Below are 144,179 nucleotides of genomic sequence, written 5' to 3' on the forward strand. Positions count from 1 at the left end.
ACATCTTAAATTAAGTAGTATAGAAAAACTCCCTTATTAGAACTCCTTCATTTTTCTTGTTTACTTTTAATATTTTATGTTTTTTACTTAGCAAATAAATGCAGGCTAAATTTTTAATGAATCAAATAACATACATGACAATATAAAAAAGGATGTAAGTCTCCCCTCAGCCACTTTCCTTGTTCCCACGAGAATCCTACTTCCTGGGGTAATCACTATTTACAAACTATATTCTGTGGTTCTATATACCATGTGTACAAACTATTCTGCTATTGAACGATAGATTTCCTAAGAACTCTTACAGTTACTTTTATTCTTCAATTTTTAACTTTCTAAATTTTTAATTTCAAATTTATATGACAATGTTCCCTCAGATATTTAATAAGAGAAGTTTTAAAATATATTGTTATTGCAAGCAAACATTAATAAATTAATTGATCAATTGATCAAATTAATTAATATGTTTTAACCTTGTTGGGTACTTGAGATTATATTGTACAATTCTCTCTACTTTTAAATAGGTTTGAAATTTCCCATAATATTTTTATATGAGCTCAGGTATACTAGGGAAAATTCACAGAATATTTTATATCTGATAGGATATGTTTCCTATCTTCTCTCATTTTGCTTTTATAAAACTCATTTAATGCCTTACTATTGCTCATCAAGATAAAATTTAGAATAAATTGTGAAATTCCATATAAGAATCCACTATGGTTGGAAAACACTGAGTCTACAGATTCATTCAGGCAAAATTACCGTCTTTCCAAGACTAAGTTGTCTTATTCATAAAATTAGTTTGTCCATTTATTCAGACATTATGTTTCATAGAGTCCTTCAAATAGGTCTTCAGTGTTTCATCAGTGTATACCTCATTAGGTGTAGCCACATTTCCTTTTGTCAAGGAAGTTTTATTAAACCTTCTATTCATTTTTCTTTGGTGTATAATAACACGAACATATTCAATTACTCATCTTGTATCAGACCATATTCCTTACCAGTTATTATAGGCTAGAATTGACTCTTCTGTTTTTTTAAATATGCAGTGAATTTATCTGCAAATAGTTTATCACATTTCTCTATATTTATTGCTTTAATTCTTTCTATTTTCCTTTGGGAAGGACCACAAAAAAATGCTGAAAAATAACTGTTAAAATATGACTTTCTCTTATTTTTGTGTCTATTTATAAAACTGTCAGAGTGGATTAGTACAAAGACACCTAAAATAGATAAGTCCTCTGGGCTTGTATATAAGGAATGGATTTGAGGGACAGGCGGAGAGAAATGGGTGAAAGTTTAACCCTATCTGCAACCTTTTTTGTAAGAAATGAGGAAAAGAATTCCATGATACAGATAGAATAAGAAGGGTTTGGAGGAACAAGTTGACAAGATCTCTGAGCCTTTGTTTCATCATCTGAATAATGAGGATATTAGTAGCTACTGCATATGGACTTGAGGATTTAAGATAAAACAATAAATGTGAAAACACTATCAATAACGATTGGTATCAAGAGTACCCAATATATGTGATAAATAGTGTTATTATTAATATAATTATTGCCAAAGAACTCTGTATGTATACACACACACACACACACACACACTTACACTCACAGTGAGAGATAAAGTGTGTTTAGAGACTGGGAGATATTGAAAGATGCTGCAGAGCACACCCACCAGGGAGGCAACTATTTTCACTGACACTGCTCTGCACACTCTTCACGTTCAAATAAAAGAGACAAGAATTGGGGCCAGGGCTAGGATCATGCACTCTGACATCTTTCTTTGTCCTTATTTCCCATATTCTCCTTAGAGTGCTTATTTAGGATTAATTTGTAAATGTAATGAAAAATATCACCCTGCATAGACATAAGACTATGTGCAGAACAAAAATCTAGTTTCATACAACATCAAACCCACATAGTAGGAGGACATATTGTAAATAGCACTGTAACCTTCTCAGGACTATAACTCTAATGACCTCCCAGTACAGTGGAGGCATATTCAGAATGATTTCTCCTAGCTGGTGCTAACAAAATATTCAAGAACTGGGTAAATAAGAAATGGATTTTAATTGCATTTGAGCGAAAAGAAAACTCCATATTTTGAACTAGGGAAGCTCTTAACAGATGGAAATCAACTGTCAATTTTGAATACTGGTTGATAAAATACCTAAGTTGTTCCAAATTTTTATAACAAACCAATATGTGCTTCTTTCCTTGGTGCTCACCTATACACAGGAGTAGACATTCATGGGAGAAGAAAACCACACCTATGTGACTGAGTTTGTCTTCCTGGGCCTTGCACAGGATCCACAGACACAGGAGCTGCTCTTTGTCCTCTTTCTGATCATCTACCTGCTCACCGTGCTGGGAAACCTGCTCATCATTGTGCTTGTTCACATCGACTCCAGGCTACACACACCCATGTACTTTTTCCTAAGAAACTTGTCCTTTGCTGATCTCTGTTTTTCTACAACCACAGTGCCCCAGGTGCTAGTCCACTTCCTAGTAAAGAAGAAAACCATTTCCTTTGCTGGATGCTCAATGCAGATGGTAGTTTTACTTCTGGTTGGGTGTACAGAGTGTGTACTGCTGGCAGTGATGTCCTATGACCGGTACGTGGCTGTGTGCAAGCCCCTGCACTACTCCACCATCATGACACGTTGGGTGTGTGTCCAGTTGGCCCTAGGGTCCTGGGGCACTGGGGTAGTTGCGTCACTAGTAAACAGCACATTCACACTCTGTCTTCCCTATCAAGGAAGTAATATAATTAACCATTATTTTTGTGAGCCTCCTGCCCTCCTGAAGCTGGCTTCAGCAGACACCTACAATGCTGAGATGGCTATCATTGTGATGGGTGTGGTTATCAACCTGACACCTTTTTCCCTCATCCTGGTCTCCTACTGGAACATTATCTCCACTGTGATCCAAATGCAGGCAGGGGAGGGGAGGCTCAAGGTTTTCTCTACCTGTGGCTCCCACTTCACTGTGGTTGTTCTTTTCTATGGCTCAGCAATATTTGCTTGCATGAGGCCGAACTCCAAGACCATGAATGAAAGAGATAAGATGATCTCCGTGTTCTACTCAGCAGTGACACCCATGCTGAACCCCATCATTTATAGTCTGAGGAACAAGGATGTCATGGGGGCTCTCAGGAGAATAACTGCAAAATAATCTGGTTGGTGGTGGTGTCTTTCAGTATGATGAAAATTTAGGACTGTGGATGGAAGTGATTTTCTAGGAAACTTTTCCTATTCTCATCCCTTCCCTACATTTTTTGTCCTCATTCTCCGGTCTTCCCATGTCTCTTCTCTGAGCAGTTCAACAAACCGTCTGTTCCAATCAAGGAAACATGACTAACTGAAAAAGTTGGGTAGGATAGGAAGCAAAGAAGGAAGAAAGAAAGGAAGGTGAGCAAAATGCAGGTCCTACTCTGTGAACCCATGCAAGCTAATAAGCAAATTAAAACAAATAGACATACAACTACATTTCAAAACTCAAACAAACAAACAAAATTATTATATATACAAGAAGATGTTGCTGGCAAATGGACTCATTTCCTTCATTCTTTGTTTTTTAATCAGTTTTATTGAGATATATTCACATACCATAAAATCATCCATGGTGTAGAATCAACTGTTCACAGTACCATCCCATAGTTGTGCATTCATCACCACAATCAATTTTTGAACATTTTCATTACTTCTAAAAGAATGAAAATAAGAATAAAAAATAAAATTAAAAAAGAATACCCAAATCATTCAGTCTGCCCCATCCCACCCTATTTTTCATTTAGTTTTGTCCCATACCCTGTATAAAGGGAGTATGAGCCACAATCACACCATCACATCATGTAAGCTACATAGTTATACAATCATCTTCAAGATGAAGGCTACTGGGTTGCAGTTCAACAGTTTCAGGTATTTCCTTCTAGCTATTCCAATACACTAAAAACTAAGAAGGGATATCTATATAGCGCATAAGAATGCCCTCCAGAGTGACCTCTCAACTCCATTTGAGATCTCTCAGCCACTGAAACTTTATTTTGTTTCATTTCACTTCTGCCTTTTGGTCAAGAATATTTTCTCAATCCTATGATGCTGGGTCCAGGCTCATCTCCTGGAGTCATGTCCTGTGTTGCTTGGGAGATTTACACACCTGGGAGTCATGACGCACTTAGCGGGAAGGCCAGTGAGTTCACCTACCAAGTGGGCTTAGAGAGAGACAGGCCACATATGAGCAACAAAGAGATTCTCTGGGGGAGACTCTTAGGCACAATTATATGTAGGCTTAGCCTCTCCTTTGCAGTAACAAGCTTCATATGGGCAAGCCCCAAGATCGAGGGCTCAGCCCACTAAATTGTTAGTCCTCAATATCTGTGAGAACATCAGTAATAACCCAGGTGGGGACATTCAACATTTCTGCATTTTTTCCCAGTTCCTTAGGAGGTCCCTGCAAATATATTTTTGTTCTCTGCCCAAATTTCTTTGGGATGTATTGGAATTTCACACTAACCTGTACAAACCTACCAGATCTCACTTCCTACCCAAAGTTCCATGCAATTATGGTGTTTGAATAAACTGACTGTTCAAGTTAAATTATTTAGTGTGCTGCAGAAAATATATATCCTGCACCAAATAAACATCTCTTCCCTTGGTCTCACACAGAAGTTGAAGTTTTAAAACATGGTCAATATCGTCCTTTACCCTTTGGCCTGATTTGCCTTAATCCTAACCAGATATCCTTCATTCATATCTCTAATTGAAGTCTCAACTCTTTTGCACCTTTTTTAACAGTTGCTCTATGTGGTAATACTGATATTCATATCTGCCAAGCTCTAGCTCTGAGTTTGTGGTGTCACACAGATACCCAAAGTCCCAGAGACCGACCAGATTATATGCAAACAGCTTAGCATCTCGTAATTTGGAGACAGCCATTACAACTCAGGAATAGATGTGACTGCTGTAAGAGCTTACAGTCTAGGGACCATTACAGTAAGCGTTGCCCTGATAAGCTGATTCAATTCTCAGAGTTTATACATTGCAGTTAGCCCATATTGGTGAGGCATTATAATGTTTGTCTTTTCGTTTCTGGCATATTTCACTCAAAATACTGCCCACAAGATCCATTCACCTTGTTGGGTGCCTCACAGCTTCATCCTTCTTGCAGTTGCTCAGTATTCCATTGTATGCATACACCACAGTTCACCATTCTGTTCTCTAGTCAATGTACCCTTAGGCCACCTCCATCCATTGCAAATCATGAATACTGCCTCCATAAACACCAGTGTGCAAATGTCCATTCTTGTCCCTGCTCTCAGATCTTCCAAGTTTATACCCCATAAGGAGGTTGCAGAACTTTATGGCACCCACATACTAAGCTTCTTGTGGAAACACCACACTGTCCTCCAGATAGGCTACACCATTCTACTTCCCCAAAATCAGTAAATAGTTACATCCCTCTCTGCATGTTTCCTCCAGTACTTGGATACCTATTTATATTTTTCCCTACAATTTTATAGAGATATATTCACATACCATGCAATCATCCAAAGTGTACAATCATTTGTTCACAGAATCATCACATAGTTGTACATTCAGCACCACAATCAGCATTTGGACATATTCATTACTACAAAAAAATTGTTAAGAATAATTAAAAAGATAATAAAAAATAACATACAATAGAATATAATAAGGTCAAAAAACAACACCACTACTTAGAATCCCATACTCCTCCCTTATATCTCCCTGTCATACATATTGAGCTTTGGTATAATTGCCTTTGTTACATTTAATGGAAGCATATTACAATGTTACTGTTAACCATAGACTCAAGTTTGCTTTGATTATATTTTTTCCCCAATAGCATCCCTTTTTCAACACTTTGTAAGGTTGACATTCTCCCAGTTGTAAAAACATTTTTATATTTGTACATTTAGTCACAATCATTGACCACTCTAGGTTTCACTAAGTTATACAGTCCCAGTCTTTATTGTCTATCTTTCCTTGGTGTTGTATATGCCCCTAGCCCTCCTCTTTCAGCTTTATTCAAAGACATCCTTGTTCAGTGCACTTACAAAATTGTGCTACCATCACACAGTATTGTGCCATCCATTTCTGAAACTATACAATCCATCTTGTTGACCATTCTTTACTTCTTCAGCATCAAATGCCCAATCTCTACCCTCTATCTCCTGATAACCTGTATTCTCTGCTTTTAACTGTCAAAGTTCAGTCATTAATGTTAGTTCATATTAGTGAAAACATACAGTATTTGTCCTTTTGTTTCTGGATAACTTCACTCAACATAATGTCCTCAAGGTTCATCCATGTTATTATATGTTCCGTGACTTGTTATGTCTTACAGCTGCATAATATTCCATCGTGTGTATATACCACAGTTTGTTCATCCACTCATCCATTGATGGATATTTGGGCTGCTTCCATCTCTTGGCAATCGTGATAATGCCATTATGAACATCAGTTTACAAATGTCCATTCCTGTCTTAGCTTTCAGCTCCTCTGAGTATATACCTAGTAATGGAATTGCTGGATCATATGGCAATTCTACACTTAGCTTCCTGAGGAACTGCCACAATGCCTTCCAGAGTGGCTGCACCATTCTGCATTCCCACCAACAGTGAATAAGTGTGCCTCTTTCTCCACATCCTCTCCAACACTTGTAATTTTGTTTTTTGGATAATGGTCATTCTGGTAGGTGTGAGATGATATCTCATTGTGGTTTTGATTTGCACTTTCCTAATAGCCTGTGAAATTGAGCATCTTTTCATATGTTTTTGAGCCATTCATATTTCCTCTTCAAAAAAATTTCTGTCCATGTCTTTTGCCCATTTTTAAATTGGGCTGTTTGTCTTTCTGTTGTTGAGTTGTAGGATCCCTTTATATATTCTGGATATTAAACCCTTATCTGACATGTGGTTTCCAAATATTGTCTCCCATAGTGTAGTTTGCCTTTTTACTTTCTGAAAAAGTCCTTTAATGTACAAAAGCATTTAATTTTGAGGAGATCCTATTTATCTGTTTTTTCTTTCATTGCTCACACTTTTGATGTAAGGTCTAGGAAACCACCTCCATCACAAGATCCTTAAGATATTTCCCTACATTGTCTTCTAAAATTTTTATGGCCTAAGCATTAATGGTTAGGTCTTTGATCCATTTGAAGTTAATTTTTGTATAAGGTGTGAGATATGAGTCCTTTTTCATTCTTTTGGATATGGATAGCCAGTTCTCCAAACACCATTTATTGAAAAGGCTGCTCTGTCCAGTTGCTTTGGCTTGACTTATCAAAGATCAATTGTCCGTAGATGCAAGGGTCTATTTCCAAATACTCAATTCAATTCCATTTGTCGGTATATCTATCCCTATGCCAGTACCATGCTGTTTTACCACTGTAGCTTTGTAGTATGCTTCAGAGTCAGGTATTGTGAGACCTCCCACTTTGTTCTTCTTTCTCAAGATAATTTTGGCTATTTGGGGCAACTTTCTCTTTCAAATAAATTTGGTTATTGGTTTTTCTACTTTTGCAAAGTAAGTTGTTGGAATTTTAATTGGCATTGCATGTAATCTATTAATCAGTTTAGGTAGAATTGACATCTTAACTGTATTTATGCTTCTAAACCATGAACATGGTATGTTCTTCCATTTTTTTAGGTCCTGTTTGATTTCTTTTAGAAGATTCTTGTAGTTTTCTCTGCATAGGCCTTTTGTGACCTTGGTTAAGTTTATTCCTAAATATGTGATTCTTTTGGCTGCTTTTGTATTAGTTAGGGTTCTCTAGGGAAACAGAACCAACAAGAGGTATCTGTCAATATAAGAATTTCTAAAAGTGTCTCACACAACTGTGGGGATGCACAAGTCCACATTCCATAGGGCAGGGTGATAGAGTCCAAATTCTGTAGGGCAGGCAGCAAACTAGCAACGATGATGAAGGTGCTCAATGAACTCCTCAGAAAACATTTTGCTGGCAGCTGAAGAAGAAGTGAAGGTTCTCTTACTTTCTCCCTTAAAAGTTTTCAACTGATTGGATTACATCTAGCTGATTGAATTCTGTCATTGAGGAAGACATGCCCTTCCTTGATGTAATCAGTCACAGCTGCAGTCAATTGACGATGATTTAATAAACCAGCCTTCTGGTTTATTAACCAGCCACAAATGTCCTTGCAGTAACGGTTAGGCCAGTGCTTGCTTGACCAGACACCTGGAAACCATCACCTGGCCAGGTTGACACATGAACCTAACCATCACAGTCCACCCCTTGTCAACTTGGCAATTATCACATCACCTTTAACCATACTTAATCTCTTAATAGGGCACAAACACAGACATATATTTCACCTAACAATGCTCAGCTGTCCTGCGTACAGGAAAAACACTAAATCTCTCCAGAATAGAGTGCAGGTGCTTGGGTAACATTAATTCTTTAACTTGATTTCCTGTAACTTAAATACTGTGAAATGAACAATACAGTTTATGTCATATGAAAAGAAGATAAGACAGAGAAGGAAACAAAGATATTTGGATTTCTTTGTATTTACAAAGATACTCATTAAAAAACAAAAACAAGGAAGAAATTCTCATGCCATCATGGTTCTTGTTTCTGTAACTGGCCACATGGTCAAAGTTCATATTTCTCACTACCTTCTTCCACTACCCATTCCATGTTCCCTTTACCCTCAGCAAGCATTTCAGCTGACCATGGTTCTTTGCCTGGTTGACTAAAATGTTCATTCCTGAAGTTTCTGGGTAATTGGTAGTCCTGCCTAGATTGGGTTGTTACAGTTTTCCATTGACTTTAATCACAGGGCATGGTAGTACTAAGAGACACCCTAGGGGATCTCCTGTATTCCAGGAAAACTTTTCTTTACCTCCATTATGTAGTTGCAGTGGTATTTCCCCTTGACAGTCAGTATCAATCACCCCAGCCAATACAGTAATCCCCTTCCTTGCCTGTTGATTCAGAGGCATGAGAAACCCAAAGTGGCCAGGCAGACTTAACATCTAGTTCAATGGAATTATTGTGTCTCCTGGTGGAAGCACTCCTCCTTTTGGAACTAAAACTTGTTGGCTAGCAGAACTTAAGGTTGCAGGGACAGGAAGCAAAAATTTTCCCAGTGTATCACTAGGAGTGATAGTAAGTAGTGCCACTCCTGTTTCCACCCCTTGATTCCCAGACCCATGAATCCTGGCTATGGGAGAAACAGCCCCATAGAGTGGATGCTGATTCAGAGCACACACAGCCTTCTGGAGAACACTTCCCCAGCCCTGTGAGGTATTGCCACCTAGTTGGTACTGTAATTGAGTCTTCAAAAGGCAATTATATCAACACAGCTGCCTCTGTGTGATGGGGAACATGGTAAGACCAGAGAATTCCATGAGCATGTGCCCATTGCCTCACTTCATTTGCTGTGAAGTGGGTTCCTTGATCAGAAGCAATGCTGTGTGGAATACCATGATGTGGATAAGGCATTCCATAACTCCAGGATGGTAGTTTTAGCAGAAGTATTGCATGCAGGGAAGGCAAACCCATATCCAGGGTTTGTGTCTGTATGAGTGAGAACAAATCACTTCCCCTTCCATTATGGAAATTGTCGAATGTAATCAACCTGCCAGCAGGTAGCAGGTTGATCTCGGGTAATTGTGCCATATCAGGGACTGAGTATGGGTCTCTGCTGCTGGCAGATTGGGCACTCAGCAGTGGATGTGGCTAGTCAGCCTTGGTGAGTGGAAGTCCATGTTGCTGAGCCCATGCAAAATCTCCATCCCTAGCACCATGATCACTGTGCTCATGAGCCCATTGGGCAATGACAGGAATGGCTGGGGAAAGAGGCTGACTGGTATCCACTGACTAGGTCATCTTATCCTGTTGATTACTAAAATCTTCCTCTGCTGGAGTCACCCTCTGGTAAGCATTCACATGAGATACAAATGTCTTTATGCTTTTTGCCCGCTCAGAAAGGTCTATCCATGTATCTCTTCCCCAGAATTCTTTGTCACCAATTTTCCAATCAGGTTCCTTCCAAGTCTCTGACCTTCTGGCCAAACCATTAGCAACAGCCCATTAATCAGTATATAACATGTACCTCTGGCCAGTTCTCCTTCCAAGCAAAATGAACAACCAGGTACACTGCTCAAAGTTCTGCCCACTCAAAGGATTTTCCCTCATCACATCCTTCAGGGACATCCCAGAAAGGAGCTACAATGCTGTAGCTTTCCACTTTCAGGTGGTATTTGCATATAGTGTGGAACCATCTATAAACCAGGCCTGAGTTTTCTCTTCCTCTGTCACTGATTTAAGGAACTCCCCAAGATGCCATAACTGTGGGCTGGGAAAGAGAAGGTAATGTAGCAGGAATGGGGGCCATGGGCATTTGGGCCACTTCCTCATGTAGCTTACTTGCGCTTTCAGAACACACTTAAGCCCTATCTCATATATACCATTTTCATTTTATGATGGAGTGCTGCTGTGCATGCCCAACTTTATGGCTTAGTAGGTCAAACAACACCCAGCTCATGATGGGTAGCTCAGGTCTCATGGTAACTGGTGGCCCATGGTTAAGTGTTTTGTCTCTACTAAGGCCCAGTGGCAGGCCAGAAGCTGTTTCTCAAATGGAGAGTAGTTATCTGTAGAGAATGGTAAAGCTTTACTCCAAAATCCTAAGGGCCTGCATTGTGATTCTCCTATAGGAGCCTGCCATAGGCTCTAAACAGCATCTCTGTTTGCCACAGACACTTCAAGCAGCATTGGGTCAGCTGGATCATATGGTCCAAGTGGCAGAGCAGCTTGCACAGCAGCCTGGACCTGTCACAAACCCTCATCTTGTTCTGGTCCCCACTCAAAACTAGATTTTCTGGTCACTCAGTAAATGGGCCTGAGTAGCACACCCAGATGAGGAATATGTTGTCTCCAAAATCCAAAGAGGACAACTAGGCATTGTGCCTCTTTTTTGGTCATAGGAGGAGCCAGATGCAACAGCTTATCCTTCACCTTAGAAGGGATATCTCGACATGCCGCCACACCACTGGACTCAGAAATGTTACTGAGGTGGAAGGCCCCTGTATTTTTGTTGGATTTATCTCCCATCCTTTGACATGCAAATGCCTTGCCAACAAATACAGAGTAGTTGCTATTTCTTGCTCACTAGGTCAAATCAACATGTTATCAATCTAATTGACAAGTGTGATGTCTTGTGGGAGGGAGAAATGATCAAGATTCCTGTGGACAATATTATGACATAGGGCTAGAGAGTTGATATACCCCTGAGGTAGGACAGTGAAAGTATACTGCTGGCTTTGCCAGCTAAAAGCAAATTTTCTATGGTGGTCCTTACTAAAAGCTATTGAGAAAAAAACATTTCCCAGAGCAATAGCTGTATACCAGGTACCAGGGGATGTGTTGATTTGCTTAAGCAATGATACCATATCTGAAACAGCAGCTGCAATTGGAGTCACCACCTGGTTAAGCTTACAATAATCCACTGTCATCCTCCAAGACCCATCTGTTTTCTGTGCAGACAAAATAGGAGAGTTGAATGGGGATATGATGGGAATCACCACCCCTGTGTCCTTAAGAGTGGCATTAACCTCTGCAAACCTTCTAGGAATCCTATGCAGCTTCTAGTTTAATATTTTATTAGACAGGGGCAGTTTTAGTGGCTTACACTTGGCCTTTCCTACCATAATAGCCCTCATTCCATGAGTCAAGGAACCAATGTAGGGATTCTGCCACATTCTCGGTATGTCTGTTTCAATTATGTGTTCTTGAACTGGGAAAATAACCAAGAGTAGGCCCATAGAACAACAGGACCCACTGTGAGATGTACCTGAGCTAAAACTCCAGTGATCACCTGAACTTCATAAGCCCCTACTCTGACTGGTGGACCAGAGTGACATTTTGGATCTCCTGGAATTAATGTCACTTCTGGACCTATGTCTAATAATCCCCCAAATATCTGATCATTTCCTTTTCCCCAATGCACAGTTACCCTGGTAAAAAGCCATAGGTCCCCTTGGGGAAGGCTGAGAGGAAGACTAACAGTATAAATTTTGGGCAGTGTAACAGGATCCTTCCCCAAGGGTACCCAGCCTTCCCCTCATTCAAGGGGCTCTGGGTCTGTAAATGGTCTCAAGTCTGGGAATTGATTAAGGGGAATTGAGTCTCTGTTTTTGTATGTCAAATTAGACTTTTGTTCACTTGTCCTAGAATTCTTCTGCTTTTACAGATCAAACAAGAATTTAGTAGACTGCCCATCTATTTTACTTCTAGGTACTCCATGATTTACTAGCCAATGCCATAAGTCTCTGCAAATCAGATTATTTTGACCACTTCTTTGAGCTGTTTTCCATTATGGTAGCCATGCCCACCTTGTCTTTGGTGATTAACTGCTGCCACATGGCTTCTGCCAACTCAGGATCCAATTATCCCCATTGTGATTAAGGATCAGCTCAGTGACAGCAGTTCCCATAGTAATATCTGAGAAAGGTGACAACAGGGATGACAGAGCTAGTCTTGCAAATTTATTCCTTACAGTCCTGGTAAAAGGTGTGTCCTCTGGACATTCCAGGAGTATGTGAGCAGGTCTTCCATGATAAATCTACTCTAACCTTCCAATCTCTCTAAGCCTTTGAGTCCTCTCCTCTACATTATACCGGGGCAGTTCTGGCATTTTGACCTCAGGTAATGTCAGCCACCTTTTGATCCATGTTTCAGCCAACTGCCCAAACTGTTAATGCCCTTTCTAACCCCTTGATCTACAACACTGAATGAAGAATCTCTGCATGGTGGGCCCATATCAATAAATTCAGACTGATCCAACTTTATATGCCTTCCACAATTATCCCACACCTTAATATCCATTCCCAAAATATTCCCCTGATTTCTGTCTACATAAATTGGAAAACACATGGGTCACACTTTGTTACTCACCCTTCAGGACCAGTTGGGACTTTAGTCTAGTTATAGGTCTTGAATAAAAGAGTAGTGACATGGATGAGTTATGAAAAGTATTAGGAGTATTCCTCAAGCCAATTACCTCAGGACATTCCATTACAGTTGCATCTGGTGAAACAGAATTAATCTCTCCAGACAGAGGAATGAGGGCTCTTTCCTCAGGTGAGGTGATTACAGGTTTAGCAGGCACTGAAGGGTAAATCTCTTTAGGTAAAGGTTGGGTAGCTGTCTCCTCAGGGCAGACTGGAGGTGGGGAGTGCTGTTTCCTCAGGGCAGACCACTACAGGTATGTCAAGCAAAGATTCAGCAGAATCCAAGGTTCCAGTGTCCTCACTGCCATTATGATCAATCCACATGTCCCCATCCCAAGTTTCAGGATCCCATTCTTTTCCAATCAATGCCTTTACTTTAACAGCAGACACCCTATGAGGTTGAGACTTTAGTTTATGTTGTAAATATGCCATTCACACAATGAAACTCTGGGTCTGGCTTTCAGAAATCTCAAGTGTGTGGTCACAGGAAATAAGATTTTCTTTCAGAGTACACATAGAAACCTTTATATCTGTCATACAGCATTTAAGTTTCAAATTTGAATCCTTTAGCTTTTCCCTGTCTCTTAAAACTTTATCTAGCATATCTAAGAGCAACTAGCCAACATCATTATACCTCTTAATTCCACAAAACTCTGTTAAGGTGTCAAAAACACTGTCATCCAGAGCTTTGCTTTGTACAAGACTATGATTAGGATAATCAAATGGTGGTATTTTGCCTATTTCCATTGCCAACTATGTGATGGACTGTCAGTGCCATCTTGATCATTGGAAATGGAGTCATTAGTGCCTTTGAATCTAATTAAAGTAGAAACCAATTGCAAAAGATTCTGTTTCTCAAGAACTACTCCCAGTACCAAGCTGTATTAGTTAGGGTTCTCTAGGGAAGCAGAACCAAAAAGAGATATCTGTAAATATAAGCCTTTATAAAAGTGTCTAATGCAATTGTGGGGGTGCATGAGTCCAAATTCCATAGGGCATGATGCGCAAGTCCAAATTCCATAAGGCAGGATGCACAAGTCCAAATTCCATATGACAGACAGCAAACTGGCAACTCTGGTGAAGGTGTTCAAGGAACTCCTCAGGAAAAGCTTCACTGGCTAGCCAAAGAAGAAGTGAAGGTTCTCTCTCTTTCTCCTTTAAAAGTCTTCAACTGATTGGATTAAATCCAGCTGATTGAATTCTCTCATTGAAGAAAACATGCCCTTCCTTGATGTAATCAGTCACAGGTGCAGTCAATTGACGATGATTTAATAAACCAGCCTTCTGTTTAATTGACCAGACACAAGTGTCCTTACACTAACTGTTAGGCCAGTGCTTGCTTGACCAGACACCTGGATACCATCATCTGGGAAAGCTGACACATGAACCTAACCATAACACTTTTGAAAATGGAATATTTTTCTTGATTTCCTCCTCCTGTTGCTCATTATTTGTGTGTAGGAACACTACCGATTTTTGCATATTGGTCTTGTATCCTGCCATTTTGCTGTATTCATTGATTAGCTCTAAGAGCTTTCCTGTAGATTTTTCTGGATTTTCTACACATAGGATCATGACATCTGCAAACAGTGAGTTTTACTTCTTCCTCTCCAATTTGGGTGCTTTTTATTTCTTTTTCTTGTCTATTTGCTCTAGCTAGAACTTCTAGTACAATGTTGAATAACAGTGGTGACAGTGGGCATCCTGTCTTGTTTCTGATCTTAGAGGGAAAGTTTTCAGTCTCTCCCCATTGAGTATGATGTTAGCTGTGGGTTTTTTCATATATTGTCTTAATTATACTAAAAAAGTTCCCTCTATTCCTATCCTTTGAAATGTTTTCATTAAGAAAGGATGTTGAATTTTGTCAAATGCCTTTCCTGCTTCAATTGAGATGATCATGTGTTTCTTCCACTTTGATTTATTGATGTGGTGTATTATATTAATTGATTTTCTTGTGTTGACCCAGCCTTGCATACCTGGAATAAATCCCACCTGGTCATGATGTATAACTTTCTTAATGTGCTGCTGGTTTAGATTTGTGACTATTTCATTGAGGATTTTTGCATCTATATTCATTAAAGAGATTGGTCACTAATTTTCTTTTTGTAGTATCTTTGTGTGACTTTGGTATTAGGGTGATGTTGGCTTCATACACTGAGTTAGGTAGCTTTCCCTCCTCTTCAATTTTTTTGAAGAGTTTGAGCAGGATTGTTACTAATTCTTTCTTAAATGCTTGGTAGAATTCATATGTGAAGCCATATGATCCTGGACTTTTCTTTCTGGGGAGCTTTCTTCTGACTGACTCAATCTCTTTACTTGTGATTGGTTTGTTGAGGTCATCTATTTCTTCTTGAGTCAATGTTTGTTGTTCATGCTTTTCTAGGAAGTTGTCCACTTTGTCTAAGTTGTATAGTTTATTAGCATACAGTTGCTCATAGTATCTTCTCTTTATCTACTTTATTTCTGCAGCATCAGCAATTATGTCCCATTTCCCATTTTTGATTGTACTTACTTGCATCCAACCTGTTTTTGTTGTTGTTGTTGTTGTTGTTGTTGTTAACATAGCTAAAGTTCATCAATTTATTGATTTTCTCAACCAACTTCTGCTTTTGTTGATTCTCTCTATTATTTTCCTGCTCTCAATTTCATTTATTTCTGCTCTAATCTTTGTTATTTTTTCCTTCTGTTTGCTTTGGGGTTAGTTTGCTATTTGTTCTCTAGGTCCTCCATTGAAAAGTTAATTCCTCAATTTTTTTCTCTTTCTTCTCTTTCAATATAGGGATATAGGGCACTAAATTTCTCTCTCAGCACCACCTTTGCTGCATCCCATAAGTTTTGATATGTTGTGTTTTCATTGTCATAAGCCTTGAGGTATTTATTAATTTCTCTTGTAATTTCTTCCTTTACCAACTGATTGTCTAAGAGTGTGTTGTTTAGCCTCAATATATGTGTGAATTTTACAACCTTCTGCCTATTATTGATTTCCAACTTCATTACAATATGATCCAAGAAGGTGTTTTGTATATCAATATTTTTTTTTAATTTGTTGAGACTTGCTTTATGACCCAACATGTGGTCTATCCTAGAGAATGTTCCATGAGAACTTGAGAAAAATGTGTATCCTGCTATTCTGTGGTGTAGTGTTCTTAAATGTTTGTTAAGTCTAGTTCATTTATTGCACAATCCAACATCTCTGTTTCTTTGTTGGTCCTCTGTCTTGATGTTCTATCCATTGATGAGAGCAGTGTATTAAAGTCTCCAATTATTATGTAGGGGTATCTACTTCTCCCTTCAGTGTTTGCAGTTTGCCTCATGTATTTTAAGGCACTCTGGCTCAGTGCATAAATATTTATGAATGTTATGTTTTCTTGATGAATTGACCCTTTTATTAATATATAGTGTCTTTGTCTTTTTTAATTGTTTAACTTTTGATGTCTAATTTGTCTGATATTAGTCTAGCTACTCCTGCTTTTTTCTGGTTGTTGTTTGAGTGAAATATCTTTTTCCCACCTTTCACTTTCAGCCTATTTTTGTCCTTCTGTCTAAAGTAAGTTTCTTGTAGACAGCATATAGATGGGTCTTGTTTTTTAAGCCATTTTGCTAGTCTATGTCTTTTTATTGGGGAGTTTAATCCATTAACATTTCATGTTATTACTGTAATGGCAGTACTTTCTTCTACCATTCTGTCTTTTGGATGTTATATGTCAGATCTTATTTGTGTTCTCTGTCTCCTTTTACCCTTCCTGATGGTCTTCATTTCTATACTCTTCTCCAAACCTCTCTCTTCTGTCTTTTCCTAAGCCTGTAGCACTGTCTTTAGTATTTCTTGTAGCACCAGTCTCTTATTCACAAACTCTCTTAGTGTTTGTTTATCTGAAAATATTTTAATCTCTCCCTCATTTTTGAAAAACAGTTTCACCAGATATAGAATTCTTGATTGGCAGTTTTTCTCTTTCAGTATCTTAAATATATCATACCACTGCCTTCTTACCACCATGGTTTCTGCAGAGAAATTTGTACATGGTCTTATCAAGCTTTCCTTGTATGTGATTGTGCCGGTTTGTATTTATTATGTCCCCCAGAAAAAGCCACGTTCTTTGATGCAGTCCTGTAAGGGCACATGTATTAATGTTTATTAAGTTGGAAACTTTGGATCAAGTTGTTTCCATGGAGATGTGACCCACTCAATTGTAGGTGATAACTTTGATTAATTTCCATGGAGGCATGGCCCCACCCATTCATTGTTGGGCCTTGATTAGTTCAATGGAGCTCTATAAAAGCTCAGTCAGAAGGAGCTCACTGCTAGCTGCAGCTGAGAGATGCATTTTGAAGACAGCCATTGGAAGCTGACACTGACATTTTGGAGAACACCATTTTGAAACACAACTTGGGAGCAAGCACATGCCAGCCACATGACTTCTGAGCTAACAGGTTTTCCAGATGCCAATAGCCTTTCTCCAGTGAAAGTACCCAATTGTTGATGTCTTACCTTATGGCCTTAAGACTGTAACTATATAACCAAATAAACCCCCTTAATAAAAGCCAATCCATTTCTGGTATTTTCCATAATGGCAGCATTGGTGAGCCAGAACACTGGCCCTACTGCACACCATAATATTGGAGAAGAAGGAGGTGTACCAGCAAAACTAAATTATTTGTGGTGCCTGGGTTAGTCATAAGTTCTTTGAACAGACACCTCATTTAGCCCTTCCTTAGGTTTAACTCCAATTAAACAAGACCTGTATCTCCATATGGTTTGCCTAATAACCATGCAAACCTGCTGCTTCTGCCCTTTGCACCACATAATTAACTAGTAAGGCAGTATCTCCACATTGCTTGCATAACAAGAACAGCCCTCAGCTTCTCCAAATGGCCCTAGCTGTTTCTGCTTTTTTGCTTTTGTTCTGTATAGTTTACAACTTGCCAATTCCCAAGGTCCACAAGAAAATCCTCCTCGTCCCCTCTGGGTCACAATAAAGGCAAAAGCCTGGACTCATGCTCTCTCTTTCTCCTACCTCCACAGACCCTTGTGGGAGTCTAGGATAGGTAAGCCCTGGGCTGCTCTGCCCTCTCATTCTCCCCTCTCCTCCTCCAGGCCCTTTGATCTAATAAGGCTGTATTCCTGTATTACCAGCTGGCTGGCTAAGCCTCTCTGCATGCCTTCACCCAGACAACTTCCACATAACATTCAAAACAGGAGGCAGCTATATGTTTTGTTAAAAGATCTCTGGGTCATTCTGAAATGCAATGCTGGATGAGACAGGATCTTGCAGAAAGAGAGTGGGAAAAGATGCATGTCAGAGCCTTAGAATTACCAACATTTCAAGGTGTGTGAAGAACAGCGAGACAAGACTGAAGCAGCAAGAATCAATGACACCAAAGAACTTGAATAAAGGTGTGTCAGAAGTGGCAAGAGAAGAGATTTTTCAGAAGTAACTTTTAGATGTCTCAGAGTGTTATGTTTTGATAAACAGTTATTAAGTTTGTCAGTTAAGTTATTATTGACCTTGACAAAAACTGTGGCAGCAAAATCATGGAATCAGATGATTATATACTTTCAGAAAGGTTACAGAATGCCTTCCTCCTGAGGAGGTGAGTTTTAAATGAGAACTGAAGGATGGAAGAATGAATAAGGTAAAGACAGGGTGGGAGGGGTCAGTCAGGGAGGTAGGGAATAAGGAGGAGTATATAGATTTTCCTTTTTTTGTTGTTGTTGAGCTTTCCTCACACTTAATGTAGAAAAAAAAAAACACCTCCTGTCATCTTATCTTTTAGTTTTAGTTCTAGTTCTCTTTTCCTGCAGGTAACAATAATTTCTCTAACATACGGATGGGCAAACTTCTTCTATAAAGGGCCAAATAGAAGGTATTTTGGACTTTGTGGACCATATTGTCTCTGTCACAGCAACTCAACTCTGCCATTATAGTGGTAAAGCTGTCATAGACAAAACAAAAATGAATATTTTCCAATAAAAGTTTATTTCCAAAAATAAGCTGATAAGATCTGGTCCCAGGGCCATGGGTAAATTCTCAAACTCTGAGACTTGAAAGACTGGAGTTTATTTTTTACTTACACAAACTATAGTTGAGGGATGGGATAGAAGGCATGTGGACCCATGCTAACAGAAGTTATCAGTGCTATTTGGAGCTTTCAGGATCATCTTGCTTGTCAATATTCAGAAAGATGAAGATAAAATGGTAGGGGGGGGGCATGATGGTGGATTGGTGAGGTGTATGTTTTAGTTACTCCTCCAGGGAAGTAGATAGAAAGTCAGGAACTGCGTGGACTGGACACCGCAGAGCAATCTGACTTTGGGCATACTTCATACAACACTCATGAAAACGTGCAACTGCTGAGATCAGCAAAATCTGTAAGTTTTTGTGGCTAGGGGACCCACGCCCCTCCCTGCCAGGCTCAGTCCCATGGGAGGAGAGGCCATCAGCACTGGGAAGGAGAAGGGAGAACCACAGTGGCAGCTCTTATCTGAAACTCATTCTACTGATCCAAACTCCAACCATAGATAGACTGAGACCAGACACCAGAGAATCTGAGAGCAGCCAGCCCAGCAGAGAGGATATATGGATAGCAAAAAATAGCAAGAAAAACTCAAAAATAAAAGTGGAGGCTTTTTGGAGTTCTGGTGAACATAGAAAGGGGAAGGGCAGAGCTCAAGCCCTGAGGCTCATTTGCAAATCCCAAAGAAAAACTGATCTCTCTGCCCCCTGGATCTTTCCTTAATAGCCCTAATTGCTTTCTCTCTTAGCATTTCAATAACCCATTAGATCTGCCAGGAGGCCCTTTTTTTTTTTAATCTTATTTTTCTTTTTCTAAAACAACTACTTTAAGAAGCCCAATATAGAAAGCCTCAAAGACTTGCAATTTGGGCAGGTCAAGACAAGAGCAGAACTAAGAGAGCTCTGAGACAAAAGGCAATAATCCAGTGGCTGAGAAAATTCACTGAACACCACAACTTCCCAAGAAAAGGGGGGCACCCACTCACAGCCATCATACTGGTGGACAGGAAACACTCCTGCCCGTCACCGGCCCCATAGCCCAGAGCTGCCCCAGGCAACACAGTGTGACGGAAGTGCTTCAAATAACACACATACACCACAAAATTGGGCATGGACATTAGCCTTCCCTGTACCCTCAGCTGGTTGTCCCAGACTTGGGAAGGTGGAGCAGTGGGAATTAACAAGCCCCATTCAGACATCATTTCCGCAGACTGGGAGCCTCCCTACACAGACCGGCAGCTCAGAACCACCCTGGGGGGACAGTACTCACCTGTGACATAGCACAGTCATCCCTCAACAGAGGACCAGGGGGTGCAAGGCCTGGAATAGGGACCCACACGCAAGTCTCAGGGGCCACATGCCAATACCAAGGACTTGTGGGTCAGTGGCAGAGACAAACTGTGGCAGGACTGAACTGAAGGATTAGACTATTGCAACAGCTTTAAAACTCCGGGAACACCAGGGAGATTTGATTGTTAGAGCTGTCCCTCTCCCTGAACGCCCAGACACATTCCCCTTATACAGGGTGGGCAACACCAACTACACATGCAAGCTTGGTACAACAATTGGACCCCACAAGACTTACTCCCCCACTCACCACAGAGGCAAAGCAGGGGAGAACTGGCTTGAGGGAAACAGGTGGCTCGTGGACGCCACCTGCTGGTTAGTCAGAGAAAGTGTACTCCACGAAGCTGTAGACCTGACAAATTAGAGATAAGGATTTCAATTGGTCTACAAATCCTAAAAGAACCCTATCAAGTTAAGCAAATGCCAAGAGGCCAAAAACAACAGAAAATTTTAAAGTACATGGAAAAAAAAAGATGATATGGATAACCCAAGCCCAAGCACCCAAATCAAAAGACAAGAGATACAGTACCTAGAGCAACTAATAAAAGAACTAAAGATGAACAATGAGACCATGGCATGGGATATAAAGGACATCAATAAGAGCACAGAACAGGATATAAAGGACATCAAGAAGACCCAAGAAGAGCATAAAGAAGACATTGTAAGACTAAATAAAAAAATAGATGATCTTATGGAAATTAAAGAAACTGTTGACCAAATTAAAAAGATTCTGGACACTCATAGTACAAGACTAGAGGAAGTTGAACAACGAATCAGTGACCTGGAAGAAGACAGAATGGAAAATGAAAGCACAAAAGAAAGAATGGAGAAAAAAATTGAAAAAATCAAAATGGACCCCAGGGATATGATAGATAATATGAAACGTCCAAATATAAGACTCATTGGTGTCCCAGAAGGGGAAGAAAAGGGTAAAGGTCTAGGAAGAGTATTCAAAGAAATTGTTGGGGAAAACTTCCCAAATCTTCTAAACAACATAAATACACAAAGCATAAATGCTCAGCGAACTCCAAATAGAATAAATCCAGATAAACCCACTCCAAGACATATTCTGATCACACTGTCAAACACAGAAGAGAAGGAGCAAGTTCTGAAAGCAGCAAGAGAAAAGCAATTCACCACATACAAAGGAAACAGCATAAGACTAAGTAGTGACTACTCAGCAGCCACCATGGAGGCGAGAAGGCAGTGGCACGATATATTTAAAATTCTGAGTGAGAAAAATTTCCAGCCAAGAATACTTTATCCAGCAAAGCTCTCCTTCAAGTTTGAGGGAGAGCTTAAATTTTTCACAGACAAACAAATGCTGAGAGAATTTGCTAACAAGAGACCTGCCCTACTGGAGATACTAAAGGGAGCCCTACAGACAGAGAAACAAAGAAAGGACAGAGAGACTTGGAGAAAGGTTCAGTACTAAAGAGATTCGGTATGGGTACAATAAAGGATATTAATAGACAGAGGGGAAAAATATGACAAACATAAACCAAAGGATAAGATGGCTGATTCAAGAAATGCCTTCATGGTTATAACGTTGAATGTAAATGGATTAAACTCTCCAATTAAAAGATATAGATTCGCAGAATGGATCAAAAAAAATGAACCATCAATATGTTGCATACAAGAGACTCATCTTAGACACAGGGACACAAAGAAACTGAAAGTGAAAGGATGGAAAAAAATATTTCATGCAAGTTACAGCCAAAGAAAGCAGGTGTAGCAATATTAATCTCAGATAAAATAGACTTCAAATGCAGGGATGTTTTGAGAGACAAAGAAGGCCACTACATACTAATAAAAGGGGCAATTCAGCAAGAAGAAATAACAATCGTAAATGTCTATGCACCCAATCAAGGTTCCACAAAATACATGAGAGAAACACTGGCAAAACTAAAGGAAGCAATGGATGTTTCCACAGTAATTGTGGGAGACTTCAACACATCACTCTCTCCTATAAATAGATCAGACAGAAGACCAATAAGGAAATTGAAAACCTAAACAGTCTGATAAATGAATTGGATTTAACAGAGACATATAGAACATTACATCCCAAATCACCAGGATACACAAACTTCTCTAGTGCTCACGGAACTTTCTCCAGAATAGATCATATGCTGGGACATAAAACAAGGCTTAATAAATTTAAAAAGATTGAAATTATTCAAAGCATGTTCTCTGACCACAATGGAATACAATTAGAAGTCAATAACCATCAGAGACTTAGAAAATTCACAAATACCTGGAAGTTAAACAATCAGTGGGTTAAAGAAGAAATAGCAAGAGAAATTGCTAAATATATAGAGACGAATGAAAATGAGAACACAACATACCAAAACCTATGGTGTGCAGCAAAAGCAGTACTGAGGGGGAAATTTATAGCACTAAACACATATATTAAAAAGGAATAAAGAGCCAAAATCAAAGAACTAATGGATCAACTGAAGAAGCTAGAAAATGAACAGCAAACCAATCCTAAACCAAGTACAAGAAAAGAAATAACAAGGATTAAAGCAGAAATAAATGACATAGAGAACAAAAAAACAATAGAGAGGATAAATAACACCAAAAGTTGGTTCTTTGAGAAGATCACCAAGATTGACAAGCCCCTAGCTAGACTGACAAAATCAAAAAGAGACAAGACCCATATAAACAAAATAATGAATGAGAAAGGTGACATTACTGCAGATCCTGAAGAAATTAAAAAAATTATAAGAGGATACTATGAACAACTGTATGGCAACAAACTGGATAATGTAGAGGAAATGGACAATTTCCTGGAAACATATGAACAACCTAGACTGACCAGAGAAGAAACAGAAGACTTCAACCAACCAATCACAAGCAAAGAGATCTAATCTGTCATCAAAAATCTTCCCACAAATAAATGCCCAGGGCCAGATGGCTTCACAGGGGAATTCTACCAAACTTTCCAAAAAGAATTGACACCAATCTTACTTAAACTCTTTCAAAACATTGAAGAAAATGGAACACTACCTAACTCATTTTATGAAGCTAACATCAATCTGATAACAAAACCAGGCAAAGATGCTACAAAAAAGGAAAACTACCGGCCAATCTCCATAATGAATATAGATGCAACAATTCTCAACAAAATACTTGCAAATAGAATCCAAAGACACATTAAAAAAATCATACACCATGACCAAATGCAGTTCATTCCAGGCATGCAAGGATGGTTCAACATAAGAAAATCAATCAAAGTATTACAACACATTAACAAATCAAAAGGGAAAAATCAAATGATCATCTCAATAGATGCTGAAAAAGCATTCCACAAAATCCAACATCCCTTTTTGATGAAAACACTTCAAAAGGTAGGAATTGAAGGAAACTCCCTCAATATTATAAAGAGCATGTAAGAAAAACCCACAGCCAGCATAGTACTCAATGGTGAGAGACTGAAAGCCTTCCTTCTTAGATCAGGAACAAGACAAAGATGCCCACTATCACCACTGTTATTCAACATTGTGCTAGAAGTGCTAGCCAGGGCAATCTGGCAAGACAAAGAAATAAAAGGCATCCAAATTGGAAAGGAAGGAGTAAAACTGTCATTGTTTGCTGAAGATATGATCTTATATCTGGAAAACCCCAAGAAATCAACGATATAGCTACTAGAGCTAATAAACAAATTTAGCAAAGTAGCGGGATACAAGATTAATGCACACAAGTCAGTAATGTTTCTATATGCTAGAAATGAACAAACTGAAGAGACACTCAAGAAAAAGATACCATTTTCAATAGCAACTAAAAAAATCAAGTACCTAGGAATAAACTTAACCAAAGACGTAAAAGACATATACAAAGAAAACTACATAACTCTACTAAAAGAAATAGAAGGGGACCTTAAAAGATGGAAAAATATTCCATGTTCATGGATAGGAAGGCTAAATGTCATTAAGATGTCAATTCTACCCAAACTCATCTACAGATTCAATGCAATCCCAATCAAAATTCCAACAACCTACTTTGCAGACTTGGAAAAGCTAGTTATCAAATTTATTTGGAAAGGGAAGATGCCTCGAATTGCTAAAGACACTCTGAAAAAGAAAAACGAAGTGGGAGAACTTACACTCCCTGACTTTGAAGCTTATTATAAAGCCACCATTGTCAAAACAGCATGGTACTGGCACAAAGATAGACATATAGATCAATGGAATCAAATTGAGAATTTGGAGATAAACTCCCAGATCTATGGCTGAGTGATCTTTGATAAGGCCCCCAAAGTCACTGAACTGGATCATAATGGTCTTTTCAACAAATGGGGCTGGGAGAGTTGGATATCCATATCCAAAAGAATGAAAGAGGACCCGTACCTCACCCCCTACACAAAAATTAACTCAAAATGGACCAAAGATCTCAATATAAAAGAAAGTACCATAAAACTCCTAGAAGATAATGTAGGAAAACATCTTCAAGACCTTGTATTAGGCGGCCACTTCCTAGACTTTACACCCAAAACACAAGCAACAAAAGAAAAAACAGATAAATGGGATCTCTTCAAGCTTAGAAGTTTCTGTGCCTCAAAGGAATTTTTCAAAAAGGTAAAGAGGCAGCCAACTCAATGGGAAAAAATTTTTGGAAAACATGCCTCTGACAAAAGACTGATATCTTGCCTATATAAAGAAATCCTACAACTCAATGACAATAGTACAGACAGCCCAATTATAAAATGGGCAAAAGAAATGAAAAGACAGTTCTCTGAAGAGGAAATACAGATGGCCAAGAAACACATGAAAGAATGTTCAGCTTCACTAGCTATTAGAGAGATGCAAATTAAGACCACAACGAGATACCATCTAATACCTATTAGAGTGGCTGCCATTAAACAAACAGGAAACTACAAATGCTGGAGGGGATGTGGAGAAATTGGAACTCGTATTCATTGTTGGTGGGACTGTATAATGGTTCAGCCACTCTGGAAGTCAGTCTGGCAGTTCCTTAGAAAACTAGAAATAGAGTTATCATTCGATCCAGCGATTGCACTTCTCGGTATACACCCGGAAGATCGGAAAGCAGTGACATGAACAGATATCTGCACTCCAATGTTCACAGCAGCATTATTCACAATTGCCAAGAGATGGAAACAACCCAAATGTCCTCCAACAGATGAGCAGATAAAGAAAATGTGGTATATACACACGATGGAATACTACGCGGCAGTAAGAAGGAACGATGTCGTGAAACATACGACAACATGGATGAACCTTAAAGACATAATGCTAAGTGAAATAAGCCAGGCACAAAAAGCGAAATATTATATGCTACCACTAATGTGAACTTTGAAAAATGTAAAACAAATGGTTTATAATGTAGAATGTAGGGGAACTAGTGATAGAGAGCAATTAAGGAAGGGGGAACAGTAATCCAAGAAGAACAGATTAGCTATCATGGGTAAATTTAACATTCTGGGAATGCCCAGGAATGACTATGGTCTGTTAATTTCTGATGGGTATAGTAGGAACAAGTTCACAGAAATGTTGCTATATTAGGTTACTTTCTTGGGGTAGAGTAGGAACATGTTGGAAGTAAAGTAGTTATCTTAGGTTAGTTGTCTTTTTCTTACTCCCTTGTTATGGTCTCTTTGAAATGTTCTTTTATTGCATGTTTTTTTAAATTTAGTTTTTAATTTTTTATTTTTCATACAGTTGATTTAGGAAAAAAAATTAAAAAAAAAAAAAAAAAAAAAAAACAAGGAAAAAATATGCAGAGCCCCCTTGAGGAGCTGGTGGAGAATGCAGGGGTATTGGCCTACCCACCTCCATGGTTGCTAACATGCCCACAGACATAGGGGACTGGTGGTTTGATGGGTTGAGCCCTCTACCACGGGATTTGCCCTTGGGAAGACTGTTGCTGCAAAGGAGAGGCTAGGCCTCCCTCTAATTGTGCCTGAGAGCCTCCTCCCGAATGCCTCTTTGTTGCTCAGATGTGGCCCTCTCTCTCTGTAGCTAAGCCAACTTAAAAGGTGAAATCACTGCCCTCCCTGCTACGGGGGATCAGACACCCAGGGTAGTGAATCTCCCTGGCAATGTGGAATATGACTCCTGGGGAGGAATGTAGACCCAGCATCTTCTTGACCAAAACATCTTCTTGACCAAAAGGGGGGATATGAAAGGAAATGAAATAAGCTTCAGTGGCAGAGAGATTCCAAAAGGAGCAGAGAGGTCACTCTGGTGGGCACTCTTATGCACAAAATAGACAACCCTTTTTATGTTCTAATGAATTGGGGTAGCTGGTGGTGGATACCTGAAACTATCAAGCTGCAACCCAGAATCCATGAATCTTGAAGACAATTATATAAAAATGTGGCTTATGAGGGGGGGACAGTGGGATTGGGGGGGAGGCACGAGGATCACACTCCCCTTTGTCTAGTTTGTGGATGGATGAGTGGAAAGGTGGGGGAAGGAAACAAACAAACAAACAGACAAGGGCACCCAGTGTTCTTTTTTACTTTAGTTGCTCTTTTTCACTTTAATTATTATTCTGGTTATTTTTGTGTGTGTGGTAATGAGGGTGTCAGAGATTGATTTTGGTAATGAATGTACAACTATGTAATGGTACTGTGAACAATCAAATGTACGATTTGTTTTGTATGACTGCGTGGTATGTGAATATATCTCAATAAAATGAAGATTAAAAAAAAGATATCAGGTAAAAAAAAAAAGATAAAATGGTTGCTTACTCATGGGGTTTTATACTTAGATATCACATATGTTTACATTCCATTTATTGAAACTCAATCATAGGCCCCCACTTAAATGCAGACAGAAGCCAGAAAATAAGAGGAACATGAATCTGGGATGGGCAGCCTGACATGGGACTTTTTCTTAACCATTAGATCTGTAAGTATGCTACTTATTTTTCCTAAATATTTAGTCATTCATTCTAATACTATGGTTAGTCATTCATTCCCCATTAATTTCAAATGCAGTCTTAATATATACTAAATTTAAATATACACATTAGTATATTTGTCAATTGCTGCCCTTGTTTTGCTGTGTGTGTGTCTATGTGTATATATATATAATATATATATATACATATTTTATTGAGATTGTTCACATACCATACAACTATCCAAAGATCCAAACTGTACAATCAATTGCCCATGATACCATCATGCATCTGGGCATCCATCAACACAATTAATTTTTTTCAATATTTAGAGCATTTTCATTACTCCTGAAAATAAATAAAGACAAAAAAGGGAAACTCAGATCCTCCCATACCCCTAACCATGATCCCTCCATTATTGATTCATAGTTTTGGTATAGTACATTAGTCACTGTTGATGAAAGAATGTTAAAATACTAACTGTAGTATATAGTTTGCAATAGGTATAGATTTTTCCCTACATGCCTCTCTATTATTAAGTTCTAGTTATAGTGTCATACATTTGTTCTAGTTCATGAGAGATTTCTAATATTTGTATAGTTAATCACAGACATTGTCCAGCACAAGATTCACTGTTTTATACATTCCCATCTTTTAACCTCCAACTTTCCTTCTGGTGACATACATGATTGAGCTTACCCTTTCCACCACCTTCACACACCTTTCAGCACTGTTAGTTAATTCCCACAAAAAGCTACCATCACCCCTGTCCATTTCCAAACCTTTAAGTTCACCCTAGTTGAACATTCTGCTCACAGTAAGCAACTGCTCCCCATTCTTTAGCTTCATTCTATATCGTGGTAACTTATATTTCATGTCTATGAGTTTACATATTATAATTTTTTCATGTCAGTGAGACACTGCAATATTTGCCTTTATGTGTCTGTATTATTTCACTCAATATAGTGCCCTCAAGATTTCTTCATCAACCCATTTCTTTTAAGATGGTTTCGTTTTCACACCATACATTCCATCCTAAGTAAACAATCATTGGTTCCCTGTATAGTAACGTATTTATGTACTTAGCACCATCGCCACTATCTATATAAGGACATCTCCATTTCTTCCACAAAGACAGAGGAAGAGTCAAAGAAGGCAGAGAGGCAAAAGAAAAAGAAAAGATAAAGAGAGAAAAAACAAACAAAAAAAAAAACACACAAAACTTGATAGCTAGAAAGTCACAAAAGGAAAAGTAGCACTAACCTAAAGTAGAATAAAGAGTCAGACAACATCACCAATGCCAGGAGTCCCGTACCTTCCCCTTTTCCCCACACCCCCATATGCATTTAGCTTTGGTATATTGCCTTTTTTATACTAAAGGAAGCATAATACAATGTTTCTGTTAATTATAGTCTCTGGTTTGCACTCATTGTATTTTCCCTCATCCCACCCTATTTTTAACACCTTGCAATGTTGACATTCATTTGTTCTACCTCATGTAAAAACATATTTGTACCTTGTATTACAATTGTTGAGCACCCTAGGTTTCCCTGAGTTACACAGTCCCAGTCTTTATCATTCATCTTCTGTTCTGGTGTCCCACAAGGTCCCAACCTTCCTCTTTCAACCATATTCACAGTCATCTTTGTTTAATGTACTTACATTGCTGTGCTACTATCTCCCAGAATTGTTTTCCAAACCTCTCACTCCTGTCTTTTCCTTTCTGTCTGCAGTGCTTCCCTTAGTGTTTCCTGTAGAGCAGGTATCTTGTTCACAAACTCTGTCATTGTCCATTTGTCAGAGAATATTTTAAACTCTCCCTCTTATTTGAAGGATAGTTTTGCCAGCTATAGGATTCTTGGTTGGTAGTTTTTCTCTTTCAGCATCTTAAATACATCACCCCATTTCCTTCTTGCCTCCATGGTTTCTATTGAGAAATCCTCACATAGTCTTATCAAGCATCCTTTTTATGTGATGGATCACTTTTTTCTTGCTGCTTTCAGGATTGTCTCTTTATCTTTGATGTTTGATAATCTGAATATTAAGTGTCCTGGCATAGGCCTATTCAGATCTATTCTGTTTGGGGTAGTCTGTGCTTCTTGGATCTGTAATTTTATGTCTTTCATAAGAGATGGGAAACTTTCATTGATTATTTCCTCTATTATTGCTTCTGCCCCTTTTCTCTTCTCTTCTCCTTCTGGGACACCAATGACACATACATTCTTGCTTTTTGTTTTGTCCTTAAGTTCTCTGAGACGTTGCTCATATTTTTCCATTCTTTTCTCTATCTGTTCTTTTGTGTGTAGACTTTCAGGTGCCTTGTTCTCTAGTTACTGAGTGTTTTCTTCTGCCTCTTGAGATCTGCTATTGTATGTTTCCATTGCATCTTTCATCTCTTGTGTTGTGCCTTTCATTTCCATAGATTCTGCCAGTTGGTTTTTTGAACTTTCAATTTCTACCTTATGTACGCCCAGCGCTTTCATGATACATTTCAGATCTTTCACCATCTGTCCCTTAAACTTTTTGAATTGACTTATTATTAGTTGTTTCAATTCCTGTATCTCAGTTGAAGTGTACATTTGTTCCTTTGACTGGGCCATAACTTCATTTTTCTTAGTATAGGTTGTGGTTTTCTGTTGTCTAGGCATGTTTTTCTTGGTCATCCCAATCAGGTTTTCCCAGACCAGAATGGGCTCAGGTCCCAGAAGGAAGAAATACTCAGTATTTCCCTGAGGGTGTGTCTTAGAAAATTAATACACCCTGTGATGCCTCAGGTCACTGTGCTTTTCTGCCCAGCAGGTGGCACCTGTCAGCCTGTAATTCCATACTGGTGTAAGGAGGTGTGGCTGTTTTCCCCCAGGCTCTGGGGTCTGGTTCTGAATGGAAGGCAGTTAGTAGAGCTGGGCCACACCCCTTTTCTCTTAGAGAAGATAACCACCCTAGGGAGAGGTCATTAGCAATTCAATGGTCTCTCTCTGCCTGTGCTATCTCCACTCTTGTCTGGGTCAGAGTGTTGGGGACTGAAAATGGCTGAGGCTTTCTTCACTGAGCCAAAACAGGGACAGAAAGTTCCCTTCAGGGCTAGTCCTCAGCAATTCTCTGGCTCTCCAAGGTCAGTCATCACCCAAAGCCTCTGTCTGCTTGTCGGGAATTCACAGCTCATAGTGAGCAGTTCACACTCACTAATTAAAACCCCAGTTGGAGCTCAATTGAGCTATATTTGCTTGCTGGGAGAGCATCTCTCTAGCACCATGAGGTTTTGTAGCTCAGGCTGTGGGGGAGGGGTGTCCTGGCTTGCATCTGCAGTTTTTACTTACAGATTTTATGCTGCAATCTCCAGCATTCCTCCCAATTCAGGTTAGTTTATGATGAGTGGACAGTCACGTTTGTCCCCCTCAGTTATTCCAGATTGTTTACTAGTTGTTCCTATTTTTTTGTTAGTTGTTTCAGGGGTACTAACTAGCTTCCACTCCTCTCTATGTCACCATCTTAGCTCCTCCTCGTTTTGCTGTATTTTAATTATTGTAGCTTTAGCTGGTAAAACATATGCTCTTTCATTTTTCTTCTAGTCATGATTTTGATGATTATTTATATCCATTCTACTCCTGAGCTTGTCAAAATCCATTTTTTAAAACTCCATTGAAATTTTGATGGTGATTACATTGAATTTATAGATGATTATAAAATTAATTAACATCTTTAAAATAAAATACTAAATCTGCCCTTCTAGTAATAAGGCATATCCTCTCTTTCTTCATGAATAGATGCATGACTGTTGGGAAGCAGAATGCGAGGTGGAACCCGGTCAGGCAAGATGGCACTGTCTGTGTTGCTGCTTCCCTTTTCCAAGCTGCTTGTCCTGGCCCGGTATCCTAGCGGTCCTTCTGCACAGTCAAAGTTCTACATTCGGGAGCCTCTGCATAACAATCCTGACTGGTTGAAATTTGGACTGACCTTAGGCACCACCATCTTTTTGTGGGGCTACCTCATCAACCTACATAACGAAGATGTTTTAGAGTATAAAAGAAGAAATGGGTTGAAATAAACTTTTGAAATACTAATATAGTATACTTCATGTAGTGATAACAGCAGTTCCTCTGAGTTCAACAATCTTTTGACTTGTACATGTGAAAGAAAAAGTTATATGTAAAGTCATATATGTAAATATATAAAGTCAATATTTGCAAGTTGTATCATTAAATGAAAAATGAAAACTATTTCTATTCTTGAGATAATGCATTTTGTGACAACTTAATGAAAATATCAATTCTAAGGTACATGATTAGAAGTATTTTAATACAGAAAATACATTGGGTTAGACACACAAGTTGAAATATGTAATCAGTAAACAGAAAGTTCAATGTTATTTCAACCTGCTACATAATGTTGAAAACTTGGGGTGATTTTCTTAGGACATTGATTATTTTTACCACCTGATGAAAAGGTCAGTGGCGATTGAGGACATGGTATGAAAACTTATGAAAATATATCAACTTTTAATTTCCAATCAAAACACTTATTCTTTAGTTTCTTCTGACTCCATTGCATTGAAGTTGGATGATTTACACTTGGGATACTGTTTTTATTCGACATCTATGGCAGTGCCAAGTCTGTTATTCTTTTTTTTGCTAATATAACTTTTCTCTAATGGTTTAGCAAACTCTTGATTGTTTAAAAAAGGGAGGGAGTAAAAATAGACACTTAAAAAATTAAAATAATCTTCATTTGTCCCTCAAAAAAAAAAAAGTTTTGCATGACTGCACTCACACTGCCATTCACATACTTTTTCACATTGTTTTTGTAGAGATTGCACTATATGTATTCCTCGGTTTTCCTTTTACATCTTTTTCTATTTTAAATTTGGTCTTTTTTTAAGTCAAAAGTATTACATTCTTAAAATGCATCATTGCTAGTCAATAGGCAAACCATCTTTTTTTCATTTATTAATTTGTGCATTCTAAATATTTATTGAATTTTGTATTATGTGACAGATACTGTACCAGGGCTAGATACAACAATAGAGAAACATTTGTAACCCCCAGGAAGATCAACATCTAGTACATGTATCTCATATGCATCCATTTTACTGAACTCCCCTACTGAGTGATTGATGCTAGTGATTTTCGGGCAACTATATTGGATTTTCTAGCTAAATAATTGTATTCCTTTAAAAAACGGGACTTCTTTTCAAATGGTTATGCCCACAAAATGTATTTCTTGATTTTATCTTTGAAATTGCCTTAGACCCCTAGGGTAATATTGAATAATAGTACTGATAACAGGCATTCTTCTCTTTTCTATTTTGATGAAAAAGGTCTTTAGTGTTTCCCTATTTAATACAATGTTTGCTTTGGCTTGTGATATACAAGTTAAGCATATTTTTCCTTATTCCTAACATTAATTGTGTTTCATTTTTCTCTTTTAAGAAAGGCTGATGTGCTAATCAAAACATTTTCCACATTTGTGTCCTTTAATCTCTTAACTTGGAAGTGATTTTTTCTGTCAATATTATTGGGTTTTGTCCTTAATCAGGTTGCAGCTACTTTATATCCTCCAAAGGCCCTTAAAATTGAAATACATAAGTTGGCACCATTTTTATTCTCTACCTCTACCATGGATTTATATTGGCACTTCATGCTTCGCTTACACAATCTGGATCTGGGGAGTGAGGGTATGTAAATGTACATACTTAGTCATCTTGAACAGGCAATGGCCACTACGTAAGTAGTGAGGAAAACAAAAGTCAGTATAGTTTAATTCCCATGAAAAGACTATTTTGCTGCTTCATTTCTACTCCCAGCATCATTGAAAGTCAGCACACTAAAAGCAAATTATCAGACTTATTTCAGACACTACAAAAGAAAAGAGCCCACATATTTTTATACCTAAGTAATCATTCATGTGTGAAAGCAGTAGTAAGAAATCCATAGAAAATCCATGTCCAAAAAAAATATCGTTATATAATCATCTTTTAAGAAACTATGTCTGGAAATATTCTAATCTATAAAATAGTTCAAATAAAAATTTCAACATTGGGTAATTTATAATTGAAAGGGCTTCTGGTTTAAAACAGGGCAATTAACACATATATTCCTTTCCTAGCTCTTCTGACACACACTACAATTTGGAATTCTCAGAGGAGTAGCCTTTTGGGAGAAAATAAACCTACTTACACAATGGCAAAAAAAAATTCATACCATCTGTTCCATACTTTTATAAAACTTGTAGCAACTCCCCCACATCATCAGGCATATGAGGAAAGCAGTAGCAGAAATGATAAAAGCCAAAATAAGTCAAGAAAAAAACCTGACAATGGAGTGTTTATGGTTTATTTTATGTATGTGTATACATGTATAAAGTACTATGGCATGTGTGTACAGTATACGTGTGCCGTAGCTCCTTCTTCTATAATTTACAGCATTGGAAGATAGTGATATCTATATTCCCCACAACCTTTTCTTCGTTCTGAAATCCATTCTTCATAAAAAGAATCTTAAGTAAATTTCATATGTGTGGCTATTTAAATTAATAAAATAAACTTTTCAGCTCCCCAGTTTTACTAGGCATGTTTTAAGTGCTCAATAGCCACATTTCCATCTTCACAGAAAATTCTATTGGACAGCCTAGATCTTTATGAATCAAACTATTAAACTTCATGTAGGAATATAAAGTTGAGACATACTGTTCATTCATTAATTTATTAATCAAAATATATCAAATGCCTACTGTATGCCAAGCATCATTCCAGCTGCTGGAGGAAACAGCAATAAACAAGTTAGACATAGTCTATGCTCTCATCGAGCTTTCATTCTGGAGGGTAGAAGCAGAGAATAAGCAAGTAAACTAAGGTATAAATAAGCAAGTTCCACATAATGAAAAGCACAACGAAGATAATAAAGCAAGGTTGTCATAATGCCTTTTGACTTGGGTGTATGTTACTTAGAATGGTAACTTCTTTAAGTTAACATTTAAGGTGACACCTAAATGATGAAAATTAGCAAGTTAAGCAGATTTGATAGAAGAGCATCACAGTCATAAAGCAGAGCTACTAATTGGCCCTAAAGCAGGAACAGTTTTGGACAAAGAGGTCAGTGGGATCAGGTTAGAGTGAGGGTGAGGAAGCACAGTTTCAGATGTGAACTGTAAAGCAGGCAGGGGCCAGATCATGCACAGCCTTGTCAAAAAGTGACTTGATCTGATGTCAGATCAGAGCTGGGGTAAAACAGTGCGGTCGCAGTTGATTCGTCTGGGGGAGGGTGGCGGCCGGTTGCTAAATCCTAGGCTCCCAGGATTGCTCCGAGGGTACCGGCGGCGGGGGCTCTTTCCCGGAGGCGAGGGCGAGGCGGGGGACTTGGCCAGGTCCCCGGCGGGAGGCGTGCAAGTATGGAGGGCGGCGAGAAAGGAACAGGCGGGACACGTTTCTTTTAGGATGATGAAAACCAAGAGAGAGCTTTATCAGGGGAGAGTACAAGTTTATATCGGGCGGTTTAGAGGGCGGGGTAGCTGTAAGGGTTAAAGGCTTGGATTGGTTCTGAGAGGGCGCGGAGGTTGATTGAAAAGGGGCGGGAGTTGCTCCGGTAACGGGGAGTGGGTGGGCAAGGTAAAGGGGGCGGTTTTCTCCGGCAAGCCCTCCCCAATGGTTTTTACTTTGGGGTGAGGAAATGGGGCCTGCATTCGGCTCCACTTTCTCAGGCCCGGGGGGCCGTGGAGGGCGCAACCACCCGTGCCCCACTACCTTTCCTAGGGGCTGATCAGTTCCCCTGGCCCAGGCCCGCCAAGTTGGAACTCGATAACAGTGTCCCGCAAAACAGATTATAGTGGGGTAAGCATGGAAAGAGAAAGACCTGTTATGAAGCTATTGCAGGACAGCAGGCAACAAATAATGGTGGCTTGGACTAAGATAGCTGTAGAGGAGACCAAGAGAGGTGCACATATTTGGAATGTGTTGTATAGATGGAGTTGAACCAGTAAGGCAAATAGAGAAAACAACATTTATATTTTAGTATTTGTTTGATCAGTTATGTGGACAGTGATATTATCAATCTAGATGGAAAAGAATGAGAGAACACAGTAGCAGGGGGATGAGTCAATAATTCTGTTTTGGATTAAGTCTGAAATTCTTATTAGACATGGCAAGTAGACAATTAGATATAAGAGCCTGGGGTTTATGCAAATAGCCAGGTATTTAGGAGTCAAAAGCAGGTAGATGGTATTTAATCCCATGCAACTTGATGAAGTTACCCAAGAAGAGATTGTTGACTGAGAAGAAAAGGAAGTCCATATTAGTGCCATGGGGAATTTTCAGACTTAGAAGTGAGGTAGAGGAAGGGGATCCGGTAAGGTGAAGAGAGCACAGAGGAGAAAAACTGGGAGAGTGTGTTGTCTGGAAACAAGAGAAAAATAAGTTTCAAGAGGAAGGGTGTGGTCGACTGTCAATGCTGCTGAAAGGAAGAGGATATAGGACTAACCGTGTTAATTTGACATCTCAATGCTGACTTTGACAATGAACAGGTCCATGAAAAGAGAGCAGAGCCTGATCTGGAGCATGTTAAGATGTGAATAAAAGATCAGCAGAGGAGAAAGTGAGCACAGCCACTCCTTTTGTAATTATTTTTCTCTGAAGGGAAACAGAAAAACTGGGACAGTAACTGAAAGTTGATATGGAGTCATAGGAAGGCTGCTTTGTGATGCAGATTATCAAAACATTTTTGTTTCCTTATGCTATTGGCTCAGTGGGGAGGAAGAAAAGGGTTTCAGGTGAAAGGGATTCTACAGGAGTGAAATCTTTGGTAGGAGAGTGAGATTGGGGTTCATAGTACTACTGGAGGGGTTAGTCTTTGACAGACAGCTGTAATGGGGGAAACAGGAAGTGTGTGTGCAGGAGCAGGTGGGTGGGAGATTTGAAGAGAGGAAGATATGTGCTACCCATCCGACCACTTCTGCTCTAAGTGAAGGATGGGGCAGGGTCATCAGCTGAGACTGAAAATGTGAATTAGACATTTTTTAAAAAGGAATGAGTTTGGGTTAGGGAAGTATGGTAGTACATCTTGTTCTGGAATGCAAAGCTGACTCATGTAAAAATGTCCAAATTACAAATAAACTTACTTGAATATAATCACAATCAAATTACCAGTGGGATTTTAAGATATGGATGATAGAATCAAATGTCTTCACAAAGAATAACGAGGGAAAAAAAGCTAGAACTGAAAACATAGCCAAGAGATGGATCTATCTAGATATATAATATGCTTCTGAAAACATAATGTATGAAAAATAAAGTGGAAGGATTATTTAAAAATAGTAAAGTTGGTAACTTTGGAAAAAAGTTAAAGTCTCTTCGTATATCATATGTGAAGATATATTAGAAATTTATTTTAAAAATTAGATTATAAAACGATTAAGAAAAAATGAAATACATAACTTGTTACCTAAAAAGAGAAAGGAAAATTACATCCTAACAGTAAAATTACTGGAAGAAAACACAAACTAAGTGATGGATAGATTTCACTCCACAAATATTTTTAATACTTCTCTGTCTAAAAAATCCCTACCATGGGAATATTAAAAAGTCAACTAACAATCTGGGAAAAAATTTTTACCACAAATATAAGAAAATATCTATGTCCTTAATCATAAAAAATCTCCAATTCAATAAGAAAAATATAAACACTTTATGCAAATTAAAACAATAATTAAAGTTTAACCTAATAAATTTGTAAATATTTGTATGTAAAATTTACAGGAAAATATATGGTGGGATAGGTACACTTATATATTGATGGTAAGAATACAGGTGGTTTAACATTATAAAAAATCAGCTTGTCTTTTTATATTAAGATCATAAAATAAATCTTTGACCTTGCTTTTAGTAATTCTACTCACAGGAATTTATTCTAAGGGAAAAAATCTGTCACAACCCCAAGAGATTGATATTGCTGATTTCACACACACACACAATTAAATTTATGACTGTGTTGAAATAGCTAAATATATTATAAAGCACCCACATAATCTAATATTATGTCACTACTTAAAAGCATGTTTTCAAGGACTATTTATTCATATAAGTATTAAAATTTATTAAGTACTCATTATATGCTAGATGCTGTTCTAAATGTCTTATATATGTATTTACTAAGCTATTAATCCTCACTATAACACTATGAAGTTGTTCTTATCATTGCTGCCAATTCATGGTTTACAGATGCGCATACTTAGGTATAGAAAGGTTAAGTAACAAAGGTTAAGTAACACATCCAAAATTATACAAGTAAGTAGGGACAGATTGAATTCAAACCTTTGTCCTCTGACAACTGGCCCCAGGTCCTTTGCTACTGCTTTATAGTGTCGTCACATAGTATAGGAAAAGAATTCACTATATATTAATGGGTGAAAAAAACCTATTCTAAATATACATAACAACTCAGTAAAATGCATGTCTGCACAAAAATGGAAGGAAATCCATCTAAATATATGTAGGAATTATCTTTGGGCTTAGATTTTAGGTGGTTTTTGCCTATGGTCTAGTACTCAATTTTTATTCATTTTTTTTTAACAAGAACTTCTTTTAGTGTTATATTTGAAGCAGAACTATTTTATTGTTGAAAAAAAAAAAAAAGAAAATGTTAGTTAATTTCCACAAACAGCAATATCTCCAAAAAATAGTGCCACTCAGATCAACCACGTTATTTTTGAAACTAGCTACAGGACACTCTCCTCCTACAAAAACACAAAAACAGCTAGTGGACAAGCAGAACTGTCTGAATCCATGGTTCTGGGACTCTGGAAGCCAGGGCAGCACTGTACACCATCCAGGAAAGAGCAGGATAGGGAGACTGAGAAGCTGCAGCAAAATCTTTGAGTGAAACACCTTTGTGGCAGTAGCCAGTGCCCAGCACCCACCTTTGAGGTTTGCCTCAGGTATGGTCCGTGGCTGGCTGCCATGGATGGGAGGGGCCTGAAGGCCTGCCTCCCCAGGAAAAGTGGGGGACACACGGTCTAGTGCTGAGCCTGTCTTCTGATTGGTGAGTTTGGACTAGTGGGTTCCAGTTTTGAATTGTGATTTAGCCTGCCTGGAACAGGGAACTTCACAGCCATTGTTTCAACACTGCCCTGTAGGAGAAAATATTTGGAAACTACATATCCAATAAGGGTTTAATATCCAGACTATACAAAGAAAGCCTATAACTCAACAATAAAAAGACAAACAACCCAATTTAAAAATGGGCAAAAGACTTCAATAGACATTTTTCCAAAGAGGAAACACAAATGGCTAAAAAGCGCATGAAAAGATGCTCAATATTACTAGCTATTAGGGAAATGCAAATCAAAACCACAATTAGATACCATCTCACACCTGCTAGAATGGCCATTATCCAAAAGACAGAAAACTACAAGTGCTGGAGAGGATGTGGAGAAAGAGGAACACTCATTCACTGCTGGTGGGAATATAAAATGGTGTGGCCGCTGTGGAAGACAGTTTGGCAGTTCCTCAGGAATCTAAGTATAGAATTTCCATATGATCCAGCAATATCTTGCTGCTGGGTAAATAATCAGAAGACACGAAAGCGGGGACTCAAGCAGAGTTATGCACACCAATGTTCATGGTGGCATAATTCACAATTGCCAGAAGATGGAAACTACCCAAGTGTCCATCAACCGATGAATGGATAAACAAAATATGGTATATACATACAATGGAATATTATTCAGCTGTAAGAAGAAATGAAGTCCTGATGCATGTGACAACATGGATGAACCTTGAGGACATTATGTTGAGTGAAATAAGCCAGACACAAAAGGACAAATATTTTATGGTCTCACCGATATGAACTGGTTATAATTAGCAAACTCTGGGTGTTAAAATCAAGAGCATATGTTACCAGGAGATAGAATGAGGGTAGAAAATGGGGAGCTGATGCTTAATTTGTGCAGAATTTTTAATAAAGTTGATTGTAAATGTTTGGAAATAGATAGAGGGGATGGTAGAACATTATCATTAGTGTAATTAACAGCCCTGAATTGTGTATGTGACTGTAGTTGAAAGGGGAAGTTTAGGGTTGTGTATGTCACTAGAAGAAAAGCTAGAGGATGAAACATAGGACTGTATAACATAGTGAACCCGGTTATGGGCAATGAATGTGGTTAATAGTGCAAATATAAGAATGTTCTTCCATGAACTAGAACAAACGTATGTCATTATTACAAGGTGTTAATTGTAAAGAAATATGTGAAAAATACACCTAATGCAAACTATGAGCTAAAGTTAACAGTAATATTTTACTAATCTTTCATCAGTTGTAGCAAAGATACCATACCAATGCTAAATGTCAATAGTAGGTGAGTATAAGGGGTACAGCATTTTTCTTTTTGGACAATGAAAATGTTCAAAATTGATTGTGATGATGAATGCACAACTCTGTGATTATACTGAGAGCCATTGATTGTATATTTTGGATGGATCATATGGTGTGTGAATAAAACTGTTTTCAAATAACTCAATTCACAGCTTTTATTCACAGCATTTCTACTATATTTCCCAGACTTATAAACAGACTAACAATAGTGCACTACATTTAAGCTAGCTAGAAAATTAGTTATAGGTGATCATCCCCTTCTTTCTGCACAAACACAAATATGCACAAACATAGAGTCACACGCACACACACCAAACATACGAACTGTTTTGCAATTCTGATGTTTCAGGACATCCCTGGGAAATGGAATGCACTGTTTTGCTTTGTTTATTTCTTAGTTGTTTCTTCACAGCTATTTACCATGGACTTTGTTTATCAGTTGCCTTCACTTTCTACTTTATTCATATTAGCAATGTTGGAATTTTAGGAAGGCTAAAAATATCCCCATATAAAAAACAAACAAATTACAATACCTGTTGTGATAGCTAAGTGGAACCATTTTTCTGAATGGAAGATTTATAGAAAGAGGAAGAAAAATGAACCCTTAATGCAAATACACACAAACTTCTACTAGCTGGGGCATTAAAACATGCTGCCAATATGATTTTTTAATGAGATCTGTTGAACTAAGATATGCTGAAATCTCAGTATCCCTATTAATATTTGGGCTTTGCTTAGGCCATCATGTGAAACTTTCTTTTCTCTGGTTTTTGCACTGGTCCAATAAGGAATCCCAAGGTCAGGGCTCAAGTCGCAAGTTGGTGATAGCCTGTAGCATCAGTTAAGTTTCCTCATGGAGAGACTTCAAAAAGCTTTGGACGAGTTTGGTTACCTTTATAATTTTTTTATTTTTCTACCAAAAGATGTAATCTGCATTGTGGTGGTTTTACTATGAGTATTTGATTCATAGCAGAAATGCTCTGACTTTTCAAGGGAAGCCGTGGTCCTGTCTCAGTGGGTGGAGTGGGTCATCACATGTATTTTCCCAGGACCTTCCTCATGCCCCCCATGACATCCCTGTTCCTCAGGCTGTAGATGAGGGGGTTCAGGGCTGGGGTGACAATTGTGTAGAAAACAGAGATGATGTTGTCCTGTTTGGGACTGTGAAAGGAACTGGGCAAGACATACATGAATGTGGCAGCTCCATAGAACATCCCGACCACCATCACATGGGAAGAGCACGTGACCAGGGCTTTCTTCCTTCCCTCCGTTGAGGGCACGTGGAGCACAGCAAAGAGGATCAATGTGTAGGAGGCAAGGATAGCAACAAGAGGAGGTATCAGGAAGGTCACACCCATCACATACACCATGAGTTCATATCTGGAAGTATCTGCACAGGCCAACTTGAGCAAGGGTGGGATCTCACAGAGCAGGTGCCTGATCTTCCGGGCATTGCAGAAGGGATAGTGCATAGTATACATGGTATATACCAGAGCACTCAGGGAGGCCAGGATCCAGGATGTGGCCACCATGGACCAGCAGACCCTAGGCCTCATGAGGACCATGTAGTTCAGAGGATGGCAAATGGCCACGTACCTGTCATAGGCCATGAAAGCCAGGAGGAGGTCCTCTGCACCACCCAGCATCAGGGCCAGGAACATCTGAAGGGCACAGCCTCCAAACGAGATGGTGTTTTGTCTGCTCAGAAAATCCACAAGGGCTTTGGGAGTGACGACAGATGTGAAGAGGAGGTCCATGAGCGAGAGCTGCCCAAGCAGGAGGTACATGGGCACGTGGAGCCAGGCATCCACTGTGATGACCAGGAGCAGAAGGCCATTGCTGGTCAGGGCCAACATGTACAGGACAGCGATTGTGGAGCAGAGCAGCTCAGGGGACCCACTGTCATTCAGAATCCCCATCAAGATGAAGGCGCTTCCCAAGGTGGAGTTCCAGGGCTCCATTCTGTGTGGTTTCTTTAGTCACCTAGAACTAGATAGATTCTCAGTGAATTTTTGCTTAGATGTGCCCCTACTTTTGTAACATCAGAGGTCTCTGACAGATAGTCAATATAAATCCAATGAGGTGAGACCTTTCCCAATGATAACTGACTTCACTTTCAAATTTCTGAATATCTGACACTTTATTGTATCTTGATAAAATAATTATCTAAATGAGGAACAGGGATCACAGCAATAACTAAATATTTAGAGATTACTAATAAAAATATTATTCAGGGCATTACCCTTGAACATGCATCTTCGCAGTTAGATTAAATCTCCTCTCTCTTAATAGTAAACAATAATCTGAACCCGTACCCTTGATTATTCTTGTACATGTGTTTTAAGTGTAATTTTTGGCAAATGATTTAAATATCCAGTTAGTTTTCTACATGGACCTGTTTGAAATATGAAATTCCAGAACAGATACAGACATTTCATTTCAATAAAGCACATCCACTTCTTTTCCTATTTGACTTATATCCACATTAGCTTACAGCATTCAAGGCTGGACAAAATCTCATTAGAAGAGCTAAAGGGTATCCATGCAGTTACACCTCTTGGCCAGCCCCATATTCTCTATGAGCCTAAGAAAGAAGGGAGACTGAACTGTTTAAGGCTAGGGGATGGTGTATTTTTGATGGTGTTGCTTTGAGAGCTAAATATTTAGGATCAGTGCAAATGTAAGTGCTGTTCAACAGGTAATGATGAGATTTGGACACGGAATACTCAGGTATATGATAACAGACGTGGCTCTGCCCAGGAAGTTGAGGGTATTTGTGTTTGGGAGAAATGGGGAAAGGGGTGGGCAACAAAAGGGTATGTATTTTATGTTGTAATCAGACTAGTGATCGTACCACCCTCTCCTGCCTCTCTCTCGCATCTGCTGGGCCAAAGTATCCACTCTGGATGGGAGGGCACAGAGATAGATAGTAAGGAAGTGCCTCCTTTCTGGAAAGCTGGTGTTGATGTGAGATACCGAAACCTATAGAGAAGTCAGCAGAGAGAGAGCCTGAGATAGACAGGAGTGTGCATCATGCTTCACCTGAACTGGATAGATAATGATAACTCTGAATATATGGTTAAAGTATTTGGAAGTGAAACATCTTTCTGTAAATCATCTACCCATATTGTGGCTTATATATTTTGCACTTCATTGGTTTCACCTGAACTATTCTGGGGCCACAGGACTTTAATGATAAAAGGATTAGAGCACACGATGGGTATATCTTCTGCCTTGGGACATTCATCATGAGCTAGAAGCAAAAATGCCTTATCAGAGGCCAAAATCCCACAGGGTCTAGTAGCAGTTACTGAGACTTCCACCAGGCACCCACACCTGGGCTAAATAAAGTACAGGCTCTTTATCAATACAAATTGGTTCTTTCTTCCTGTTCAGAATACCGAAAGAACAGGTGGGTTGGGATATGGAGCCCGAAACACTATGGAGTCAAGCAGACAGATTGGGGTCTGGTCAAGCAGATTCTTGTGGTCTGGTTTAGACTCTATTTCTAAACTCGTACTTTACTAGAGGCTTTTCCCTGGAAAGGAGACTGTGTCCTTACCAAAGGTGGTGAGAAGTCTCCAGCTGCCAGACCACCCAGGCAATCCTATGGGTTGTTGGAGGTTGAGGATGAACCAGTAGAAATGCGGCAGGAGGGTGTGCCTTTTTCAGCAGTTTCCAGTTAAAGTGTCTAAGGGGTCTGACAGAGATCAGGTGTCACGGCCCCTTCTACTCCTATGTCTCTGCAAGTCTTCTCTGGAGATGGCAGTGCAGAAGGACAGAAGACTAAGACAGTCATTCAGCAGCTTCTTATGTAGCAAAAAGATGACTTTCCTTTTCTTACACCTGTGAAGAAATAGGAGCAACTGCTTCTCTCCTTCGATTTCTGTGGGAGGGAACCCATGTAACCCTGACAGTTATCAGAGTAAGTTCTTGAATCCAGGTGCTCAGTCTTTCAGTTAATTCTGCTGAGGTCTTGGAGGGAAGATGAAAGCAGCAGAATTCCAGGGAAGTAGATATTGGAAGATCTGCCCAATAGGGACCTGCAGTGCCCATCCTCACTGCAACAGGAAACATCCGTGAACCACAGCCCTGTCCTGAGGGAGGCAGTGCTGTCTCCTCATCTCCTGACCTCATCCCTCTCTTTCTCTTCTGCCCCTATGTTCAGAGGGACTTATCATCTCAACTGAAAAGCTCTCCCCTGGAAATAATGGCCCAGGAAACAGGACATTAATGAATCCTCTTGAGCATGTCTCCTGGCCTGCTTCCCCCGCATTCTTCTTTTTTTTTTTTTTTTTAATCTTCATTTTATTGAGATATATTCACATACCACGCAGTCACACAAAACAAATCATACATTTGATTGTTCACAGTACCATTACATAGTTGTACATTCATCACCTAAATCAATCCCTGACACCTTCATTAGCACACACACAAAAATAACAAGAATAATAATTCAAGTGAAAAAGAGCAATTGAAGTAAAAAAGAACACTGGGTACCTTTGTCTGTTTGTTTGTTTCCTTCCCCTCTTTTTCTACTCATCCATCCATAAAGTAGACAAAGGGGAGTGTGGTCCTTATGGCTTTCCCAATCCCATTGTCACCCCTCATAAGCTACATTTTTATACAATTGTCTTCGAGATTCATGGGTTCTGGGTTGTAGTTTGATAGTTTCAGGTATCCACCACCAACTACCCCAATTCTTTAGAACCTAAAAAGGGTTGTCTAAATTGTGCATAAGAGTGCCCACCAGAGTGACCTCTCGGCTCCTTTTGGAATCTCTCTGCCACTGAAGCTTATTTCATTTCCTTTCACATCCACTTTTGGTCAAGAAGATGTTCTCCGTCCCACGATGCCAGGTCTACATTCCTCCCCTGGAGTCATATTCCACGTCCCTGCATTCTTCTTACTAAATGAGCTCTGAAGCCCTAGGTTTCTATCCCACCCCAAGGGAAATGGCGATGGCCTATTTCTAAATTGCTGACTGAATAGACAGCAACAAGAGCAGGAAACAAAGGGCCCCACATGCCAGCCCTCCAACCTCAGGTGGAAAGGGGGGCTTCATGGCATGTGTGAGATCCTGAGTACATCCATCACCCCCAGAGTGTGATCCTTTTAGAACAGACTATTTACACTTCTAAGTGCCCATGCTCTGTGAAGTCTGTAATTACCAGTTTCTCCCTTCATTGACGTTGGCTTGTACTCATGCATGTGCATCTTGCTGTTACCATTCCTGCCACCAGTGAGCTCAGTAATGCCTGAAGAGACACTGGACAATTTTCCAAGCAAAGAAAAAAAGAAAAAGAAGAAGAAAGAAGTCCACGCAGTGCTGGAACTGTAGAACACCATTGAAAATGAAAATCTCTTAAATGCTCTGAGAGATAACAGAAGACAGATAATCCTCTAAGACAATGGCAATGGACTTTTCAGGGTGGTTATTAGGATAAGGGAGAAATAGCTTCAAAAGTGATGAGAGAATATAACCACACCCCTAGAATTCTATGCACAAGTATACTATCATTAAGAGTGAGGACAAATCGAAAGCAAAAGCTAAAAGAATTTAGTGCCAAAGATCCCAAGTAAAATAATTTAACCAAGAAGAAAAGTGATTCCAGATGCAATGTTTACAATACAGGAAACAATGGGGAACACAGAAACCAAGTGAATAAAAGAGCTGGCAAGCGGGCGGGGCAAGATGGCAGACTGGTGAGCTGTATGTTTTAGTTACTCCTCCAGGAAAGTAGGTAAAAAGCCAGGAACTGCGTGGACTGGACATCACAGAGCAATCTGTCTTTGGGCATACTTCATACAACACTCATGAAAACGTGGAACCGCTGAGATCAGCGAAATCTGTAAGTTTTTGCGGCCAGGGGACCCGCGCCCCTCCCTGCCAGGCTCAGTCCCGGGGGAGGAGGGGCTGTCAGCTCCAGTAAGGAGAAGGGAGAATTGCAGTGGCTGCTCTTATCGGAAACTCATTCTACTGATTCAAACTCCAACCATAGATAGACTGAGGACAGACACCAGAGACTCTGAGAGCAGCCAGCCCAGCAGAGAGGAGACAGGCATAGAAAAAAAACAACACGAAAAACTGCAAAATAAAAGCAGAGGATTTTTGGAGTTCTGGTGAACACAGAAAGGGGAAGGGCGGAGATCAGGCCTTGAGGCGCATATGCAAATCCCGAAGCAAGGCTGATCTCTCTGCCCTGGGCACTTTTCCTTAATGGCCCTGGTTGCTTTGTCTATTAGCATTTCAATAACCCATTAGATCTCTGAGGAGGGCCGTTTTTTTTTTTTTTTTTTTTTTTTTAAATCCTTTTTGCTTTTTCTAAAACAATTACTCTAAGAAGCTCAATACAGAAAGCTTCAAAGAATTGAAATTTGGGCACCTCAAGTCAAGAGCAGAACTAAGAGAGCTCTGAGACAAAAGGCAATAATCCAGTGGCTGAGAAAATTCACTAAACAACACAACTTCCCAAGAAAAGGGGGGTGTCCGCTCACAGCCACCATCCTGGTGGACAGGAAACACTCCTGCCCATCGCCAGCCCCATAGCCCAGAGCTGCCCCAGACAACCCAGTGTGACGGAAGTGCTTCAAATAACAGGCACACACCACAAAACTGGGCGTGGACATTAGCCTTCCCTGCAACCTCAGCTGAATGTCCCAGAGCTGGGAAGGGGGAGCAGTGTGAATTAACAGAGCCCCATTCAGCCATCATTTGAGCAGACTGGGAGCCTCCCAACACAGCCCAGCAGCCCAGAACTGCCCTGGGGGGACGGCACTCACCTGTGACAGAGCACAGTCATCCCTCAACAGAGGACCTGGGGTGCACAGCCTGGAAGAGGGGCCCACTTGCAAGTCTCAGGAGCCATACGCCAATACCAAAGACTTGTGGGTCAGTGGCAGAGACAAACTGTGGCAGGACTGAACTGAAGGATTAGACTATTGCAGTAGCTTTAAAACTCTAGGATCATCAGGGAGATTTGATTGTTAGGGCCACCCCCCCTCCCCGACTGCCCAGAAACACGCCCCACATACAGGGCAGGCAACACCAACTACACACGCAAGCTTGGGACACCAATTGGGCCCCACAAGACTCACTCCCCCACTCACCAAAAAGGCTAAGCAGGGGAGATCTGGCTTGTGGAGAACAGGTGGCTCGTGGATGCCACCTGCTGGTTAGTTAGAGAAAGTGTACTCCACGAAGCTGTAGATCTGATAAATTAGAGATAAGGACTTCAACTGGTCTACAAACCCTAAAAGAACCCTATCAAGGTCAGCAAATGCCACGAGGCCAAAAACAACAGAAAATTATAAAGCATATGAAAAAACCAGACGATATGGATAACCCAAGCCCAAGCACCCAAATCAAAAGACCAGAAGAGACACACCTAGAGCAGCTACTCAAAGAACTAAAGATGAACAATGAGACCCTAGTACGGGATATGAAGGAAATCAAGAAGACCCTAGAAGAGCATAAAGAAGACATTGCAAGACTAAATAAAAAAATGGATGATCTTATGGAAATTAAAGAAACTGTTGACCAAATTAAAAAGATTCTGGACACTCATAGTACAAGACTAGAGGAAGTTGAACAACGAATCAGTGACCTGGAAGATGACAGAATGGAAAATGAAAGCATAAAAGAAAGAATGGGGAAAAAAATTGAAAAACTCGAAATGGACCTCAGGGATATGATAGATAATATGAAACGTCCAAATATAAGACTCATTGGTGTCCCAGAAGGGGAAGAAAAGGGTAAAGGTCTAGGAAGAGTATTCAAAGAAATTGTTGGGGAAAACTTCCCAAATCTTCTAAACAACATAAATACACAAATCATAAATGCTCAGCGAACTCCAAATAGAATAAATCCAAAAAAACCCACTCCGAGACATATACTGATCACACTGGCAAACATAGAAGAGAAGGAGCAAGTTCTGAAAGCAGCAAGAGAAAAGCAATTCACCACATACAAAGGAAACAGCATAAGACTAAGTAGTGACTACTCAGCAGCCACCATGGAGGCGAGAAGGCAGTGGCACGATATATTTAAAATTCTGAGTGAGAGGAATTTCCAGCCAAGAATACTTTATCCAGCAAAGCTCTCCTTCAAATTTGAGGGAGAGCTTAAATTTTTCACAGACAAAGAAATGCTGAGAGAATTTGCTAACAAGAGACCTGCCCTACTGGAGATACTAAAGGGAGCCCTACAGACAGAGAAACAAAGACAGGACAGAGAGACTTGGAGAAAGGTTCAGTACTAAAGAGATTCGGTATGGGTACAATAAAGGACATTAATAGAGAGAGGGAAAAATATGGCAAACATAATCCAAAGGATAAGATGGCCGATTCAAGAAATGCCTTCACGGTTTTAACGTTGAATGTAAATGGATTAAACTCCCCAATTAAAAGATATAGATTCGCAGAATGGATCAAAAAAAATGAACCATCAATATGTTGCATACAAGAGACTCATCTTAGACACAGGGACACAAAGAAACTGAAAGTGAAAGGATGGAAAAAAATATTTCATGCAAGCTACAGCCAAAAGAAAGCAGGTGTAGCAATATTAATCTCAGATAAAATAGACTTCAAATGCAGGGATGTTTTGAGAGACAAAGAAGGCCACTACATACTAATAAAAGGGGCAATTCAGCAAGAAGAAATAACAATCGTAAATGTCTATGCACCCAATCAAGGTGCCACAAAATACATGAGAGAAACATTGGCAAAACTAAAGGAAGCAATTGATGTTTCCACAATAATTGTGGGAGACTTCAACACATCACTCTCTCCTATAGATAGATCAACCAGACAGAAGACCAATAAGGAAATTGAAAACCTAAACAATCTGATAAATGAATTAGATTTAACAGACATCTACAGGACAATACATCCCAAATCAACAGGATACACATACTTTTCTAGTGCTCACGGAACTTTCTCCAGAATAGATCATATGCTGGAACATAAAACAAGCCTCAATAAATTTAAAAAGATTGAAATTATTCAAAGCACATTCTCTGACCACAATGGAATACAATTAGAAGTCAATAACCATCAGAGACTTAGAAAATTCACAAATACCTGGAGGTTAAACAACACACTCCTAAACAATCAGTGGGTTAAAGAAGAAATAGCAAGAGAAATTGCTAAATATATAGAGACGAATGAAAATGAGAACACAACATACCAAAACCTATGGGATGCAGCAAAAGCAGTGCTAAGGGGGAAATTTATAGCACTAAACGCATATATTAAAAAGGAAGAAAGAGCCAAAATCAAAGAACTAATGGATCAACTGAAGAAGCTAGAAAATGAACAGCAAACCAATCCTAAACCAAGTACAAGAAAAGAAATAACAAGGATTAAAGCAGAAATAAATGACATAGAGAACAAAAAAACAATAGAAAGGATAAATATCACCAAAAGTTGGTTCTTTGAGAAGATCAACAAGATTGACAAGCCCCTAGCTAGACTGACAAAATCAAAAAGAGAGAAGACCCATATAAACAAAATAATGAATGAAAAAGGTGACATAACTGCAGATCCTGAAGAAATTAAAAAAATTATAAGAGGATATTATGAACAACTGTATGGCAACAAACTGGATAATGTAGAAGAAATGGACAATTTCCTGGAAACATATGAACAACCTAGACTGACCAGAGAAGAAATAGAAGACCTCAACCAACCCATCACAAGCAAAGAGATCCAATCAGTCATCAAAAATCTTCCCACAAATAAATGCCCAGGGCCAGATGGCTTCACAGGGGAATTCTACCAAACTTTCCAGAAAGAACTGACACCAATCTTACTCAAACTCTTTCAAAACATTGAAAAAAATGGAACACTACCTAACTCATTTTATGAAGCTGACATCAATCTAATACCAAAACCAGGCAAAGATGCTACAAAAAAGGAAAACTACCGGCCAATCTCCCTAATGAATATAGATGCAAAAATCCTCAACAAAATACTTGCAAATCGAATCCAAAGACACATTAAAAAAATCATACACCATGACCAAGTGGGGTTCATTCCAGGCATGCAAGGATGGTTCAACATAAGAAAAACAATCAATGTATTACAACACATTAAAAACTCGAAAGGGAAAAATCAATTGATCATCTCAATAGATGCTGAAAAAGCATTTGACAAAATCCAACATCCCTTTTTGATAAAAACACTTCAAAAGGTAGGAATTGAAGGAAACTTCCTCAACATGATAAAGAGCATATATGAAAAACCCACAGCCAGCATAGTACTCAATGGTGAGAGACTGAAAGCCTTCCCTCTAAGATCAGGAACAAGACAAGGATGCCCGCTGTCACCACTGTTATTCAACATTGTGCTGGAAGTGCTAGCCAGGGCAATCCGGCAAGACAAAGAAATAAAAGGCATCCAAATTGGAAAAGAAGAAGTAAAACTGTCATTGTTTGCAGATGATATGATCTTATATCTAGAAAACCCTGAGAAATCAACGATACACCTACTAGAGCTAATAAACAAATTTAGCAAAGTAGCGGGATACAAGATTAATGCACATAAGTCAGTAATGTTTCTATATGCTAGAAATGAACAAACTGAAGAGACACTCAAGAAAAAGATACCATTTTCAATAGCAACTAAAAAATCAAGTACCTAGGAATAAACTTAACCAAAGATGTAAAAGACCTATACAAAGAAAACTACATAACTCTACTAAAAGAAATAGAAGGGGACCTTAAAAGATGGAAAAATATTCCATGTTCATGGATAGGAAGGCTAAATGTCATTAAGATGTCAATTCTACCCAAACTCATCTACAGATTCAATGCAATCCCAATCAAAATTCCAACAACCTACTTTGCAGACTTGGAAAAGCTAGTTATCAAATTTATTTGGAAAGGGAAGATGCCTCGAATTGCTAAAGACACTCTAAAAAAGAAAAACGAAGTGGGAGGACTTACACTCCCTGACTTTGAAGCTTATTATAAAGCCACAGTTGCCAAAACAGCATGGTACTGGCACAAAGATAGACATATAGATCAATGGAATCGAATTGAGAATTCAGAGATAGACCCTCAGATCTATGGCCGACTGATCTTTGATAAGGCCCCCAAAGTCACCGAACTGAGCCATAATGGTCTTTTCAACAAATGGGGCTGGGAGAGTTGGATATCCATATCCAAAAGAATGAAAGAGGACCCCTACCTCACCCCCTACACAAAAATTAACTCAAAATGGACCAAAGATCTCAATATAAAAGAAAGTACCATAAAACTCCTAGAAGATAATGTAGGAAAACATCTTCAAGACCTTGTATTAGGAGGCCACTTCCTAGACTTTACACCCAAAGCACAAGCAACAAAAGAGAAAATAGATAAATGGGAACTCCTCAAGCTTAGAAGTTTCTGCACCTCAAAGGAATTTCTCAAAAAGGTAAAGAGGCAGCCAACTCAATGGGAAAAAATTTTTGGAAACCATGTATCTGACAAAAGACTGATATCTTGCATATACAAAGAAATCCTACAACTCAATGACAATAGTACAGACAGCCCAATTATAAAATGGGCAAAAGATATGAAAAGACAGTTCTCTGAAGAGGAAATACAAATGGCCAAGAAACACATGAAAAAATGTTCAGCTTCACTAGCTATTAGAGAGATGCAAATTAAGACCACAATGAGATACCATCTAACACCGGTTAGAATGGCTGTCATTAAACAAACAGGAAACTACAAATGCTGGAGGGGATGTGGAGAAATTGGAACTCTTATTCATTGTTGGTGGGACTGTATAATGGTTCAGCCACTCTGGAAGTCAGTCTGGCGGTTCCTTAGAAAACTAGATATAGAGCTACCATTCGATCCAGCGATTGCACTTCTCGGTATATACCCGGAAGATCGGAAAGCAGTGACACGAACAGATATCTGCACGCCAATGTTCATAGCAGCATTATTCACAATTGCCAAGAGATGGAAACAACCCAAATGTCCTTCAACAGATGAGTGGATAAATAAAATGTGGTATATACACACGATGGAATACTACGCGGCAGTAAGAAGGAACGATCTGGTGAAACATATGACAACATGGATGAACCTTGAAGACATAATGCTGAGCGAAATAAGCCAGGCACAAAAAGAGAAATATTATATGCTACCACTAATGTGAACTTTGAAAAATGTAAAACAAATGGTTTATAATGTAGAATGTAGGGGAACTAGCAGTAGAGAGCAATTAAGGAAGGGGGAACAATAATCCAAGAAGAACAGATAAGCTATTTAACGTTCTGGGGATGCCCAGAAATGACTATGGTCTGTTAATTTCTGATGGATGTAGTAGGAACAAGTTCACTGAAATGTTGCTATAGTATGTAACTTTCTTGGGGTAAAGTAGGAACATGTTGGAAGTTAAGCAGTTATCTTAGGTTAGTTGTCTTTTTCTTACTCCCTTGCTATGGTCTCTTTGAAATGTTCTTGTATTGTATGTTTGTTTTCTTTTTAACTTTTTTTTTCATACAGTTGATTTGAAAAAAGAAGGGAAAGTTAAAAAAAAAAAAAAAAAGAAAAAAGACAAACAAGGAAAAAAAAAAAAAAAAAGATGTAGTGCCCCCTTGAGGAGCCTGTGGAGAATGCAGGGGTATTCGCCTACCCCACCTCCATGGTTGCTAACATGACCACAGACATAGGGGCCTGGTGGTTTGATGGGTTGAGCCCTCTACCATAAGTTTTACCCTTGGGAAGACGGTTGCTGCAAAGGAGAGGCTAGGCCTCCCTGTATTTGTGCCTAAGAGTCTCCTCCTGAATGCCTCTTTGTTGCTCAGATGTGGCCCTCTCTCTCTGGCTAAGCCAACTTGAAAGGTGAAATCACTGCCCTCCCCCCTACGTGGGATCAGACACCCAGGGAAGTGAATCTCCCTGGCAACGTGGAATATGACTCCCGGGGAGGAATGTAGACCCGGCATCGTGGGATGGAGAACATCTTCTTGACCAAAAGGGGGATGTGAAAGGAAATGAAATAAGCTTCAGTGGCAGAGAGATTCCAAAACGAGCCGAGAGATCACTCTGGTGGGCACTCTTACGCACACTTTAGACAACCTTTTTTAGGTTCTAAAGAATTGGGGTAGCTGGTGGTGGATACCTGAAACTATTAAACTACAACCCAGAACCCATGAATCTCGAAGACAGTTGTATAAAAATGTAGCTTATGAGGGGTGACAGTGGGATTGGGAATGCCATAAGGACCAAACTCCACTTTGTCTAGTTTATGGATCGATGTGTAGAAAAGTAGGGGAAGCAAACAAACAGACAAAGGTACCTAGTGTTCTTTTTTACTTCAATTGCTTTTTTTCACTCTAATTATTATTCTTGTTATTTTTGTGTGTGTGGTAATGAAGGTGTCAGGGATTGATTTAGGTGATGAATGTACAACTATGTAATGGTACTGTAAACAATCGAAAGTACAATTTGTTTTGTATGACTGCGTGGTATGTGAATATATCTCAATAAAATGATGATAAAAAAAAAATAAATAAATAAAAAAAAAAAAAAAGAGCTGGCAAGTTATTTGAAAAACAATAAATATATTTACATTTGTAAAATTCTAGACAAAATAACAACATGAGAGTGAAGTGGAATTTTTGTATGGATACTTAAAGAAGGCAGTGGAAGCAGAATTTAAAATCCTCATATTCATTTATTTAAAATTATTGTAGCCTTTTCTTCAATTTTAATTGATTCAGTTTACATAGAGTAAAATTCACCTTTTTTAGTATGCAGTTCTGCAAGTTTTCACAAACATATATAGTCATGTACCCACCACTAAAATGAAGATATGGAACCATTCTGTCAACACATAAAATTTCTCCATTACCCTTTGCAGACATCCCCACCCCCCACCTCAGCCTGTGTCACCACTGATCTGCTTACTGTCGCTATTGTTTTGCCTTTTCCCTAATGTCATATTAATGGAATCATGTACTTTGAGTCTAGTGTCTTTCACTTAGACTACTATGTTTGAGATTCACCCATGATCTTGTGTCTCTTAGTAGTTTTTTTTCCATTTATTTCTGCATAGCATCCTATTGTACATTGTCTCATAGATGTTTCATCCATTCACCATTGAAGGGCATTTCCCAGTTTTTGTTGATTATGAAAAAAGCCACAATTAACAATCAGGTACCGGTTTTAGAGGAAAGATAAGTTGTTTACTCACTTGAATAAATACCTGGAAGTGAAATTGCTGGTTTGTATGGTGAGTGTATCTTTAAGTTTATAAAACAATGTCAAACCGTTTTCCACAGTAACTGGCCATTTTGCATTCCTAATTTAATTCCCATTTTGCATTGTTTTAATATTGTAAAATAGTTTAGGCTCTTTAAACTCTGATGCAAAATGAATGAAATATTGCCTGAGGCCTTAAATTTCAAGTCATCACTATTAGCTCTTACAGAAAAAAAAAAAGAGAGGAGTTTTGAAAAGAGAACAGGATTATTTATGCAGGTAAACAAGGAAGTGCAATTCAGAACAGAAAGTCATTTCAGAGAAACACAGAAACTAAAACCCACACTTAGATAGGGTTGTCAAATAAAAATATTAACAATTAAATCCTGTTTAATTAGTAATATTGAACGTGTTCTTGCAAAATTGCATTTAAATTTTTGAGATATAAAGGTTTTGGATTATAAAGGTTTTGGATTGTAAAGGTTTATGGTCTCCCCAATGCAATGTACATTTTGATCTCTAAACATTTTTACAATCTTTGGTCATCATAAATAATTATATTAAAAATCACATTTACGATTTTATAAAACATATTGCTTTCATTCTTTAAGTCAGATTAGCCATAACCTGTCTTTGTTCATCCTCCCTTGTTCCTGGCAAAGGATAATTTTCAAAATTTAAAAATATGATCATACAAATACAGAATGATGTATTTGTTAATGTGTTAATGAGGAAAACTGCAAGATGGCAAAGCTGATGTAAAAACCATGAGAGGAACAGGGGAAAGACATTTAAAATGTTAGAATAAGATTGTCAAGTTAAATAAAAAACTGGTTGAAGTCCCAGAGGGCAATAAAGGCAACCCTTATTGTTAATGACTTAAATTTTTTTTATTGAGAAATCATGTGCAGCTCTACTGGACACTACAACACAAAGTAACATGTGACTTCAGTAGTCTCTGCCTTTAATTAGTAGCAAATAGCAAAGTCAATAATAGCAAAGATAAATAAAGGTCCATTCTCCTAGAAAATTATATAACCTTTTGGTGAGCCTATCCAATAATGCAGTAGGCACAAAGATGTGCTGCCCTGATATTCCTTTAAGGAATAACTTGCTGCTCAGCTATTGGGGCTGTGGTCAATAGGCAGCCTTCAGCTCCCAAAACCATTAGGGTCTGTCTCAGCTGCGGAGAGCATTGCCCAGAACATCTCAACTTCTGGAGCAGCCAGTATCCAAGACTAAACTAGATGGAGGTTTGGTATAAAGGTCCAGCCTATTCAGCCTGGTGTAGGGAAACTCTGATTAGCAATTCTTGCTCCAGAGCTTTCTACTGGGTTGGTCAAGTTTTGCAGAGCCTGCATTACAATTCTACTTCTCCCTCTGCCCAATCCTGCTTCTTCTCCCTTCCTTTAACAGGAACTGATTTCTAATAAACATCCCACACGCACACCAAACTGCCTCAGTGTTTGGTTCTAGTGAACCCAATCTGTGGCCAAACATTTTACAATAAGACATTAGAAGGCCCAACGAATAATCAGAATTTTCACTTTAGGAGTTTCGGCAGGATTGATTATCATAGAAAATACTCATTGAGAGCTTACTGTGTCCCAGGTTTTATTCTAAGCACTTTACATTATAATACCTTAAATGGTATCGGGTAGGTACCATCTTAACCCCTTTTACAGATGAGTATTTGAGGAACAAAGAGTTAAAAGTACCCTGTTGATCTCTCACAGGTAATAAGTGGTAAACCTAGGAATAAAACCCAAGTTACTGTTTGCAAAGTTATGACTGTACTCTAGACTCAGTCTCAATCTTAGCATGGGAACTTATACCCAAAGTTCAATCTGATGTGTAGACTTAGCCTTTTTATTGGATGGTAAAAAATGAGATGGAAAGAAGTAAAAAGAGTTGGACTATGTGATGGAGGCAGGGTTTAGGACCTGCCATTTGAAAGTGGTAAGTCCAAGAAGGGAAAATAGATTGTATATAAGTTTTTAGCTTGAATAAGTAAGAAAATGATAATGAAATTTTTTATAAATAAAAAAATAAGTTGCAGCAGAACAGATTTTAGGTTGATGGATCAAGCATACAGTTTTGGATTACATGTGAAATGCTTACTAGTCATCCAGGCATATCAGCAATTAGCTAAATGAGTTTGGGTTTTGGAAGAGGTCACATCATCAGGTGTCAAAATGCATGTAGATAGAATTTTAACACAGGAGATGATTGTTAGGTTCAGAGCCGTTCAAGAAGCCACACAAATGCAGCAAGTCATGGTTTAAGTAGAGAGTTTAAGGTTTATTAGAGGAAGAAAGCAGAAGAAAGCAGGTGAGAGCCATCAGAAAAGAAAGAAAGGAAAAATGGCTCCGGCCCTCCATCTGAGAGCAGCATTTTTTAAAGGAAAAACCCACGTTGGGTCTTGGGGGGGAAGGTCCTGCTGAGTGTGTTCTGGGCCTCGATTGGGTGAGTGCTTATCAGTTTCTGCTGACTGGTTACTAGGTTTTTAACACACTACTCTTCTTTGATGTGCACTATATTATCTATGTGGAGGAAGCAGGCCTTTTGGCTTGTTTGCGGTCATTCATCTTTATGGGGATATCTGATCTTGCCTTGTCTGCCCCTGGAGTCTAGGTGCCACTGTGACTGGGATTCCTAAAACAGCCTTCAACCCTTAGTTTATGGCACACCTGGTATTTATGAGATAAGCAGCAGGGCCCATGAATCAGACATTCCTTCTATATGTTAGACTCTTTTTCTGGGGCCTGACAATGATGAAATTACCAAGGCAGAGATTGTTGAATGAGAAGAAAAGGAGGCTTACATTGGACCCATAAGGCAACTGAATATTTAGAAGTGAGCCATGTGAGGACGGACTCAGTGTGGTTGTTGGAAAACCTACTGAGTGTGGATACCTGGAAGTTGGGAAAAAACGTGTTTCAAGAAAAGAGAGTGACCAACTGTCAACTGTGACTGAAAGTTGAACAGGGTGAACACCAAGAAGTGATACTGAGTTTGTGGTGTGAACATCATTGCTGACTGTGACCAGCGCAACTGAGAGCTGTGGAGGGGAGAGAAGCCTGATGACCACGGCACAAGTTGTAAGTGGTGGAAAAGGACATGGGATCTATCAGTTTCCACAGCTTTCCAGATGCTTTGCTCTGAGAAATGGGGTAGTAAGGAGGGAGAATGTGGTTTCAAGGGAAGTATTCGTTCAGATGGCAGATCCTAGAGCACGTTTATAACGTATACCAGTGATCCCATAGAGAGGGTGATGATGCAGAGGAGAAGCCAGTAATTGCAGGACCAATGTCTTTGAGAGATAAGAGAGTTAGGTATCAAAGCCCTCATGGTGGGTTTAGCCTCTGATAGGCTCTTTCAAAAGGCAAAAAGCTATGTGCAAATGTGCTGGTAAATCTGGAAGTTGAAGATAAGGAATTCCTATCAGACTGAATACTGCAAAGAACCAAAAATTCATTGCAGAATTTCAAAATTATCACTTAAGTTTTGGTGGGCCCCCTTCTTTATTGTGTGGAGACATCACAGAGATTGCAGAGCAAGGGTAGGGCCTGAGGGCAGAGGGCCCAAGTTTGGATTCCTGCTTCCCCCTTATCATCTGTGTTTCTTGGACACTGAATTAAATTTTGTTTTGTTTTGTTGTTGTTTCTGAGGACTAAATAGAATAATAAATGGTGGTAGAATGCATGCATGTAAAGCAAAATTATGAAAACTGTGTAAGTGCTTTTTGCTTCCATCTAAACTTCTGAACTTTCTCAGTTGTTATGAATTTGTCTTAACTTATAGATTAAGCAATTTACAATTATTTTTGTAAAGATAAAAAGGTAATTCTGAGTTTTCACAAAGCACCATCCTCAAAAATATTTCCACCCACATGAGCCAAGGTATTTTGGAGCTTCTAAAGTCAACGGGTTTAAGCTCCCAGCTTTTATTATAAATATTCCCACACCAATAAGTGATAAAAATAAAGCATATTTAAGCTAGCTAGAAAATGAATTAGATATTTTATCCTTCCTTTCATGTAGACACAGACATACCGATATACTCAGCTCAAGATTATGAGCTCCTTGCAATTGTTTTGATGTTTCAGAACACATCTGTATGTGTGTAACATCGAATTTGTTTTTATTCAAGCAATATACACAACTGATTTCTCTCACTGTAATTGGATCTCTCTCTTCAAATCTCCTATATTTCACATTCTATCTTATACATGTCTCTATTTTATTTTTATTTTACACAGTATAAACATGTTCCATTTCAAAAAGTCTGTCAATCTTTCCAAGTAGAAATGGCAGGTTCACTTTCTTTTAGCCTCTTCTACTATCTCCATGCAGGTTTGTCTTTATTTACGTCATCAATGTGAACTGCTCCTCAGTCCTGCAGTACAAATGTGGCTCATCTCCACAGTTCTTTCCAATTAATTCTTCAAGCAAATATTTGCCTAATAAACAGGGAGTCCGATATATCTCTGAGCCTCTGCTCTTTATATTGTTCTAAGAACCGAGTTCCAAGGGGAGAAGTCCTCCTGTAATGTTAGGAGGCTGCAGGGGTTTGGTCAGTCCAAAACTTTCTCACTTTTACATGATGTGAATTTGCAACTTAATTCTCTGTGATGTCTACTGGGTAACTGAGTCAGAACAATGATCTACTACAGAGGGAGTCTAAGACACCCAGTCACTGCTTGGCTTTTATAGCTCCTTTCACAGCCTGGGCCTCCAAGTACAGGGTGATATGCCCCAAATGAGTGCAGATTAAGAACTCTATGCTCACCAGCCACATAGGAGAAAGCACAAAGATGTGTATCATCTCAGAGCATTATGTAAAGATTGATGGGCTATAACATTTGACCTAATACATATATAATTCTTTCACCCTGCTGTGGTAGTGTTACTGGAAGCACATGACTCATGGAAGAAATCCTCTGATTTGGAGTAGGAATGCTGAGAAGCAAGCCATGGGCCTGTCCTAGTGGTGGAGTGGGTCATCACATGTATTTTCCCAGGACCCTCCTCAAACCCCCCATGACCTCCTTATTCCTCAGGCTGTAGATGAGGGGGTTCAGGGCTGGGGTGACAATTGTGTAGAAAACAGAGATGATGTTGTCCTGTTTCTCACTGTGGAAGGAACTGGGCAAGACATACATGAATGTGGCAGCTCCATAGAACATCCCGACCACGATCAGGTGGGAAGAGCAAGTGACCAGGGCTTTCTTCCTTCCCTCCATTGAGGGCAAGTGGAGCACAGCAAAGAGGATCAATGCATAAGAGGTGACAATGGCAGAAAGGGGGAGCAAAAGGAACGTCATCCCTGTCACATATACCATGAGTTCGTATCTTGACGTATCTTCACAGGCCAACTTGAGCAAGGATGGGATCTCACAGAGCAGGTGTCTGATTTCCCGAGACATGCAGAAAGAAAAGTACATAGTATACATGGTGTGTCCTAAAGCACACAGGGAAGCCAGGATCCAGGATGTGGCCACCATGGACCAGCAGACCCTGGGCCTCATGAGGACCATGTAGTTCAGAGGATGGCAAATGGCCACGTACCTGTCATAGGCCATGAAAGCCAGGAGGAGGTCCTCTGCACTCCCCAGTATCAGGGCCAGGAACATCTGAAAGGCACAGCCTCTAAACGAGATGGTGTTTTGTCTGCTCAGAAAATCCACAAGGGCCTTGGGAGTGACAACAGATGTGAAGAGGAGGTCCATGAGCGAGAGCTGCCCAAGCAGGAGGTACATGGGCACGTGGAGCCGGGCATCCACTGTGATGACCAGGAGCAGCAGGCCATTGCTGGTCAGGGCCAACATGTACAGGACAGCGATTATGGAGCAGAGCAGCTCAGGAGACCCACTGTCATTCAGAATCCCCATCAAGATGAAGGCGCTTCCCAAGGTGGAGTTCCCAGGCTCCATTCTGCATGGTTTCTTTAGTCACCTAGAACTAGATAGACTGTCATTGAAAGCTCTGCTATCAGGTTCACTCCTACTTTGAATTGTTACAGTTCACTGTGAAGTGGCCAATAGGAACCTATTAGAGGATATCTTTTCCTCTTGATACCTAAGTTTGCTCTCTGATTTCTGAATTTCTGAATCTTTTTACTAAATTATGCTAAAGAACCAGCTAAGTGGGGGGAAATGTATGTTGCTAATAGAAAATCATTTAGAAATGTCTTTAAATAAAGTATCCAAGAGAAGAAGCCCCAGCTTACACATTTGCAGATAGATCAAAGCATCTCTTTCTTCATAGTAAAGAAATAATCGGGATTGGTTTAAATCCAGCTGGGTTTCTGCTTAAAATATACTTTGAATTTGAATTCAGTTTTTAAAGATTTTTTTAATAGATAAAGCTCTTTGATATCTTCTCTAGATTTGATGTCCATCTTTACTTTTAGATCTCATATTGTTGACAGCTTCCTCAACTGAGGAATGTCTTAGCTCTTGGACCACATGAATTCTGGCAGTCTTGGATAGTCCTCACATCATCAGTAAGCATTCTGCTACTCTGCTAGAGGGAAAAAGATTCCTGGCTGCAAGGAATGGTCATGGTGGTATCAATTTTGGAGATAAGCCTGTAGAAACATTAAAGTAACTGTTTGGCTATTCACAGATAATGCTAAGGTGTTTGGCCCAATGCAGGAGAAAAGATAATCAACAAGTTTTGCAAAGGTATAGCAAGGTGTTTGCATTTGTGATATATAAGAAAAGGTGTGAGCTACAAAAGAAGAAACCTTGTAGAAAGGGCCCAAAGCTACAATGTCACCTGGGAGTCACAGAATGACTTGAATATGGAAAAGAGATGCCTGTGCCACACAAATGTAAACAATATAGGAAAGATATGCCGGTCCTGCTGAACCCACAATCCCTGCCGTAGTTCTGGGAGAAGGGGTTGAGGTGGGGAGGAAGTGGAGTTGAAGGGTGTGTAGGACAAAGTTTACTTAGCTTACTCTTTGAATGCAGAGCTTTCACAAATTTGACGGGGGTGGGGGGGGTTGGAATTTATATTAAAGAGAAGAGAAGAATTCACAACCAGTTTCTTCATTTTCCCTTTTACCACCTGCACCTACGCCGACTACCTTCTGTTGAGGTCACCTTCCCCATTAGCTCAGAGTTGGGACTGCTAAGGGGCAGGGTCCTAAAATCCTGAAGTTAGCAGGCTCATGTGATCCAGTTTCCCTTTCATTAGTTCTATAAACACATTTACTAAGAACCTACAATATGTTACACACTGTGCTTGACGTTAGGAATATACTGCTTAGGTGTAACCAATTTATCACACAAGCTACTATATACATCCAATGTGATGATTGGTAGATGGAGGAAAATATAACCTACTGTGAGTCCATATGACTGAGGTTTCAGGCAAGGATAACCCAAGGAATTGAGATATTACCTACTGGCTGAGGTTGAATAGGAGGTAGTTAAGTAAAGAAAGGTTAGGATTGTGGTAACAACTGAGAGAGGGCATAGCATGTGAATGATAGAACACATGAAACATAGTGCAAGGAACTTCTTACTGCACTTTTGTCAAAATGATATCTGGGCAAGAAGCCAACCAGAAAAATGCCACATCTCATCATCATTCCTTGGGGTCCAAGAGCTTCCCCTTATCTCACAAAACCGAAACTAAGAAACATTGATTTGCAGGCCTTCTTTGCCTATTGGCAACAGCAAAAAAGACAAATTCAAAGACAGTTCATAGCACAGTGCCTGGTAAATTAGTCTTGAAATGCTTTTGTTTTTGTTGAATAAAAAAAATACAAATGGAGGGATGAAGGAAGTGAGGAAAATAACTTAGAGCATTTCTCCCGATTTCTGCACCAAGAGTTTCGGCAGGAAAAGGGCAGGGAATGCAGGACTGGGTAAGGTAGTGAAATCAGGACTCAGCATCCTGCCTAACCATCTTCTTCCCTCTGATTCAAGATCTCTGCTTTCCCTCCTTTTCTGCTAACTATCGCTATCCTCTAGGGCCATTTGAAGAGAAGGAGCAGAGAACACACACTAGGCCTACATTTCTTGTTCTCGGAGTCATAGAGGAAGAGTCTCCTTTCTGGAAAGTTGTTCTTGGGGATAGTCAACCAAGAGAATCCAGCAGAGCCTGTCATTCACGGAGGGAAATAATTGTACTTTATAGGAAATAGGTAGAAAGAGCCAATTAACAACATAGATCTAAAACTTTGGAAGCATATTTTTGTCAGTTATTTCTCTATATCATTATTCCATATATTTAAAATTTTTTCATTGATTTCAATCAGAGTTTTCTATGGTTACAAAACTTTAGTGTCAAACAGGCATCTAGGGAGAGGCACTTCGGCTACTTCCAGATAGTCGTCTTTGGGGTACACATCAGACAAGTCAGACTTTTGGTGACCAGGATAATTCCGGTTACCAAAGTCAAGTACTCGGACTTTTACTAGGAGGCCAACATCAGGACGTACAGAAACCTAAGCCTGGCCAGGAGCACAGAATGGGGTCCACACTGACTCCACATGGAAAGGTGCCTGGAGTATAGAAGGAAGTAGGTCGGCTACAAAGCCTGAGGCAGTAGAGAATGTGAAAGGCAGAACAAGGTAGAGTCACGACACTATTTTCCAACATTTCCAGACTCCACATATTTCCTTGAAACAGACGCAGAGCCCTTACCTCAGATGGTGTGGGACACAGGTCATTCAGACTGCCCTATGGTTCATTTAACAAGTGAAGATGTTCAAGAAGATGGAGTACGAGGAGACGGTTTGCCTGCCAGGGTAGGATGTGCATGTGGGAATGGTTGCATCTGAGATCAGAAGTCCCAGACCCCTCCGTTCTACTGGTATTTCAAGTCTTCTTTGGGGATGGAGCTGGATGCAGGCAGGCAGCTGGGAACCTAGGGAGAATCCTGGGGAAGCAAGGAGCTGACTCTCCCCTAACTTCTCTTATTCAGTCTGCTCCTGAGAAAGCCCTCACAGTCTTGAAGTATTTGGGGACGAGTCCTTGCATCTAGGTACTCAGACTTTTATGCATTCCTCTCCTGCTGGGATCCATGATCAAAGCTGAGTTCAGCAGGAATTTAGGAGAGAAGAATGCAAGAAGCTGCCCAAAGGAGCTTGTCCCTAGGGACACAGTTAGCCAGAGTCCTGTCCTCAGGGAGAAGTCACAGTCTTATCCCCTCAATCAAAAGGTCCTCCCTTGAAAATGTTCCTCCAGGAAACAGGATTTTAATGAATTCCCCAGGAATGTTTTTGGCCTGCCACTCCTGCCAATTGCCACTAAATTAGTTCCGAGTCCTGAGTATTTGCTTCCCCCATGTGGAGTTGCTAAAGCTGTTTCCAAATCCCTGACTAAATAGACTCTGTGGGTAACTGACCTACAAAGCAAGGGCCCACTGTCCAAATTGTAAAGTCTTATGGATTATGTAAAATGGTGACCCCTGCCCACCCCTCATTGTGCCTCTTGCCTGGACTGTTACCAGCTAGGGGGTATTGAACTGTGCAGTCTTTCTCTAAAAATCAGGTCTTCCTTCAGTGACTTTTAACAAGTACCCAAGCACTGATTTCTTGGACCTTTGTATGCTTCTTAGTCCTTTTTATCTCCTTCCTCCTCCTTCCAATGCATGTGCCCACACATATACGCACCAATGTGTGTTCCTGTTGTCTGTGACCAGAGGACTCAGTGCCTAGAGCTCTGGGATGATGAAACAGCCCCTGCATCCACCCTTCACTGCTTTAGTTCGAGCCATTCTTATTTCTCAACCAATTCTTTGCCATATGCTCCTCATGCTTCAGTTGCTCTTTAATCATAATTTCACCAGTAAGAGCTAAAAACTGCTTATGGAGTTATCATATCTTTTTTCTTTCAATTTTAAGAAAATTAAAAATAAGATTTTCATATTCTGATTATATAAAAAATATACCCAAGAAACTTATTGCATGAATGGAACATAGGAATGGATAAATAGTGACAGAAAGTGATATTATAAAGCAATCAAAACAAGTGAACTAGAGAGACATGCAGTGTGCTAGTTTGGATATGTTATGTTCCGCCAAAAGCCATATTCTTTAATCCAATCTTGTGGGGCAGATGTATTAGTGTTGATTGGGTTGGAACCTATTAATTGAGTGTTTCCATGGAGATGTGACTTAATCAACTGTGGGCAGGATATTTGGTTGGATAATTTCCATGGAGGTGTTGCCCCACCCATTTAGGATGTGTCTTAGTTAAATCACTGGAACCATATAAAACAGCTGACAAACAAAAGTAACTCAGAGCTGCAGCTGTGAGTGACATTTTGGAGAGAAACTGAAACCTGACATTTTGGAGAACCCCATTTTGAAATGCAACCTGGGAACAAGCAGACACCAGCCATGTGCCTTCCCAGCTAACAGAGGTTTGCTGGATGCCAATGGCCTTTCTCAAGTGAAGGTTCCCTATTGTTGATGCCTTACCTAAGACTGTAACTTTATAACCCAATAAATCCCCTTTATAAAAGTCAATCCATTTCTGGTGTTGTGAAAAACGACAGCGTTAGCAAACTAGAACAGATTTTGGTACCAGAGAAGTGGGGTGCTGCTGAATTTGCAAATACCAAACATGTTGCAATGGCTTTTAAAATGGGCAAGGGGAAGATTCTGGAAGAATTGTAAGGAGCTTGATAGAAAAGGCCTAGATTGCTTTGAAGAGACTGTTGGCAGAAATATAGCTCTAAAGATGAGGCCTTGAGCAGAAATGATGAATGTGTCATTGCCAACTGGAAGAAAGGTGATCCTTGTTTTAACATGGCAGAGAATTTGGCAAAATTGAGTCCTGGTGTTGGATGGAAGGCAGAATTTGAAAACAATGAGCTGGCATAGTTAGCTGAAGAGATTTGATACTAAATATCAAAAATGTGGCCTGACTTCTCCTTGCAGCTTATAGTAAAATGCAAGTGGGGAGAGATAAACTGAGAACTGAACTCTTGGGTACAAAGAAACCAGAAACTGATAGTTTGGAAAATTTTGGGCTTCCAAAAAGTGAGACCATAGAAGCTACAGCCCCACATGAGGATTTAACCAAACATGGAATCTGACTGCCATTTCAGTACAAACCAGATTGGAGATGGAGTTATTCAGAAAGGACTTATGGAAACTCCTGTTGTCTGATAGTTTTGACCCCAGTGTGCCGGTTTGAATGTATTATGTCCCCCAGAAAAAGCCATATTCTTTGATGCAATCTTGTGGGGCAGACAGAATAGTGGGGATTAAGTTGGAATGTTGGATTAGGTTGTTTGCATGGAGATGTGCCCCACCCAGCTGTGGGTGGTGACTCTGGTGGGATACTCCCATGGAAGTGTGGCCCCACCCATTCTGGGCGGGCCTTGATCAGTGGAGCCATATAAACGTGCTGACTCAAAGAGACTGAATGGAGTGCAGTTGTGAGTGACGTTTTGAAGAGGAGCAAGCTTGCTAGAGAGGACCGTCCTGGGAGAAAGCCATTTTGAAACCAGAACTTTGGAGCAGACGCCAGCCACGTGCCTTCCCAGCTAACAGAGGTTTTCCGGATGTCATTGGCCATCCTCCGGTGAAGGTACCCGATTGCTGATGTGTTACCTTGGACATTTTGTGGCCTTAAGACTGTAACTGTGTAGTGAAATAAACCCCCGTTTTATAAAAGCCTATCCATCTCTGGTGTTTTGCATTCTGCAGCATTAGCAAACTAAAACACCCGGTAAACTGCATGCCAAACCTACAGAATTTCTGCAAGGTCTGTATCGATGTGGCCACTGCCAGTCTGGAATGGAAGGGACAAAGGAACAAATTAAAGGAAAAATTCTGCAAAGACAGGGCCATGGAGATTGAGGTCTGGAGTCAAGAGATTTCTGGCTGGGAGAGTGGAGCAGCCCATGCACGTGGAAAGAGTGAGTTTGCCCCGAAGGCAGAGCGCAGGCCTTCCGCCTTGATGCTCAGGAAGAGTGCTGCCACCCCAGGCCTCAGAAAGGGGTGGAGAACATTCCCCGGGGATTGAGGAGAGCTTGACTGCCACCCCACTGCTGGGAATGGGAAGAGCCTTTGCCCCCGAGAGGCAGAGTCTGGGTGGCACCCCAATGTTTGAGGAAGGTGGTCTCCCCAGTGTGTGGATATGTTGGAGCACTCACCCCAGCGTTGGGAGAGAAAAGGGCTGCCATGGAGACCCTTTGAAAGGGTTGGACTCACATTTTCTCAAGCCCCATGGATAAAACATCATTGTATAAATGACTCTCAGAATTTGAAATATGGAGTGTGCCCTGCAGGTTTTAGGAACTGTTTGGGTCTGTTAAACCCTGTTTTCCTTACTATTTCTCCCTATAGCAATGGGAATATTTATCCTATGACTGTCCCTCCTTTGTATGTTGGAAGTACATAACTTCTTCTAATTTTCACAGGTCTACAACCACAGGGGAATTTTGCATTAGGACAGACCATAGTTGTGACTGATTTTGATGGGATCTGGTACTTACCTATTGTTATTGAAATGACTTAAGTTTCTGTGATATTGTGATGGGATGAATGTATTTTATATTTGGAAAGATTATGTCTTTTGGGGCCTAGGGAGTGGAATGTGCTAGTGTGGATATACTGTGTCCTGCCAAAGCCATATTCTTCAATGCAATCTTGTGGAGGCACATATATCAGTATTGATTGGGTTGGAATCTATTAATTGAGTGTTTCCATGGAGATGTGACTTAATCAACTGTGGGCAGTACCTTTGGTTGGTTAATTTCCATGGAGGTGTTGCCCCACTCATTCAGGGTGTGTCTTAGTTAAATCACTGGAGTCATATAAAACCTTGGACATTTTATGGCCTTAAGACTGTAACTTTGTAACCCATAAATCCCCTTTATAAAAGCCAATCCATTTCTGGTGTTTTGCAAAATAGCAGCATTAGCAAACCAGAACATGCAGCAAAGCAAAAAAACTCAGCAATCTAATATTAGGCAGGAAAAAAAAGTTCTAAGGACTATATATCAGAATATCACTTTTATAGAATTGAAAATTCAAATAAAAATAAACTTTATGAATACATGTACATGCAATAGAATTATGTATAAAAGGAAAAGAATCGGAATGATAGACATAAGATTTGGGATAATAGTTACAAAAAAAAACAAAAAGAGGCAGGGAGATTAGCTAGGGGTGACCATCTGGTTACGTGTAAAATGTTATCAAGATCCTGGATTTTTGGGGGGTTGGTGGTCTTATAGTAATAATGAGTTAAAGCCCTATACACCTTCCTTTAATCTTGCTTTCTACATTGTAGATAAAATAAAGGTCATGGGTTAGATGCATACTTTCTTTCACTTCTTCATTATCTTATGTAGGAATTCTTTACACCTTGTCCTTTATTTCAGAAAAAATAAGTGCTCCTTCTCCACTTTAGGGTTGTCTTCTCTGGTTCTTACTAAATGTATCTTTCTCATCTTCACTGCTTCCTCTGTCCCTTTTCTTCTTCATTTGTGAGTCTTATACCTTAAGCCCTCTTTCTCAATCCTCTGATTTAGCTTCCAAATATGATCAAGATTTTCTGTTCAAGTGTAACAATCCCTTGGTTTTCCATTCCTTTCAGACTATTTCTTTAAATCCCTCCTTTTTTGGTAATAAATTTCTTGAAAAAGCATTCATAATCACTGAGTCTACTTCTACTTTTAATTACTCACTCTTTATATGTTAAGGTAACCCTTTCTACCTGCTACTTCAGAAAACCCAGAAATGACAGTAGCATAACCCAATAAAATTCTGTTTCTCACTCAAGTAACAGTTTGATGCAGATGTTCTTGGTTGGGAGGCTATCAATGACCTCATTCCTCAAATGGGTTTTTCAGGGACCCAGGACTTTTCCATCTTCAAGCCACCATCTCCAACATGTTGACCCAGGTCAACCACAAAATCATCTCCATTCTGGGCAGCCCTAAAAGAAAGAGATCCAGGAGATTTGAGGATAGGTGTCCGTGATGGCTCAGACCCGGAAGTGGCACACTTCACTTCTGCTTTGTATCCCTCAGCCCATTAATGTCTGCCTCCTCCCAAACGCCCTACCTGAGCTCAACTGACACTCTTTGCTTCAAGAACACCAATGCCCTCTAGAAAAATACAGTAGAACATATTGTTTTATTTAACTAAGTTTATTTTGAACCTACTAAATTCTCATATTCCTCCTTCTTTTGTTATAAAAAGACTGGCTTGCTTGGTTTGTTCTGTTCTGTTTGTTAGCAATACTTATTTTTATATCTGAAGTTTGAGTTAACCTGGTAACACACTCCACTAACATATAAGCACCACCAGGGCAGGAAGTAAACCTGTTTTGTTTCTCATTACATCCCTAGCTCTTAGCATGGTAATCAGCACCAGGTTAGGATTCAATAAACGTTTGCTTAGTTAGTGAATAAATGAATCAATAAAAGTGTCTGCAATAGCTCCTCTCAAATTCCAACTAAAATATCCATTATATATAAATATTTTTCAAAAACTGACTTCAGGTCAATTAACTAAAGATAAGAAAAAGCTATAGGACCAAGTTTAGAAGAAATGTCCATATACTCTAGAGTAAGAAATAGTTGATAGTAAAAAAAGAACAAGGTAACATTATGTTGAATTCTTCAATAAAAGAACTCCCCAGACCAGAAAACGGAGAAATATTACAAAATGATGCAAGAGCTAGGCTGAGCGAGACCCTTGCCCATTTCTTCCCTTCTCCTCTAGCTCTTCTGGCTAGACATTCAGAGAACACAGTGTCTAAGGAATATAATTTTATTAGGCAGAGACCAGGTACATCTTAAGATGAATTTGAAGCAAAGGGAAAATAATTATATACAATAAGTGTATCTTAGTTTGAGTTCCCACAGAAGATGAACCTGAGACAAGGCTTTCAGTGTAAATACTTTATTTGGAGAATGACCTCAGGAAACATTAGTCAACTGGAGAAGTGAGGCAGAAAAGGAAATGATTCAATAAACTGTATGCCACCAAGCGAGTGGCTGAGAGATTTCAAGTGGAGTTGAGAAGTCATCCTGAGGTTATCCTTATGCATGATATCACTATCCCTTTTATTTTTTAGTGTATTGGAATAGCTTGAAATACCCGAATGTGTTGAACTGCAACCCAGTATCCTTGATTCTTGAAGATGATCATGTAATTATATAGCTTATATGGTGTGACTGTGTGATTGTGAAAACCTTGTGGCTCCCACTCCCTTTATCCAGTGTACGGACAGATCAGTAGAAAAATGGGTACAAGTAAATGAATAATGGTGGAGAGGAGGGGTATGAGATATTTTGGGTGTTCTTTTTACTTTTACTTTTATGCTTATTTTTATTTTTCATTTTGGGGGTTAATGAAAAATGTTCAAAAATTGTGGTGATGAATGCACAACTATATGATGATACTGTGAACAACTGATTGTACACTTTGGATGATTGTATGGTATGTGAATATATCTCAATAAAATTGCATTTTAAAAAAGGATATGTGCAGGGATGCCCTCCTCTGCTATAGTGTAAGACAACAACAATATTTATAATAATGAATGGAGGAGGCGGGGCAAGATGGCAGACTGGTGAGCTGTATGTTTTAGTCACTCCTCCAGGAAAGTAGGTAGAAAGCCAGGAACTGCGTGGACTGGACACCACAGAGCAGTCTGACTTTGGGCATACTTCATACAACACTCATGAAAACGTGGAACTGCTGAGATCAGCGAAATCTGTAAGTTTTTGCGGCCAGGGGACCCACACCCCTCCCTGCCAGGCTCAGTCCCGTGGGAGGAGGGGCTGTCAGCTCCGGGAAGGAGAAGGGAGAACTGCAGTGGCAGCCCTTATCGGAAACTCATTCTACTGATCCAAACTCCAACCATAGATAGACTGAGACCAGACACCAGAGAAGCTGAGAGCAGCCAGCTCAGCAGAGAGGAGACAGACATAGAAAAAAACAGCATGAAAAACTCCAAAATAAAAGCGGAGGATTTTTGGAGTTCTGGTGAACATAGAAAGGGGAAGGGCAGAGCTCAGGCCCTCAGACTCATATGCAAATCCCGAAGAAAAGCTGATCTCTCTGCCCTGTGGACCTTTCCTTAATGGCCCTAATTGCTTTGTCTCTTAGGATTTCAATAACCCATTAGATCTGTGAGGAGGGCCCTTTTTTTTTTTAATCTTATTTTTCTTTTTCTGAAACAACTACTTTAAGAAGCCCAATATAGAAAGCCTCAAAGACTTGCAATTTGGGCAGATCAAGACAAGAGCAGAACTAAGAGAGCTCTGAGACAAAAGGCAACAATCCAGTGGCTGAGAAAATTCACTAAACACCACAACTTCCCAAGAAAAGGGGGGTATCTGCTCACAGCCATCATCCTGGTGGACAGGAAACACTCCTGCCCATCGCCAGCTCCATAGCCCAGAGCTGCCCCACACAACCCAGTGTGACGGAAGTGCTTCAAATAACAGGCACACTCCACAAAACTGGGCGTGGACATTAGCCTTCCCTGCAACCTCAGCTGATTGTCCCAGAGCTGGGAAGGTGGAGCAGCATGAATTAACAAAGCCCCATTCAGCCATCATTGCACCAGACTGGGAACCTCCCTACACAGACCAGCAGCCCAGAAACGCCCTAGGGGGACGGCACTCACCTGTGACATAGCACAGTCATCCGTCAACAGAGGACCAGGGGGTGCACGGCCTGGAAGAGGGACCCAATTGCAAGTCTCAGGAGCCATACGCCAATACCAAGGACTTGTGGGTCACTGGCAGAGACAAACTGTGGCAGGACTGAACTGAAGGATTAGACTATTGCAGCAGCTTTAAAACTCCAGGATCACCAGGGAGATTTGATTGTTAGAGCCACCCCCCCTCCCTGACTGCCCAGAAACATGCCCCATATACAGGGCGGGCAACACCAACTACACACGCAAGCTTGGTACACCAATTGGACCCCACAAGACTCATTCCCCCACTCACCACAAAGGCACAGCAGGGGAGAACTGGCTTGTGGAGAATAGGTGGCTCGTGGACGCCACCTGCTGGTTAGTTAGAGAAAGTGTACTCCACGAAGCTGTAGATCTGATAAATTAGAGATAAGGACTTCAATTGGTCTACACATCCTAAAAGAACCCTATCAAGTTCAGCAAATGCCAAGAGGCCAAAAACAACAGAAAATTATAAAGCATATGAAAAAAACAGACGATATGGATAACCCAAGCCCAAGCACCCAAATCAAAAGATCAGAAGAGACACAGCACCTAGAGCAGCTACTCAAAGAACTAAAGATGAACAATGAGACCATACTACGGGATACAAAGGATATCAAGAAGACCCTAGAAGAGCATAAAGAAGACATGGCAAGACTAAATAAAAAAATAGACGATCTTATGGAAATTAAAGAAACTGTTGACCAAATTAAAAAGATTCTGCACACTCATAGTACAAGACTAGAGGAAGTTGAACAATGAATCAGTGACCTGGAAGATGACAGAATGGAAAATGAAAGCATAAAAGAAAGAATGGGAAAAAAATTGAAAAAATCAAAACGGACCTCAGGGATATGATAGATAATATAAAACATCCTAATATAAGACTCATTGGTGTTCCAGAAGGGGAAGAAAAGGGTAAAGGTCTAGGAAGAGTATTCAAAGAAATTGTTGGGGAAAACTTCCCAAATCTTCTAAACAACATAAATACACAAAGCATAAATGCTCAGCGAACTCCAAATAGAATAAATCCAGATAAACCCACTCCGAGACATATTCTGATCACACTGTCAAACACAGAAGAGAAGGAGTAAGTTCTGAAAGCAGCAAGAGAAAAGCAATTCACCACATACAAAGGAAACAGCATAAGACTAAGTAGTGACTACTCAGCAGCCACCATGGAGGCAAGAAGGCAGTGGCACGATATATTTAAAATTCTGAGAGAGAAAAATGTCCAACCAAGAATACTTTATCCAGCAAAGCTCTCCTTCAAATTTGAGGGAGAGCGTAAATTTTTCACAGACAAACAAATGCTGAGAGAATTTGCTAACAAGAGACCTGCCCTACTGGAGATACTGAAGGGAGCCCTACAGACAGAGAAACAAAGAAAGGACAGAGAGACTTGGAGAAAGGTTCAGTACTAAAGAGATTCGGTATGGGTACAATAAAGGATATTAATAGAGAGAGGGGAAAAATATATATGACAAACACAAACCAAAGGATAAGATGGCTGATTCAAGAAATGCCTTCACGGTTATAACGTTGAATGTAAATGGATTAAACTCCCCAATTAAAAGATATAGATTCGCAGAATGGATCAAAAAAAATGAACCATCAATATGTTGCATACAAGAGACTCATCTTAGACACAGGGACACAAACAAATTGAAAGTGAAAGGATGGAAAAAAATATTTCGTGCAAGCTACAGCCAAAAGAAAGCAGGTGTAGCAATATTAATCTCAGATAAAATAGACTTTAAATGCAGGGATGTTTTGAGAGACAAAGAAGGCCACTACATACTAATAAAAGGGGCAATTCAACAAGAAGAAATAACAATCATAAATGTCTATGCACCCAATCAAGGTGCCACAAAATACATGAGAGAAACACTGGCAAAACTAAAGGAAGCAATTGATGTTTCCACAATAATTGTGGGAGACTTCAACACATCACTCTCTCCTATAGATAGATCAACCAGACAGAGGACCAATAAGGAAATTGAAAACCTAAACAATCTGATAAATGAATTAGATTTAACAGACATATACAGAACATTACATCCCAAATCACCAGGATACACATACTTTTCTAGTGCTCACGGAACTTTCTCCACAATAGATCATACGCTGGGACATAAAACAAGCCTCAATAAATTTAAAAAGATTGAAATTCTTCAAAGCACATTCTCTGACCACAATGGAATACAATTAGAAGTCAATAACCATCAGAGACTTAGAAAATTCACAAATACCTGGAGGTTAAACAACACACTCCTAAACAATCAGTGGGTTAAAGAAGAAATAGCAAGAGAAATTGCTAAATATATAGAGATGAATGAAAATGAGAACACAACATACCAAAACCTATGGGATGCAGCAAAAGCAGTGCTGAGGGGGAAATTTATAGCACTAAACGCATATATTAAAAAGGAAGAAAGAGTCAAAATCAAAGAACTAATGGATCAACTGAAGAAGCTAGAAAATGAACAGCAAACCAATCCTAAACCAAGTACAAGAAAAGAAATAACAAGGATTAAAGCAGAAATAAATGACATAGAGAACAAAAAAACAATAGAGAGGATAACTATCACCAAAAGTTTGTTCTTTGAGAAGATCAACAAGATTGACAAGCCCCTAGCTAGACTGACAAAATCAAAAAGAGAGAAGACCCATATAAACAAAATAATGAATGAAAAAGGTGACGTAACTGCAGATCCTGAAGAAATTAAAAAATTATAAGAGGATACTATGAACAACTGTATGGCAACAAACTGGATAATGTAGAGGAAATGGACAATTTCCTGGAAACATATGAACAACCTAGACTGACCAGAGAAGAAATAGAAGACCTCAATCAACCCATCACAAGCAAAGAGATCCAATCAGTCATCAAAAATCTTCCCACAAATAAATGCCCAGGGCCAGATGGCTTCACAGAGGAATTCTACCAAACTTTCCAGAAAGAACTGACACCAATCTTACTCAAACTCTTTCAAAACATTGAAGAAAATGGAACACTAGCTAACTCATTTTATTAAGCTAACATCAATCTAATACCAAAACCAGGCAAAGATGCTACAAAAAAGGAAAACTACCGGCCAAACTCCCTAATGAATATAGATGCAAAAATCCTCAACAAAATACTTGCAAATCGAATCCAAAGACACATTAAAAAAATCATACACCATGACCAAGTGGGGTTCATTCCAGGCATGCAAGGATGGTTCAACATAAGAAAATCAATCAATGTATTACAACACATTAACAAGTCAAAAGGGAAAAATCAATTGATCATCTCAATAGATGCTGAAAAAGCATTTGACAAAATCCAACATCCCTTTTTGATAAAAACACTTCAAAAGGTAGGAATTGAAGGAAACTTCCTCAATATGATAAAGAGCATATATGAAAAACCCACAGCCAGCATAGTACTCAATGGAGAGAGACTGAAAGCCTTCCCTCTAAGATCAGGAACAAGACAAGGATGCCCGCTGTCACCACTGTTATTCAACATTGTGCTGGAAGTGCTAGCCAGGGCAATCCGGCAAGACAAAGAAATAAAAGGCATCCAAATCGGAAAGGAAGAAGTAAAACTGTCATTGTTTGCAGATGATTTGATCTTATACCTGGAAAACCCTGAGAAATTGATGATACAGCTACTAGAGCTAATAAACAAATTTAGCAAAGTAGCAGGATACAAGATTAATGCACACAAGTCAGTAATGTTTCTATATGCTAGAAATGAACAAACTGAAGAGACACTCAAGAAAAAGATACCATTTTCAATAGCAACTAAAAAAATCAAGTACCTAGGAATAAACTTAACCAAAGATGTAAAAGACCTATACAAAGAAAACTACATAACTCTACTAAAAGAAATAGAAGGGGACCTTAAAAGATGGAAAAATATTCCATGTTCATGGATAGGAAGGCAAAATGTCATTAAGATGTCAATTCTACCCAAACTCACCTACAGATTCAATGCAATCCCAATCAAAATTCCAACAACCTACTTTGCAGACTTGGAAAAGCTAGTTATCACATTTATTTGGAAAGGGAAGATGCCTCGAATTGCTAAAAACACTCTAAAAAAGAAAAACGAAGTGGGAGGACTTACACTTCCTGATTTTGAAGCTTATTATAAAGCCACAGTTGTCCAAACAGCATGGTACTGGCACAAAGATAGGCATATAGATCAATGGAATCGAATTGAGAATTCAGAGATAGACCCTCAGATCTATGGCCGAGTGATCTTTGATAAGGCCCCCAAAGTCACTGAACTGGGTCATAATGGTCTTTTCAACAAATGGGGCTGGGAGAGTTGGATATCCATATCCAAAAGAATGAAAGAGGACACCTACCTCACACCCTACACAAAAATTAACTCAAAATGGACCAAAGATCTCAATATAAAAGAAAGTACCATAAAACTCCTAGAAGATAATGTAGGAAAACATCTTCAAGACCTTGTATTAGGCGGCCACTTCCTAGACTTTACACCCAAAGCACAAGCAACAAAAGAAAAGATAGATAAATAGGAACTCCTCAAGCTTAGAAGTTTCTGCACCTCAAAGGAATTTCTCAAAAAGGTAAAGAGGCAGCCAACTCAATGGGAAAAAATTTTTGGAAACCATGTATCTGACAAAAGACTGATATCTTGCATATACAAAGAAACCCTACAACTCAATGACAATAGTACAGACAGCCCAATTATAAAATGGGCAAAAGATATGAAAAGACAGTTCTCTGAAGAGGAAATACAAATGGCCAAGAAACACATGAAAAAATGTTCAGCTTCACTAGCTATTAGAGAGGTGCAAATTAAGACCACAATGAGATACCATCTAACACCGGTTAGAATGGCTGCCATTAAACAAACAGGAAACTACAAATGCTGGAGGGGATGTGGAGAAATTGGAACTCTTATTCATTGTTGGTGGGACTGTATAATGGTTCAGCCACTCTGGAAGTCAGTCTGGCAGTTCCTTAGAAAACTAGATATAGAGCTACCATTTGATCCAGCGATTGCACTTCTCGGTATATACCCGGAAGATCGGAAAGCAGTGACACGAACAGATATCTGCACGCCAATGTTCATAGCAGCATTATTCACAATTGCCAAGAGATGGAAACAACCCAAATGTCCTTCAACAGATGAGTGGATAAATAAAATGTGGTATATACACACGATGGAATACTACGCGTCAGTAAGAAGGAACGATCTGGTGAAACATATGACAACATGGATGAACCTTGAAGACATAATGCTGAGTGAAATAAGCCAGGCACAAAAAGAGAAATATTATATGCTACCACTAATGTGAACTTTGAAAAATGTAAAACAAATGGTTTATAATGTAGAATGTAGGGGAACTAGCAGTAGAGAGCAATTAAGGAAGGGGGAACAATAATCCAAGAAGAACAGATAAGCTATTTAACGTTCTGGGCATCCCCAGAACGACTATGGTCTGTTAATTTCTGATGGATGTAGTAGGAACAAGTTCACTGAAATGTTGCTATATTATGTAACTTTCTTGGGGTAAAGTAGGAACATGTTGGAAGTTAAGCAGTTATCTTAGGTTAGTTGTCTTTTTCTTACTCCCTTGTTATGGTCTCTTTGAAATGTTCTTTTATTGTATGTTTGTTTTCTTTTTAACTTTTTTTTTCATACAGTTGATTTAAAAAAGAAGGGAAAGTTAAAAAAAAAAAAAAGAAAAGAAAAAAGACAAACAAGGAAAAAAAAAAAAAGATGTAGTGCCCCCTTGAGGAGCCTGTGGAGAATGCAGGGGTATTCGCCTACCCCACCTCCGTGGTTGCTAACATGACCACAGACATAGGGGACTGGTGGTTTGATGGGTTGAGCCCTCTACCATAAGTTTTACCCTTGGGAAGACGGTTGCTGCAAAGGAGAGGCTAGGCCTCCCTGTATTTGTGCCTAAGAGTCTCCTCCTGAATGCCTCTTTGTTGCTCAGATGTGGCCCTCTCTCTCTGGCTAAGCCAACTTGAAAGGTGAAATCACTGCCCTCCCCCCTACGTGGGATCAGACACCCAGGGAAGTGAATCTCCCTGGCAACGTGGAATATGACTCCCGGGGAGGAATGTAGACCCGGCATCGTGGGATGGAGAACATCTTCTTGACCAAAAGGGGGATGTGAAAGGAAATGAAATAAGCTTCAGTGGCAGAGAGATTCCAAAACGAGCCGAGAGGTCACTCTGGTGGGCACTCTTACGCACACTTTAGACAACCTTTTTTAGGTTCTAAAGAATTGGGGTAGCTGGTGGTGGATACCTGAAACTATTAAACTACAACCCAGAACCCATGAATCTCGAAGACAGTTGTATAAAAATGTAGCTTATGAGGGGTGACAAGGGGATTGGGAAAGCCATAAGGACCACACTCCACTTTGTCTAGTTTATGGATGGATGAGTAGAAAAATAGGGGAAGGAAACAAACAAAGGTACCCAGTGTTCTTTTTTACTTCAATTGCTCTTTTTCACTCTAATTATTATTCTTGTTATTTTTGTGTGTGTGCTAATGAAGGTGTCAGGGATTGATTTAGGTGATGAATGTACAACTATGTAATGGTACCGTAAACAATCGAAAGTACAATTTGTTTTGTATGACTGCGTGGTATGTGAATATATCTCAATAAAATGATGATTAAAAAAATAAAATAAAATAAATGAGAAAGAAGTCAAAAAAATAAAAAAATAAAAAAATAAATGAGGACAAGTTGGCGGCTGTGTTTCGGCAGCGGTGGCCGAGGAGGCGACGGCGGCAGCGGCAGCCACAGCTCCGGGGATTGCCGCCGCTGCTGCCCCGGCCGGGTACTACAAACGGCGGACTAGGCTTCTCCGATTCGGATTTTCCGTTTTGTGAGCGGCCGTCGCCCCCTGCTGGGCCCTCCTGAAAGGCGGCGTTCAAACAGCACTCGGTTTTCCACAGCGAACGCTGATGAACTACCAGCCAAAAGACCAAGATTAGATTGCTTTATTCACCAAGTGAAATACGGCCTCTACAATGTTGCGGGCTTGTTTGGATTCCCCTTCCAGCTGACCGCAAAGCCCTTGGTTAACTCCTACTTGTAATGGAACAGGAAATGTGGCCCTTTCAGGAGAGGTGTTTTGGAACTCTTCATCTTGTGAACTGACGGGTTCTGGATCCTGGAACACTGTGCTGAGACTGGGTAATAGATCTCCTAATGGAATAAGTGACTATCCAAAGATCAGAGTGACAGTAACCTGAGATCAGCCACGCAAAGTCCTGCCTTCCTTTGGTTTTACTCTGAACTCCGGAGGCTATGATAGAAGACCAGATGGCTGTCAGCATAGCACAGGCAATCCAGAGAGTCCCTTAACGTGGAAGCCTCAGGAACAGGTTGTAACAGAGACGGTTTTTGAAGAGGTTGGCAAGGGTCTGAGGCAGCCCTATTGTACTGTGGAGGAGGGTTTTCAAAAAGAGGAAAGAGAGACGTTCCAAAGATTATTGCAGCAATAAAGGAGGTGGTCATGGAACCTCTGTCCCTCTTATAATTTCAAACTATCAGAGTTCTCAAAGAAGTCAGATGGATACATTAAAGACAAGAGGCTGGGGAAAAGAGCAAAATCATGGAGTCAAAACAACTCAGTTTGTTCCAAAACATTATAGAATTGTTGAAATAAGGGGACCTCTGTGTTCAGTGAGAAGTGAAAAAAGGTGTTCAAAGGGGAAATTTTCTGATGCAGAGAAGACAATTATAATCAGACTAAAACGTGAAGGTAGGAGGGGATACCAACAGGAACCTAGCCTATCTGAAGAAGTGTCAGCCCAACTCCACTTGAGCAGTGGAAGCAAAGGCTTACTCAGGAGGAAAACATCAAAAAGACAGAAGACATGAAAAAAGAAATCAGTAATGCCCTAGGCTATGGCCCACAAGATGAAATCCTACATAGTGCTTTCAAATTATAAATCACTTGCAGTGATATCCAGACCTTGAAGAATTAATACTGTTCAATGATCAAGTCATTAATTTACACGAATCTTCTCGTGGAAAGAAATAAAAAACAAGACTATCCAGCACTTCATGCATTTGGTACTTTCTTCTATCTTAAATTAAGGTCTTGGAGTTACCAACCAGTGAAAAGATGAAGCAAAGGGGTCAATCTCTTTGAGCAAGAGCTTATTCTAGTGCCTAGTCTTGAATGGTACATCGGAGTCTAGTGGTGATAGACTTAAGAAGGTAGTGTCTTAAATATCTGGATTCTATGGGACAAAAAGACCACAGGATCTGTGAGGTTCTCCTTCAGTATTCACAAGATAAAAGTAAGACCAAAAGAAACACAGATCAGAATCTTTTAGGGTGGACCCCTACAGCATGACTACATGAGATTCCTCAACAGTTAAATGGGAGTGATTTGGGAATGTTTACTTATAAATAGGCAGATTATATCTCTAAGGACAAACCTATCACATTTACTCAGCAACAAATGATTCCCTTCTGGAAGAAGATGGTGTGGGAAATCCTTCATCAGTTTTCAACAGTTGCTGTGAGAATGCCCCACCTGTTCCCTCTAGCTGCTGGTGGTTCTTTCACAGACAGTTCCAGATACTTCATGCATTGTGGGTCAAAAAGGCCCTGCATCACCTCTGTTCTCTTACATGTACTAAGCCCTCAAAAGTACATGAAGTTTCCTTAGAAAACTAGATATTGAGTTACTCTATGATCTAGCAATTTCACTTCTCAGTACATACCCAGAAGATCTGAAAGCAGTGACACAAACAGATATTTGCACACTGATGTTCATAGCAGCATTATTCACAATTGCCAAGAGATGGAAACCATCCAAATATCCTTCAACAGATAAGTGGATAAACAAAATGTGGTATATTCACACAATGGAATGCTACGTGGCTGTAAGAAGGAACAGGGTCTTGAAACATATGACAACATGGATGAACCTTGAAGAATAATGCTGAGTGAAATAGGCCAAACACAAAAAGAGAGATATTGTATGTTACCACTATTGTGGACTCTGTGAAAAATGTAAAATAAATGTTTTATATTGTAGAATGTAGGGGACCTAGAGATAGACAACAACTAGAGAAGGGGGAGCAATAATCTAATATGAACAGATAAGATATGGAGAGTAATCTTAACGATACGGGAATGCTCAGGAATGACTATGGTTTGTTAATTTTCTTGGGGTATGGTAGGAACATGTTGGAAGCAATGTAGTTATTTTAGGTTATTTGTTTTTCTTATTCCTTTGTGTTGTTTTGTTTGAATTTTTTTTTTAATTTTTTGATAAAGTAAAAAAAAAAAAAAAGTGCATGAAGGCTTGTGACTGCACCTTCGTCTTACCTGGTGTGTGGAGGACTGCTTGCAACCCTGCTGGTTAAGGGCTGTGCCTGCTCAGAACCCTGAACTGTTCAACCCACATGACAACAAATGCTAATTATACTTAAAAAAACATTTTTCCCTATGAATGTGGGAAATTCAGGATTTATTCTATGAATTATTTTCTCTGTGTGTTTCTTCATGTGTATTCATTTGCTTCCTCATTTGTGAACATGAATGGGCAGTGGCCATTTCCCCCTAGTCTTTTACAGAAACTCTAAATTATTAGTTTGAACTTATTTCTGAAAGGAATATTAATCAAGCTGCCCCTCCCTCCTGAAGATCTGGAAGGTGATCAGTGATGGGAGGAAGGAAGTGTTCATTAACTTCTCTAACGCTGGAGCAGCAACTGCCAACTTGAAGCTGGAGATCTTTTTATTTTTATTTTTATTTTATTTTTAAGGTTTGAAAATACCAGGAGAAATGCTGTGGGTGCCTTTCAGAGAAAGCCTGACATTACAGATTTGGCATGGTATTGTAGAGAAGTGAAACTATGGCCAAGAGGCTCTGGCTATCCAGGCATCTTCAGACGAGTGTCATGGTCATCCTAAAGAAACTTCCCTTTCTGGAAATAAGGTTACATGACTTACTACTGAAACTGGATTTGAAGTGACTGTAAATCCCAAATCTTCATTTTCATTCCAGATCTGTTTGAGTGGGAACCTCAGAATTGTAAGGGCTGGCCTGAGTTGTTTGTTTCAAAAGATACTGTTCAAATTAAAGCTATTTTTCCTCAAAGTTTATTTTCTAGATAAAGTTGAAATTAAGTATTGTACTCATTAGGATTAACATTCCCCCCTCCACCCCTCACTGAAATCTATTTATGAAGATTTAATACTTGGCTCTGAGGTTACCAGTTATACAATAATCTCTTTTGCATATGAAAGTTTGTACTTAACTTTTTTGTTCATTAAAATCCTAATAGATGTGGTAATGCATTTTTAATTTTCCAGAGAGTTTAGACTTGTTCAGAACATATTTTGTAAGATCTAGTGCCTAGTGTTGCTTTTCTAATATAATAAAAGGATGTCTGGCAGAACCTGAAAATAAGTAAATAAATAAATAAATAAGATGGATTATGCAAAGCACCTACCATAGTGCCTGGGACTTAACTGATGTTCAGTACATACTATTTGTTCATTTAATTAATAGTATTTGCTATATACCAGAGGGAAGTAATTGGAACACATAAAAAACTATAATAATGACAAAATGGAAGTGTCGTAAGAATTGTGAGTTCAAAGTTGGATAACATCACATCTTTTGGGGAAAATCAAAAAGGGTCTCATGAAGAAAGTGGTACTTTATAGTAACTTCAAGAATAGCAGGAGTTTTGATGGTTGGAGAGGAAACAGTTTGGGGATGATAGTAGTATTGATGATATAAAAGCTGGTGGTGATAAAAATTGCATTAGCCTCAAATATTTACTCACCTAGAAAAGTTATTTTGGAGAATAAGGCAAAAATAGAGACTAATGGGATTAGTAAGCACAGGGAAAAGCTGAAGATACTGTGGTTATAGAGAAATCAGAAAACTGAGTTCCAATTTTTCATATGTAAATCAAATCTCCTAAAATACCTCCCAATCCACCCAACACACACATGAAATGAATGCATAAATATCCTCACTTCTCTGTTGAAATTTGATTCATTAAAACTGCCCATAATCCACTTACTTTTTCTACCTACTGGGAAACATTACGTCCACCCTCTCCTCCCTTTTTTTCTCCATAGCCTAAATTTCTGTAAGACCCTTAGCCCATCCCACTGTTCACAAACAGATATCATGGAATAGAGTATCTTGGGAATTGTAGGATTGGAGCTTGATTTTTGGAGGGTGGGGAATGGGGATGGAAGGTGAACAGCCCAAAACTTTGAGAAATATCTTAGAAGGCACATAATTTAGAGCTCAAGGTTTCTGTTCCACAAGGGTGCTGATCTCACCTCTCACCTCTTTTAAACCTTTTGCCTTATGTGTTTTCGCCATGTTCCTGTAATGATCCAGAGCCATCACTCCATTTCAGGTCAGTGGCTGCAGGGCCATCAGTTCCCCAGGATCCAGCTGCACAGAATGGAGAGCACTTTGAAGGCACACCTCCTCAACATCCTTGAAGACCTTATAGAGGAGGAGTTGATAAAGTTCAAATTCCAGTTGACCAACATAGCTCTTGCCAAGGGATATCACCGTATGCCTCGAGGCACTCTGCAGCAAGCAACCCCAGTGACCCTTGCTGACCTACTGATCCAGTACTACGGAGAGGAATATTCCAAGACTGTGACCCAGGAGGTCCTGAAGGCCATAAACCAGTGCCACCGGCAGAGAAGTTTGGTTGGTCAATGGGAAAACGTGAATCTAAACTGAACCCACCCCTCTCTTTACTGAACATGACCAAAGACTTTCCCTGAAATCTTCATATCTGAATTCAACACATACATGGGCAACCCAATGTATAACAGGCATTGTGTTTCATGGGGCTTTTTATGCATTACTTATTCCCCATGCCTAGCACCTTATCTGGGACGTCACAGATGATTTTTTTAAAGAGTAGTAAGTGAATACATTGACTCTGTGAGCCTTCTCGAACCTCCCTAGATATAGTTCATCATCCCCACCTTTGTATCTTCTCTGTATCTAATTCCCAATGTCATTAGAAATTTTTCTGAATGGGAATTTTCTCTTTGCATATCTAAGACAACACTCTAACCTGGGGTTAAAAAATACACACAAATACACACACACACATTTTACATATACATACACATACATGCATTGGGTGTTGCCATGATCAACATATGGCCTGCCTCTGGCTCTCTTCCAAGAGCTGGAGAAATGATAAACTATAGGACTTCTGACCCTAACCCTATTCTTGGCGACCATTTTGGGAGATGAATAAGTGCTTTCAGTTGCCTGGAGGCATTCACCTCCTTATCCTCTTCTGGTCCTACTCCCATGTAGCTCTGAGAAGGGCACCTCCAGGGCCAGCAATGCCTACCATTCTTAATGTTGATAACACTGCAGGGCAAGGCCCATTGCCCACATTATGCATTCAGTAATTATTCCTTAAGCTCGGATCCAGGCCAGGCACTCAACCGGATACTAAGAGTTCAGTGAGAATTAAAAGGGATTTGGTCCCTGCTACTAAAAAAAAATCTAAAGAGGGAAATGAAATACAAAATAGGTATTTCCTATGTTGTAAGATCAATGCTATGAGGAAATTAAGTAAAGGGGATATATGGGTGCAAAGAAGATGAGTATCTCACTCAGGGTTATAAGTTCAGGAAGGCTTTTTAGAGCTTCTAAAGTCAGTTTAGAATGTTGAAGAGTCTTATCAATCACATAAAGAGTTGGCTTTTATGCTGAGGGTTACCACTCAGGAAGGTCTCCTGTGAAGAAGTGAACCAGGAGATGAAAGGAAAAATAGCTCAGCAGAGCTGTTTCTGCCCAAGTCTAGCCTCTGCCTTACCCCACGGGAAGCCCTGGAGCGTGAAAGTCACCAGAGTGGTCCCACCCGGGGAGGGGATGGGGGTGCTTTTATATACTCATATCAATCAGGTACTGATTGTGAGCAGTCTCTATGGCCATGTTAGAATAAATAAATAAATTCAGTGTGACAAGAAGGTAATTTGAAAAAGGTGTGAATAGGGTCAAAATTTCCAACTGGAGATATGTAAAAAGCCCCAATCGTGAGGAGTGTAGTAATCTATTCTCAGAAGTTTAAACTTTCTCCTGAGGACAGTGGAAGCTCTGAGTCTGAAGTGGGGGAGTGATGTGATCTGATCTGAGTTCTTAAAAATGCCAGAAAATGAATTGAATGAAGACTAAAGGTGAAACTGGAGGCTGGGAGCTAAGAGACATGAGTAACATAAGGAATAGATAAGAGTGGAATGGACTTGATCAGTGTTAGTGGAAATAGAAAAAAATAGAGATATTTTAGATAGAAATTTAGTAGGAAGACTAATAGGGTTTAGGGATTGATTTGATGTTTGAGAATGAGGAAGATAAAAGTGTCAATGACTTCCAGGTTTCAGGCTTGGGTGATTTGGTGGGTGGTGGTGCTATTACAAAGAAAAGTAATATGAAAGAAAGACATCTGACTGCTTTAAATCACTATTTCTAGCAAAAATTGTCATTCTCAGGAAAGTCCCTTTTTTGAAAAATTTTTACCATTTTACTTGGATTTCTTTTCTCAACAAAAGTTGAAAATATGGGAGTAGAAGAGAGCCATTCCCACCATATTCCCAAGGCAGTAAATATGCAATGACTGATTGCCTCTGCATAAATAGCAATCTATTTCTCAGCAATGCTTAGCTACCTTTACCCCTGCCCCTTATTTGACCACTACTCAATTTGTGTAACTTTTACACGCATACATCTCATCCCATGAGCCAATTACTCTTATTTATCAGCATTCCCACAACTTTAAATACCCATATCTTAGGTCACATCTAGGAAACAGTCACTAATACTAAATTTGTGGATGTAAAACTGCTGCTGTCCATTTAGTGATTGTAGGTGTGAAGGGGGTTAAACTTGAACAACACAGCAGTTCTGACTTTTTGGTGTTCTATTCATGAGAATGATTAACATTATTTTCCTTCCAAAGCTGAATGTTCCACTGGAAAATTTGCTGGAAAGACAAAGAGGAAGAAAGGGAACGAAGTAGGACCAGATGAAGATAAATGGCAACGAAAGATACCAAAGGTCTGTAATTCCTCCTGGGGCAGATATTTTTGCTCAGGAATGGAACACCAGGTCATAAGGATGCTCAAAATCTCAGAGGCTTACTGGATTCCGTGTGCTACAATGTAAGATAATCATTTCCATACCAAAATGCCTCTAAGGTGTTTTAGAGAAGAACAAGACTCCAAAAACGTGGCTATGACTCCTAGCTCTGTTGTTCATTTCTGTATGACTATGAGCATATTGCTCAATTTTCATAAGCCATTCCCAAAATGGGAATAATAATAATAATGGGGGCATTATGAAAATTGACAGTTACTAAATAAAATTTAATTCATTTTTCCTTCAGTTTTCCTTACTAGCCTTATTTTCTGCCTCTGCCTGAATATAATAGATTATTGTATGTTTCCTAAACATACCCAACTTTCACACATCTTTGCTTTGATTTTCTGTTCCCTGTATCTAAGATGCCACCACTCATCCTCTGTACTCCCTGATGACATAAGGTGTGCAGATCACTTAACACAATATCTATCCTGTGGTGAGCTCCTTTCTATTTCTTTTTTTAAATTATGTCTTCCTCCTGTCCCTTTCAAAGGTTATCTGCTACCAGTTTGGCAAAGTCTTTCTTCACTTTTGCATCTCAGGAAGATCTAATCACTTCCTCAAATGTGTTGCCAACACATTTTGAACTTGCTTCTGTATCTTAAGACTTGCATCATAGTGTAGTACAGTTAACTGCTTATTTATCTCTCTCATTATTAAGTATTAAGCCCTCAAGGTGGAATCCTGTATTATACTTGATCCCTTGGTAAGCCCATTTGCACAAGGAAGGATTCAATTTATTTTTGGAAAAGTAATGGAAGTATCTATGCATGCATAAATGATAAACTTAACTATGAACTAAGCTTCTTTATTATAGAATGATAATAGCCATTATCATTGTTTCTGGTTTTTTTCTAGATATTTCAAAATGCCTTTTCTGCAAAGAAAGGATCCAGTGAATCTGCTCCTTATCCCAGAGATCCTCAACAGAGTAATGATAAGGAAATAGCCAAAAATCAACATTTTCATGACTTAATCAGGCAGCTCAATCTGGAGGATTATTACCCCAAGAAGATGAGCAAAATCAATTCACTTTTGATAAATAAGATCTCCTTCCATGGCATTCAACCAACAGCTGAGGGGGAGCTACCATTTTTTTTCCTACAGAAACTGTTGGTATTAGATTACCATTTCAGATACCTAGTTTATAGAGGTAATATAGATACAAAATCTACTCTGCCTCAGACACTGAAAACCACAGAACCAGGAAGAAAGTTCTCAACATTTGAAGACTTTTTCATTATCAAAGAAACACATTCAACCATGGCACAAACTTGCATCCACCCAATGGACATACAAATGGCAATTTTTCACTGTGCTGATGATTTTACACAACAGTTTATTTTAAACAAACTTTCAGTTTGTCAATTTGCACTCCCACTTTTGGTGCCTAACCCCTGCAATTCTGAAATTGAATTCCCTCCTTGGTCCCTCAGGCAAGTCAGGAAAAGCTGGAGAGAGGTGGAAATAATAGGATGGGAGAAAAAATTAGGAATTATAGTAACCAGCTGATCAGTTGGCAACCTATACACCTTGTGTCCTTCATAAGGGTTGGAAATTTTGTCTCTAATTCCAAATCACAGATTTTGAATTCACTCCGGAGTAAGTGCAAACATGACAATTTCTTCCACCACCATTGTAGGGAAGGTAACACTAGCTGTCTGTTGATGGGAGGTATGGTAGAAATCTGCTGGTTCTGTCCAGGTGGGAGAGCTGAGGACAGATTTCAAAACTGTATTGCCTTCATCAGTCTCCATGGAAATGCTGAAACATATGAGAGGCAGGTCAGTTTCCTGCAAGAGGTCTTCTCAGTCACTGTCATTCTCTTGCCAACTTTGATTTTGATAAAATGAAAAGACCCATTCTACTTGAATTTTGGAATTCACCCAAACCTCTCATCTGTTTGTTTGAAAATGTAGAGAGTATTGTGGATAAGAGTTCTGCTCACAAAGTGAGAACTGGAATCAAGAATCTAAATAAGGTAGAATTCGCTGATAAACTTACAGCTACATGAACAGAGATGCTGAAGGATTCCGGATCTCGTTGCATTTTGAGTAACTGTGCCAACATTGCTAGGAAGCATGGATTTATTGTTGATGAGGATCAAAGAGACCGCCAAGAAGCAGGAAGAAAAGTAGATACCTTTTTGGACCTGTTGAGAAAAATGAAATTATCTGAGATAAAGGAAAAGTTTCTACCCCTTCTGGGAGGGTTAATGGCATGATTGGTGTAAGAAGGACAAGGAAATCTATCAGCTGAGAGAAAAAGGAAACAGGACCATTGAACAATACAAGAATGACATTGGAAAGGAAAAGCAAAAAATACACTGTGAACAGTATCACAAAGTCATTGTCCTCAATGACTTGGTGAAGTCTCTGCTTGAAAGTCTTCAGTCACACCCAGAGACCCACACAGAGCTCTACTTTCTGCAGGGACTGAGTATGTTAATGGACCAACAGACCACAAGAGAATTAGAAAATCTCTATCAGAGGCATAGTTCCCTTTTGACTCAGGTAAAAGCAGAGAAGCAGAAGCAGTCAAGGAGAGACTCCCTCAAGCCCTGGGAGGCTGAGCTAGAAGCTGTTTCCAAGGAGATCAGTGACTCCACTCTGGGAATTGAGCATCTCCTGAGAGAAGCTGGCCAAATCTACGAAGCTCTGGAAGAAGCTTCCTCCCAAACAAATATGCTATTTCTCTCCCTACCCCAAATGGCTGCTGACCTGATGATATCTGGAGTTCCTATAGAGCTGATAGATGGGGATGCTTCTTATGTGCCCCTGAAGTGGGTGGCTGCTGTTTTTGACAAGGTCTCTGAGAAACTTGGAAACAAACGGATGTTTGTTCTCTCTGTCCTTAGCCTGCAGAACTCAGGAAAGTCCACTCTACTGAATGCAATGTTTGGGCTACAATTCAGTCTCAGTGCTGGGAGATGTACATGGGGGGCCTATATGCAGCTCATGAAGGTGGAAGAGATGCTCAGAGAAGAGGTGGACTTTGATTTTGTGCTGGTTGCAGACACAGAAGGACTTCAGGCCTCACAGCTCATCAACAAATCACAGAATGAGGAAAATGAGCTGGCAACCTTTGTCATTGGACTTGGAAACTTAACTCTAATCAATATTTGTGGGAAGGATCTGTCAGAAATACAAGATATTCTGCAAATATCTGTACATGCCTTTCTTAGAATGAAACAACTGAATATCTCCCCAAGATGCCTATTTGTTCATCAGAATGTGGAAGAAATTATAGATACAAATCAAAGTATGGAAAAGCAAAGGTGGCTACAAAAGAGATTGGATGAAATGGCAGTTGCTGCAGCCAAACATGAACAGTGCTCAGATATATCCCACTTCAGTGACGTCATTAAGTTTGATACCAAGACCCACGTTTATTACTTTGCTCACCTCTAGGAAGGTTATCCCCCAATGACTCCACCCAATCCCTGCTATAGCCACAATGTCCAGGGGCTGAGAAGTAGGATTCTTAAGGATGCCAAAAAAGAATCCAGGGGAAATATTTTGAAGATATCAGAGCTTAAAGCCCGGAAATGGGATTTGTGGAAGGCCTTAGTAAACGAGAACTTCATTTTCAGTTTCAGAAACACTCAAGAGGTCATGGCTATGAATAAATTGGAGACCATGTACAACAGCTGGACCTGGGAACTGAGAAGCCATGTACTGGACTCCCAGAGAGAGCTGAACAACGAGGCTCAGAATGCAGAAGTTGAGGAGCTCAAGAGAAGCTCAGTTGAGAATCAAGTTACAAAAAAATATGAAGCCATGAAGCAAGAACTTGAGAGGTGTTTTCAAGAAGACAGAAATACTGGCCCAGTGGAAAGAAAGATTTAAAGATGATTTGAAGAATCTTAAAGAGGACCTTTTAGTAGAAACCATGAGAAAATACAAGGATCTAATTAGTGGAAAGAAAATACAAGACCTTTTGAAGGAGAAAAAAATAAAATTTGAACATAAGTTATTAGAAAAAATAAGGGAGGTGTCTGGATCCCCCACTGAGAAAGAATTACATAAGGAGCTGAGGGAGATGTTCAACAAGATCTGGTCAGAGCATGTCTCCATTCTTTTGCCCCCCAAACTCCCATCTGTTGAGGATCCTGATATTGATATTGAGTTAAAGAATATTCTCCTGGAGCATTTTAAACAGCAGCCCAATATTGTGAACAAAGTTAGGTATTGTGATAGATAGGAAGCAAACATTTTCTATCAATTCCTCTAAATATGCCATCACCTCTCAAAAGTTCCAAGTATTTGAACCTTCTGTGGAAGAGTTCAAAAAAGAGATTATAAATAAGACAGCTCAAATTATGAAAAGGGTTAAAGAAATCATCCACAAAAGAGAACAACAGAATGAAGGTTACAGTTCTAGTTACTTCCGTGAAATCCTGTGTGTGATTCATACAGAGACTGAGGCTGAATCTCAAAGAGTCAGATTCACCCTAATAAATAGATGTAAATTAGAACTCGCCCTAGAGCTATTCCAAGAGGCAGCAAACAGTTTTCAAAAGGTGTGTGTGGCATTCAAGAGAGCAAATAACCCTGTCCTCTACCTAGAGAGTAAAAGAGAGGAATTTTTTTACCGATTTTAAGTTGTCCTATAAAAGCCACCATAACAATGATTGATTTCTAGTGTGGGAGTATTACACACTAGACTAAATGTACAAAACTTTGCTGCCTGACTTTCACTTAAACTCAAACAAATAAATACTTTGACTTTTATCTTCTCTGGGGGTTTTAGAATTAGTGTACGATTCTGTAAGTAATCTCCAAACTAGAGTTTTGCCAAAATTTAAATTAAATATTTGATAGAAATAAAATAAAACATGTAATTCACTTTTTTAACTGCAGTTTTGTTGAGATATATTCACACACCATATAATCCATCCAAAGTATACAATCAGTGGCTCACAGTATCATCATATGATTGTACATTCATCAACACAATTTTAGAACGTTTTCATTGCACCCCCAAAAACATAATAAAAATGAAAAGAACATCCAAAACATCCCATACCCCTTAGCCCCTCTATTATCACATGGTCACACAATAAAAGCTGTATGGCTATGTGTTCTGGTTTGCTTATGCTGCCAGAATGCAAAACACCAGAAATGGATTGGCTTTTATAAAAGGGGGTTTATTTGGTTACACAGTTACAGTCTTAAGGACATAAAGTGTCCAAGGTTATGCATCAACAATCCGGTACCTTCACTGGAGGATGGCCAATGGCGCCAGGAAAACCTCTGTTATCTGGGAAGGCAAGTGGCCGGCTTCTGCTCTGGAGCTCTGCTTTCAAAATGACTTTATCCCAGGATGTTCCTCTCTAGGCTTCAGCTCCTTAAAAATGTCATTCTTAGTTGCTCTTGGGGCGTTTGTCCTCTCTTAGCTTCTCTGGAGCAAAAGTCTGCTTTCAAAGAATGTCTCCAAAATGTCTCTGTAAGCTGAAGCTCTTCTCTCAGTTCCTGTGCATTCTTCAAAGTGTCCTTCTTGGCTGTAGCAAGCTTGTTCCTTCTGTCTGAGCTTATACAGTGCTCTAGGAAACTATTCAAGGCCCATGCTGAATGGGCAGGGCCACACCTCCATGGAAATTATCTAATCAGAGTTATCACCTACAGTTGGGTGGGTCATATCTCCATGGAAACACTCAAAGAATTACAATCTAATCAACACTAATACATCTGCCCACACAAGATTGCATCAAAGATAATGGTGTTGTGGGGGACACAATACATCAAACTGGCACACTATGAATCATCACTGAGAATCAAGGCTAGTGCATTACAGTTCAGTAGTTTCAGGTATTTTCTTCTAGCTATTCTAATACACTGGAAACTATAAAGGAATATCCATATAATGTATAAGAATAACCCAGAATGACCTCTCAACGCTATTTGAAATCTCTTAGCCACTGAAACTTCATTTTGTTCCATTTCTTTCCCCCTTTTTGGTCAAGAAGGTACTCTCAATCCCATGATGCCAGGGCTAGGCATGTCCCACGTTGCCAGGGAGACTTACACCCCTGGGAGTTATGTCTCACGTAGGGGGGAGGGCAGTGAGTTAATTTGCTGAGTTGGCTTAGAGATACAGGACACATGTGATTGCCCAATCTCTACCCTGTTCTATCCTCAGATAATCTATGCTCTCAAATTCAATTCTCAGCATTTGCTCATTATAGTTAGTTTATACTAGTGAGACCTCACAATATTTGTCCCTTTGTTTTTGGCTTATTTTACTCAGCATAATGTCCTCAAGATTCATTAACCTAGCTGCGTGCCTAACAACTTCAGTCCTTCTTGCAGTGGTTTAATATTCTGTTGTAGGTATACACCACAGTTCACCCCTCTGTTGTTCCATTGATGTACCCTTAGGCCACCTTCATCTGTTGCAAATTGTGAATACTGCCACCATAAACATCAGTGTGAAAATATCTATTTGTGTCCCTGCTTTCAGTTCTTCCAAGTAAATACCACATAATGGGGTTGCAGGATCATATGGCAGCCCTACACCCAGCCTCCTGTGGAATCATCACACTGTCCCAGAGAGGCTGCACCATTCTACTTCCCTACCAACAGTGAATAGCTATATCTATCTCTCCACATCTTCTCTAGCACCTATATCTTTCTGTTTATTTTTTAAACAGTTTTATTCACCTACTGTGCCAGTTTGGATGTATTATGTCCCCTAAAATGCCATTATCTTTGATGCAGTCTTGTGTGGGCAGATGTATTAGTGTTCATTAGATTGTAATTCTTTGATTGAGTGTTTCCATGGAGATATGACCCACCCAATTGTAGGTGATAATTCTGATTAGATAATTTCCATGAAAGTGTGGCCCCGCCCATTCAGCATGGGCCTTGATTAGTTTACTAGAGCACTATATAAGCTTAGACAGAAGGAGCAGCCTTGCTACAGCCAAGAGGGACACTTTGAAGAATGCACAGGAGCTGAGAGAGGAGCTGCAGCTCACAGAACAACATTTTAGAGATGGCCTTTGAAAGCAAACTTTTGCCCCAGAGCCACTAAGAGAGGACAAAATGCCCCAAGAGCAATATTTTAGAGAGTGCCATTTTGAAATGCAACCTAGGAGCAAGCAGACACCAGCCACATGCCTTCTGATCTAACAGAGGTTTTCCAGATGCCAATGGCCATCCTTCAGTGAGGGTACCCTTTGTTGATAACTTATCTTGGACACTTTATGGCCTTAAGATGTAACTTTGTAACCAAATAAACCCCCTTTATAAAATTTAAAAAAAAAAAAAAAAAAAAAAAAGCCAATCTATTTCTGGTGTTTTGCAAAAGGGCAGCATTAGCAAACCAGAACACCCACCATACAATCCATCTTAGGTGAGCCATCAGCGGTTCCCAATATAATCACATAGTTATGCATTCACCACCACAGTCTATATGAGAACATATCCATTTCTTACATAAAAAAAGAAGACGAAGAAAAAAAGACAAAAATAAAGAATAATAAAAAATAAAAAGGAGTGACAACCACATCAAAAACAAGAATCCTGTACCACTCCATTTTATCTCCCTCTTATTGACATTTAGCTGTGGCATATTGCCTTTGTTACAAATAATGAAAGAATATTACACTGTTACTGTTAACTATAGACCCTAGTTTGCATGAATTGAATTTTTTCCATATATCATCCAATTTTGAACACATTGCAATGGTGACATTCATTTGTTCTCCCTGATGTAAAAACTTTCTTACATTTGTACATTTAATCACCATCATTGTCCACTCTAGGTTTTGCCAAGCTATAAAGTCCCAGCCTTTATCCTCTATCCATCTTTCTGATGTCATACATGCCCCTAGCCTTCCTCTATCAAATATATTTACACTCAGCTTTATTTATTACACTTACAGTATTGTGCCACCTTCAAATAGTATTGTTCTATCCCTTTCTGGATCATTACAATCACTCCTGTTGAACATTCTGTATTCCTTCAGAATCATATGTCCAACCTCCACCCTCTTTCTATCTCCTGTTTACCTGTGTTCTTAATTTATCTCTCAGAATTCGCTCATGATAGTTCATTCATATTAGTGAGACCATACAGTATTTGTCTCTTTGTTCCTGGTTAATTTTGTTCAATATAATGTCCTCAAGGTTCATCCATGTTGTTATATGCATCATAATTTTAAACCTTCTTATAGCTGCATAGTATTCAATTGTATGTATGTACCACAGTTTGTTTATCCATTCATCTATTGATGGGCATTTGGGCTGTTTCTATCTCTTGGCAATTGTGCATAATGCCACTATAAAAATTGGTCTTTAAATGTCCATTGGTGTCCCTGCCTTCAGTTCTTCTGGGTATATACCTAGTAATGGGATTGTTGGATCATACAGCAATTCTATACTTAGCTTCCTGAGGAAACACCAAACTGCCCTGGAGAGTGGTTACACCATTCTACATTCCCACCAACAATGAATAAGTGTACCTCTTTCTCCACATCCTCTCCAGCACTTGTAGTTTTTTGTTTTTTTGATAATGGTCATTCTCGTAGGGGTGAGATGATATCTCATTGTGGTTTTGATTTACATTTCCCTAATAACTATTGAAGTTGAGCATCATTTCATATGGTTTTGAGCTGTTTGCATTTCCTCTTTGGAAAAGTTTGTCCATGTCTTTTGCCATTTTTTAATTGGGTCTTTTGTCTTTTTGCTGTTGAGTTGTATGATATCCTTATATATTCTGGATATTAAACCCTTATCTGATATGGTTTCCAAATACTGTCTCCCATTGAGTAGGCTGCCTTTTTACTTTCTTGACAAAGTCCTTTGATGCACAAATTGTTCAATTTGAGGTGATACCATTTGTCTTTTTCTTCTTTCATTGCTTGCACTTTGGGTATAAAGTCTAGGAAACCACCTCCTATCACCAGACTTTAAGGTATTTCCCTATATTTTCTTCAAATAGTTTTATGGTCTTAGCTTTAATGTTAGGTCTTTGATCCATTTTGAGTTAATTTTTGTATAAAGTGTGAGATAGGAGTCCTCTTTCATTCTTTTGGATATGGAAATCCAGGTTCTCTAAGCACCATTTGTTGAAGCAGCTGCTCTGTCCCAGTTGAGTTGACTTGACCACCTTGCCAAAGATTAATTGTCCATAGATGAGAGGGTCTTTTCCAAACATTCAGTTCAATTCCATTGGTCAGTATATCTAGCTTTATGCCAGTGCCATGCTGTTTTGACCACTGTAGCTTTATAATATGCTTTCAAGTCAGGTAAAGTGAGGCCTCCCACTTCATTTTTCTTTCTTAGGATATTTTTACCTATTCAGGGTACATTGCCTTTCCAAATAAATCTGATTATATGTTTTTTCATTTCTGCAAAGAAAACTGTTGGGATTTTAAGTGGTATTGCATTGAATCTATAAATCGATTTGGGTAGAATTGACATCTTAACTATATTTAGTCTTCCAACCCATAAACATAGTATGTCCTTCCATTTATTTAGGTCTTCCTTGATTTCTTTTAGCAATGTTTTGCAGTTTTCTGTATATAGCTCTTTTATGTCCTTGGTTAAACTTATTCCTAAATATTTTATTCTTTTGGTTGCTATTGTAAATGGAATTATTTTCTTGATTTCCCCCTCAGATTGCTCTTCACTAGTACTAGAAACACTACTGACTTTCATGTTTTGATCTTGTATCCTACCACTTTGCTGTACTCATTTATTAGCTTTAGTAGGTTTACTATAGATTTTTCCAGATTTTCTACATATAGGATCATGTCATCTGCAAACAGTGAAAATTTTACTTCTTCCTTTCCAATTTGGATGCTTTTTATTTCTTTTTCTCACCTAATTGCTCTAACTAGAACTTCCAGCACAATATTGAATAACAGTGGTGACACTGGACATCCTTGTCCTATTCCTTATCTTACAGGGAAAGCTTTCAGTCTTTCCCCATTGAGTATGATGTTAGCTGTGGGTTTTTCATATATTCCCTTTATCATGTTGAGGAAGTTTCCTTCAATGCCTATCCTTTGAGGTGTTTTCATCAAAAAGGTTGCTGTCCCAGAGTAATTTGGGCAGAGAATAAAAAGTATTTACAAAGCCCACTTGAGGGACTGTGTAAAAATGTGAAATACTAAACTTCCCAAACTGAGGAATTCCTGATATTCTTGCAAGCATTGGGGACTACCAAAATTTAGAAGGCTAAGCTGTCGATCTCACAGCTTCCTCTTATCAAGCTTGTTACTGCAAAGGAGAGGCTAAGCCTACTTATAACTGTGCCTAAGAGTCACCCCCAGAGAACCTCTTTTGTTGCTCAGATGTGGCCTCTAAGCCTGTAAGCCAGCTCAGAAGGTGGACTCACTGCCCTCCCCCTACATGGGACATGACTTCCAGGGGTATAAAACTCCCTGGCAATGTGGGGCATGTCTCCCAGGGATGAGCCTGAACCCAGCATCATGGAACTGAGAAAGCCTTCTTGGCCAAAATGGGGAAGAGAAATGAAACAAAATGAAGTTTCAGTGGCAGATTTCAAATGGAGCTGAGAGGTCATTCTGGAGCTTATTCTTATGCATTACATAAATATCTCTTTTTAGTTTTTAGTGTATTAGAATAGCTAGAAGGAAATACCTAGACTGCAATAAAGTAGCCTGGATTCTTGAAGACAATTGTGTAACTAAATAGCTTATATGATGTGAACGTGTGTTTGTGAAAACCTTGTACCTCACACTTCCTTTATCCAGTGTATGGACAGTTGAGTATAAAAATGGGGACAAAAAGTAAATGAATAATAGGGGGGGCGAGTTGTAGGGGATGTTTTGGGTGTTCTTTTATGCTCTTTTTATTTTTATTCTTATTTTTATTTTTTTGTTTCAGGGTAATGAAAATATTCAAAAATTGATTGTGGTGATGAATATACAACTATATGATGATACTGTGAACAACTGATTGTACACTTTGGATGACTGTATGGTATGTGAATATATCTCAATAAAATTGCATTAAAAAAGGAACGCTAAATTTTGTCAAATGCCTTTTCTGTGTCAATCAGGATGATCATGTGGTTTTTCCTTTTTAATTTATTAATGTGGTGTATTACATTAATTGATTTTGTTATGTTGAACCACCCTTGCATACCTAGAATAAAACCCACTTGGTCATAGCGTATGATTCTTTTAATATGCTACTGGATTCAATTTGCAAGTATTTTGTTGAGGATTTTCGCATCTATATTCATTGAAGAGATTGGACTGTAATTTCTTTTCTTGCAGTGTCTTTACCTGGCTTTGGTAGTAGGGTGATGATAGTAGGGTGATGATGGCTTCATAGAATGAGTTAGGTAGCTTTCCCTTCTTTTCAATTTTTTTGAAGAGTTTGAGCAGGATTGGTACTAATTATTTCTTGAATACTTGGTAGAATTCACATGTGAAGCCATCTGGTCCTCGATTTTTGTTTTTTGATAAATTTTTGATGACTGATTCAATCTCTTTACTTGTGATTGATTTGTTGAGGTCTTCAGTTTCTTCGCAAGTCAATGTTGGTTGTTCATACTTTTCTAGGAAGTTGTCCATTTCCTCTAAATTGCCTTGGTTGTTGGCATGTAGTTATTCATAGTATCCTCTCATTATCTCCTTTTTTTCTGCAGGGTCAGTAATGTCCCCCCTCCCATTTCTGATTTTGTTTATTTACATCCCCTCTCTTTTTCTCTTTTTCTTCCTATCTAAGGGCCCATTGATTTTCTTGATTTTCTCAAAGAACCAACTCCTGATTTTGTTGATTCTCTCTATTGTTTTCATGTCCTCAATTTCATTTATTTCTGCTCTAATCTTTGTTATTTCTTCCCTTCTGTTTGCTTTGGGGTTAGTTTGTTGCTCCTTCTCTAGTTCCTCCAGGTGAGCAGTTAATTCCTCAATTTTTGCTCTTTCTTCCTTTTTGATATAAGCATTTAGGGCAATAAATTTCCCTCTCAGCACTGCCTTTGCTGCATCCCATAAGTTTAATATATTGTTTCTCATTTTCATTTGCCTCGAGATATTTACCGATTTTTCTTATAATTTCTTCAATGACCCACTGGTTGTTTAAGAGTACATTGCTTAACCTCCATATATTTGTGAATTGTCCAGCCTTTTGCCTGTTATTGATTTCCAAAAATATTAGTAGTATCAAACAACAAATCCAAAATTGTTTGCATTATCAACATTTCAGCAACATTTAATATTCTCTTTTTCAGGTTGTGTGTTATGTACCCCTCCCTGTCTTTATCTAACTGACCATATTGGGAGTTTCCCCCTGTATCCACATTTCCACAAAGGTATCAGCGAACTGAAGGTCTTGAGTAAGAACAAGTATGTCCTTCTATTCCTCAGTATTTAATGATTTCCCATGTGCACAATTCCTTTTAGAAGGCATTTGGCTGAGAGTTGACAATAGCGATCCTCAAAATGGCTTCAAAGGATAGTATCCAGCTGTGAAAAAGAATGCACTTGAGCTACTTGCAAAAATATGGCAGCTTCAAAAAGGTGACTAAAGAGAATCTAAGGAAGGTACTACCTATAAAGGCAGGGTTAGAGGAAGCCATCCAGGGAAGCACCGTGGGCTAGCAACAGCAGGAAGGGAAATTCTGAGATATCGATGGCTTAGGAAAGAGGCACTGCTAACCAGAGCCTGCCAAAGAAGGAACCAGAGGGGCAAATACTCTGATTCCTCTTCTTTCTCCCTCTGGTCTCCTGCGAGTATCACCCATGCTGTTATAAAAGGATACCCGGCTGCTTGGGCTCCTTATCTCACTTCATTGTTGGAAATACAAGGAAAACAAGAATGTCCTTGCTCAGCTTCCCTGAATGGGGCTGAATCATGGTGAAAAGTTCAGGATTATTCAGAAGAAAAGAAATAATAAGAGTAAAAGGGATGGAAAACCCCAGAACAATTAAGGGAGGTGAAGTTGAAATGTGATTTTAAAAAGAGCGGGAGAGAGGAGAGAGAGAGAGAGAGAAAATAAATGGAGTAGCTGCTAAAATTTAATGGATCACTATGACACATTACGTAGTCTAGCTGCCCCACTGTAAGAAAGGAATAAGTTTCGTTTTCACATAGAGACAGCATGGAATAAGGGAAATGGAGGCAAAACCAGTTTAAACAAGCCCCAGACAAAGAGAAGAGAGAATCTGCCTGATGTAAAGAGACATGAGGTAGTATCAGAGGCGGGAACTCACAGCAAAAAATAAAAATTTGGGGGGGCATTGGCTAATCAGTTCAAAATCTCAATAATGAGCTAGTTGGCTCTCTGGGATTGGCTGTACAAATTAAAATCTCAAAAGATGAATTAGTTAGTGTTCTCGGATAGGCTGTAACCTCTGTAGTACCCAGTCAATGGGGAAACAGGGGAGGGACTTGCGAATTAGGAGTAGGGGATTTAAACATCGCCATTCTCTTCCTCTGGCGCGCCAGCCTCCCGCGTGTTTGGCTGGACGCCCCATCTTGCAAGATTGTAAATAAATTCTTTTCTCCTCCAGAACCGAGAGAGCGTTTATTCCCTTACAGGCACCGCTTTATTTCCGACAACTTGGGGGCTCGTCCGGGATCCAAAGCTTCGGAGGGGGACCCCCGAGGTGGACAAAGGGAAGGCGCGCCCCGCTGATTGAGCGGTCTCGGACTCCGCCATTGGGGGCCCATCTCCGGCAGCTAAAGGGCCCGAGACCAGACGCTTGGATCTGCCGGTTGTGGATGAGAAAAGGGGGAAAGGGCTTGCCTCTGTTTGACCAGGCAACTCCGTGCACGGACCAAGGTAAGGAAAGTAATATATTGCCTTGGTGGTCGGGAATTCCTGATGAGTCTGGAGCTGCTTGTGTGTGACTGAGACGTGCGACATACTGCACGAAGCGAGTGCGGAGTCTCAATCTGCGGTTCCCTTCTCCCGCGAGGGAAAGGGCCAGAGACAGACGAAGCGAAAGGAACTGAGAGAAAGAAGCCCAGACAAGACTCAGGATGGGAAATAGAGGCAGTTGGCCGGCCGGGGAAGAAGAAAAGGGGGCACCTATAGAGTCCCTCGGGGACATCCCTCCAGATAGCCCACTAGGTAGGATGTTAAAATATTGGACCGATAGCGATCGGACCAAGGGAAAGGACAAAAAGAAAATGATTAAATACTGTTGTTACATTTGGACTGAAGAAAGCATTTCACCACCAGACGTATTCTGGCCAAAGTATGGGTCAGAGGAGGACTGGCTCTGTGCCAACCTTGTAATTTATGTTAATGAGAAGAAACCCTTTTCTAAGGAGGAGTCTGATTATGCCACGTGCTGGCTAAAGAACAAAAAAACTCCCCTTTACCTTGTGAAAGATAAAAACCCAAACTTGGAAGATGAGTTGGTAGAATCTAAACCCTGGGACCCCTTATTAAGCCTTCCTCCTCCCTACTATTCCCCTCCTCCCCCAGGGCAGAGATTGTTAGAGTCTGAGGACCTAATAAGGTCCGCACAGGTTCCAGGGGAATCAGGAGGCCCATCGGCGCCAACTGCCCCACCAGATATGACCCATCAATGGTTGAGGAAAGAATTAATACAGTGCAAAAAGGATGTACAGAATTTTCCATTTCCAAAAACTCTTGAAGGAAAGAGAGTAAGGGAACATCACCCCGTTAAATCCCTTTACCCCTTGAGGGAGGTGCCTATGGGGCCAAAGGAAGTCGGGTATGTAAATGCCCCATTAACGAGTGCAGAAGTAAGAAATTTTAAGAAGGAGATGAAATTGCTAATAGAAGACCCAATGGGGCTGGCTGAGCAAATAGATCAGTTCCTAGGCTCTAGCCTATACACGTGGTCTGAACTTATGTCCATATTAAACATCCTCTTTACAAAAGAGGAGAGAGGAATGATAAGAGGGGCTGCTATGAAAGAATGGGAAAGGCAACACCCGCCAGGGCAAGGGGTGATGGCAGCAGAGCAAAAATTTCCAAATACTGACCCTGATTGGGATAATAATGATAAAGAGGATAGGGCACAAATGAAGGATCTCAGAGACCTCATTGTAGAGGGAATAAAATTGGCGGTACCCAAATCTCAAAATTTGGATAAGGCCTTTGAGGTAAATCAAGAGAAAGATGAGTCTCCCTCTGCTTATCTACAAAGATTGAGAGAACAAGTAAGGAAATATTCAGGTATGAACCCTGATGACCCTGTAGCCCAGGGAATGTTAAAGGTCAGCTATGTGAAGGGATCTTGGCCTGATATTCGGAAAAAGATTCAGAAAATAGATGGATGGATGAATAAGCCATTGGAGGAGTTATTAAGGGAAGCACAGAAAGTATTTGTAAGAAGGGAGGACGAAAAACAAAAGCAGCAGGCTAAAGTCATGATAGCCACTGTTGACCACTTGGTCAAGAAAAGATTAGAAACAGGAAATGGGGGATGCAGACAGAGGCGAGATAGGGGAGGGGGCTGGGCTGATTTAAAAAAAGGAGCAAGGAAAATGCAGAACTCTGCAGGGTGTTATCATTGTGAAAAGCCTGGCCATTTCAAAAGGGAGTGCCCAGACTTACAGAAGGAGGGTCGAGTTATACCGCTAATGAATTTTGAAGACTAGGAGAGTCAGAGGCTCCTCATCTCAGAAGCCCACCGGGAGCCTTTAGTAAATTTAAAGGTGGGCCCATATCAAGAGGAAATTACATTCTTGGTAGACACTGGAGCAGCTTGCTCCTCTGTAAATCATCTTCCAAAGGGGGCCAGGCTCTCTGGCAGTTCCCTCACCGTCACAGGGGTAAAAGGGGAGGGATTTAAAGTTCCCATTCTTGAACCTACTAACATTTGTTGGGAAAATAATCAAATCATAGCTCCCTTGTTGCACATCCCAGAAGCTGGGAGTAATTTATTAGGAAGAGACCTAATAATACCTATGGGACTGGATTTAGAGGTAAGGAATGGACGGATTGAGGTTTTGGCCCTGCTCACTGAAGAAGATGAAAGAGACATTAAGGAGGAGGTATGGGTAAAAGAAGGAAACAGGGGAGGGTTGCAAATTCCCCCAATTAAAATCAAGTTAAAAAAGGAAGGGGAGGTCGTGTGCCAGAAACAATATCCTATTCCTCTTAAAGGAAGACAGGGACTCCAACCCATCATTGAGGGTCTCCTTCGGGATGGACTCTTGGAAACCTGTATGTCCTCTTTTAATACTCCCATTCTCCCCATTCAGAAACCAGATGGTAGCTGGAGAATGGTGCAGGATCTAAGGGCCATTAATAAAATTGTCCAGGTTCGACACCCTGTAGTTCCTAATCCTTACACTCTCCTGAGTAAAATTCCCTTCCATCATAAGTGGTTTAGTGTAGTAGATTTAAAGGATGCCTTCTGGGCCTGTCCCCTTGATCCAGAAAGTAGAGACCTGTTTGCCTTTGAGTGGGAAGATCCCTTCAATGGGCGAAAGCAGCAATACAGATGGACGGTCTTACCTCAGGGTTTCACGGAGTCCCCCAATCTCTTTGGGCAAGAGTTAGAGAGGGTACTGGAAAAATTTCCAGTCCCACCTGAAATCACCCTTCTGCAATATGTAGATGATCTATTAATATCAGGTAAAGAAAGGCAAGTGGTGGCTCAAGCTACGAAAAATCTACTGAACTTTTTAGGGGAACAAGGATTAAGGGTATCTAAAAGTAAACTGCAATTTGTAGCAAGGGAAGTTAAGTACCTAGGCCACCTCATAAGTGAAGGAAAAAGAAAAATCCATCCAGAAAGAATCCAGGCCATAGTAGAGTTGCCTCTTCCTCAAACAAAAAGAGAGCTAAGAAAATTCCTGGGATTGGTAGGGTACTGTAGATTGTGGATAGATTCTTTTGCATCTCGAACTAAAGAGCTATACCAAAAATTACTAGAGGAAGAGCCTGACAAGATAGAATGGGAGGAAGTAGAAATAAAGGCATTAAATGAACTCAAGCAGGCACTGGTGCAAGCTCCTGTTCTAGCACTTCCTTCCCTCGAAAAACCCTTTCACCTGTTTGTTACAGTAGATAAGGGAACAGCTTTGGGGGTCCTAACCCAAATCTGGGGAGGCCAAAGAAGGCCGGTGGCTTTCCTTTCGAAGGTTTTAGATCCAGTCTCTAGGGGGTGGCCTGGGTGTGTTCAAGCCATTGCAGCAACTGCCCTTTTAGTAGAAGAAAGCAGGAAATTAACCTTTGGAGGGGCATTAGTAGTTAGTACTCCTCATCAAGTGAGAACTATTCTGTCTCAAAGGGCAGGGAAATGGTTAACTGATTCTCGAATCTTAAAATATGAAGCAATCCTAATGGAAAAAGATGATTTGGTCTTAACAACAGATCATAGCCTAAACCCGGCCTCCTTCCTCTGGAAGGGGCCTGAGCAAGTAGAGACCCCTGAGCATGACTGTTTAGACCTAATTGAATACCAAACTCGAGTCCGACCTGACCTAAGGGATCTTCCCCTGCACTCGGGGGAAAGACTGTTCATAGATGGATCCTCCAAAGTCCTAGAAGGAGAAAGGCACAATGGCTATGCAGTTGTGGATGGGATAACTTGTGAAGTAAAAGAAGCTAGCCGATTGCCCAATAAGTGGTCAGCTCAAACTTGTGAATTGTATGCACTAAATCAAGCCCTCAAATTATTAGAAGGAAAGGATGGTACAATATACACTGACTCTAAGTATGCCTTTGGGGTAGTCCACACCTTTGGAAAGATCTGGGAAGAAAGGGGATTAATCAATAGCAAAGGAAAAGAACTGGTTCATGGGGAATTGGTGAAACAAGTATTAACCAATCTACTCTTACCTAGAGAAATATCAGTGGTGCATATAAATGGACACCAGAAGGGACCTACTTTTGAGGCAAAAGGCAATAGGTTGGCTGATGAAAAGGCTAAGGAGGCCTCTCTCTACCCCCCTTTAAAAATAATGATCCTAATACCCTCTATCCCTAAGGAATTTGGGTTCCCTACATTCTCTGCCAAAGAAGTAAAAGAGTTGAAACAGTTAGGAGCAACCTTAAATGATCAGGGGAAATGGTTTCTCCCAGATGGCAGACAAATGTTAAATAAACAAATAATGAGGGAGATATTAGCAGTCCTACACCAGGGGAGTCATTGGGGGGTACAAGCCATGTGTGATGTAGTACTTAGACAATTTGGATGTGTAGGCCTTTATACAGTTGCTAAACAAATCTGTGAGCGGTGCATAATTTGTCAAAAAATTAATAAAAAGGTTTTAAGAAAACAGGTACAAGGGGGAAGAGAGCCGGGCCTGAGACCATTCCAGAGCATTCAAGTTGATTATACTGAAATGCCACCAATCGGTCGTTTAAAATATATTTTGGTAATTGTCGACCACCTCACTGGATGGGTGGAAGCCTACCCTCTATCCTCAGCTACAGCATTGGGAACTTCTAAAGTTATCCTTGAACAAATCATTCCCCGTTATGGGTTAGTGGAAAATATAGACTCTGATAATGGTAGTCACTTTACCTCCTGTGTGTTGCAGAATGTCATGAGAAGCCTGGGTGTCACTTGGGACTTCCACACTCCCTGGCATCCACCATCCTCTGGGAGAGTGGAAAGAATGAATCAAACCATAAAGAAACATCTTTCTAAATTAGTTTTGGAAACAAAGTTACCTTGGATCAAGTGCTTACCTATAGCTCTACTAAGAATCAGGACTGCCCCTAGAAAAGAACTGGGAATTTCCCCTTATGAAATGCTTTTTGGTTTGCCTTTCCCCAGGTGGACTGGAGAGCTCCCCTCCCTAGACACAAAAGATCTTTTTCTTAAGAATTATATACTGGCCTTGTCTTCTACTTTATCATCTCTCAGGCACCGTGGACTGCTGGCTCAGACCCCGCCTCTTGAATTTGCTGCCCATCGACATCAGCCTGGCAGCTGGGTTCTGATCCGGTCGTGGAAAGAATCCAAACTTCAACCGATCTGGGAAGGACCCTATCAGGTCTTGCTGACAACTGAGACGGCAGTCCGAACGGCAGAAAGAGGCTGGACTCATTACACACGAGTGAAGGGACCGGTGCCTGAACCAGACGATAAGTATCCAGCAACTCAACCTGAATCCTGGAAAGTGACTCCTACCTCAGATCCCCTAAGGATCACTTTAAATAGGCAACAGTTGAAAGAACATACTAGGAGGGAGGAAGGGCTGAATTAAACCCTATGTTTGCATTGTGCTCTGTGTATAGCTTAATGATGAAATTGCTTATACTGATCATAATGTTCTATATTCAAGGAGTAACAGGTTCTGCTAAGCTGGTTATAAGTGTAGTCAAAGGCTTAAAGTCTCAAACTGTACAATTTGATGTTTGTCAAGTAATGAGCTGTAAAAATCTAAAACGTCAGCAACAACTGAGTGAGGAATATAAGCATTTATGTAAGCAGACTGTTCAAATAGAAAGCAAGATTGTTGGGGGGCGAACATTTGAGAGTATAACTTATGAGACACCTAACCCCTGTTATTCTTGGGACACTGCTTGGTGGACCACACAGTATGAGGGATGGGTCTTACCCAGGTTGGAGGAAAAACCATTAAGGGAAACTTGGCTGGAATTTAACTCTCCAGTTCAAATTGACCCCAAGGTCATTAGAACACTTAAGACCAAAGACTTAAAGCAAACCACAGAAATAGAGACAGGTTATGGAAATACAAATGCCTGGGTAGAATGGGGCAAACATACCATCCAGAGTCTAAACAGAAGTGACTGTTATGCTTGTACAACCAAACAACCCATTGTTCAGATTATGCCCTTCCCCTTGGGGATGAAAAAGCATGAAAGGGAGTTTAAATGTATAACACTCCTCTTTCAAAATGCTACTCCTGGTGAAAGTTGTAGTACGTTGTCCTCCCTTTTCCCTCCAGTCCAGAAGGGAAGTGTCAAAGCCATACCAGCGTCTCACCTCGGTCCCGGAAACCACTCTGCCTGTCTCTCCAGATGGGAAGAAGGGCTCCAGGATCTTGGTACCATGGCTCTGTGTACACAGGTGTGGAATGTGAGCAAGGATAGTACTGGCAACTTCTCCAGCCTAACTATACCCCGAGCAGACCTCTGGTGGTACTGTGGGAAGGGCATCCTCTGGCCAACACTACCTGAAAGGTGGGGAGGAACCTGTGCTCTGGTTCAATTGGCTATCTCATTTACCCTGGCATTTGAAAGTAATAAAAAAGTACCAACCCAAGGCAAAGGAGAAAAGAAAAATGTACAAAGTGTACCTAGTTCCTTCAATAAAAAAATGTTTGTAGATAGTATAGGGGTTCCCCAGAAAGTTCCTAATGAGTTTAAAGCTAAAAATCAAGTAGCTGCAGAATTTAAATCGTCCTTATTCTGGTGGGTCACCATCAATAAAAATGTCAATCATCAGCTAAAATTTATCAACTATACCAGGGATGTCATTAAAGAAATAGCAGAACAGTTAGATGCCACTAGCCGAATGGCATGGGAAAACAGAATGGCCCTAGACATGATGCTAGCTGAAAAAGGAGGCATCTGTGCTATAGTTGGGGGAAATTGTCGCACATTCATCCCCTATAATACCGCGCCTAATGGAACTATCACCAAAGCCCTACAAGGCTTAACAGCCTTATTTCAGAAACTAGAAAAGAATTCTAGCATTAACAACCCACTCATAGAATGGTTGGAAAATTGGTTCGAGAAATGGAAAGGAATTGCAACATCTATTTTAATTTTCCTTATCATTCCAGCCAAAATGTTTATAACAGCTGGGTGCTACATAATCCTGTGTGCTCAAAGGCTAGTTCAAAAACCCATCAAAACCACTAGAATCAAAAATAAGAAAGATCCGTATGATGAGGAATGTGAAAAAGCCCTTAGCAAATTTGAGAATCTAAAATGTGAAAACTAAAAGTGTTTAAAAAAGAAAGAGGAGGGAATCTGTAAGAAAGGAATAAGTTTCGTTTTCACATAGAGACAGCATGGAATAAGGGAAATGGAGGCAAAACCAGTTTAAACAAGCCCCAGACAAAGAGAAGAGAGAATCTGCCTGATGTAAAGAGACATGAGGTAGTATCAGAGGCGGGAACTCACAGCAAAAAATAAAAATTTGGGGGGGGCATTGGCTAATCAGTTCAAAATCTCAATAATGAGCTAGTTGGCTCTCTGGGATTGGCTGTACAAATTAAAATCTCAAAAGATGAATTAGTTAGTGTTCTCGGATAGGCTGTAACCTCTGTAGTACCCAGTCAATGGGGAAACAGGGGAGGGACTTGCGAATTAGGAGTAGGGGATTTAAACATCGCCATTCTCTTCCTCTGGCGCGCCAGCCTCCCGCGTGTTTGGCTGGACGCCCCATCTTGCAAGATTGTAAATAAATTCTTTTCTCCTCCAGAACCGAGAGAGCGTTTATTCCCTTACAGGCACCGCTTTATTTCCGACACCCACCCATTGCTCAAACTATAGGACTGTGACACATTAGCTCCCTTTATCTTAGTCTTGAGGAATTTCCAAAATGTGATCATTATACAAAGGAAGAGTCTGCAATCCTTGCAAGGCCAGAGCCAATTAAAATGGTGCAAGTTAAATAAAAAGATTATGACTCTGGGTGATGGAAAGTCCAGGTCTCTTGGCACAACCCCCAGCAGGGGACTTGACGCCTTCATATTGGTGTGGGTAAAACCGCCTGGGGTGGTGAAAACACATTATTGGGATTGCTGGACACAAGTTCACAAGGTACTGTCAAACTAAACCTGCTAATAAAAAGTCAAAGGGTTAGAAACAGTAACTCTACAGTTTAAGGTTTGGTAATTGATGGTGGTGATGGTAGCACAATATTGTGAACACAACAGTACAGAATTATATATTTGAAAGTGGCTAAAAGAGGAAATTTTAGGTGATACATAGGTTAATAGAATAAAATTTTAAAAAAAAACCATAAGACTGTACAACACAGTGAACCCTAATGTGAATGATGGACTATAGCTAATACTACAATTTTAATAATATTTTTTCATCAACTGTAGTAAATTACCACACTAACGCAAGGTGTTAATAATGGGGGAGGGTATATGGGAACTCTGTATTTTCTGCATGATTTTTCTGTAAACCTACAACTTCTCTAAAAAAAATTTTTTTTAAGAATTTTAAAAAGTGAAAGGGGAATATACTTAAACTAGGTGGATATGGTGATGCAAGTGTAGAAGGCTCACAGGTGAAAGTATGGCTCAAAGAAGGAATTCATATATGAAATTTATGTAAGTTGTGGTTTCACTCCTACCAGAATGGATGTGGTATCTGGGAGGCTCTTTCTCTACTCCAGCCACTGGGAAAAAGATGTTAAGCAAATCTGCTCTTTATCCCATTTTCATTTGCCATGGTAGACAGGAATCTTTAAAATGATGTAAACCTAGTTAAATAGTTAATTTAAAACAATATGGGGTCCCAGGTGGGGAGAGCAGCAGAAATTTGAACACTAATTAAGGATATGTTAGATGCAGGTGTATTAGTATCCAAAATGTCCTTGTTTAACAGTTCAGTATAGCCTATAAGAAAGATGATTGATGCTGGAGACTGCAGATTATATACTCTTAATAAAATAGTATCCCCTAAACAAAGTATCAGCCATGCAAACCAAGCTGTGCAGCAAGCTAAAGGAGATTGGTATTCTGTGATCGATTTGCCTAATGATTTATTTCTAATTCTATTTTGAAAGAAAGGCAAAACCAATTTCCATTCATGCTAGACAGACTCCAGTAGGCAGTTACTATGCTTCCACAGGTTATTTCAATTCTCTTGATTATTGCCACAACCCGGTAAGAGAAGGCTTTGATTTGATTCCATTAAAATACTTACACAAGATAAATGGGGACAAAAACTAAATTAAGATAGGGTGAGATGGGGGTAATTATTTGGGTGTTCTTTTTTATTTTTATTTTTTATTCTTATTTTGATTCTTTCTGGTTTAAGGAAAATGTTCAAAAATAGATTGGGGTGATGAATGCACAACTATATGATGGTACTGTGAACAGTTGATTGTACACTATGGATGATTGTATGGTATGTGAATGTATCTCAATAAAACTGAATTTTTTTAAAAAAGTATGTTACACATTATTGGTAATATAATGTTGATATCTCAGTCTGAAGACCAAACTTAAACTAAATTGCAAATGCTTGTTAATCCTAGGACCCCCAGAGAATAGCCAGTTAACCTAACTGAAGTAGAGGACCCAGAAAATGGTAAAATTTTTATGCATACCTTGGACTGGGAGGATTAGTCCATAAAGCAGAACAGACATGAGTCTTCTCAAGTAGCTCACTATACAGTGGGAGTGAAAACACAATGCAGTAAGTGGAAGGTATGAAGGGGGAAAGTTGGTCATTTGGACAAAGTAGAAAGAGTACACAACTGGTTGCTCATTAAGGAATTCTTTGCAGGGAGGTAGCCTTTGAACAGGGCCTGAAAGGATAACACAGGGAGACTTAGCAACTCTTTTCTGAGTTTATTATATGAGGTCCATTTCTTAACCATTGTACTTACCATCTTTTAACTTCATTATTGATTTGCATAAATGCTTCCTTACCCATCTCCCATAAAACAGGGTTTGTGTGGGCAGTTGTCAATTCATTCATCATATATTTCCTGTGCTTAACAGGGTCCCTCACACTTAGTCTATGCTCGGTAAAGAATGGCCAAAATCTTTAGCAAAGAGAGTCATTTACTCCAATTATGCCCAGGTGGTTTGTGGAGGAGTCCTTAGGAGAGAAAACAAGAAGGAAACAAGCAGAAGCACCCTGGAGCAAAGAGGACAGTAATACAACAGAGATGTCACTATGCAAGGCCCGAGTGCCACGACAAACACCTGCTGGGATGGGATGAATTGCCAGGCAGTGACAAGAGAAAAGCAGAACTGACATTAAGAGAAATAAGTATTTGTTCCCACAGCCTAACTTTCATCCAAGCCTCTAGAGGGAGCATGACTACAATATTCCCTTCTCTCACTTTCTTGCAGATGTCTAGTCTGAGAAGCTGGGGAAAGAGTGAGAGAAGGGGTGTGGAAGACATGTCCTGAGAAAAGGCAAATTGGCTGAATTCTAAGACTTAGGTGGTTTCCATTTCTAAACTCCACCCCAGTTTATCATCATCCAATCCCCTAATCAATATCACAGCAAAACTTCAAAGTTGTTCATTCAGGATGTGGTACACTATAGTCATGGAAAACCCTAATTTCTAGGATCTGTAATGCAAATGCAAGTGAGATGATGTTGGATTACCTTGGGTGCCGATGCCAGGAAAAGATCAAAGAAGAATGAAGTAGCGTCATTTTCAGTTATTTGAACCTTGCTTCAATATGTCAAATAAGCAATAACCTGACTTGCTGAGTTGCAGAACTACAGTTTTTCCTAGTGATACAAGTGGTTTCAGGGAATGGCTAAGGCAATGGGTTGCTAAGTGTTATTAAAAAAAAACCTGGTCTAGCCCTTTTTGGGTGCATTTCACACCTGCTGAATTCATTACCTGGCACTGACTGCCAATCATCCTCACCACCCTGGACTCGTACCCCATGAGAAACCCAAGGGGGCTGCCAGGCAGCCAAACTGGTTCAAATATATCTTTTTTCTTTGCAAATATCTTATCTGTTTGAATGCTTCATACAGCCTGTGAATAGACCTGGTTGTGAACTTCACTTATGCCAGTGCTCTCAGATCCATTCCTAAGACGTGGAATTTAAAGACAGAACTAAAGCCTGTGCTCTTTCCAATATACTGGACTATATCTACCTGGGAAGGAAGGGGTAAATTTGGGGAAAGAAGAAGGGCACTAGAGTAAAGCACGCTGGCCAAATCCTCTTATTCTAACCTCCGGGGACCCAGAGAGGAATGTTGTAGGAGTACCTGCTGCTTTTCTGCCACCAGCAAATTCCAAGTTTGGCAAACAAAGTCCGGCTCCTTGTGTCAGTCCTTCAGGTAGCCTCTAAAGAGTCTGTCAGAACCAACAAACACAATCCTTTAAGGATAAGGTCTACTCTACTCCCTCAGGGCCGGGGACCTGTGTCCCACCCTGAGAACTAGAGTTGCATTCTACAAGATTGCTGCTGCTCCTGGTAGGCAGTTGGGGACAGGGAACTAAAAACACCATAAAGCCTTCCTGCCATTTTTAAGTTGTCTTTTGCTTGATTCAGCCTTTTCTTGGTTGCTATAAACCTTTGACTGTTTTCCAAAATTCTTAAACAGTTAATCATGACAGTTTTTGCTTAGTTTATAGATGTTTCCCTGGAGAAACAGACCTTGGAGCTACATACTCCATCATTTTCACAGATATCACTTTGTGTAACTTTTGTTCCATATACCCCTCATCCTATGATCCAGTTACTCTTATTTCCTAATCAATCCCATAACATGTAATCATTATATATTCTTGAGTCACATCTTGGAAACAAACACTTATGCTGAACTTGTTCTTTAAAGTGGTTGATGCCAAACTAGTGTTTGTAGGTGAGAAGGATATTAAGCTTCAGAAATACTGCATTATGACTTCGTGTTTTGCTAGTCATGAGAATAATAGCATTATTTTACCACCAAAGATAGAGCTTCCACTGAAAACGTTGCAGGAAAAATAAATAAAGAGGAAGCAAGGGAACGAAGCAGGACTGGATGAAAGATGTCAGAGGTTTATAACCTACCCTGGAACCAATATTTTTGCCTTAGAGTGGATAGGCCATGAGGATGCTTGAAATCTCAAAGGTTTATTGGCTTCTGTATCCTATGATATAACATAGTCATTCCATGCCAGGCACCAAAAGGCCTTCAAAGTGTTTAGGAGAAAAAAAAGACCCCAGAGACATCTGGCTGTGATTCCTGGCTCAACTGCTCTTTTTTTTTTTTTCAGTTTCTGCCAGACATCCTTTTATTACATCAGAAAAGCAACACTAGGCACTAGATCTTGCAAAATGTGTTCTGAACAACTCTAAACTCTCTGAAATTAAAAATGCATAACCGGAGGCGGGGCAAGATGGCAGACTGGTGAGCTGTATGTTTTAGTTACTCCTCCAGGAAAGTAGGTAAAAAGCCAGGAACTGCGTGGACTGGACACCACAGAGCAATCTGTCTTTGGGCATACTTCATACAACACTCATGAAAACGTGGAACTGCTGAGATCAGCGAAATCTGTAAGTTTTTGCGGCCAGGGGACCCGCGCCCCTCCCTGCCAGGCTCAGTCCCGGGGGAGGAGGGGCTGTCAGCTCCAGGAAGGAGAAGGGAGAATTGCAGTGGCTGCTCTCATCGGAAACTCATTCTACTGATTCAAACTCCAACCATAGATAGACTGAGGCCAGACACCAGAGACTCTGAGAGCAGCCAGCCCAGCAGAGAGGAGACGGGCATAGAAGGAAAACAACACGAGAAGCTCCAAAGTAAAAGCAGAGGATTTTTGGAGTTCTGGTGAACACAGAAAGGGGAAGGGCGGAGATCAGGCCTTGAGGCGCATATGCAAATCCCGAAGCAAGGCTGATCTCTCTGCCCAGGGCACCTTTCCTTAATGGCCCTGGTTGCTTTGTCTATTAGCATTTCAATAACCCATTAGATCTCTGAGGAGGGCCGTTTTTTTTTTTTTTTTTTTTTTTAAATCCTTTTTGCTTTTTCTAAAACAATTACTCTAAGAAGCTCAATACAGAAAGCTTCAAAGAATTGAAATTTGGGCACGTCAAGTCAAGAGCAGAACTAAGAGAGCTCTGAGACAAAAGGCAATAATCCAGTGGCTGAGAAAATTCACTAAACAACACAACTTCCCAAGAAAAGGGGGGTGTCCGCTCACAGCCATCATCCTGGTGGACAGGAAACACTCCTGCCCATCGCCAGCCCCATAGCCCAGAGCTGCCCCAGACAACCCAGTGTGACGGAAGTGCTTCAAATAACAGGCACACACCACAGAACTGGGCGTGGACATTAGCCTTTCCTGCAACCTCAGCTGAAAGTCCCAGAGCTGGGAAGGGGGAGCAGTGTGAATTAACAGAGCCCCATTCAGCCATCATTTGAGCAGACTGGGAGCCTCCCAACACAGCCCAGCAGCCCAGAACTGCCCTGGGGGGACGGCACTCACCTGTGACATAGCACAGTCATCCCTCAACAGAGGACCCGGGGTGCACAGCCTGGAAGAGGGGCCCACTTGCAAGTCTCAGGAGCCATACGCCAATACCAAAGACTTGTGGGTCAGTGGCAGAGACAAACTGTGGCAGGACTGAACTGAAGGATTAGACTATTGCAGTAGCTTTAAAACTCTAGGATCATCAGGGAGATTTGATTGTTAGGGCCACCCCCCCTCCCCGACTGCCCAGAAACACGCCCCACATACAGGGCAGGCAACACCAACTACACACGCAAGCTTGGGACACCAATTGGGCCCCACAAGACTCACTCCCCCACTCACCAAAAAGGCTAAGCAGGGGAGATCTGGCTTGTGGAGAACAGGTGGCTCGTGGACGCCACCTGCTGGTTAGTTAGAGAAAGTGTACTCCACGAAGCTGTAGATCTGATAAATTAGAGATAAGGACTTCAACTGGTCTACAAACCCTAAAAGAACCCTATCAAGGACAGCAAATGCCACGAGGCCAAAAACAACAGAAAATTATAAAGCATATGAAAAAACCAGACGATATGGATAACCCAAGCCCAAGCACCCAAATCAAAAGACCAGAAGAGACACACCTAGAGCAGCTACTCAAAGAACTAAAGATGAACAATGAGACCCTAGTACGGGATATGAAGGAAATCAAGAAGACCCTAGAAGAGCATAAAGAAGACATTGCAAGACTAAATAAAAAAATGGATGATCTTATGGAAATTAAAGAAACTGTTGACCAAATTAAAAAGATTCTGGACACTCATAGTACAAGACTAGAGGAAGTTGAACAACGAATCAGTGACCTGGAAGATGACAGAATGGAAAATGAAAGCATAAAAGAAAGAATGGGGAAAAAAATTGAAAAACTCGAAATGGACCTCAGGGATATGATAGATAATATGAAACGTCCGAATATAAGACTCATTGGTGTCCCAGAAGGGGAAGAAAAGGGTAAAGGTCTAGGAAGAGTATTCAAAGAAATTGTTGGGGAAAACTTCCCAAATCTTCTAAACAACATAAATACACAAATCATAAATGCTCAGCGAACTCCAAATAGAATAAATCCAAAAAAACCCACTCCGAGACATATACTGATCACACTGTCAAACATAGAAGAGAAGGAGCAAGTTCTGAAAGCAGCAAGAGAAAAGCAATTCACCACATACAAAGGAAACAGCATAAGACTAAGTAGTGACTACTCAGCAGCCACCATGGAGGCGAGAAGGCAATGGCACGATATATTTAAAATTCTGAGAGAGAGGAATTTCCAGCCAAGAATACTTTATCCAGCAAAGCTCTCCTTCAAATTTGAGGGAGAGCTTAAATTTTTCACAGACAAAGAAATGCTGAGAGAATTTGCTAACAAGAGACCTGCCCTACTGGAGATACTAAAGGGAGCCCTACAGACAGAGAAACAAAGACAGGACAGAGAGACTTGGAGAAAGGTTCAGTACTAAAGAGATTCGGTATGGGTACAATAAAGGATATTAATAGAGAGAGGGAAAAATATGGCAAACATAATCCAAAGGATAAGATGGCCGATTCAAGAAATGCCTTCACGGTTTTAACGTTGAATGTAAATGGATTAAACTCCCCAATTAAAAGATATAGATTCGCAGAATGGATCAAAAAAAATGAACCATCAATATGTTGCATACAAGAGACTCATCTTAGACACAGGGACACAAAGAAATTGAAAGTGAAAGGATGGAAAAAAATATTTCATGCAAGCTACAGCCAAAAGAAAGCAGGTGTAGCAATATTAATCTCAGATAAAATAGACTTCAAATGCAGGGATGTTTTGAGAGACAAAGAAGGCCACTACATACTAATAAAAGGGGCAATTCAGCAAGAAGAAATAACAATCGTAAATGTCTATGCACCCAATCAAGGTGCCACAAAATACATGAGAGAAACATTGGCAAAACTAAAGGAAGCAATTGATGTTTCCACAATAATTGTGGGAGACTTCAACACATCACTCTCTCCTATAGATAGATCAACCAGACAGAAGACCAATAAGGAAATTGAAAACCTAAACAATCTGATAAATGAATTAGATTTAACAGACATCTACAGGACATTACATCCCAAATCACCAGGATACACATACTTTTCTAGTGCTCACGGAACTTTCTCCAGAATAGATCATATGCTGGGACATAAAACAAGCCTCAATAAATTTAAAAAGATTGAAATTATTCAAAGCACATTCTCTGACCACAATGGAATACAATTAGAAGTCAATAACCATCAGAGACTTAGAAAATTCACAAATACCTGGAGGTTAAACAACACACTCCTAAACAATCAGTGGGTTAAAGAAGAAATAGCAAGAGAAATTGCTAAATATATAGAGACGAATGAAAATGAGAACACAACATACCAAAACCTATGGGATGCAGCAAAAGCAGTGCTAAGGGGGAAATTTATAGCACTAAACGCATATATTAAAAAGGAAGAAAGAGCCAAAATCAAAGAACTAATGGATCAACTGAAGAAGCTAGAAAATGAACAGCAAACCAATCCTAAACCAAGTAGAAGAAAAGAAATAACAAGGATTAAAGCAGAAATAAATGACATAGAGAACAAAAAAACAATAGAAAGGATAAATATCACCAAAAGTTGGTTCTTTGAGAAGATCAACAAGATTGACAAGCCCCTAGCTAGACTGACAAAATCAAAAAGAGAGAAGACCCATATAAACAAAATAATGAATGAAAAAGGTGACATAACTGCAGATCCTGAAGAAATTAAAAAAATTATAAGAGGATATTATGAACAACTGTATGGCAACAAACTGGATAATGTAGAAGAAATGGACAATTTCCTGGAAACATATGAACAACCTAGACTGACCAGAGAAGAAATAGAAGACCTCAACCAACCCATCACAAGCAAAGAGATCCAATCAGTCATCAAAAATCTTCCCACAAATAAATGCCCAGGGCCAGATGGCTTCACAGGGGAATTCTACCAAACTTTCCAGAAAGAACTGACACCAATCTTACTCAAACTCTTTCAAAACATTGAAAAAAATGGAACACTACCTAACTCATTTTATGAAGCTAACATCAATCTAATACCAAAACCAGGCAAAGATGCTACAAAAAAGGAAAACTACCGGCCAATCTCCCTAATGAATATAGATGCAAAAATCCTCAACAAAATACTTGCAAATCGAATCCAAAGACACATTAAAAAAATCATACACCATGACCAAGTGGGGTTCATTCCAGGCATGCAAGGATGGTTCAACATCAGAAAAACAATCAATGTATTACAACACATTAAAAACTCGAAAGGGAAAAATCAATTGATCATCTCAATAGATGCTGAAAAAGCATTTGACAAAATCCAACATCCCTTTTTGATAAAAACACTTCAAAAGGTAGGAATTGAAGGAAACTTCCTCAACATGATAAAGAGCATATATGAAAAACCCACAGCCAGCATAGTACTCAATGGTGAGAGACTGAAAGCCTTCCCTCTAAGATCAGGAACAAGACAAGGATGCCCGCTATCACCACTGTTATTCAACATTGTGCTGGAAGTGCTAGCCAGGGCAATCCGGCAAGACAAAGAAATAAAAGGCATCCAAATTGGAAAAGAAGAAGTAAAACTGTCATTGTTTGCAGATGATATGATCTTATATCTAGAAAACCCTGAGAAATCAACGATACACCTACTAGAGCTAATAAACAAATTTAGCAAAGTAGCGGGATACAAGATTAATGCACATAAGTCAGTAATGTTTCTATATGCTAGAAATGAACAAACTGAAGAGACACTCAAGAAAAAGATACCATTTTCAATAGCAACTAAAAAATCAAGTACCTAGGAATCAACTTAACCAAAGATGTAAAAGACCTATACAAAGAAAACTACATAACTCTACTAAAAGAAATAGAAGGGGACCTTAAAAGATGGAAAAATATTCCATGTTCATGGATAGGAAGGCTAAATGTCATTAAGATGTCAATTCTACCCAAACTCATCTACAGATTCAATGCAATCCCAATCAAAATTCCAACAACCTACTTTGCAGACTTGGAAAAGCTAGTTATCAAATTTATTTGGAAAGGGAAGATGCCTCGAATTGCTAAAGACACTCTAAAAAAGAAAAACGAAGTGGGAGGACTTACACTCCCTGACTTTGAAGCTTATTATAAAGCCACAGTTGCCAAGACAGCATGGTACTGGCACAAAGATAGACATATAGATCAATGGAATCGAATTGAGAATTCAGAGATAGACCCTCAGATCTATGGCCGACTGATCTTTGATAAGGCCCCCAAAGTCACCGAACTGAGCCATAATGGTCTTTTCAACAAATGGGGCTGGGAGAGTTGGATATCCATATCCAAAAGAATGAAAGAGGACCCCTACCTCACCCCCTACACAAAAATTAACTCAAAATGGACCAAAGATCTCAATATAAAAGAAAGTACCATAAAACTCCTAGAAGATAATGTAGGAAAACATCTTCAAGACCTTGTATTAGGAGGCCACTTCCTAGACTTTACACCCAAAGCACAAGCAACAAAAGAGAAAATAGATAAATGGGAACTCCTCAAGCTTAGAAGTTTCTGCACCTCAAAGGAATTTCTCAAAAAGGTAAAGAGGCAGCCAACTCAATGGGAAAAAATTTTTGGAAACCATGTATCTGACAAAAGACTGATATCTTGCATATACAAAGAAATCCTACAACTCAATGACAATAGTACAGACAGCCCAATTATAAAATGGGCAAAAGATATGAAAAGACAGTTCTCTGAAGAGGAAATACAAATGACCAAGAAACACATGAAAAAATGTTCAGCTTCACTAGCTATTAGAGAGATGCAAATTAAGACCACAATGAGATACCATCTAACACCGGTTAGAATGGCTGCCATTAAACAAACAGGAAACTACAAATGCTGGAGGGGATGTGGAGAAATTGGAACTCTTATTCATTGTTGGTGGGACTGTATAATGGTTCAGCCACTCTGGAAGTCAGTCTGGCAGTTCCTTAGAAAACTAGATATAGAGCTACCATTCGATCCAGCGATTGCACTCCTCGGTATATACCCGGAAGATCGGAAAGCAGTGACACGAACAGATATCTGCACGCCAATGTTCATAGCAGCATTATTCACAATTGCCAAGAGATGGAAACAACCCAAATGTCCTTCAACAGATGAGTGGATAAATAAAATGTGGTATATACACACGATGGAATACTACGCGGCAGTAAGAAGGAACGATCTGGTGAAACATATGACAACATGGATGAACCTTGAAGACATAATGCTGAGCGAAATAAGCCAGGCACAAAAAGAGAAATATTATATGCTACCACTAATGTGAACTTTGAAAAATGTAAAACAAATGGTTTATAATGTAGAATGTAGGGGAACTAGCAGTAGAGAGCAATTAAGGAAGGGGGAACAATAATCCAGGAAGAACAGATAAGCTATTTAACGTTCTGGGGATGCCCAGAAATGACTATGGTCTGTTAATTTCTGATGGTTGTAGTAGGAACAAGTTCACTGAAATGTTGCTATATTATGTAACTTTCTTGGGGTAAAGTAGGAACATGTTGGAAGTTAAGCAGTTATCTTAGGTTAGTTGTCTTTTTCTTACTCCCTTGCTATGGTCTCTTTGAAATGCTCTTTTATTGTATGTTTGTTTTCTTTTTAACTTTTTTTTTTCATACAGGTGTTTTGAAAAAAGAAGGGAAAGTTAAAAAAAAAAAAAAAAAAAAAAAAAAAAAAAAAAAAAAGATGTGGTGCCCCCTTGAGGAGCCTGTGGAGAATGCAGGGGTATTCGCCTACCCCACCTCCATGGTTGCTAACATGACCACAGACATAGGGGACTGGTGGTTTGATGGGTTGAGCCCTCTACCATAGGTTTTACCCTTGGGAAGACGGTTGCTGCAAAGGAGAGGCTAGGCCTCCCTGTATTTGTGCCTAAGAGTCTCCTCCTGAATGCCTCTTTGTTGCTCAGATGTGGCCCTCTCTCTCTGGCTAAGCCAACTTGAAAGGTGAAATCACTGCCGTCCCCCCTACGTGGGATCAGACACCCAGGGAAGTGAATCTCCCTGGCAACGTGGAATATGACTCCCAGGGAGGAATGTAGACCTGGCACCGTGGGACGGAGAACATCTTCTTGACCAAAAGGGGGATGTGAAAGGAAATGAAATAAGCTTCAGTGGCAGAGAGATTCCAAAAGGAGCCGAGAGGTCACTCTGGTGGGCACTCTTATGCACACTTTAGACAACCCTTTTTAGGTTCTAAAGAATTGGGGTAGCTGGTGGTGGATACCTGAAACTATCAAACTACAACCCAGAACCCATGAATCTCGAAGACAGTTGTATAAAAATGTAGCTTATGAGGGGTGACAATGGGATTGGGAAAGCCATAAGGACCAAACACCACTTTGTCTAGTTTATGGATGGATGTGTAGAAAAGTAGGGGAAGGAAACAAACAGACAAAGGTACCCAGTGTTCTTTTTTACTTCAATTGCTCTTTTTCACTCTAATTATTATTCTTGTTATTTTTGTGTGTGTGCTAATGAAGGTGTCAGGGATTGATTTAGGTGATGAATGTACAACTATGTAATGGTACTGTAAACAATCGAAAGTACAATTTGTTTTGTATGACTGCGTGGTATGTGAATATATCTCAATAAAATGATGATTAAAAAAAAAAAAAATAATATACCAATATCAGTTTCTTAGTTTTGACAAATGTACCATGCTACTGTATGATGTTAACCATGGGGGAAATTGGGTAAGGAGTATTTAGGAACTGTCTATACTATCTTTTCAACTTTCCTGTTAATCTAATGTTATTCCAAATTAAAAAGTTTATTTAAAAAAAAAAAAAAAAAAAAAAAAAAATAAAGTGGCAGAGAACTTGGCAAAATTGAGTCCTGGTGTTGGATGGAAGGCAGAATTTGAAAGCAATGACCTGTAATATTTAGCTGATGAGATCTCCAAGCAAAATATAGAAGAAGTAGGCTGGCTTTTACTTGCAGCTTATAGTAAAATGTGAGAGACAGAGATAAGCTGAGAAATGAACCCTTGGTTTCAAAGAAACCAGAAATTGATAGTCTGAAAAACTCTGGACTTCCAGGAGGTGAAACCCCAGAAGCTACAGCCCAACATGAGGATGTAACCAAACATGAAACCCAGCTGCCATTTCAGTACAAGCCAAGATTGGAGAAGGAGTTAAGCAGAAAGGATTTGTGGAAAGTCCTATTATCTGACAGCTTTGACCCCTGTGTGCTTCATGTAAAGCCAAGAGAATTTTTGTGAGTTCTCTACAGACAGAGCTGCTGCCAGTCTGGACTGGAGGAGACCAACAAGGAACAACTTGAAGGAAAAATTTCTTCAAAGACAGAGCCATGGAAGTTGAGCTCTAGAGTCAGGTCTCAGGCTGGGAGAGCAGAGTGGCCCACACCGATGGAAAGGGTGCTTTTGTCCTGGAGATCAAGGGAGGGCCTTCCATCTCAACATTCAGGAAAGGTGTTTCCACCTCAGGCTTTAAAAATGGTGGGGCACATTCCCAGGGGACAGGGGAGAGCCTGGCCAACACCCCTCTCTTCTGATGGGTTTGAGTGTCTGCCCTGGAGATGGAAGAGAATCTGGGTGCTGTCACAATGTTTGAGGAGAGTGGGGCCAAGAAGGTGGTTTCCCCAATGTGTGGATATGTTGGAGAACTCACCCCAGCATTTGGAGAGAAGAGAGCTGCCACAAAGAACCTTAGAAATGGTTAAACTCCCACTCTGTCAAGCCCCAAGGATGCAACATCATTCTGTTAATGACACTCAGACTTTGAAATCTAATGGGGTTTGCCCTGCAGGTTTTAGAAACTGTTTTGGTTCTGTTAACCCTGTTTTCCTTTCAGTTTCTCCTTATGGCAGTGGGAATGTTTACCCTATGACTGTCCCTCCTTTGTATATTGGAAGTACATAACTTGTTCTAAGTTTCACAGGTCCACAGCTAGGGGGTACTTATGCCTTAGGACAAACCATGCCTGTAACTGATTCTGATAGGATCTTGTACTTAACTATTGTCACTGAAATGATTTAAATTTCTGTGATATTGTGATGGGATGAATGTATTTTGTACTTGGAAAGATCATGTCATTTTGGGGTCCAGGGGGTGGAATGTGTTGGTTTGGATGTATTATGTCCCACAAAAGACAGTTATCTTTGATGAAGTTTTGTGTGGGCAGGAAATGTATTGGTGTTGATTGGGTTGCAGACTTTTGATTGGATGCTTCCTTGGAGATGTGATCACTGAACTGTGGGTGAGATCTTTCATTGAATGATTTCCATGGTGGTGTGGCCTTGCCCATTTGGTGTGGGCCTTGATTAGTTTACTGGAGTACTACATAAGCTCAGACAGATGGAATGAGCTTGCCAGAGCCAAGGGGAAATTTGAAGGATACACAGGAGCTGAAAGAGGAACAGCAGTTTACAGAGACATTTTGGACATGGTTTTGAAAGCAAACTTTTGTTGTGGAGAAGTTAAGAGAGGACAAATGCCCCAAGAGCAACAGAGTGACATTTTGGAGAGAAGCTGAAGCCTAAAGCAGAAGGTCCTTAGAGAAATCCACTTTGAAACCAGAAATTGGAGCAGATGTCACTCACATGCCTTCCCAGCTAACAGAAGTTTTCCAGATGGCCTTAAAACTGTAACTGTGTAACACAGTAAACCTTCTTTTATAAAAGCCAATCCATTTCTGGTATTTTGCTGTCCAGGTGCATTAACAAACTAGAACACAGATATATTGCATGACAAGAGATCAGGCCCATGTAGGACAATGATGTTGTTTGAGGCTTCTAATGTGCCAGTGAATCCTCTGTGGTGACAGTGAGCCTGATATGTAAATGTGAAAAAAAATGGCAAGAAGTTCCTCTGCAGAGTTTAAATGGTCAAAGCCATTACAATTAGAGATGAGATTTTTAGAAGGAAAGTAGAGGCCAGGTCATGTAGGGATGCAGGGATCAAGTTACATTTGGACTACAGCACACTCTACCTACTGTGAACTCCTTTACCAGGATTGGTAGGGTGCAACAAATCATGAAGGGTTAAAGTTCAGTATTAAATATGATACCTGGATTGTGATGCCCAGTCCTGAGAGAGTCCTCTGCTCTAAACAGAGCAATAAGGCTGCATGGAGGGAGGACATTACCAGTAAATATTGGTAAATGGAACACTTTTAAACCTTTAGACATGGTGGGGAAGAAAGATGTGGAGTTAAGGCAAAAGTGCAAGAAATACAAAAGTTATATAAATGTAGATATTTCAGACTCATTGGAACATTGGAACAAAAATTAGGGAGATTTTATGGAGTTTGTTTATATATCTAGGAAATGGAATTCAGCAGAAAGCTTGCATACTCAAAGATGTGTTCCAGAAAGAATGATCTGGAATACAGAAAAAATTTCCTTGCTTTTAATTTCTTCCACCAAATAAAGGACTTCATTTTTTTTTTTCAGAAAAAAAAAAAAAAAAAAAAAAAAAAAAAAAAAAAAAAAAAAAAAAAAAAAAATGCATAACCACGTCTGTAAGGATTTTAATGAAGGAAAAAGTTAAATACAAACTTTCAAATGCAAAATAGAATATTGTATAACTGGTAACAGAGCCAAGTATTAAATCTTCATCCACAAATTTCCATGAGGGGTGGAGTGGGGGAATGTTAATCCTAATGACTACAAAACTTAATTTCAACTTTATATAGAAAAAAGGAACTTTGAGGAAAAACAGCTTTAACTTAACTAGAATCTTTTGAAACAAACAGCTCAGGCCAGCCCTTACAGTTCTGAGGTTTACACTCAACCAGATCTGTGATGAAAATGAAGATTTGGGGTTTACAGTTGCTTCAAATCCAGTTTCAAGAGTAAGTCACATAACCTCCATTTCCAGAAAGGGAAGTCTCTTTAGGATGACCAAGACACTCTTCTGAATCAACTGCTCATTTTTGTGTGTCCATGGACATTTCTCAATTTAATGAGCCATTCTTCTACAAAATGAGAAAAATAATAATGATGATGGGGCATGATAAAAATAGAAAGATACTAAATAAAATGGAGAGAAAAAGGATAAGATGGGGAAGGAGCGATTAACATTTAATAGATCACTCTGAGAAATTAGCTAGTTCTGGCTGCCCAACCAACTGGGCAAATTGTAAAGAGACTGCAATACAGTTAAATTAGCTCAATTTATCCTAGTACTGAGGAATTTTTTTAACGTGATGATTACAAAAAGAAGCATCAAAAATCCTGTTAAAGCCAGAACAAACTAAAATGGTACAATGTAAATGAAAATATTATGACTCTCAGTAATTTGAACACCAGGGTCTCTAGGCTGAATCCGCAACAGAAGTCACAAGGCTTTTGTAATGGTATGGGTAAAATGGCCTGGGGGTGATGAAGCAACTTTATTGAGACTTCTGGACTAGAGTGCACAATGTATTCTCATACCTGAATCTACTCCTAAAAAGTTAAAGGGAAATATAATTAAATTTGGAATATAGCAATACAACTGTAGAAGGCTTACAGGTGGAAATATGAATCAAAGTAGGAATTTATATTTGAAAGTTAAATATAGTTATTGCCTCACTTTTACCAGAATGGACATGATGTCTGAATGGGGGACTATTCCATTATTCAAACCACTGAAAACAGAAATTATTCAAATCTGCTCACTATCCCATTATTATTGGGTATGGTAGATGGGAATCTTAAAAATGGCCTAAGCCTGATCAAGTGATTAATTAAAACAATATAGGACACCAGATTAGGGGGAGTGTCAAGAAATTTGAATTTGTTAGATGGACATGTCAGATGCCGGCACATTAGTATCCAAAATGTCTTTCTTTACTGGTTTTATATAGCCTGTAAGATCGATGATGGCTACTTGAGGCTGTAGATTATAGAGACCTAATAATGTAGCATCCTCAAACAAGCATCAGCCATATCCCACAGAGTATTAACAAATCAAGCTGTGCAACAAGCTAAAGGAGATTGGCATTCTGTGATCGATTTGGCCAATGACTCATTTTGTAATTCTAGTTTGAAAGGAAGCCAAAACCAATTTCCATTCATGTGAGATGGACTCCAGCAGGCATTTACTATGTTCCCACAGATTATTTAAGTTTTCCTGCTTATTAGCACAACCTGGGGAGAGGAGAATTTGATTTGATTCAATTAAATTATCATTATTCATAATTGATGATATAATGTTAGTATCTTAATCTGAAGATCAAATTAAGACTGAATAACAATTGCTTATGAATCATATGACCACCAGAAAATAACTGATTAACCCAAATAAAGAATAGATCCCAGTGCAAATGGTGAAATTTTTATGCATAACTTGGACAGGGATGAATAAAGACATCTGTCAGATAACCAAATGTAAATTATTGCCTTCATCAGCTCCAAAGTCAAAATTAGAGGTATAAAACTGACCAGTTTTGTTTCCAGAGAAATCATCTAGGAATTTAATTAGTTTCTATTAACAAATTCACTAGGAAAGAAGCTCAATTTGAGTGGAACTTGGAGCCACAGCAGGTTTTTTTGGAGCTTTGGTATACTCCAGCCCTTTTCGGTGTTACGACCCCACACTTAAATGATCTCACGTCTACTAGATGCCACTGTGCTAATCGGAGGCTTTGGCAAAAGCCCATGACTGCCACCCAGTGGCCAGTTCTGGGATTTGGGGACTACAAAATTATCTGACACACGCTAAAGGTTTTGCCCCACTTAAAAGGCAAATTCGCCTGTTATTGGGATTTAATTGAAACCTCTGTTATTGTGAAAGAACATAGAATTATCTATATCTGAAACACCCATCATGTGTTGGGTTAGGATAGATTATTGTTACAACAGGGAAGAAAATGAACAATAGAGTTTCATCATGAAATGGAAACGGTATATTCAAAAACACCAACAATGGGGACCACAGGAGATACCCATTGCACACATAAACAGGTGGGTGAAAGGCCTTTGGACCCTGCAATAGATCCCACTGAGGAGTTCCTAACCCCAACAGAACAGGCCCACACTATGATCAGTTATCAGACAAACGCAAACAAGAAGCAAACAAGAAGCACGATTTACAGATGGTAGCTTGAACATGGAAGGCCAGACATTCAGCCAGGAAAGCAGCTGCAATGCAAATGGTTGATTGATGGTGGCATTTTGAAAATAAAAGATTTAAATCTTCTCATGGGCAGAATTAAGAGTGAAGCCCTCAGGGCATCAGAGGAACTAAATAATAACGATAATGTGGTATCAATTTTTATCAATACTTGGGCAGTGGTCAATGGCTAGCAATATGACCCAGGAAATGGGCCTCGGGTGATTGAAAGATAAAAGGAGTGCTGTGTTATGGATAATGTTATGAACCTGGAGGGGGAAGCTCACAGTGGGGCATATCACTCTTCTTTGATAGTATGTAATTTTGATTGGATGACATTAAAAAAAAAGGCAGTTTAGGTGACATTTTTTCCAATGACCCATAGCCCCAATGTAAGCATGACAGAAATCCAAACTGAAGGACATTAAAAAGAAATACTTGAGTAGTATTCTTCAAAACTGTCAAGACCATGAAAAAGAAAGACTGAGAAACTGTTGCATACCAGAGGAGACTTAGGAGACACGACATAACAACTAAATGCAACATAGGATCCAGGATTGGGTACTGGACCAGAAAAGGAATGTTGGTGGAAAAATAATGAAATTCAAATAAATTCTGGAGTTTAGTTAATAGTCATGTACCAATGCTTATCTCTTAGTTTCACAAATGTACCATAGTTATGAATGGCATTGTTAACCTTACAGGAAACTCAGTAAAGGACATATGGGAAATCTCTTCATTATATATGCAACATTTCTTGAAATCTAAAATTATGTTTCTGATTACAGTAACTTTAGAGCAGTTTTGAATTGGATACTTTAATTCCTCTAATTTTATCCACCTTTTTCAAAAATGTTTCAGCTATCGGGGTCCTTTGCCTTTCCATATAAATTTCAAACTATGCCTGAGAATTTCTTTAAAAAAAAAAACCTTTTAGGATTGTGATTTGGATTGCATTTAATCTATAGATAATTGAATCTATGAATTAATAACAGTATTGAGTCTTCCAATCCATGAGCATGCTATATCTCTCTAATCAGATCTTTTCAAATTTCTCTTTGCAATGTCTTTTAGTAGAATAAAGCATCCAGACATATACCTATACTTATATAGTCATTTTTTTACAAAGTTGCCAACTGAATTAAGGAAGGAAAAGATAATGTTTTCAAGAAATAGTGCCAAAACAATTGGGTCTGCACAGTTCAACCCTTCCCTCACTCTATAAACACAGATTAACACAAAAATGTATCATTGACTGAAATGTAAGTGCTAGAATTACTACATTTTGAGAAGAAAACAAAGAAAGAGGCATTTGTGACATTGGGTTAGATAAGAATTCCTTAAACAGGATGCAAAAAGCACAAATTAAAAAAGAATAACTTGATAAAATTGATTTCATCAAAATTTAAAATATTTGCTTTTCAAAAGAGTTAAGAAAACAAAATGTCAAGACGGAGAAAAATTTTACAAAATACATATTTGACAAAAGACTTGTATTTAGAATATGTTAAAAAGCCTTAAAACCCAAAATAAGAAAGCAACACCAAAAGAAAATGGGCAGAAGATTTGAATAGACACTTCACAAAAGATGATATACAAATGGTCAATGAGCACATGAAAAAATGTTCAACATAATTGTCATCAGAGAAATTCAACTTTAAACTACAAAGAGGTACCATTTCACACCCACTCAAATGGGTACCAAAATCAAGCATTGACAGGGATGTGGAGCAACTGCAAATTCACCTGCATTACTGGTGAGAATGCAAAATGGTACAGACATACATTTACCATATAACCCAGTAATTACACTTTTGGGGATTTACCCAAAAGAAATGAAGAGCAAAGATGTATACACAGATGTTCACAGCAACATTACTGATAACAGCTAAAACTGGAACAACCCACATACCCTTCAAATGACGAATGGACAAATTGTTTTATACCCATACTAAATTTGAGGGAATTGTAAAGTAGCAGCACCTAACTGGAACAGAATATGTTTTCCAATTCTCCATTCCAGAGTTACCCCAGACCAAATTTTGAAGGTTAACCAGATGTTTAACAACAAATGCCTGTCTCACAAGCTATTCTGGAGAAGGGAGAAAAAAACAGGGGAGCAACCAATTCACTTTACAAGACTATCTCAGCATGCCACCTAAATTGGACAAGTATGCTACAGTAAAGTATAAACCAATCTGATGCAGATGCAAAAATTCTAAATGATAATGTTAGGAAATGCAGGGTGTTTAGGGGTCCAGCAATCATCACAGATCCATAAATAAGTTTCACTTCTGAACCCACGAAAGAAGTCAGGCCTTCCTGTACCCCTAGAATGCTCTTATAAACTAGGTGGAGCCTGGGTAGGCTCTTCAAGCCTTTGAAAGGCTGTGCCTCCAGGAGGAAACTGTTTCACCACTCCTGTTCCTGCAGTGGAGCAAGCCCAGGGCCTGGAGCTTATCCCAGGAGTCAGGTAGGTGGTTAGAGGAAAGGGGGCAGATTACGGATGGGAGCTGGAGAGAGAAAGAATTAGAGCAAGAGAAAGGCAGAGAGGAAAAGGTACATGGGCAGCGACCGAGCAAAGGAATCAGCAACACAAAAAGGGCAAGGTGGAAGGAGAGAAAAGATTAAGATGATAAACACATAGCAACAGAGATGCCTCTCTGATAGGCAGAGACAGTGATAGCCACAAAGACACAAGACAACAAATAGGACAATAAGAGACAGCCTTATGGGATTCAACTGTGCACAGTATGTTGCTGTAAGGACCATCAAGCTTTACACCCAACACAGGACAAGAACGAGGGAGGCCCCCTAAAAACTAGACAAGAGAGAATTTTAACTGGGCCTTAAATACTAGGCTGAAATGGTGAGGGAAAACATTTGAAATAGCGGAATAGACAAAAAAAAATTGCAATGTATACTACAAAGGGAAAAGTGGTGTTCTTTGTGGCTCAAGCAAGAGCTCACTGAGAGGCCAGAGTAGAGATTGGGGTTAAGAGGTGCCCTGGGACCTCATTTGAGGGGCGGCGTATATCAAGCTAAAAACTATGGATGTTTCCCGGGTTCTACCGGTAACTAGTGAAGGATGTTAAACAAGGGCAGGCAGCTCCCGGCACACAGTTCCCACTCTGCGCGGTGAGCCTGGTGACTACCACAGGCTCGTGTCCTCAGTTACCTTTACAGTGCACCAAGACTCTTTATGAACCTCGCGGGCCATGGTGTCTTTAGTCTCTTCAGCAATTCTATGGACGAGTGGCCCGGGACTGGCCTGCACCCTTCTCCTGCTTCATTCTGAGCTTCTGGCTCAAAACTGAGAGGTATCCCCGGAAGGAGGGTGGGGGTTAACTTTGACCCCAGCCCCGGGCTGCTGAAGCTTATCACTGACAGAGAAGGCTGGCATTTCTCGTAGGGTAAGCAGGTCTCGGCTCCTTTGGCGTTAGGAGACCTAAACTATTGTCCTTTGAAACTCAGGGTTTGGTAGATTGTGGAAAGGATGGAAGGTGTATGAGGCATCACTCTGCCTCTGAGACTGAGAAACCAAACCTCCTTCTCCGAGAGAAACTGTTCTTAAATGTCTAACACAATCCCACTGTCACAGCGTGCACCAGACCCGGGCTTGCTGCTGGATGAGAGCGTGTCAGCTGATGGTGCTGCCCCTTTGCTTTATTACAAGGGGCAGCCAGTTCTGGCCGTTTTCCTTCCTTCTTGAGACGTCAATGTGTGTGAGACTGGGAAATGACGTAGGCTCTATGGTTACCTTCTCAGTGAGGTAACTCTGTTCACCCTATCTAAAGTTGTCCCAGAATTCCTGTCTTAGTTTGCCAGGGCTGTTGTGACAAATACCACACACTGGTTGGCTTGAGCAATAGGAATCAATTGTCTACTGGAGGCTAGAAATTCAAAATCAAGATGCCAGGGAGACCAGTCTTTCTCCCGGAGTCGGCAGCCTTCTGGTGTTGGTAGCCCTCTGCCACCTTACAACCTCTCTCTCTCTCCTCTCTGGCTTCTGACTTTGAGCTTCCACTGCCTTACTTGTCTGAATTTCCTGTCTTTGAAAGGACTCTGGTGAGATGGTTAAGATCCACCCTATTCATTCTTATGCACTATATTGATAACACCTCTTAGGTTTTAATGTATTGGAATAGCTGGAAGTAAATACCTGAAACTACCAAACTCCAACCCAATAGTCTGGACTCCTGAAGATGATTATACAATAATGTAGATTACAAGGGGTGACAGTGTGATTGTGAAGACCTTGTGGATCACACCCCCTTTATCTAGTGTACGGATGAGTAGAAAAATGGGGATAAAAACTAAAGGACAAATGGGGTGGGATGGGGGGAATTGTTTGGGTGTTCTTTTTTCACTTTTATTTTTTATTCTTTTTCTGGTTCTTTCTGATGTAAGGAAAATGTTCAGAGATAGATTGTGGTGATGAACGCATAACTATGTGATCATACTGTGGATAGTTGATTGTATACCATGGATGATTGTATGGTGTGTGAATGTATTTCAATAAAACTGAATTTAAAAAACAAAACAAAACAAAACAAAAAACAAACAAACAAACAAAAAGATCCACCCTATTTCAATTTGGCCACACCTTAACTAATAATAAGTCTCCAAAACACCTTGTTTACAAATGGGTTCACCCCCTCAGGAAATTGGGTTACAATTTGAACATGTCTTTTGTGGGATGTATAAATCCATCCCCAACAACTTCCTATCTATTTTCCCAGCTTTTCCTCCTTAGCACTTTTTACCACCTTACAAAATATGTATTTTACTTTTTTATTTTTAACTGTTATTATACCCTGTCCCCCACATCCTCGCAATTAGAAAGTTAACTTCTAATTAACAAGGGCAAGGATTTTGTATTTTGCTTGCTCTGGTATCCCTGGTTCCTAGAACAGTGCCTGGCACATAGAAAGCACTTGGAAATCTTACTCAATAAGTAAACGAATTCCTGAATGAATGTATGAATACAAGAAAAGTCATTGTAAAACATCTTTGTTCAGTGGTCTATAAAATCTTTTATCAGCTTGTATACAGCATTTTATGCTCTGGTATTTAATTTGTCTTGAATTTCTGTGCATAAAACTATATGTGTACCAAATACAAATTTTGGCCAAATGACAATTGGATAAGGGAAATGAGTATTTAAATCCAAAACTTTTTTAAGTTATCACAATGCTAGTGTTAGAATGTTAGGAGTCAAATTTTTAAAGATTTACATTAAAATGCAGGAACAATAAATTCTCTGACAGTTGCTAGATTGCTCCTGTGGTACTTCTACAAGTCTATGAAAATTAGATAGATGCTCACTTCCAAAGGGTGCATTCAATAGTGTCACTAAACTTTTTGTCTACTCCATGTTCCCAATTAGAGAAAAAGAGTTTTTAGTAACATATTTTCTAAAGGAAACCTAATGACTGAGATTTACAGTTTTTCAATTATCAAAAAACTTTCTTCTTCAATGACTGCAAATATTTGTGTACAGTAATCATTTTGAGAAGTTTTGTTTAAATTGTTTAGCTTTTATAGACTCAAAAGTACAGAGATTTCTTAAAGTATTTAAATTGGATTAATGAGTATGAAGTTGGTTTTAGATCATTCATTTTTCTCTAATATTCTTCTGTCTTTCATACTTTTTATAGTATTTATTATGTCTGGATCACAAATGAATCATCTCAGGGATGTTACAGTAAATGATTTTAGAGTCTCTCCTTCTCATGAAATTTTGAGCTGGAGCTGATATTCTGTTTCTAGTCTTATCCTCACAGCATGTGAAGGGCTCCTAAAAGGTATTTTTTTAGCTGAAAAATATAAAGATAATTAAATAATTAACACAGTTTTAAAAAATTACTTTGTTTACTGTTTTGGAGGCCAGAACCACACTACTCTACAAATACTAGAATTGAGCTATAATCTAATATCTATTATTCTCCCCCTTTTATTTGTATAAACATTTGTTGACTCAAAAGCATTTGGCCTTCCTAAATAATCCAGCTAACTCTCAATGAATGAATTAATTGCCATTCTATGGGAAATCTTAATAACTATTTTTGAATATGTCTTAGTTTGCCAGGGCTGCAATGACAAATACCACATACTCATTACTTTGACTTAAATCACAGGAATTTATTTTCTCAGTTTTGGAGACTAGAAGTAAGAACTCAAGGTATCAGCAGGCCATGCTTTCTCCAAAGTCTGTAGCATTCTGGTCTTGGCTTGCTAGCAATCCTTGGCATTCCTTGGCTTGTAGACACATCTCTGCCTCTACCACATGGCAATCTGTCTCCTTCTCTGTCTTCTACTTCCATGTGCAACTTTATAAGGGCTCCAATCACATTGCATTAAGGCCCACCCTGATTCCATTTGACCTCTGTTCCAGTTTGCTTATGCTGCCATCATACAAAATACCAGAAATGGGTTGGCTTTTATAAAGGGGATTTAATAAGTTACAAGTTTAGAGTTCTAAGTGCCCAAACCAAGGCATCAACAAGATGATAACTTCACTGAAGAACGGCCGATGGCATCTGGAACACGTCTGTCAGCTGGGAAGGCACAGGACTGGAGTCTGCTGGTCCTTTGCTCCTGGGTTATGTTTCAAAACGGCTTTCTCAAAATGTCTCTGAGTTTCTCTTAGCTTCTCTGGGGTGAACTCTGGGCTTGTCTCTCTTAGTTTCTTCAGCTCCTGCGCATCTAAGCATCTAGGTTTCTGTCTTAGCTTCTCCAGAGTGAACTCTAGGCTAGCATCTCTTAGTTAAGCATCTCCAAACATTCTTCTGTCCACGTCTCCAAGCATCTTGAAGCATCAGCAAGTGTCTGGGTCTCTTGGCTTAGCATATCCCAGGGCATTTTCATCTCTCTGTTCTCTGTGTGAACTCCCTTTAAAGGACTCCGGTAAACTAATCAACATCCACACTGAATGGGCAGGGCCAAATCTCCCTGGAAGCATTCAATCAAGAGTTCACACCCAAATCAAAAAGATTAATTAATCTGCCCCCACAATATTGCATTAAAGAATTGGCTTTTTCTGGGGGACATAATATATTCAAACTGGCACAGCCTCATCTTAATAGGATCTTTGAAGATCCTATTTACAGATGAATTCACCCCCACTGGACCAGGGGTGAAGACTTGAACATGTCTTGTGGGTGACATGATTCAATCCCCAATAGAATATAAAGTAAACAATTTTCAAAGTCATCTCTAAATATTTCAGCATTGTAGTCTTAAAATAACACATGTACATTTTTACATCACCTGATAATATTTCAATATTTAAAATACATAGGAGGCTGTTCCCATCCAAGTTGCCTACAAAATGCTTATCTTCATTAAAAAAAATGGTTTTTCAGAAATAAGTAAATCTGAATGGCAGACCTTGTTTATATTACTCACTTTTTTTGCTGTTTAGATATTAACCTAAATAATCACACAATCATTGATTGTGTACAAATTCAGGGACACTAGAAAGGACAGTAAAGTAGAGATTTGGCTGTTTATTTTTCCAAAGTCAGGCAGAAGCCAAAGCTGAACAACAGACTTTAACTAAATAAGGGGACAGATAACAAATTTGATGCATCAATATAAGGTGAGGTAGAGGTTTAACATATGTTGTTGAAATGAAAGACCATTTGTACTATTATTATTTATTGAATAGTTCTTCCTCTACCCACTCATTAAAAGGTCAAATCTGTGATCCTTCTGAGCTATTTTTCAATTTCTTATTTTCTGATCATTGTTCTTTGTTATTTCCTTATTTTTGAGTTTTGAGAATTATTTCCAGATTCCGGATACAAGTTCTTTATTAGATATATGCTTTGCAAAGATTTTCTCCCAGTCTTCAACTTGACTTTCAGGAAGCAGAAGATTTTAATTTTGATAAAGTTAAGTTTATAAATTTGTTCTTTAACGGACTCTGCTTTTGGTGTCATATCTAAGAAATCTTTGGCCAACCCAAGACACAAAGATTTTCTCCTATGTTTTCTTCTAAAACTTTACAGTTTGAGGTTTTACATTTAGGACCATGATCCATTTTGAGTTATTTCTGTATATGATATAAGGTACGGATTTGTGCCAGTTAGGATATATTTTGTCCCCCAGAAAAGCAATATTCTTTAATGCAATTTTGAGTGGGCAGACTGATAAATCTGTTGATTAGAGTGGAAACTCTGAATGAATTATTTCCATGGAGGTGTGGACCCTGCCCATTCAGGATGGGTCTTCATTAGTTCTCTGGACTACTAATGAGGGCTCCAGAGTGACAAAGATGCAGACACTGGCTGATGCTTAGAGATGCTTCAAGATGCAGACAGAAGGACATCGGAGATGCTAAGCTAAGAGATGAAGTGCAGAGTTTGCCCAGGAGAAACTAAGAGGGGACCCCCAGACACTTATAGAGAAACACCCTGTGAGAAAGAAGCAAGAGCACACAGGAGCTGAGAGACAACCTGAAACACAACCCAGGAGCAAGGGACCAGCAGACACCAGCCACACGCCTCCCAGAAGACAGAGGTGTTCCGGACGCCATCGGCCCTTCTTCGTGGAGGCACCCTCTTGTTGAGGCCTTAGTTTGGACACTTTCATGGCCTTTAGACTGTAAATTTGAAATTAAATAAACCTCCTTTATAAAAGCCATTCCCATTTCTTGTATTTTTCATAATGATAGCTCTAGAAAACAGGAACAGGATCCAAATTCATTTTTTTACATATGATTGTCAATTGTGCCAACAACATTTGTTGAAAAAGCTATCCTTCCTCCACATTGCCTTTGAGCCTTTATCAAAAATTAGTTGCCCATATATGTGTAGGTTTACTTCTGGAACTCATTTCTGTCCCATTGATTTATTTCTCTTTTTGTAGGTCAATACCACTCTATTTTGATTACTGTGTCTTTATAATAATTGTTGAAATCAAGTAGTATTAACCCTTCAAGTTTGTTCTTTTTTCGTAGTTGTTCTAGCTATTCTGGATGGTTTACATTTCCACAAGAATTTTAGAATCTGCTTGTTAATCTCTACAAAAAGTCTGCCTGGATTTTTTTTTTTTTTTTTTTTTTTTTTTTTTTTTGAGGGGGACATACAGACCCCAGAGCAAGCCCATGTCCTGGTGAGTCTGGGCCTTTGAGGGCTCTCTTCCTGCCACCTGGGGACTGGGGCAGGAGGCCTGCTGCTGCTCTCTCCCCTGCTGAGAAGTGCTCCCCAAGCGTCTGTTACACTCATTCCTCCTGTCTCTTTGTTGCCTTGGTCTCATGCAGAAGCATTTTGGGTATGAGATGGCTGAGTTCAAGGTGACCATCAAATACGTGTAGAATGCACAGTCCAGAAGATTTGAACACATGGGAGAGGACTTGTCAGAGAGCACATCTGAGTAGGCAGAAGAATCAGAGGAGGACGACAACGACTAACTGGGAGTCTTGGAACCATGGGCCTCCTCACAAGTCCAGGCTGTCATCTGCACCGGGCCATGCAGGACTGGTGCCACTCTCCAGAGGGAGCAGCTGTTACTTTTGCTGTGGATGAAGACAAGAGAGGACAATAGGGACTGACTGCTTCCCTAAAAAATAAAACTGCATCTGCAGGGTTTCTCCCTGAAGCAGCAAAAGGGGCTTCTTGTACCCAAAAAAAAAAAAAAAAAAAACAGGCCTTTGGATTTGTGCCTGTGTCTGGATTCTTAGGATGCCCTTTGTTCAACACCAGCCCCAGCTGCTGCGTGAACGCCACAGCCAGAGCAGCTTGGCAGCTTTGGGGCTGGTTGAGAGCAGCTACCAGAGCTGGGGTTTCTCCCCTTCCCTAACTTGTTGGGGGTGGGGGGTGGTCTCGGCCCCCCCTTGACCTCTTTCTGGATAGCAAGGGCAAGACAGGAGGCTTTAGCTGAGCTGGAAGTGAAGCCAGTGCTGAAGTAAAGAGCCAGGGACATTTCAAAGATGGTCTCTTGGCCCAAAGTCCCCTGGGAGGTTTTACTCTTCTTGGTGATACCTCTAGTGGTTGGTTTTTGCCTAGTTTTTTCCACTTTCAAATATACAGTAAGGCTGTTTCTTTTGTTGTTGTTGTTGTTGTTGTTTTTCTATTTAATACTTCACAGAGTCTAAAACTTTTATTTGTAAACAGCCAATTCAAGTAATGGTACACTCTCCCAGAACTGGGGTTGGCAGACTTTTTCTCTACAAGACCAAAATAGTGGATACATCAGGCTTTAGAGGATACATAATTTCTCTGTTAAATATTTTGTTTTTGTTTCTGTTTTTGTTTGTTTTTTAATGCATTTTTATTGTGAACTTTAACATATATACATAATAGTAATAACTTTCAAGCTACAATTTAATAAGTAGTTAGAAAGCAAATTTCAAAGAATGTCATGGGTCACAGTTTCACAACTTCAACTATTTCCATTATTGTAAAATACAACATACATACAGAAAGGTGTTAACTTTCAATGTACTGCTCAATAAGCAGTTACATAAGTAATTTCAAAAATTGTTATGGGTTACAGTGCCATAGTTTCAGTTCTTTCCTTATTATGCAATATAGGATGTATATAGAAAGGTGACGGCTTTTCAAGCACAAGTCAATGAGTAGCTATAGAGCAAATTTCAAAGGATGTTATAGGTTACAGTTCTACCATGTCATTTACCTCCTTCCAGCTATTACAACACCCCAGCATCTAAATATATATCTATATATTTATTTATTTATTTATTTATTTATTTATTTTTATAAAATTTCAGTATTCATAGGCCTCTGTTAAATCTTATCTTGTTTGTTGCTACACCTTCCTCTCACTTAATCTCTTTCTCCATCTTCAGGGGTATCTAGACAGTGAGCACCCTAACTTGTTCATACTGAAAGGGGGTGTCAACAGTATGGAGAAGGGGGTTGCATCTGATTGTTGCTCTTAAAGAGGCTGTTGCCTCTGGGTTTTAAGGGCTTCTCTGGCATAGGAACACTTTGGTGGATTTAAGTTTCTGAGAGAGAAAACTTAGTGAGTACATCTATTATAGAATCTCTGGAAGGGGCCTAGGTATTTGGGGACTGCTATTGGTAAGGGCATGGCATACTGTGGCCATTTGGGATGTCTAGCTGGAGCTTGCATAAGAGAAACTTCCAGGATAGCCTCTTGACTCTATTTGGGATGTCTCAGTCACTGTGACCTCAGCTTGTTACCTTTCTTTTTTCCCCTCTTTTGGTCAAGTAGGCATTTTCAATCCCTTGCTGCCAGGGCCAGGCTTATTCCTGGCAGTGATGTCCCAGAATCGCACTGAATTAACAGATAAACTTGGAGAAAATTGACATCTTATCACTACTGAGCCTTCCAACCCAAGTGCAAGGTATGTCTCCATTTATTTAGGTCTTCTTTAATTTCCCTCTGCAATATGTTGTAGTTTTCAGTGTACAGATCTTACACTTATTTCTTTTATAATGTGTATTCCAAAGTGTTACATATTTTATGCTATTGTAAATGGTATTGCTGTTTTATTTCAATCTCTGGTTGTTTAATGTGATGTAGAGAAACACAATTGATTTTTGCATATTGATCTTGTAGCCTAAAACCTTGCTAAACTCACTGATTAGCTCTGTAAATCTCATGTAGATTCCATCAGCATTTCTGATGATCATGTTTCAGAGTTTCATAGATGATCATGTTGTCTACAACTAAAGAGTTTTATTACTTTCTAATATGGATGCCTTTTATTTCTTTTGCTTGCCTGATGACCCTGGGTAAAACCGCCAATATAATGTTGAACAAAAGTGGTGACAGCAGACATCCTGTGGAAGACATTCAGTCTTTCACTAGTAAGTATACGTTCAGCAGTAGGTTTTGAATAGATGCCTTTTATTAGGTTGAAGAAATTGCCTTCTATTCCCAGTTTGCAGAGAGATTTTATCACAAAAGAATATTGAACATTGCCAAATGCTTTATTTTCTACATCTCTCAAGATGATCATGTGATTTGATTGATTTTCTAATGTTCAACAAATCCTGCATTCGTGGAATAAAATCCACTTGATCATGATGTATTATTCTTTTAAAATACTTTTGGACTGTATTTGTTAAAATTTTGTTTATAATTGTAATGATCATGAAGGATATTCTTTTCTTGAAACATTGTATCCAGTTTTGGTGTCAAAGTAATACTGGCCTCATAGAATAAGTTAGGAAGTATTCCCTCCTTTTCAATTTTTTAAAAAGAATATATATAGAATTGCTAGTATTTCTTCCCCAAATGTTTGGTAATATTCACCACTGAAGACACCTTGGACTGAATTTTCCTTTGTGTGGAGGTTTGTAATTATAATTTCAATTTATTTACTAGATAAAGAGATATTCAGGTTCTCTATTTCTTCATGAGTAAGATTTAATAATTAGTGTCTTTCAAGGATTTGTCTATTTCATCTAAACTGTCAAATTATTTTGGCATAAATTGCCTACTATTCCCTTATATACATTTTAATATCTATTTGCTCTATCTTGGTTGCAAACAAAATTCAAATGGATTTTCCATTCTTAACATAAAGTTTTTGGTAAATAAACTGAGAATTTCCCATTAAGGTAGGAACCACCACATTGTTCTTGGTTCTGGAAATGGAAAATTCCACCTGACAAAATCCTTCAATGGTTAGGCACATTCCTACAACTCTGAATGTCTGATTATTCCATAAATAAATGAATAATTTGTGTATGTGGGTATATATGTGTATATATATGCATGCATACATACACACACACATACACATACCCCATGATGTGGTAATTGTTATAAAAGAGTATAATAGTACTATGGGAGTTTATTTTATATTTTATAATATAATTTACTGAATTATAATACATTAATGGTTTATATGTCTGTTTCTTACTATAGATTGCAATTTTCTGCTCCTCATGATCAGAAGAACCCTTATTGCTCTCCTTTTTAACTAGCAGTGTTTTCCATAATTACTCAGGTAAATAATAAATATTTGTTTAATAAATTAAATAATTAAACCAATTTTTGCATGTCCAAGAAATTGTTAATTAGAATGAAATACACCTAAGCTGAATTGATATTTCGTGACAGATAAATTATTTTTCCTCTCTAAAACTTACATTTCTGCATTTGAGTAAATTCAGATGATAGATATTAAGATTGTACAGCACCCTTGAGAGAATGGCACATGCCTGCATTTAACAGGCTACCTGGGTTTATTACATTATACTTTGTACATGCTACACTGATACGTCACGTATCTTCCTGAGAATAAGCCAGATAGGATGATAGGCATTTCATTCTCTCTTAAAGCCATGTCCAAGGAAAGAAACACCACTGATGCACCACTACACAGACATGAGAAGAGAGAGATCTAGAAGAGAAACTGAGAGAAGTGGTACTGACTCCCAAGTATTAGTTGCCCAAACTGCAGGAACAGCTGGGCATGACGTGTGCCCAGGCCTTACAACACCTGGAAGAAAAGGATCTCCTGAAGCTGAAATGCCCAGGCACAACATCCCTGGGAGAAATGGGCCCTGGAGAAGCTGCTTAATCTGTCACACTCAAATGATCTTTCAGAGATACCGGAGTTTGAGATGGAGATGATAAACAAAAGGCAGAATCCCAAATAGAGTCAAGAGGCTATCCTGGAAGTTTCTCTTATGCAGGTTCCAGCTGGACATCCCAAATAGCCACAGTATGCCATGCCTTTACCAAAAGTAGTCCCCAAATACCTAGGTCCCTACCTGAGATTCTATAAAAGATGCACTCACTAAGTTTTATCTCTCAGAAACTTAAATCCAACAGAGTGTTCCTATGCCAGACTAGTCCTAAAACCCAGAGGCAACAGCCTCCTTAAGATCAACTTCAGATGCAGCCCCCTTCCCCATACTGTCAACACCCCCTTTCAATATGAACAAGTTAGGGTGCTCCCTGCCTGGACATCCCTGAAGATGGAGGAAGAGATTAAGTGAGAAGGTGTAGTAACAAACAAGATAAAATTTAACAAAGGTCTATGAATACTGAATTATAAAAATATATAATTTTTTCAGATGCCGGAGTGCTGGAAAGGCTGGAAGGGGGTAGTTGATACGGTGAAACTATAGCCTATAGCATCCTTTGGGATTTGCTCTGTAGCTGCTTGTTGAATTGTGCCTTGAAGGTCTTCACCTTTCTGTATATACCTTGTATTGCATGATAACGAAAGAACTGAAATTGTGGAACTGTAACCCATAACAATTTTTGAAATTACCTATATGACTGCTTGTTGAGCTGTACATCAAGAGATGACACCTTTCTGTATGTATATTATATTTTACTATAATGGAAATGGCTGAAGTTGTGTAACTATGACCCATGACATTCTTTTAAATTTGCTCTCTAACTACTTGTGAAATTGTATTTTGAAAGTTTTCAGTTATGTATATATGTTAAAGTTCACAACAGAGAAAGACAGAAAGAGCAAAAGAAAGACAGAAAAGACAGAAGCAGGCATTGCAGGAACCGAGGCACTTGCTGTCAGAAAAGAGGCAGCAACAGAAGGAAGGCAGTGAGGAGAAAAGAAGCAGATCCCCAGGGAATACTGGCCACCCCCTGAGAAGCCCCTGAGGAAGTCATGGAAAACATGCAGAGACAACTCAACCTCAGGGAAGGGCCACTGTCATAGGCAAAACCTTCCAGATGGAGAGCTGGTGAGACAGGCTGGTTACAAACCAGTCAACAAAGGGGCCTGTTAAACAAGACGAGGAGCTCCTCAGTCTCCCCAAGGGGACCCGAATGGAAACAAAAAATGTTCATCTTCTCAGGCAGAATCCACATTTACCCAGAGTATAGAGAAGATGGGATTCAGTGTAACCACTTCAGCCAAGGGTGAAGGGTGGGGTTTCAGCCTGGAGGCCAGTATGGATCACAGCCAACATTCAGAATTCCGGAAAAGCCAACAGTCCCGTTCTGAGCACTCTTATTCCTGTACAACGAAGTTCAGCTACATCCCTCAGACCTCCTGCTACTTTCCCATTGATCGGTTCCAGTTTTCCAAGACTGCTCTCCAGAAATTAAAATGCACTGAAGGCTCCTCTAATTGGGACTCCGAGCCGGGGCTATTTCCGGCACTGGCGCCGCCGCAAGAAGGCGTCGACATTTGCTACCAGCCGCGGCAGAGGAGCCAGGCGGGTTCTCGGAGCCCAGCACCGTCGCCCCCGGCAGGCCGGAGGGCGCACCGCAGGCGGGCGGCCGAGCTCGCGCACCCCAGCCATCCTTCTCCAGCTGCTCTGCAGAGAAGGGAAGATAAGTGAGTCGAGCTCGAAGTCCAGCCAGCCCTTGGCCTCCAAGCGGGAAAAGGACGGCACTGAGAAGCGAGGGCGGTGCAGGCCACGCAAGCAGCCTCGGGTGAGTCCCGGGACAGCGCTGGCAGGGAGTCAAAAGGAGCCCAGCGAAGTGCCAGCACCTAAGAGACCTCCGGGCCGACCAAAGGGGAGCAAAATCAAGGGCGCGGCCGAGAACCGGAAAACCACAACTCCAGGGAGGAAACCAAGGGGCACACCCAAAAAACTGGAGAAGGAGGAAGAAGAGGGCATCTCACAGGAGTCCTCGGAGGAGGAGCAGAAACCCAACCGCCCACTCGCCTGAAGGAGCAGCGTCTGGGACTGGACGGCCTCGCTCTACCCCCCACCGCCTCTGCCCCTTCCCCCGGGCCCGCACATCAACAACCCCTCCTAGCACCCCCACACACGCCCTCACCACCACGCTACACAGCACACCAGCCACTGTAGGGCCGCCCGTAGCCCACTAGGAAAGTTTTCCTTAGGTTTTGGTTCCAAGCCACCCTTCCTGCCCACACACAACATCCAGACACACACACAAACACACACACACTCACACACCATGCACACACATGCTCTCCTGGACAAGACTAATGTTCCACTTGGCCACAGCCCTGCACCTGCCGTGTCCCCACTCCCTCAGGGGTGGGGACATTATTGTCTGGGCTCCTGGTTTAGAGCCCCTTTTCTGTTCCTCCACTCTTCCCTCCGGCTCCCCTGCCCTAAAAAGGGGCCCAACCCTCTCTCTCTAACTGAAGCCACCTTGGCGGGTGACCTCGCTGCCCTCCCCCCTATGTGGGACCTGACTCCCAGGGGTGGAAATCTCCCTGGCAACACAGGATATGACTCCCGGGGATGAATGTGGACCCAGCATCATGGGACTGAGAACATCTTCTTGACCAAAAGGAGGATGTGAAATGAAACGAAATAAAGCTTCAGTGGTTGAGAGATTCCAAATGGAGTTGAGAGTCACTCTGGTGGACATTCTTACGCACTACATAGATAACACTTTTTTATGTTTTAATATATTGGAATAGCTAGAAGTAAATACCTGAAACTACCAAACTCCAACCCAGTAGGCTTGACTCTTGAAGACAATTGTACAACAGTGTAACTTACAATGAGTGACAGTGTGATTGTGAAAACCCTGTGGATCGCACTCCCTTTATCCAGTGTATGGATGGATGAGTAGAAAAATGGGGATTAAAACTAAATGAAAAATAGGGTGGGTTGGGAGGGATGATTTGGGTGTTCTTTTTTACTTTTATGTTTTATTCTGATTATTCTTTCTGGTGTAAGGAAAATGTTCAAAAATAGATTAGGTTGATGATTACACAGCTATATGATGGTACTGTGAACGGTGGATTGTACTCCATGGATGATTGTATGGTATGTGAATATTTCTCAATAAAACTGAATTTAAAAAAAGGGCGGGGCCCAAGCCCCATCTCACTCTGATGTGCCCCATACTGGCAGCAGCAGGTATGGCCAATGGAGGGGGATGCTTAGGCTCTAAGGATGCCCTGAACCAACCTGTCCATGTCCTTATCACCAGGTGGGGCTCACACCTCCCTCCTTTCCCCACCTTACTAGGCCCTGCAGTAGGTTGAACAGTGACCCTCCCTTGAGGTGCAGGAAGGGAGGAGGGGTTCGAGCCTCCCAACCCCTCCCTCTTCACTGGGGCTCCAGCCCACCTTGCCCTCACCCTGGAATCTGATGGAGATGGTGAGTCACCTTTTGTACAGGTGGGACTGAGGAGACCCAGGTTCCTCTGGTGGCCACCTAGGGTGGGGCTGGGGCCACTTGCCCAAATCTGCTTCCACTCTGGGCCAGCTACCACTTCCCTCAGATGGGGCACTAATAACAAGGAGCTAGCCTTGCCCACTCCCACCCCTCCTGCTCCTCCCCACCCTCTAAGGTTCTGGTTCCATCTTTCCTCTGTTCACAAACTACCTCTGGACAGTTGTGTTGTTTTTTGTTCAACATTTCATTCTTAAAATGTCCACCATCGCTGCTGCTGCTATAGTGCCAAATGTTCACCCTCATTGCCTCCCCCGTTCTGCCTATGTTCCCCTCCCCCAAGATACTGTTCATGGGGAAGAGGGGCTGGGGGCCAGCAGGCTGGTTCACTGGCTCCCCCAGTCCCCGGGCAGGTGAGGCCCTGCCCCGAGGATGCTGCAGCAGAGTGAGGAGGGGAGGCCCATGTGACCATTGAGGGTGGAGGGGCCAACTTCTCCCCCTGTTCTGCCAGGGGAGGGGGTAGTTATTATTTGTCTCAGCCTGGGGCCCTCCTCTGGTTTCCTATTTGCAGTTACTTGAATAAAAAAAAAATCCTTTTCTGGGAAAAAAAAAAAATGCACTGAAGTCCTATCAGGTCAGCCCACAGGCCCAGACACACTCCCGTTTCTGAGGCGCAGGTGTGAGGCCTTCTTCCAGGGCTTGGCTCTCTTGCTAAGAAATATACCGGTGAACGTTCATGTCAGAGGGTTTCTGATATGAGCAGCAAGCAGAAGTGAAGCAGCCATCAGCTGAGGTCCTGGATATCCAGATAAGGGGCAGCTACAGTAGCTTTGGGGTGAAAAGTTGTTGCTGCTATGAATGTGTCAGGCTCTCATTCAAAGATGGTTTCTCAGAACACAGCCTTCCAAAAGCTCCAAACCAAAGTCCAATTATCTGTGGCCCAGACAGGTGGCCCACCAGAAGCAGATGGCCTTGCCCAGTGGAAAGGTGGGCTCATTGCCAGCAAACTTTGTGTGTCACTGACTGGGGACTTCAGCTGGTGCCATTTGGAACATCATACCCTCCAGCCACAGAAGCAATTTTAAGGATGCTCTTCAGGGGGCTAACTGCCTGAAGGAACAGCTACACTGCTCTGACTGGCCACACTGCCCAGATCCAGGATGGAGAGGAATTACTGAGTGCTGGGAAGGAGGCTAGGATTTTCCTAGAGGATGTGAAATCCTGGGAGGTATCCGATCCTCAAGAGCAGCTTAAAAAACTGATCAATTTCATGCAAATGTTGAGTCAGAAAATTAACAGTTATGACACCTGGGTTAACATATGCCTCACAGATTGGAATCTGCAGAATTTTATAGTGAATACTGTCAACTTTTACAGAGTCTTCCACTCACAAAACTAAATTTATTATCCAGTCTTCTGGATATTAGTCACATCTACAGTGACTAACTTTCCCCAGGCTCACTCCATCATGTGTGGATCTTCCAGTCAGAGTCAGAGCAAGAGCAAGTTAACATCTTTCAACTTTCTCAATTGAAATCTTAAAGGAAACCCAGCATGACCTAGTGGAGGTTAAGGCCAAATCTGAGTCCCCAGAAGTAATGGAGGAAGCTCAAAGAAAGGCTACTTAACAACATCAGCTTATCCCTCAGTTCCTTTTTGGATAACATCCAAAAAAACAGAGCAGCCAGACACACATCTCTTGCTACTCTGCATCGCAGCTAATACAGGATATTACGTGGTAAACAATACCTTTCAGTATCCCCTGGGGTGTGATGAGTTAGACTTCCTGCTGCATGAAATGCAAATAGCGTAAATACCAGGAGCTCAGAAATACTTGCAGTCCTGATGGGCTTGGGCATTCCTGATGCTCACAGGACTGACAGCCATAGTTGGAGTCACGGTTGCTTCTTCGGTGGAGAAAACACAATGCTGGCATTAATGAGACATCACATGGGAAAATCACTGTCTAAAGCTGTGCATGGCCTCACCAAACATGGGGCAGATCATGATTGGGAAAACCTAAAAAAGACTTGATATTGCTCATTGATGGAGATTATGAAGCCACTGTCTCTTCTTTGAAAATGGACAAGGTAAGAAAACAATTGCAAAGTCTCTTCCACAGAAAGAAACAGGCCCATAAGGTAAGTAAAAATGAAAATAACAAACCAGAGATTATAGAAAATAAAGCCTTCCTAGACATGTTTCAGCTTCTAAGCCTAGAACATTACTACCCAAAGAGGATGGGCAGAGCTGACTTCTATCTGACCTCTAAGGCCTCTGTTTACAACACATAGCCCAGCTCTGATGAGAGCTTCCCTTCAATTTCCTGCAGGAGCTGATAGACTGGATTATGAGCTGAGATAACCTGGTCTTCAGAGATGGTGGAAACACAGAGCACCAAGCCTATCCAAGTGCCTCAAACAAGAAAAACAAGGCTTTTGACCCATATGAAGACTTTCTTGAAGACAGCAACAATCCCAGGCCCCATGGATTTACCCCGTGGATATCCAGATGGCAATTTATCACTGTATACATGATTTTTGCCCAACAATATATATCAACCAAACTTGCCATTTGTCAGTTTTCCCTCCTGTTTATTGTTCCCAATCCCAGTCCTTCTCAAATTGAATTCCCTCTCTTATCTCTTCATCAGCTTAGGAGAAGCTGGCAGGAAGTGGAGAAATTGGCAAAAGGGAAGAACAATTACAAAAATACGTAGATGTGTTGTGTATCTGCTCCCACTGTGTCCTTCATTAGAGTTGGAAATGGCTTCTCTGCTTCCAAATCTCAGCTCATGAACTATCTTCTCAGTTAAAGTAAACATGTCTTTTTTTCACCCTCTGAAGTTGTGAGGAAAAATTATTAACCCTTGACTGGAAAAACATTCATGGAAAGTTCGTGAGTCTCAAGATAATGATAGTTAGGTATACTCTGTCCTAGGAAACTGAATAAACCAGAGACTCGACCACATCAACTCAGGAAACATTATCAAGCAAGTATGGAAAATAGAAATTAGATAACTGTGATTCTCATTTAATCATTACCCTCTTCTTCCATGGTATATTGACAATTCCCTGTGCATGCGAAGAAAAATATGACTAACAAATACCTCAGTATTCAAAGCATGGTACTAAGTGCAAGTCTGCGAGAAACTGGGTCCTGGAACAAGATTTACGACCAAGTAAAGGGATATTTTAATAAAGTCTATGGACAAAGTCAAATTTTCATTGTCATTAATGATAAAAAAAAATTATTCCTAGTGAATAAAGTATCAAAAAGTACATAGTTTTAAAAATCTCCTAATAATTAAACTTAAC

General features: G+C 39.9%; 5 protein-coding genes and 2 pseudogenes across 5 annotated transcripts; 5 read left to right on the forward strand and 2 right to left on the reverse strand.

Annotated features, from left to right (window-relative positions):
* Positions 1-2,252: 2,252 nt before the first annotated feature.
* On the forward strand, positions 2,253-3,176 carry LOC119537806 (olfactory receptor 2D3-like). Its single transcript, XM_037840373.1, has one exon. The coding sequence runs from the start codon at positions 2,253-2,255 to the stop codon at positions 3,174-3,176; it is 924 nt and encodes a 307-aa protein (XP_037696301.1).
* A 27,869-nt stretch (positions 3,177-31,045) lies between these two features.
* LOC119538796 (NADH dehydrogenase [ubiquinone] 1 subunit C1, mitochondrial-like) lies at positions 31,046-31,276 on the forward strand. Its single transcript, XM_037841969.1, has one exon. The coding sequence runs from the start codon at positions 31,046-31,048 to the stop codon at positions 31,274-31,276; it is 231 nt and encodes a 76-aa protein (XP_037697897.1).
* A 2,749-nt stretch (positions 31,277-34,025) lies between these two features.
* Positions 34,026-41,548, reverse strand: LOC119536999 (olfactory receptor 2AG1-like). The gene is made up of 2 exons (XM_037839637.1): positions 40,623-41,548; positions 34,026-34,074 (listed from the first exon to the last, which is right to left on the reverse strand). Exons 1-2 carry the CDS (start codon positions 41,546-41,548, stop codon positions 34,026-34,028), a joined length of 975 nt encoding a protein of 324 aa, XP_037695565.1.
* A 17,254-nt stretch (positions 41,549-58,802) lies between these two features.
* On the reverse strand, positions 58,803-59,732 carry LOC119537489 (olfactory receptor 2AG2-like). Its single transcript, XM_037839975.1, has one exon. It carries the CDS (start codon positions 59,730-59,732, stop codon positions 58,803-58,805), a length of 930 nt encoding a protein of 309 aa, XP_037695903.1.
* Positions 59,733-62,519: 2,787 nt separating this feature from the next.
* LOC119537000 lies at positions 62,520-82,216 on the forward strand (annotated as a pseudogene).
* A 4,038-nt stretch (positions 82,217-86,254) lies between these two features.
* Positions 86,255-89,243, forward strand: LOC119537001 (interferon-induced very large GTPase 1-like). Its single transcript, XM_037839639.1, is given in 4 exon segments — positions 86,255-86,287; positions 86,878-88,451; positions 88,453-88,816; positions 88,818-89,243. Coding segments are annotated over 4 exon segments (2,397 nt in total).
* A 52,355-nt stretch (positions 89,244-141,598) lies between these two features.
* On the forward strand, positions 141,599-143,677 carry LOC119537002 (annotated as a pseudogene).
* Positions 143,678-144,179: the final 502 nt, after the last annotated feature.

This window comes from Choloepus didactylus, chromosome 6, assembly GCF_015220235.1.
Source record: "Choloepus didactylus isolate mChoDid1 chromosome 6, mChoDid1.pri, whole genome shotgun sequence".
In the NCBI taxonomy this organism is placed as follows: Eukaryota; Metazoa; Chordata; class Mammalia; order Pilosa; family Megalonychidae; genus Choloepus; species Choloepus didactylus.

Coding starts and splice junctions, on each gene's coding strand:
- LOC119537806 (XM_037840373.1), top strand. CDS start 2,253: ATGGGAGAAGAAAACCACACCTATGTGACTGAGTTTGTCTTCCTGGGC.
- LOC119536999 (XM_037839637.1), bottom strand. CDS start 41,548: ATGGAGCCCTGGAACTCCACCTTGGGAAGCGCCTTCATCTTGATGGGG. Junction 34,075..40,622: donor AAGGTCCTGGGAAAATACAT/GTGATGACCCAC, acceptor TTTATACCTTAG/TTTACTTGCTTATTCTCTGC.
- LOC119538796 (XM_037841969.1), top strand. CDS start 31,046: ATGGCACTGTCTGTGTTGCTGCTTCCCTTTTCCAAGCTGCTTGTCCTG.
- LOC119537489 (XM_037839975.1), bottom strand. CDS start 59,732: ATGGAGCCTGGGAACTCCACCTTGGGAAGCGCCTTCATCTTGATGGGG.